The sequence below is a fragment of the Neofelis nebulosa genome, chromosome 3 (genome assembly GCF_028018385.1).
Source record: "Neofelis nebulosa isolate mNeoNeb1 chromosome 3, mNeoNeb1.pri, whole genome shotgun sequence".
Taxonomy (NCBI): Eukaryota; Metazoa; Chordata; class Mammalia; order Carnivora; family Felidae; genus Neofelis; species Neofelis nebulosa.
In genome coordinates, this window is record NC_080784.1 from 174057976 (window position 1) to 174178634 (window position 120659).

General features: G+C 38.1%; 2 protein-coding genes and 2 long non-coding RNA genes across 5 annotated transcripts; 1 reads left to right on the plus strand and 3 right to left on the minus strand.

Moving 5' to 3' along the window:
* Nucleotides 1-1651: 1651 nt before the first annotated feature.
* LOC131507680 (uncharacterized) lies at nt 1652-29591 on the minus strand. Its single transcript, XR_009259627.1, has 3 exons — nt 29483-29591; nt 27788-27890; nt 1652-2194 (listed from the first exon to the last, which is right to left on the minus strand). It is a non-coding gene; the product is annotated as an uncharacterized LOC131507680 (long non-coding RNA).
* Nucleotides 15462-16069, minus strand: LOC131507679 (small nuclear ribonucleoprotein G-like). The gene has a single exon (XM_058722804.1). It carries the CDS (start codon nt 15985-15987, stop codon nt 15757-15759), a length of 231 nt encoding a protein of 76 aa, XP_058578787.1. The 5' UTR covers nt 15988-16069; the 3' UTR covers nt 15462-15756.
* A 110-nt stretch (nt 29592-29701) lies between the features above and the next one.
* SMIM14 (small integral membrane protein 14) lies at nt 29702-108884 on the plus strand. 2 transcript variants are annotated; one of them, XM_058722802.1, is made up of 5 exons: nt 29702-29956; nt 63426-63530; nt 88529-88577; nt 103545-103687; nt 105784-108884. In XM_058722802.1, the coding sequence occupies exons 2-5, from the start codon at nt 63456-63458 to the stop codon at nt 105814-105816; spliced, it is 300 nt and encodes a 99-aa protein (XP_058578785.1). In that variant the 5' UTR covers nt 29702-29956; nt 63426-63455; the 3' UTR covers nt 105817-108884. The 2 variants fall into 2 exon arrangements, with proteins under 2 accessions (XP_058578785.1, XP_058578786.1); XM_058722803.1 differs by lacking the exon at nt 29702-29956 and adding an exon at nt 38662-38684.
* On the minus strand, nt 105204-105787 carry LOC131507681 (uncharacterized). Its single transcript, XR_009259628.1, has 2 exons — nt 105487-105787; nt 105204-105407 (listed from the first exon to the last, which is right to left on the minus strand). It is a non-coding gene; the product is annotated as an uncharacterized LOC131507681 (long non-coding RNA).
* Nucleotides 108885-120659: the final 11775 nt, after the last annotated feature.

The following is a 120659-nucleotide window of genomic DNA, read 5'->3' on the forward strand; positions in this document are numbered from 1 at the left end:
TGCTCATCTGTCTAATGTCAATTTCATTATTAGACTAGCCAAAGAACCTATATAGGAGAAAAAAACATTTCCTGCCTTACACTATTTGGGGAAAAAAGAGTCCATCTCTACATGTGGCTCTGTTTCTTCACCTGTCAATGCCTAGATTAAATTTCATGCCCAGCACTAAATCATTCCCTGAGACCAAAAAGAATGCTTTGTGCTCTTTTAAATCAATAACTAGCAAAGGGGTTGGCTAGGATTCTTAGCCCAATGAAGCCTACCTCTGGACCTGCGGTATGATGCATGTAGAGGAGATAACCACAAAGTCCATTGGAGTGAATCCAACAGGCACTTGGAAATGTGATTCCACAGCACAAAGAGATACAGATTTGGGAGTTATTTGCATTGACGTTAATTTGAAGACGGAAGAATTGCGATCATTTAGGGTGACCGTGTATAGTGAGAAGAACAAGAGAACATTGAGGAAGAGTTATGTTAAAAGATAAATGCTGAGTGATGGGAACCAGCAAAAGAAAGTGAGGGGTGGCCAGAGGGGCAGGTATTTGTGAAACCAGGGTAGTAACAGCTTCTCCATAGCCATGGGATGAATGTTTTAAAAGTTCCTTCTTCATTTGTTTTTCTTATGTCTCTCACTCAGCGTAGTTCTTCATAGGCAAATGCCCTGTCATCTATTCCCTTTCTCTTTCACAGTGTCCATCAGAGTCTTATAAATGTCAAATGCTCAGTAATTACCTGCTGATTGATTATGGTAGGATATTTGGCTAATAAAGCACATTGTATGAATGTATATGGAAAAGTGTAACCAAAAGCAAGAACACTTGAAGAACTATGGATCTTAATTATATTCAAGTGTTGGTGTCGCATTTAACAAAAAAACTTAATTTTTTTTTTTTTTGAGAGAGAGAGAGCGCAAGTATGAGCACGAAGGGGCAGAGAGAAAGGGAGAGAGAGAATCCCAAGGAGGCTCCAGGCTGTCAGCACAGAGCCCGAGGCAGGGCTCCATCTCACAACCTGTGAGATCACTATGTGAACTGACATCAAGAGTCAGATACTTAAACAACTGAGCCACCCAGGCACCCCAACAAAAATATTTTTAAACTAAAAACTATTCTTAGGGGGTGCCTGGGTGGCTCAGTTGGTTAAGCGTCCGACTTTGGCTCAGGTCATGATCTCGCGGTTCATGGGTTCCAGCCCCGCGACGGGCTCTGTGCTGACAGCATAGAGCCTGGAGTCTGCTTCAGATTCTGTGTCTCCCTCTCTGTATCCCTCCCCCACTCACGTTCAGTTTCTCTCTCTCTCTCTCTCTCTCTCTCAAAAATAAATAATAAGACATTTTTAAAAAAAGAACTAAAAACTATTTTTTCCTAGGAAAACCACTAAAAGCATTTCCTGAGTACACTGGTGACTTCAGAAATGTTGCTTGAAGCATATTTACTATTAATATAACAAAAACAGTGAAAATGTAAAATCTCGGTTAAAAGTATTAGATGCCTGTCTGTTGCATTTGAAAAAGTCTGCCTTACATGATGTCAGTTTAGTGGTTCTCTTGTTACTTTTTTCCTCTCAGAATATGAGTTTAAATGTATACCTTTTGGATACAAGAAAGAAAATCAAAGAATCCCCTCTTAGCTCAGTCTCTGTTTTACACATTTTTATTTTGCATTATTTTGTATTGTGCAGCATCTTGTCAAAATTTGTGTAGGCAATGATTGTTTTGCTTTACTGAAGGGAAGTGGGCATTTGTTAAAATCCTCAGCATACTAGGAAATAGAAGGTAAGGACTTTTTGATTGGTTGATTATTTTATTAAGATTTAGTATATTAGTGCAATGCACAATTTACAGTTAACACTGGATGATGATGATGTTGAAGAAGAAGAAGAAGAAGAAGAAGAAGAAGAAGAAGAAAGAAAGAAAAGAATGAATGAGTGAAGAATAAAAGAAAATACTTTATAAAAGTGGAAATTTAACTGATGTTGTGATTCATAGACATTATGCATAATGTATAGAAGAAGGGATAGTATGAATCCTTCATTTGAAGTAATCATATTTGGTGATTAAAGTCTAGTGAGCTGCTTTTTGCTTTTCAGATAATCTTCCTCCATTGCTGCTACTAGTCCCTCTGCATAGTTCATTAAACTATGGTCTGAAGTCAGAAGGCTGGAGTGACTTTATGGTTCTCAGTTTCCTCATCTGTGAAAAGGTAATAATAATAATGTTACCTATTGCATTATTGTGAATTACATATTATACCTAACACACAGTACAAGAGCTGGCACATCAAAAATACTCAACTATTGCTGGCTAATGACCATCAGGTTTTATTTTAGACTGTCCCTGATGATCTATCTACTCTGCTTATAAGTAATTGGTGTACAGAGTCATTCATAATTTAATGGCAGTTGCCACTTATGTGATTTCCAGTGTTTGGGTGGAGAACTATTTATCAAAGCCAAGGACTGTGTGTTCTTTTTCTGTGTCATGTTTATTCAGTCATTAAACAACCACAGTGTCTGTCTTACATTACTCAGTAGTCCTATGATTTAATTGTTGAAAATGATATCAGGTCCTAAATTATGTTTGAAAGTAGGGTCAGTCTTCCAGTAGGAAAAGCAGGCCTCCACCCATATAGATCATTCTGTTTGGGAAAACTGCGTCCTAGATTTTGTCCCTGGTTCAGATACAAATACATTGGTTTCAATAATTTGAGGGTAAGAGTTCTTTGCTTTCTCACTGTGCTTTCAAAATATTGTCAAAAGCTATCTCCTTTTCATTCTTATCTGCTGGACTAACCTGATCTTATGTTCACTCAAAACTTTTGCCCTAATCCTAGACAACTTATATTTAAGAACTGAAAATTTTTCATGGGAGGGTTTCCAAATTCATCCCATTTCAATTCATGTGGGATGCTACAAAATATTTCACTGAACATACCAATTTATTCATTAATACCTCTTAAATTTCCCCATTGTCTCATTTTAGACATTAACCATGGTGCCTTTAGCTTGGAGTTAGGGGAAACTCCGGGATTAGATGTTTAAATACCATAAAATCATTTTTTGGACTCTGATCATACTCTTGGCCAACCACAGTATGATATAATAGTAGTTGGAAGTTTAGTCAAGCATTTTAATTTCAAATAAACAGCTGTTTTGAGGATGGTTCTAATTGGAACTGGTACAGTTTTGACCCCCTCTTAAGTAGTAGGGTTCTGCAGTCAAAATATTCTGCTTATTATGTTTCCCCTAAATTAGGTAATATTACATCTTTTTGTCATCCTTTATTTCCTTTCTTATTTTTTATTTTATTTTATTTTTTAAGTTCATCTATTTATTTTGAGAGAGAGAGAAAGGGAGGGAGGGAGAGAGCATGTACAGAAGCACGGAACTAGCTTCAGGGCTTGAACCCACTCTACTAATGGTGAGACCATGACCTGAGCCAAAATCAAGAATCAGACACTTAACCAATGCCAGCTAGGCATCTCTCATTTCTTATCCCTGATGATACCCTAAATGCATGCCCTGATTTTCTTAGAATATCTTTTGGGGAACTCCTGGAAGGCTCAGTCGGTTGAGTGGCTGACTCTTGGTTTTGCTCAGGTCATGATCTCACCATTGTGAGGCTGAGCCCTGAGTTGGCTCTAGGCTAAGCATGAAGCCTGTTTAAGATTCTCTCTTTCAGGGCACCTGGGTGGCTCAGTTGGTTAAGCGGCCAACTTCGGCTCAGGTCATGATCTTGCAGTCTGTGAGTTCAAGCCCCGCATCGGGCTCTGTGCTGACAGCTCGGAGCCTGGAGCCTGTTTCCGATTCTATGTCTCCTTCTCTCTGACCCTCCCCTATTCATGCTCTGTCTCTTTCTGTCTCAAAAGTAAATAAACGTTAAAAAAAAAATAAGATTCTCTCTTTCTCCTGCTTGTGCACTCTCTCTCACTGTCTCTCTCTTAAAAAAAAAAAAAGTATAGTTTTTAAGAATACTTTTAGTTAATGTGTAATATCTATACATGCACTATACATGCACTAACAGTAATAAACAGTGTTTTATTGCTTAAGAAGACTCACAAGTTTCAAAATGATGATCCTTACAAATTTACAGCCTATTTAAAAAAAAAAAGAATGTGTCGATGGCATTAAAATAAGGATTGCATCACAGCAAAGTTTCCTTCAATGTCAGGGGTCCAGAGAGGCCAGGGTAGGCTGCTTTGTTTGCCGTCCATAAGGGTTGAGACCAGATGAGGTTTCTCTCTCAGATCAGGAAACACAGATGTGTACACAGAATATCACGGAAGCAAAAGGTCCAAAATGGAATCTTAGGTGGAGTTACTGCATTTTACTGGTCATGTAGACGTATTCCTGCTAAATAACCAGTCTCAATAGCAGAGCTGAGACCAGCTATAAAGCACTGGTCTCACTGATGTTAGTAATCCCTTGTTGACAAAGTGGTACAAATCACAAATATACCAAAACTCCTCAGACCCATGGTTACAAAACAACACTATTAATCAATGTGTTTCATGCCTTGACCAGGGGGTCAGTGCGATGCAGGAACTTTAGCAAAACAGTTCAGGCTCATTTCTGCCCTGTTGGAATCAACTGTTGGAGTACAGTCCACCACCCTAATCTGTGGTCAAGACCTTTTTACAACAAAGCAATTATCCTTTTTATAGAAATTAACTTGCCTTAGAATTGAAAGTCATACATAGATTCTAGACATTTGCAATAATCAGTAAGGAGGTGATAGGAATTCAAGCAGAAACTAAACCACTAAATAATACCAGCATAAATTTTTATGCTGACTTTATAATTCTTCTGCTTCCCTAATCTAGAACTATCTGAACTTTATTTTTTTATTTTATTTTTTAAAATTTACATCCAAATTAGTTACCATATAGTGCAACAATGATTTCAGGAGTAGATTCCTTACTGCCCCTTACCTATTTAGCCCATCTTCCCTCTCACAAACCCTCCAGTAACCCTCAGTTTGTTCTCCATATTTATGAGTCTCTTCTGTTTTGTCCCCCTCCCTGTTTTTATATTATTTTTGTTTCCTTTCCCTTATGTTCATCTGTTTTGTCGTCTCTTAAAGTCTTCATATGAGTGAAGTCATATGATTTTTGTCTTTCTCTGACTAATTTCACTTAGCCTAATACCCTCCAGTTCCATCCACGTAGTTGCAAATGGCAAGATTTCATTCTTTTTGATTGCCAAGTAATACTCCGTTGTATATATATACCACATCTTCTTTACCCATTCATCCATCGAGGGACATTTGGGCTCTTTCCATACTTTGGCTATTGTCGATAGTGCTGCTATAAACATGGGGGTGCATGTGTCCCTTTGAAACAGCACACCTGTATCCCGTGGATAAATGCCTAGTAGTGCAATTGCTGGGTTGTAGGGTAGTTCTATTTTTAGTTTTTTGAGGAACCTCCATACTGTTTTCCAGAGTGGCTGCACCAGCTTGCATTCCCAAGAACTATCTGAACTTTAAAGTATACATCTGCTGAAACATTAATAACCATGATCAATCTATCATTAATCAAGTCTACCTCTTCTTAGTCCAATTTTCCTCTGTAGGAATAATGTCTTGTGAAACAAAAACCAAAGATATAGCCACATTAGTATTTTTTAATACAGTCATAGTTAGAACTCTCAACTTTATTCATTCATTTTGAGAAAGTAGACCACTCTCGGAAGGTTGTCTGTTTTTTTCTCTTCAGCTCATTTCCTGGCTCTTCAAAAGAGAGAAGGTTTTGGCAGGGTCCTTCAGCTAAGACAGAATATTATTCTCTCTAAGCCTCACTAGAATTGTTAGATTTCCCCCTGTTTTGTAAAAGGCATTTATTGGCTCCTTTCCCCTCAGCAATAATTTTACTTTTCTTTCATTAATCATTAATTTTAATCCAAACCTTTCTTCCTAAAATTCTCTCTGTCCCAGCCAGTAGGTTAGTCCATGTATCTGATAACAAGATGAGACATGTTTGGATTTGCCTTTCAGGCCGTTCCAAGTGTAGGGGATCAGACTAAGTAGAGAAAATGGGGCTATCCTGTCTCCTAGGCAACAAAACATTTGCAGAGTTAGTCTTATCTTCCAAAGTGGGGGAAGGGATAGTCTATCCCATCAATCTCATTGAAATTCTTGCATTAGGTTTAAATTGGTAAACATTATCTTGTTTTAGATCATTGGCCTTGGGAGCCCTTAATTTTATATCCAGTCCAGGGATGAGCAGCCCAGTTCATTTGTTATGGACTGATTGTTTGTGTCCATCCCCACCCGCCAAATTTGTTTCAAAACCCTCCCCTGGGGCACCTGGGTGGCTCAGTCGGTTAAGCTTCTGACTCTTGATCTCAGGTCAGGTCTTGATATCAGAGTTGTGAGTTTGAGTCCCGCATTGGGTTCCACACTGGGCATGGAACCTACTTAAAAACGAAAATGAAAACAAAAAGCCCTCCCTTCAATGTGATGGTACTGGGAGGTGGGGACTTTGGGAAGTGATTAGGATTAGATGAGGGCTCCTTCCTCATAAATGGGATTAGTGTCTGTATAAAAATCATGAGGGAGATTATTGCTATCTGCTCTGTGCCTTGTGAGGATACAATGAGAAATCAGTAGTTTGCAAACTGGAAGAGGGCCCTCATTAGAATTCAAGCATGCTGACACTGTGATCTCTGACTTCGAGCCTCTAGAACTATGAGAAATAATTTCTGTTGTACATAAGCCACTCAGTGTATGTATTTTGTTATAACAGCCCAAACAGACTAAGACAGCATTAAAAAAGAAAATCGTCATAAACTATGGAAAGTTTGTCTTTGTTTCTCTATTATCCCCCCACTCTCTTTTCCCTACTTCCACTGTAAAAGCATAACAATTTGTCTAACAGAGACCCAACTTCAGTCTCCCTCATGTTAAGATGCAAAACACAAGTTAGTAAACAAATCCTTCAATCCATTGTCCTCCCTGCATCTTTTAAAGTAGTTGTTGTGTTTAGTCCAGTATAATTGCCTATTAATCTACTCCTTAAGGGGGAAAAGGAATATGATAAGCCCAGTCCATTGAATGTGATGTTTCTTTGCCCATTGTTGTACCATGTGGGCAAAGAAGTGAGTACTTTGATCTGAAGAAATGTAACTAAGAGGGCCAAACTGATACAATATTCTTGTTCTAGCTTTTTGGTAGTTTTTTTTTAATGTTTATTTTATTTTAATTAATTAATCAATTTATTCATTATTTTATTTTATTTTTAATATTTTATTTGTTTATTTATTTATAATATGAAATGTATTGTCAAATTGGTTTCCATACAACACCCAGTGCTCATCCCAACAGGTGCCCTCCTCAGTGTTCATCTCCCACCCTTCTCTCCCTCCCACCCCATTCATTTATTTCTGAGAGAGTGACAGAGAATGAGCAGGGGAGGGGCAGAGAGAAAAGGAGACATAGAATCCAAAGCAGGCTCCAGACTCTGAGCTGTCAGCACAGATGCGCTGGAGCCCATGAACCATGAGATCATGACCTGAGCCAAAGTCAGATATTTAACCGACTGAGCCACCCGGGCACCCCAACTTTTTGGTAGTTTTAAAAACAGCAGCCTCAGTCACTAAGCATGCAAAACCAAATCCAGAATATGTATCAAGTTCTGTCAATATCCATCTAAGTTCCTGGAGCAATAGATAAAGGGTCAATATTATTTACTTGCCAGCTATGCACTGGACCTTCTCCCCTGGGAATACTTCCAAAGGCTAATTGTAAACAGAACTGTTATTAACAATCTGAGTTTCAGTGAAGGCCACTGGTACATTTTATCATGTGGTCCATTGCTACATGGCTTGAGTTCCCTAATGTCAACTCATTTCATTGACCCACGTTGATTTGCATAAAGTTTCTTTGGTGAACAGCAACATGTTTCACTTTTGTTTGTCTTTGGAACTTACATAAAGATTTTCAAAGAGTGGTACTCCTTTTATCATCCCACTTACTAGACCCATTCTGTCCCACTTACTAGACCAAATTGTGAATCTGCTGGTAATAGCCCAAGAGTCAGTATACACTCAAAGAGCAGGACTTCTTTTTGTATCCAATTCTACCACTGACAGGAATACCACATATAAATTAGCCCCCTGGACCCACTTGTTCTTCTCTTCTTTCACAAGAATTTTGCCGTTTACTGGACACTGGTGGGCCACTGCTTTCCATGATCTTTTATTCTGGAACTGCTACCAGTGAACCAGCTTGACTGCCTGATATCCTTGAATAATCGATCGGTTGAAATGAGGGACCCAATTCTGCAATAGCAGTAGGCAAGGCCTGGCTTAAGTAGCTCTAAAGATTCTCATTTTCCATCTCCAATTAGTGCTGGTCAAAGAGACAATTAATATATTATTCCTTTTTTTAAATTTAGTTTTTAAAATATTTTTTAATGTTTATTCATTTTTGAGAGAGACAGAGACAGAGCATGAGTTGGGGAGAGGCAGAGAGAGAGGGAGACACAGAATCTGAGGCAGGCTCCAGGCTCTGAGCTGTCAGTAGAGAGCCTGATGCGGGGCTTGGACTCATGAACCGCAAGATCGTGACCTGAGCCGAAGTCAGGCATTTAATTGATTGAGCCCCCAACTTTTTTAAAAAAAATATTTTTTTAATGTTTACTCATGTTCCTTCTTAAATTTTACCTGGTAGGGATAGAAATTTCTATTAAAATTTTTATCTATGCCAATTATACATTAATGTAAAAAAATAGTTCTACAACATACATTTTATCACACATTCTAAATTTTAACCGTATTTTAATTTTTATACCTTTTATAGTAGCATTCCATATCCCTTAAATTAATTCTATCACTCTCAGAGGCTGATTAGCAAGCCTAACTAGTATTGTACATTGTACTCCCGTATTCAGTAGACCTAAAAGTTTATTTTTTACCTCCAGGCCATTTTATCCAGTCTTGGTGTTCATCTGATATACTAAAACAGAACATGAGGGAAGATCCAAGTGATTATCTTGAGCTGAGTATTATAAGAAACATGAGCTCATACAAAAAAATGATTGGATAAAATACCCTCCAGACTAACATTTTTTAATTAGCGGTGAAGGTTGCATAGGCTAATTGACTCTTCATTTATTATATACTTAGATGTCTTACTGACAGGAAGGATTCTCAAAGATTGTCAGTGTGTAATGGTGTAACAAGATTTGACCAGAGAAACAGTACTACTGGAAATGATACAGGATTTGTTATAGAATTTGACTTTACACAACTGTGAAAACTGGTTAAGTAGTTTCTATATGGCTTTTACTTCTGTGTCTGGTGCTGGGCCTGAAGCCAGCATGGCAGGAAATCCAGATGGAAAAAATGAAGTGGGGAGGGGCAAAGATAAACTGGAACCCCTGAGGACAAGATGGAATCTGCTTAGGTCCCTTACCACCTCTAAGCCTTAACTTCAGTGATGCATTAACTAGCAACAGAAGCTAGTAAGTTATGAAGCTAAATGCGCAGCTGACCCAGGAGTCAGAGTTAGAGAAGCTAAAGGAAGAGATATTTGGGGCACCCAGGTGGCTCAGTCAGTTAAGCGTCTGACTTCAGCTCAGGTCATGATCTCACAGTTTGTGAGTTTAAGCCCCGCGTCGGGCCCTGTGCTGACAGCTCAGAGCCTGGAGCCTGCTTCAGATTCTGTGTCTTCTCCTGTCTCTCTGCCCCTCCCATGTTCATGCTCTGCCTCTCTCTCTGTCTCTCAATAGCAAATAAACATTAAGAATTTTTTTTAATAAAAAAAAAATAGGGGCGCCTGGGTGGCTCAGTCGGTTAAGAGGCCGACTTCGGCTCAGGTCATGATCTCATGGTCCGTGAGTTCGAGCCCCGCGTCGGGCTCTGTGCTGACAGCTCAGAGCCTGGAGCCTGTTTCAGATTCTGTGTCTCCCTCTCTCTGACCCTCCCCTGTTCATGCTCTGTCTCTCCCTGTCTCAAAAATAAATAAACGTTAAAAAAAAATTTTTTTTTAAATCACATTGAGATAAGGCTTCATATCCAATAGGTGGCTAAAAAACAAAAGACAATAACAAGTTGGTAGAATTATGGTACAGGAATGTAGAACGTATGTGGAATGCATGGAACTCTCATACATTGCTGGTAGGATTGTAAAATGGTATAGTCATGTTGGAAGACAGTTTGATAGTTACTCAAAATGCTGAGCCTAAGGTTAGCCTAAAATTGCCCCAGCAATTCCACTGCTAGGCCAGAATAGGCAAATCCACAGAAACAGAAAGTATAGTAGTGGTTTCCTGGGGCAGGAAGAAGGAGGTGCATGGAAAGTGATTCTTAATGCTTAATGTGGTTTCTTGTTGGAGTGATTAAAATGTTCTGAAAGTAGATAGTAGTACTGATTGCACAAATCTATGAATATACTAAAAAGTATAAATTGTGCACTTTATACATTAATGTATTGTATACTTTCGTAAAATTTGGTTAGTATATCAAACCTCCTTCAGGTGGGCACCTTTGTGTGACTAGCACCATGAATGCCTAAAAACATGTATTTCATACGGCAAAAAAGGCATTTGGGCAGTGTTGTGATGGTAAACAACTGGCTGGAGGGGGTGGGAGTAGCCCTTGATTTGTAGCATTTGCCAATGTCCATGGTGTAAATATTCCTACTATGCCAACTTCAAGCTACTAGTGTGACATCACTGAACTTGAAGCTGAGAAGAGATAGGCACAATTGATTCTCATTGGGAAGGAGAAAGTGTGAAGTGGCTCTGGCAACCACTAGCTATTGATAATGTAAGTTTAATAGGTACATGGAAAGAATAATAGATAGAGAATCAGAAATACAGGGCGCCTGGGTGGCTCAGTCAGTTAAGTGTCCGACTTTGGCTCAGGTCACGATCTCACGGTTCATGGTCTCTGTGTTGACAGTGCAGAACCTGCTTGGGATTCTCTCTCTCTCCCTCTGTCTCTCTGCCCCTCCCCCACTTGCGTATTTTCTCTCTCTCTCTCAAAATAAATAAATAAACTTTATATAAAAAAAGAATCAGAAATGCACTGTTGCAACATGTACCTCCTGAAAGACTGTTGGGAACTTCTCAAACTTCTGATTTAGACACTGATCTTTAGACGTAATGCAGTATATTGAACTCTTGCTTGTTAGGGTGATCAGTAATGAACTCTTCACAGAAGAGCGAAAAGCAAAGTTAAATAAATTTAAAAATATCACGCATTGCTATGAAAAACACCCCAAAATAAATACATTTTTGAGGAAATACAAGTTACGGATCAATTTTTACAAAAGTAAAGGGGAAAATGTAATAAACAATAACAATGACTTAGTTTCAAAATCTATCAATACATGGTTAATCTGTACTGATAATGCTCTTTTTCTCACCTATACTACCATCCATTTTCCTCCTCCTGATTATTTTGCAAATTCCAGACATCATACTTCATCTATAATATTTTATTATGTGTCTCTAAAAGAGCTCTATTTTTTTAAGATTTTATTTTTAAGTGATCTCTACACCCAACATGGGCCTCAAACTTACAACCCCGAGATCAAGAGTCACATGCTCCACTGACTGAGCCAGCCAGGCACCTCAAAGAACTCTATTTTTAACATAGTCACAGTAGCCTTACCATACAGAAAATATTAATATAAATTTCTTAATATCATAAGAAATTCAGTTAGTGTTCAGATTTTCCCGTTGTCTTATAATTTTTGACAGTTTTTTCAAATAAGGATTCAAATAAAGTGTATAAACTGTGATTGGTTCCATGGAATTTTTTTACAAAGGCTTTTTGTGCTCAAAGAATTTTGAAAAACTTATTTTTGCACTAAAAATTTCAAATTAATATACAAGAGTATATTGGCTTCAACAATATAGCACATGGCCACATTCACTACCCCTACTACCAGAAGTTTTTCAGTCAAATCCTAAACCTCTTATCATTTCATCTATAAATCATCATTGTGTATCTTTAAAATATAAAAATATCTTAAAGTTTAACAAAAACCACAAAACTATTGTCATGTCTTAAAAAATATCAATATTTCTTTGATATTATTAAATACCCAGTTAGTGTTCATATTTTTCCAACTTTCCCCAAATTTTTTATTTGGGGAAATAAAATTGGTTTATTCAAGTCAACATCCAAATAAGGTTTACATATTAAATTAGCTTGTTGTCTCTTAAGTCTCTTTTTATCTATAGGTCTTTTTTATCTTTTTTTTAAGAAACATGATAGTTTGTCCTATAGAGTTTTGTATATTTTAGATTTTGCTGTTTATATCCTTGTGGTATTATTATATTTGATCTGATTCAGGTTAGGTTTTTTTTTTCCCCCCCCAAAATACCTGAGGTAGTGATGTGTGTTCCTATTACATCTCAACAAGAGGCACAAATGTCTGGCTATTTCTCTTTTTGTGATATTAAGATTAATCAGTGGTTCAGGTTAATTAATTAGATGGTCAGCTTAAGTATTCTTTTTTTTTTTTAATGTTTATTTATTTATTTTTCAGAGAGAGAAAGAGCATGTGCATGAACAGGGGAAGGGCAGAGGGAGGAACACGGAGAAACCCAAGCAGGCTCTGCACTGTCAGCACAGAGCCTGAGGCAGGGCTCGAACTCACGACCTGTGAGATCATGATCTGAGCCGAAATCAAGGGTCAGAAAATTAACTGACTGAGCCACCCAGGTGCTCTGGTCAGCTTAAGCATTCTATCAGCTTTTTATGTAAGGGTGTTAACAACCATTGATAATCACTGCCTATATCCATTATTTCACTGGAGGTTGCAAAAGGGTAATATTCTAACACTATCATTTCTTTTTTATTTTTTTAGCTGAAATTTTTTAGCTGAAATTTTCTCTATAGAGAAAATCTTTCTTTTACCAATGATTTATTCCAAGGTATAGTTAATTTGGTAAAGATAGGATAAATGCTTGATTCTTTCTAATTATTTAATATTTTCATGATGGGCTAGTTCCCTGGCATTTTTCAAAGGCAATCAAAGAAGTTAAAAACTTTTTATTATTATTATTATTAGGAGCATATGAACTTTAATACATTTGATATGTTGTAATCCAAATTATTTAGCTTTTTGATCTCAAATTGATCAAAAAAGGACAAATCTGTGGGTCAGTGGTCAAGTTGGATCCTAAGTTTTTCTTCCTTCCTTCCTTCCTTCCTTTCTTTCTTCCTTCCTTCCCTTCCTTCCTTCCTACCTTTTTCTTCCTTCCTACATTTTCTTCTTCTTTCTTTCTTTCTTTCTTTCTTTCTTTCTTTCTTTCTTTCTTTCTTTCTTTCTTTCTTTCGAGAGCAAGTGAGCCAGGGAGAGGAGCAGAGGGAGAGATATAGAGAATCTTAGGCAGGCTCCACGCTCAGCACAGAGCTTGACTGTGGGACCAATCCTACACTACTAGGATCATGACTTGAGCCAAAGTCAAGAGTTTGACACTCAACTGATTGAGCCACCTTGGTGCCCCACTCCTAAGTTCTTTTAGTATGATTTTTGATAACTTTGGTGTAATAAGATGTTCATGCTCATCTTGCACTTTTCCTGTTCCAAACTTGCAAGGAACCCTGGTTCCTGTTAGTGGGAAATGATTTTCAGAGACCATAATCTAGGTGTTTGGGGTGCTCATTGCCACTGAGTTGGTTATTGCTTCTAAGCCTTTTCAGTGGTCTACAGATTTTTTTAATGTGCAATGGGGGGGAGGGGGGAATCTGAGCAATAAGATTTAGTCTGAATAGAATAGGTGGAAATTAGAGATATGTCATCTTTCTACCATGTACCATCATTTTGTCTTTTTAAAGATGCATGAAATCTATTTTTTTATTAAAACATTTTTTAACGTTTATTTATTATTGAGAGACAGAGCGAGACAGAACATGAGCATGGGAGGGGCAGAGAGAGGAGGAGACACAGAATCCGACGCAGGTTCCAGGCTCTGAGCTGTCAGCACAGAGCCCGACGTGGGGCTCGAACTCACGAGCGGTGAGATCGTGACCTGAGCCGAAGTCGGTCGCCCAACCGACTGATCCACCCAGGCACCCCAAGATGCATGAAATCTTTAAAAAAATCTTAATTAGCTTCAATGTTTCAGATTTATTTGGACTTGAAAAATGAATTAGAAATTATGAAATTACTTAGCCGACCTTAATATTTTAAAAAAATGTTTATTTATTTTTTAAATTTTTTTAACGTTTTATTTAGTTTTGAGACAGGGAGAGATAGAGCATGAACAGGGGAGGGTCAGAGAGAGGGAGACACAGAATCTGAAACAGGCTCCAGGCTCTGAGCAGTCAGCACAGAGCCCGACGCGGGGCTCGAACTCACGGACCGAGAGATCATGACCTGAGCCGAAGTTGGCTGCTCAACTGACTGAGCCACCCAGGCGCCCCTATTTATTTTTTTAATATATGAAATTTATTGTCAAATTGGTTTCCATACAATGTTTATTTATTTTTGAGAGAGAGCAAGCAAGTGGGGGAGGGGCAGAGAGAGAGGGAGACAAGATCTGAAGCAGGCTCTGTGCTAACAGCAGGGAACCTGGTGTGGGCTCGAACTCATAAGCCTCGAGATCATGACCTGAGCTGAAGTTGGATACTTAACTGACTGAGCCACCCAGGCAACCCTGACCCTTAACATTTTAAACCACTTACAATAAACTTCGTGGATAGCAATTTTTCTATTAAAACATTTTTAAGTTATTATAGAAACAAGCTCTTCTGCTGTTAAGCCTCAGGCCACTTCTTAGCCTCAGACTAGCTAACTGTGCTCTCCTTTCCCTATTTTTTTTTTTTTTTACATTCCCCAGGGATTCATTTGGCTGTAATTTTCTTTTTAAAGGCCTTCCTCCAAGTACTGAGTGGAAAGAGGAATGAGAGAGTCTTTTGGAAATATTTTATATCTTGCTCTGGGTGGCAGTTATGTGAGTGTTCACATATGTAAAAATTCAAATTGTATACTTAGATTTTTTTTAACATTTATTTATTTTTGAAAGAGAGAGATAGAAAGCAAGTGGGGGAAGGGCAGAGAGAGAAAGAGACACAGAATCCGAAGCAGGTTCCAAGCTCTGAGCTGTCAGCACAGAGCCCGACGTGAGGCTCAAATCCACAAACCGGGAGATCATGAGCCAAAATCGGATGCTCAACCGACTGAGCCACCCAAGCACCCCTACCTAGGTTTTTATTTTTTTTATTTTTTATTTATTTATTTTTTTGTTTTTCTCTAAAGTTCTGCTTCTATTCTTGTATTCAAAAAATCTTCCCTGTTTATGTTCAAAATAAACAACTATATCGTTACTTCCTGTGTTTTACTTCAATTGCAGTATACTTGGAATATAGATGTACTTGGAAAAGTCAAGAGTACATCAAAACTACTACAAAAGTTTTGAAAATTACAGTTAATGTTTCAGAAGAAATCTGCTCAGGTTTGCAGTTTCTTTATCTTTCCATTAAAAGATGAAAAAAGGCCATCCTAGCCATGCTTCACATTTAATCAGATTCTTCAATATTAATGCATAAAAGCTTTGGAATAAATCAGTCTCAACCAGGAACAGTTTGTGTTAGAAAAAACTAGAGTAAAAGCTAACATTCAATTTTCCATGTTTGGAATGTCTGAGAAAGCATTTTTTGACTATTAAAAAAGTTTATTTAACAAAAAAGTTCAATATGAAAATGCATGACCTGATTTTTATATTGTAGTAAAACAGGTGCTATGAAGGGGACACGTGGAAGCAGTTGGTTTCTTCTGGTGAACACACCCATTGTTTATACTAGTTCCAAGGCTTCTAATGTGATGATACTATTTCCTCGAATTACCACCATTCCAATATTGTTCTGTTGCCCACTAGTTGCCGTCTCCACACATTCATCTATCACAAAATTCATAAAGGGATCGAACCCCCGCAATATACCTTGGACATGTCTGCCACCATTTAATTTCAATGATGATTTCTTGTCCATAAATTTTTTCAACTCGGGAGGGTGAGCTTTGCTCATGATGCTTACTCGGCGAGCTCAAAGATGCCTCCAAACGGAATTCGTGGAGTCCTTCACGCTCCCTACCTAGGTTTTTAATATGGATTCCCAGTTATCCCAGCACCAGCACTCCACACAGTGATTTGCTTTCAGGAGGCATTCAGTTTATTTGAACTGAACCATGATGTAATTCAAGTCTCAGCATAAGGACTTGACCTTCTGTAAGTGCTTGATAGGGATTTGTTATTGTTGATAGTGAGGACTACTCGTATATTCGGAACCATCTTCTGGGCCAAAAAAACATTTTGCCTAGAAGTTAGGTACATAATGCTTAACTAAAATTACAGTTACTCCAAATGAGTACTTTCTCATTTTGTTCTTGAGTTTTTTTGTTTGTTTGTTTGTTTGTTTGTTTTTAAGGACATTCCATAAATAATTTAATGGGAGATAAAATATGTAACCACTTTTGCCAACTATAGTCATGTCATAATGGCAATTAAATTTTATATTAAACATCATTCAATATCATAGGACAATGACATTTTTCCTGAGATTTTTACCTCAAAATGGAAGATTTGGTCAGGAAATGGAACATATCTTCTCTTACAATGGGTCAGTTTCCCCACTTTGGTGTTATCATCAAAATATTGGTTGCAGGGGCGCCTGGGTGGCGCAGTCGGTTAAGCGTCCGACTTCAGCCAGGTCACGATCTCGCGGTCCGTGAGTTCGAGCCCCGCGTCAGGCTATGGGCTGATGGCTCGGAGCCTGGAGCCTGTTTCCGATTCTGTGTCTCCCTCTGTCTCTGCCCCTCCCCCGTTCATGCTCTGTCTCTCTCTGTCCCAAAAATAAATAAAAAAAAAAAAAAAAAAAAATATTGGTTGCAGATAACTATGCTGTAATGTCTCTCACTTAACTTCCACCTATCCACTTCTTTTTTGTGTTTTTTTTTTAATTTTTGGGACAGAGAGAGACAGAGCATGAACGGGGGAGGGGCAGAGAGAGAGGGAGACACAGAATCGGAAACAGGCTCCAGGCTCCGAGCCATCAGCCCAGAGCCTGACGCGGGGCTCGAACTCACGGACCGCGAGATCGTGACCTGGCTGAAGTCGGACGCTTAACCGACTGCGCCACCCAGGCGCCCCTTCTTTTTTGTTTTTAAGTTTATTTATTTTTGAGAGGGAGAAAGAGAGCCTGGGGGAGGGGCAGAAAGAGACAGAGAGAGAGAGAGAATTCTAGGCAACCTCCATACTGTCAGTGCAGAGACCGACTTGAGGCTCAATCCCACAAACTGTGAGATCATGACCTGAGTCAAAATCAAGAATTGGACGCTTAATGAACTGAGCCACCCAGGCACCCCTCCTTTTCTTTTTTTTTTTTTTTTAAATTTTTTTTCAACGTTTTTTATTTATTTTTGGGGCAGAGAGAGACAGAGCATGAACGAGGGAGGGGCAGAGAGAGGGGGAGACACAGAATCGGAAACAGGCTCCAGGCTCTGAGCCATCAGCCCAGAGCCTGACGCGGGGCTCGAACTCACGGACCGCGAGATCGTGACCTGGCTGAAGTCGGACGCTTAACCGACTGCGCCACCCAGGCACCCCATCCCCTCCTTTTCTTTAAGTGAGCTTGCCCATGCCTCCTGCTCCAAGAGTTTGCTCACACATAATATTGCTCTTCAGTCCCTAGCCAACTGGACCAGGAGTAGATTATGCTAGGCTAATTGGTTTTTCTCTCCTCAGAATTTGGAATTGAATTTCTTTAGATTGCTTGAGCTGGAGATAATACATAGCCTGTGTGGGTATGTATTGCACGTGCATTTGTACAGGTGTGGTGATGGGGCAGTTGTCTAGGGCCCTGCTATACCATGTGGTAAAACTTGACTCTTGAGAAACTTGCCATTCTGAACAGTAGAAATACAGACTGCCCCATTACTCATCTGACACTCCCTTCTCTCAGCTTTACCCACTTTCTCATGTCTTTTTTTAAATTTTAAAAAATTTTATTTATGTATTTATTTTTAAGTAAACTCTATGCCCTATGTGGGACTTGAACTCATGACCTTGAGATCAAGACATGCATGTTCTACTGACTGAGCCAGCCAGGTACCCCTCTCATGTATCTTTTTCTTTTTTTTTTAATGTTTATTTGCTTATTTATTTTGAGAGAGAGTGCAAGTAGGGGCGGGGCAGAGAGAGAGGGAGTGAGAGAATCCCAAGCAGGCTCTATCCCGATGTGGGGCCCCATCTCACAACCGTGAGATCACGACCTGAGCCGATACCAAGAGTCAGATGCTCAACCAACTGAACCACTCAGGTGCCCTTCATGTCTCTTCTTCTATTCCCTAGCAGTATCAGGTGACTGGCTTAGCAAGTTTTAGACCAGAGGCAATCACTGATTCTCAACTTATTGAAGCATGTAATGGTTCAGAGGGTTCAAACACCCTTACTTTATGAATGATTCTTTTGGTAACTCCCTTCCTGGTCTTGAGGAAGGAGGAAATTCTCTACCCTCCCTCACAATGTAAGGAGAGATAATACCCTCTCTTTAGAATACTGTATTCCCTCCAAAATACAACTTTTATTGTTTCTGTCTTCTCTTATATGAGAAAGGGGGAAATGGTGGTGGTAGTGCGAATTTTCTCAACTAGTACCTCTCACTAGACCCAATGGGGGAGGGATAGACTCCAAAAGCTGATGCTTCCTCAAACACAGAATGGGATGTGGGAGGGTAATCTTTTTTTTTTTTTTAAGTGATCTCTACACCCAATGTGGGGCTTGAATTCATGGCCTTATGATCAAGAGTCCCATGCTCCACTGACCAGCCAGTTGTCCCAGGAGAGGGTAGTCTTTAGTACCATGTATTCTTAGCTGTGGGCTCAAAAACAGGACCCTATTTCACCTAAAATGAAATAATCCCTGACACAGACAATGAATTGAGTTGGATTCCTTCTAAATTCTGTTTCATACAATTAAAGCAGAAGTGCAACATTTGTGGTAGAGACTTGCAAATACGTGTATAAGACTAATATTACAAATCATTCAGAATTGGTTGTTTTTTTTAATACTCTGGTTCATTACTATTTACAGGGCATTTTAATAGATATTATGTCATTTAATTAAATGCCCAGGATGTTGCTGACCCATAATCCTATGGGATTGAGACCATGAACATTCCAGACCATCCCTGATATCCCAGTTTACTTTCCTATGATCTTTCCTTCTCAAGGCACACAGCCTCCTTCCCAGAGCCACAGGATTTCTAGTCATAGCTGATCCTAGACTAAAGCCTAGTTCAGGAAAGGAACATCTTTTCACCTATTTTAATCTCCCATTAATTTGACATTTAGGTTCTTAAAAAGCACAATTTCATTTGGAATGAGCTTCAGGATTTTTGTACCATCTGCATGCCTACCTTTATTTATCTTTGTTACATATAAGAAGAGTGCATTTTAAAATTTAAAGTGCATAGTATAATGTTGATTTTCACTAGCAAGGGAAAGTTAAATAGGTGGCCATGGAAGGGGCCCAGTGGAATTCCTGCACTTCTTGACCCTTCCCTGATTCTGTTTCTTCCTCTTTATAATTTTTATAATCTTTGCTAGTGTGGCATTTTGGAATATGGCTGAAGCTAAAAGTCTGTGGATTTAGTTAGACAAAGAGATAATAGCCAGGAATAGAAAGAGGCACTTACAATCCTCCTGTAATGCTTGGGGTCCCTTCAAGATTTATAATTCTACATAACACATTAGGAGAAAGAATATCCCATTAGCAGAAGATGCTATCTTTTACAATTTAAAGAGGCTGAAATACTTTTGTGACTGAAATATTTAACTCCAGTTAGGTGGAGATTGGGGAATAAAAACAGACATAGCTAAATAACTGTCAGAACTCAATAATCTTTAGTTTGCTTTTTTAAAATTTTTTATTTTGAGAGAGAGAGGAGAGGGAGAGAGAAAAATCCCAAGCAGGCTCCAGGCTGATAGTTTGGAGCCTGACATGAAGCTTGATCTCACAAATCATGAGATCATGATCTGAGCTGAAATCAGGAGTCAGATGATCAGCTGACTGAACCACACAGATGCTCCTCTAGTTTTATTTATGTGTATATGTTTAGTGTGTTCCAGAGAATGAAATAAGTAATATCTTTTATTTTTTTAAGATTTTATTTTTAAGTAATCTCTACACCCAGTGTGTGACTTGAATCCGCAACCCCAAGATTGAGAATTGCATGCTCTACCAACTGAGCCAGCCAGATGCCCCTAAGTAATATCTTCTAAAAGGAAGAAATGTGAGGGGATTCTATCCCCCACCCCTTCTCTGTCTCTCTCCCACTTGCTCTCTCTCTCTCTCTCTCTCTCTCTCTCTCTGTATGTCTCTCAAAATAAAAACCTATTTTTTTTTTTGAAGGAAGAAATGTAAAAGGGCAAAGGGCAACCATACTGAAGCTATCACACTGCTTCTCCACACTTATTAAACATTATCCACACTTACTTAAACATTATCTGCAAGGTTAGAGGACAAATAGTTTACCTTTAACTTTCTTCACCCTAAATGCCTTTCTTTTTCAAATTTATACTCAAGAAACTTTGATCTTTTCCTTCATCAGATCCCCTTCTTCCATATCTATTACACAAAAATTTGAAAAACCATTCTAGAAATTTTATGTTAATTTTATTACTTTCTAAAAAATTAGCAAATAGATTACTATTAATTATTATATAGAAAACAATGAACATAAAAAATCTTGTTTGGTTCTCTTTGCAGTTTTTTTCTTTTTTGAGAGAGAGAGAGAGCAAGAGAGCATGTGTGCACACAAGCAGGGGAGGGGCAGAGGGAGAGAGAGAATCTTAAGCAGGCTCCATGCCCCACACAGGGTCCAAGGCGGGGGGCTTGATCCCACAATCTGAGCCGAAATCAAGAGTCAGACGCTTAACTGACTGAGCCACCCAGGCACTCCTCCCTTTGCAGTTTTAAATTACGAAGATACAACTCATGTTCTCTATCTGAGGAAATAGCATGATAGTAATGAAACAGCAAACTCTTCAAAATATGAGTAATTTGATTTATTCTGATGACTATAAAAGTGAATAGACTTTCTCAAGATCTAATTCTCTTGAATTTAAGTTGTATAAAACTATCTTCAACTGGCTAACATTAAGGTTTTACACTTGAGTAATAAAACAGCTCTAATGTGAATTTGCAGTTCCTCATTAACTTTCAAAAAACTGTAGAAGCATTGTTGACCAAAATTAATCCCAAGTAAATTAAGAGTTTACATATAAAAAATAATTGAGAATTTAGAAGAAATTAGAAATAAATACATTAAATGTCTGGATCTGTATTTTTCTTTGTAGGCCACATGATTTTCATATTCATAAATGTGCCCCTAGTGACCAACACACAGTAGGTATTTATTCAACAAACATCTGCTGAACTGAATATAACCTAGGCTTAGAAGAAAAAAAACCTTAAAGGAAACTAGGAAATATTTTACTAAATTTTTAAAATTTAATTTCAGCACATTAAAAATTATAGTTACTGGGGCGCCTGGGTGGCGCAGTCGGTTAAGCGTCCGACTTCAGCCAGGTCACGATCTCGCGGTCCGTGAGTTCGAGCCCCGCGTCAGGCTCTGGGCTGATGGCTCGGAGCCTGGAGCCTGTTTCCGATTCTGTGTCTCCCTCTCTCTCTGCCCCTCCCCCGTTCATGCTCTGTCTCTCTCTGTCCCAAAAATAAATAAAAAACATTAAAAAAAAAATTAAAAAAAAAAAAATTATAGTTACTAAAAAGCAACTGTAAAACATTGGAAGCAAATATGGTAAAGAGTAGAGATCTTTCTTAAATATTTCATACAAATTGCTAAAACATAAAAATATAAACCTCTCTGAACTTCAAGTTATCTCAGGCATTTTAACAGTTTGTAAACTGTTTTAATAGATTCAAAACCTTTACATCTGAGATAAAACCTCAGTCTCAAACACTGTTTGGAATGAATGGATTAATCTTAAGAACAAAGCCCAATACTCTCAGAATATTAATATTTAATATTAAAAAACATAGTAAATCTTTTTTTAGTGTTTCTTTATTTTGAGAGAGAGAGAGAGCACAAGGAGGGGAGGGGCAGGGAGAGAGGGAGAGAGAGAATCCCAAGCAGATGCAGGGCTCAAATCCATAAATCATGAGATCATGACCTGAGCCGTAGTCAAGGGTCAGATGCTTAACTGACTTAGCCACCCAGGTACCCCAAAACACGATAATTCTTAATATGCTTAGTTCAGACTGTAGTTGAACTGCTGATATATTTTTAAAATCTCAAACGTGATATGATCAGGAATGATCTCATTTCCTAACACAACCATCTTTACTTTTTAATATTCCCTTTTTTAGTATTAATATTCTTTACCCAGGTGTAATCATAATGTGCATGTTGTGTCATTTTCCGCTTTAACAATAAATAGGTTCCTAAGCATTTTCCCATATGCTGTATGGCAGTCATAATTAAAAATTCATTAAAGAGGGGCACCCAGGTGGCTCAGTTGGTTAAGCATCTGACTCTTGATTTTGGCTCAGGTCACAATCTCACAGTTCAAGACATCAAGTCCTATGTCAGGCTCTGCACTGACAGTGTGGAGCCTGCTTAAGATTCTCTCTCTCCCTCTCTCTCTACCCCTACCTCACTCATGCTCTCTCTCTCTCTCTCTCTCTCTCTCTCTCTCTCTCTCAAAATAAATAAATAAATTTAAAAAATTAATTAATGACTTCAACACTGTACTGGAAGTCCTAGCCAAAGCTGTTAGGCTAGAAAAGTAAATAAAAGGCATCCAAATTGGAAAGGAAGTAAAATTATCTCTGTTTGTAGATGATATAATCTTATATGTAGAAAACCCTGAAGATTCCACAAAAAACCTGTTAGAACTAATAAATTCAGCAAAGTTGCAGGATACAAAATCACCACTCAAAAATCAGTTGCATTCCTACATACTAACAATGAACAATTGGAAAGAAAAATTAAGAAAACAATTCCATTTATAATAGCATCAAAAATGTTTAGGAATAAACTTAATTAAGGAAGTGAAAAACTAATACACTGAAAACTAGAAAACATTGCTGAAAGAAATTAAAGAAAAAAATAAATGAAAATACATCTATCCCGTGTTCATGGAATGGAAGATTTTATATTATTAAGATGTCAGTACTATCTAAACTAATCTACATATCAACACACTCCATGTCAAAATCTCAATGACATTTTTTTCAGAAATAGAAAAATCGTGCCTAAAATTCATATGGAATCTCAAGGGACCCTGAATAGTCAAAACAATCTTAAAATAAGAAGAAGGGGCACCTGGGTGGCTCAGTTGGTTGAGTGTCCAACTTTAGGTCAGGTCATGATCTCGTGGTCCGTGAGTTTGAGCCCCGCATCAGGCTCTGTGCTGACAGCTCAGAGCCTCGAGCCTGCTTTGATTCTCTGTCTCCCTCTCTCTCTGCACCTCCCTTGCTTGTGTGCTCTCTCTCAAAAACAAATATTTTATTTATTTTTTAATTTTTTTTAACGTTTATTTTTGAGACAGAGCCTGTTTCAGATTCTGTGTCTCCCTCTGTCTGCCCCTCCCCCATTCATGCTCTGTCTCTCTCTCTCTCTCTCTCTCTCTCTCTCTCTCTCTCTGACAAAAATAAATAAACTTTAAAAAAAATAAGAAAAAAGTTGAAGGTCTCACATTTCTGGATTTCAAAACCTACTCTAGAGCCATAGTAATTGTAATCAAAACAGTGTGGTACTGGCATAAAAACAGATACACACACACACGTGATAGTATTCTATCCCAGAAATAAACATTCATGTATATGGTCAGATGATTTTTGACAAGAGTATCCAGATCATTCAATGGGGAAAGAACAATCTCATCAACAAATGGTGCTCAGAAAAATAGATATCCAAATACAGAGGAATGAAGTAGAACCTTACCTTACACTATATAGAAACATCAGCTGAAAATTGATCAAAGATTTAAATTGAGTAGCTAAAACTATTTATATAACTCTTAGAAGAAAACCAGGTAGGGGCACCTGGGTGGCTTGGTTAGTTAAGCATCTGATATTGGCTCAGGTCATGATCTCATGGTTTAGGAGTTCAAGCTCTGCATCAGGCTCTGTGCTGACAGCTCAGAGCCTCGAGCCTGCTTTGATTCTCTGTCTCCCTCTCTCTCTGCACCTCCCTTGCTTGTGTGCTCTCTCTCAAAAACAAATATTTTAATTAAAAAAAAATTTTTTTTAACGTTTATTTTTGAGACAGAGAGAGACAGAGCATGAATGGGGGAGGGTCAGAGAGAGAGAGACACAGAATCTGAAACAGGCTCCAGGCTCTGAGCTGTCAGCACAGAGCCCGACGCGGGGCTCGAACTCATGGACCGCAAGACCATGACCTGAGCCAAAGTCGGCCACTTAACCAACTGAGCCACCCAGGTGCCCCAAAAACAAATATTTTTAAAAAAGAGAAGAAAACTGGGGAAAAACTTCATGACATTGGATTTGGCAGTGATTTCTTGGATATGACACCAAAAACACAGGCATTTCAAAGAAAAAAAATAGATAAATTGGACTTTATCAAAATTTAAAACTTTTGTGTAAAGGACACTGTCAATAGAGTGAAAAGGCAACCCATGGTATGAAAGAAAATATTTGCAAATTATATATCTAATAAGGGATTAATATCCTGAATATATAAACAACTCCTACAACTCAAAAACAACAAAAAAAGAACCACCCTGTTAAAAATTGGGCAAACTACTTGAATAGACATTTCTCTAAAGAAGATATATACAAATTGCCAATAAGCACATGAAAAGATTTTCAACATCACTGTCAGGATAATGCAAATCAAAACCATAATGATATACCACCTCACACCCATTAGGATGGCTGATATGGAAAAAAAAAAAAGAAACTGACAAGTGTTGGTGAGGATGTGGAGAAACTGGAACCCTTATACACTGCTGGTAGGAATGTAAAAGTGTGTAGCTACTGTGGAAAACAGTATGATGGCTCCTCAAAATATTAAATATAGAATAACCATATGCTCCAGCAATTTTGCTTCTGGGTATAAGTCTAAAAGAATTGAAAGCAGTGACTTGAATAGATATTTGTACTTCTATGTTCATAGCAGTTTTACAATAAGCCAAAAGGTGGAAGCAACCCAAGTTTTGTTGTTGTCGTTGCTGTTGCTTTGTCTCTTTAGGGAGAGAGAGAGAGAAAGCCCAAGCAAGGGAGAGAGACATTTGGGGGGTGGGGGGAGAGAGAGAGAGAGAGAGAGAGAGAGAGAGAGAGAGAGAGAGAGAGAGAGAGAATCCCAAGCATGTTCCACACTCAGCACAGACTCCGACATGGGGCCTGATCCCATAAGCCTGAGACCAAAATTGAGACCAAAATTAAGAATCAGACACTCAACTCAGTGAGCCACCCAGATGCCCCAGAAGCAACCCAAGTTTTTATCAATGGATGAATGAACAAACAAAATGTGGTATATACATATGATGAAATATTATTATTCAGCCTTAAAAAGGGAGGAAATTCTGCTATATGCTACAACATGGATGACCTTAATTATGCTAACTGAAAGAAGTCAGTCACAAAAGGACATTTTCATTTATTTTAAGTGATGATTCATTTATTCATTTATGATTCATTTATTTTAAGTTTTATTTAAGTAATTTCTACACCTTACATGGGGCTTGAACTCACAACCCTGAGATCAAGAGTCACATGTTCTTCTGACTGAGCCAGCCAGGAACAACCCTGTATGATTCATTTATATGAAGTGCCAAGAGTAGTCAAATTTACAGAGATAGAAAGTGGAATGGTGGTTGCCAGGGACTGGGAGAAGGGGGAATGGGGAATTAATGTTAACAGGCAGAGTTTTAATTGGGAAAGATGAAAAAGTTCTGGAGATTGATGTTGGTGATTGTTGCACAACATGAATGTATTTAATGCCATAGAACTGTGTAATCAAAAGTGGTTAAAATAGTAAATTTCATGCTATATATGTGTAACCACTCTTTATGGATTAAATTAGGTCTCCTCAGATTCATGTGTTGAAGCCCGAACAACCAGTGTGACTATATTTGGAGATAGGGCCTATAAGGAAGTAATTAAAGGTAAATGAGGTCATAAGGGTGAGCCCTAATTCAATAGCATTAGCGTCCTTATAAGAAGAAGAGATATCAGGAGAGCCTATGCACAGAAGAAAGGCCATGTGAGGACACAGTCAGGTGGTGGCCGTTTGTAAGTCAGGAAGAGAGGTCTCGCCAAAAACCAAACCTGTGGGCACCTTGATCTTGGATTTCCTACCACCAGAACTTTGAGAAAATAAATTTCTGTCGTTTGAGCCATTTAGTTTGTAGTATTCTGCTATGGCAGCCTGTGCAGACTAATACAACCACCAAAAAAAAAAAAAAAAAAAAGTGAAAAAAATTAGTAATGTTTTTCATTGCAAAAATAATATATGGCTATGTAAAAATTCAAACCATACAAAAGGGTAAAAAGTCATAAGGAAGTCTCTCATCACTTCCTCCTCTCCACCCTCCTTCCCTGTCCCCAGTAATCAATGTCAGTAGTTTTAGGAATATCTTCCAGAATGCTTTTATGAATATATAAAGCACGTATTATTTACAAACACTTTCTTCTTCTAGATCAAGAATCAAACTAGGGTCTGGTTCAGAAAGGGAAGAAATTTTCAAGTTTGTCAATCCCGAACATATAATTTAACATATTAATCCATTCCATTCCATGTTTAGATTATTTTTAGATTTTTTTTCTCCATCATACAAAATGTGATTAACTTTCTTAAAATCTTTCTTTTTAAATTATTTCTATCCTCAAGTTTCTTAGATCATAACACACAATGTAACAAGGTTATCCTTTCCATTACCATTGTTCACAAAAGTTATTTCCATATTTTTATTTCCATCATATAAATGTAATTAATATCTTCATAATCTTACTTTTAAATTATTTAAGTTCCTAATAGTGAAATTGAGCCAATTTTTTTTAGAACTTCATATATATCGCCAAATTGATTTCCAAAAAGCGAACTGCCAACTTAAGTTTCTACTAGTAGTATTAATAGTACAAATATTAGATACTCCTATTTAAAAATATCTCCAGGGATGCCTAACTGGCTTGGTCGGTGGAGCATGTGACTCTTGATCTTAGGGTTGTTGTGAGTTCAAGTCCCACGTTGGGTGTAGAGATTACTGAGACATAAAAAACCTTAAAAAAAAAAGTCTCATAAGGTAATAGTTAAAAAAGGAAAGCTTACTTTAATTTGCATTTTTGATGAGATTGAAGATTTTCAAATATTAGTTGTTTGTATCTCCATTTGTGTGTAAGCCATCAGTTCATACTCTACACCTACACAAGTATTGGAGACAAGTAATATCTTCCTTATTAATTTGTATGAGTCCTTCATATATTATGGTGTTACTCCCTTATCAATATTTATTTCCAGTATTTTCCAAGGGGTATGTCTTTTATGGGCCATTCAACAAATATTTATTCAGTATCTACTATGTTCCATGTGCTGTGTAAGGATTCTATGTTATTCTTCAAATTACATATAGAATTACACATGCACTTTTTTTTCCTATTGTTTAAAGTTTAGAAAGGTTGAACTTTATGATTGGGCAAACAACCATATAAGATCCCGAATCACTGTCTGTGGGTAAAGCTGGCCCTTTCTATCTCTCATGAGATTACAAGTAGATGCTGGGCAAGGATGCAGTCATCCAATGCTTGACTAGGGTTACAAGATCAGCCCAAAGTAGCTCACTCACATGGCTGGTAAGTTGGTGTGGTTGTCGATGGAGGCTTTTGTTCCTCTCCACATGTTCCCTTCATAGAGGTGCTTGAGTGGAGTGGTGTGTAGACTAGCTTCCCCTATGGCACACAAACCAAAAGAATGAGGTGGAAAGCTGCAATCAGTGCCTTTATGACCTAGCCTCAGAAGTCACATGCCTTCAGCTGTATTCTATGGATCAGCTTAGTCCTGAATCAAAAGTGCTGGAGGCGGACTACATTTACAGAGGTGAGAATCATTGGAGTTTACCTTGGAAGCTACCTACCAAGGATCCTAACATCTTGATTTTTCCTGTAGTTTACTTTATTAAAGCAAATATTGATAATTTTGCAACAACCCATATGATTCTAGTTGTGACATACTGTTGTTTTAAACACAGCTGTGTTTGCAAACACATCTGTGCACAGGAGTGCTCTCAAGCATATAAGACTTTTTTTTTTTTAAATGTTTATTTATATTTGAGAGAGAGAGAGAGGGAGCAGGGGAGGAGCAGAGAGTGAGGGAGACACAGAACCTGAAGCAGGTTCCAGGCTCCGAGCTGTCAGCACAGAGCCCCATGCAGGGCTCCAACCCATAAGCAGTGAGATCATGACCTGAGACAAAATCGGATGTTCAACCTTAACCAACTGAGCCACCCAGGGGCCCAAAGACTTTGTTCCACAAATTAAAGTTCCACAAATTCAAGATCCTTTGTTATAGCAACATGAACTTCATTAGGGCCTTAGATTCCACCTCAAGCTCTCTAAATTTGAGTAGAGTTCAAGATGTCAGATTAAGGGCCAAGAAGTTTGACTTCTATTTACTTGTAATCTGTTAATTAACTAGTAAACACTTTTTTTTTTTAACCAGAAACCTTAAATTATTTAGAAATCTTTAGCTGTGTAAAGATTTACACGTGAAAAATATCTTTCAAATTATATTACTAATTTGCTAAAGGTGACTCAATCAGTTGAAATGATTTACTTAGTAGCTGGGTAGAAATTCGTTAAGGTCACTAAATCAGGGTAAGGAAAACAGTTTCTTAGGAGTTTTCACCGCTTCTGGAGGATAGGCAGAGAGGATCTGCCTTTGTGAAATCTGTTTGCAACTTACACTTTTACTTGCCACTGGTCCTGTTCTAATTAAAGTTTGTTAATTCCTGGGGCTAAGAAACAATAGAGTAGCTATAAGTTTTGCCAAATTGGGAAATTTCCGGGGCCCCAAAGGTTTATCTGGTAGACTAAGAAGGCCAGAATGGGAGAGCAGGAAGCACCAACTTGGTCCAAAAATAACTAGGGTTCTTACTCCCCTAATAGTATTCCTGCAATTAAAGCTTAGGGGTGCCGCCCAACAATGCTTACCCCCTCCCTGTTCACTGTCTCCCGACCCGCAAGTCATCGATGGTGACATAGTCTCTTTTTCTAAGCTTAATTTTAGACAGCTTTCCGGGTGCAAAAACATTAGGGGAGGGTAAAGAAGATCAATAACTGCTACATCTGACATACTTTTGTGCATCAGACTAAATACTCATCTCCTAATTTTCACTCGGGCCTGAGTGATAAAAAAAATAAAAATTTCTACTGAGGTACCCTTTCTCAGCACCCGTGAACTTGAGCCCACCTCTACTTCTACCCTCGCAATTCTAAGGACTCGGGTCAGAGAAAGCCACCAGCTCAGACAAAGGGAAACGCACAGCAAAGGACGTTGTCCACCAAAGACAAAACAGAGGCTACGCTGGTCAGTTAAACAAACCGGGGCCTCGCCCTCCTCACTACACAGCGCTCGGCCCCACCCCTCCCAACCGGAACTGCAACCCCCGCGCCGTGCGCCCCCACGAATAGCGTGTCGCTCGCGCCCGCCCCGCCTCCTCCAACGCACTGGGCAGGCGCGGGGTGCGCGCATGCTCCGCAGGCGGGCTGCTGGGGTCTCCAGTCGCTGCAATCTGTTGCGCCGCCGCCCGCGGGAGCCGGCAGATCCGGGTCTCGTGGCTTAGAGTGACGTGGTCAGTCGAATCAAAACAGAGGAGGGGAGGAAGTCAGCGGCCAGGAGCAGCAGCGGCCGCGGCGTCCCGAGCAGCCGCAGCGTTCCGGAAGCTTCAGGCGGTTTTTCTGCCGAGCCTGGGTCCCGGCCCCCATCCTCCCCGCCCCGTCGGTTGTTGTCTGGGCGGGTGAGTGTCTCCCCCTCTACCACCGCCGTTTGCCGGCCCACCCTCCCGTTACCCTGTTTTTCTTGGGGGTTCCTCAGGCTCTGGGGAACTGCGGCGGCTGCGGCAGAGCGGGGCTGGCTTCTCAGGCTTGGTGGTTCTTCGGCCGGGCTGGTGACTCTGCACCGGGAGAAGCCCGCTGCTGCCGAGTCCGCGCCCCCCGGCGAAGAGCGAGGCAGAGAACCTGCAATTTGGCTCTCTCTGCAGGAAACCAGAGTCGGGGCTTAGCAGGAAAGTGGACGGTAGCCACGGGTGGTTTTATTTTTAGGGCAAGACCGTCAGGTCGGGTGGAGGCGTATAAAGGAGTAAAAAGAAGAGAATCGTAGCTGAAAGGAAAAACCCACAAACCCTGAAACCTACACTCTGTCATTTACCTCTATTTCTCTAGGTTTGATGAAGTCATTAGGATGCGTCCTTTGTTGTGATTGATGAGCCAGGAAAGCTGCCATCCAGAAAGCGGGAGCTTTTTTAGCTCTTATTGTGGTGGGAGTTTAAAGTATTCCTTTTTTCTGTTTGTTCAGTTAGTAGAACCGGAGCTGACAGTAAAGAGGTAGTACCCTTTATAAAGATAGATAATGTGCGATAAACTGGTTACCGGAGTACCTGAAGTCCAGTGTTGCCGTTTAAAGCCAAAGTTTTCCAAAGTGGCTGTTTCTGTGTGTGTTAGGATTTTAGCCAAGATGATGTTTGTTAGCTGTAGAAAGTCGATAGGATGTTTTCACTTGTCCTAGTTTGCCGAATCGAAGATTCGGCCTTATTAGAATGTCTTGGTTTTGCATGGAGAGCCAGATGAGCCTCACGCACGTAATATCTGCGTTTGTTGAAGAGACCTTCCAGTTTTTGTGTGTTATTGTTATAAACCGTTGCCAGCTCTACATGCACGATAACTTGAGGTGTAAGGACGGTGGAAGACCTTTCAGGTGTTTTAGTCTTTAGACCCAATTCAGTGGCGGTTGCAGAAAGCTTGTGTTCTCTTTGACTTCAGGTGGCCGGCCACGCAGATTCTTCTAGTGTAGGCTGCTTCAAACCCTGCCACCCTCTGCGCCCCTCGACAGCACAGAGACAAGAGGACCAAACCTCCTTTTTGCCCTAAGTTGGTGTTTAAAAAAAGAAGATTTTGTTGTTGTTGTTTGGTCCCCAGAAAACTGATTAATTGAGGTGTTTCTTTGGTAAATGGCAAGAAAGGAGAAAACACGTATGTGCTAATTGATTGTCCCTTATGAAATCCAGAAAGAGTACTTAGGAATTTAGGCTACTCCCTTGAAGGGTGTAACCTTGGGTGGTATAACATGGATCACTTCTTAAGGAATTTCTTTCTCCTATATGTGCAATTGCGATCTTTTTTCTTAATACCACAGTTGGAATCCTGCTGATTTAGAAAAATGAAATTGTTTTCTTGAAGTTCTTTTTTTTTTTTACCTTTTATGTAACCTGTAACTGAATATTTTTGCTTATATGCAATAATTTGTAATAATTGGAGAATTATTACAATTAATAAACAAGAAAATAAGTCATTGATAATCCTGCCATCCAGAGATGACCAAAATGTTAGTGGTTTATATCCTTCCAGACTTCTTTTTTGCAGTTAGACATTTTATTCAAAAATGGTATCATAACTGCATATGCTTTTCTGTAACCTTGCTTTTTCGCATAGTAGTACTTTGGAGTAACAAAATTTATATTTTAATAGATACGGACTTTTGGAACCTATCTTTTAGGGTATATTCACTGTATATTTGCCAAACCTTTCCTCCCAAACTTTTATGATAGTACAAAGAAGTTAATATGCATTGTGTAGCCGTGGTTTTCTTGTTTAACCCTTGGGAGAGCAGGCACAAAATAGCCTAAGTTGATAACAGGTAGTTTAAAAGAGTTTTGCTAATTTAGTGATTTGATTCAGGTAAAGATTTAGTTCTGTTCCATAGCTACACTGTGCTCCAAATGCTGACCAGCTGTCCAGGCCTCCGTTAGTGAGGTCCTGAAAGATTTGACTTTATGAATCACACTGAAGAGTCTTGGATGTATGCCCGTTTAGCCCAGTGCCTTTTTGGTGGTGCCAAAAGAGAAGGAAATGTTCCCTTCACCTCAGCTTCAAAAGATAAGTACTGTCTAGGAAGTATCCTAAGTATACTAATAACCTATTTACATCTGTTAGTTGTGAACTACCTAGAACCTTTAAGTCTATTTTTATTCTGTATCTCTTGGGTAATTAGTCCCAGATGCTTACTACTTATTTTGTGACTTAGTTCTTTTTCTTTGACTTACCTTAATTGGAGTGTTTATATTCTAAATTTGGCCATTACTACCCATCCTACCGCCTCTACCTTTGTCACCTTTCGCCATATCTGGCCTACTGTAGTAACCTCCTGACCTCCCCGCCTCCACTTTGGCTTTTTATGGTAATTCCCCTTACCACAGCCCAGAGATCCTTTAAAGTGTAAATTATGTTGCCTTGTTTTTGGAGAGCCTTTCATCACATTCAGAATAAAATACAAACGTCGTGTTCTGGAACAGCCTCCTTCCCTTAACTCACCTTGTATCGCTCTGCCTAGATTAGTACCCTAGGGCCTGGCCATGTCTGTTCCTGTGTTCTAGACCCACTAGGACAAGCTGGGAACTTGCTAGGCTTGTTCCTGCCTTAGGGCATTTGAGCTTGCTGTACCCTGTGGCTTCAGTATTCTCCCAGATCTTGCTATGGCTGATTCCATCATGTCATTCAGGTTTCAGATGTTTCTTTGAGGAAATTTCTCCCAGTTATCTCTCCATTTTCTTTTATTTTATTCATAACATTTTGCACTATCTGGAATTTCCCTATTTTTTTAATATTCTGGTTCCTATGCTAGAAGTTAAACTGAAAATTGGGATCCTGGGGATGTTTTCCTATTCTCTGCCTAGTAGGTACTTAATGAATGTTAGTTGAATGAATGAACTTGCTGAACATGTCTGTATTCCTCTTGACATACTGTCAGTTTTAGATAAGCCCTTTATATAGAAGAATCCTACTTTTGAGTCTTTTTTTTTTTTTTTTTTTTTTTTTAATAGGACAGTGCCTTGATTCTCTTACTTCAGTAATTCTTGATGTTTGGGCCAGAGCATGGCTACATTCTACTTTAGAACTGTAGAATTAATCCCTGGGAGGAATGGGTTCCAGGAATCTGCATTTTCAACAAGCCCTTGAGGTGATTTTAATGCATATCAAAGTTTGAGAATGTTTCTTAATATTTTAATGGCTTTTCTCTGGGAGATTACTTCTTGCTTTGTAGTAATAATGATAGCTACCATTTTGGGGAACTCTCTTACGTGTTAGGTACTATGCTAAAAAATTACATGTTTTTCAGTTAACTGTAGATGTAGAACAACTCTGACGTACGTATTCCTACTTCCATTTTACACATGAAGGAACTGTGACATGGTAAGTGGCAGAAAGTTGGACTTGAACATATCTGTGAATCACTATACCCTACTGCCTCTGAACTAGCGTTTAGAATTGTACACAGTACTTTGGTTTTGATAGACCATGTTTTTGTTAAGGGCAAGATAGTGTATTCTGTCTCATTTCCAATCCAATCCTTAATGAAGTCCATTGGTTTGCTGGTCTTTTTGCTGAAGTTGCACAGGCAAAGTTGCAGAGGGAGAGGACCTCTGTAAAGACTCCTAGGTCTTCTTGCTTTTTGTATTGAGAGCCTACCAGGCTTAAAGTAAATTTTAAGTATTTGAAGTTTTCTCCTTCCTGTGCATTACCTTGTCTTCCACACACCAAAAACCTACCACTTTCTGTCTGCTTATGTAGTCATTTGAATTCTTTCTGTATTTTCTCCATTGATGTGAGTGATTAACTATTTGGACTATCATTGGATCATTGTAAACTGAATAGATTTTTCACTGCAAGACCCCTTTCTAAATGAGCTAAAAAAATGTTAAATTTGATTGGTGTGTTGATTTTTTTGAGGTGGGGGAACTTAATCTAGAAAAATACCGGTTGTCTTTAGTTTCTTCCTAGTCTTTAAGCTTAGCTAACTGTGTTTATCTTTGGAGGCTCAGGTCACACATGACCTTTACCAGAGCTCTGTCCTCACCCACCTCAGGCTTCTGTAAATAGCAATGTTTCTGATCCCATCACTTCACTTTCTGTATTTAATTGTCTGTGGCTATTTGGCCTATTTGATCGGAAGACCCATGAGGTCAGGGAGGACCAGTTAGACAATCAGTAGGCATGTTGATGTAATAAATAAAAGAAGAAAAATAACAACTTTAATCTGTGTTTGTAAAAAATGGTACATTGCTAAAAGGAATTATTTGTGATCTTTTCCCATATAATTTAATAGGACTTAGAACAAAACCTCAATACAAGACCCTAAATTGTCCAAATTAATAAATAGTGATATATTGGTATATGAAATATAAAGATTTTGCAGAAAGTGAAGCACTCCCAACTGTTCTTTGTTATATTTTGGCTTCTATAAGGACTTTTTATGACCATAAAACTTCTTAGATGATTAACTGATACATGCTACAGGCTTATAAGTAAAGGTATTCTTTTGGTACGTGTTTATGTGCATATTCGTGTTTTGGCCCACATAATAAGTACTAACCATATGAATGGTTGTTTCTGTAGTTGGGCACCTATCAGCAGATCCTCCATTTGGATAAAGAGCAGTTTGGGCACTTTAAAAGCCATTTTGAAAAAGGGCTGAAAATTAGTTGAGTCTGAAATTAAACTGTGGTTACCTGCCTGAATATCAATAATAGTGGCATTTACCTTTTATGGCTATATTTGCCAGCCCCTTGAATTCCTTCGCACACTTCCCATGTACTTGTCACATCAGTCCTCCAAGTCAGATACTGTTATTCCTAATTTACACTGCAGGAAATAGGCTCTGACTAGTTAGGTAAGTTGCCCAGGGTAAAGCCACTGGTACTGTTGGGATTCAAACCCAATTTTCCCCTGACCCAAAGCTCATGGACTTTATATGGCAGCAGTATTGACTGATCTTCCATGATCATAGAAGTTATAGTAAGTAAACCTACTTTTTACAGCTGTCAGAATATGCTAGTAGAACTCCTTTCATGAATTGAAGATGGGTTTCTAATAGCCCCTGTGTTTTTTTTTTTTTTTTTTTTAACATAAGAGATGCTTGTTATGAAAGGCTGCAAGACGGTAGTATATGAAGCCCAACACAACAAAATCTGTAATCTTCTCATTCAGAAGTTATCTCTGTACATGGCATTTTCTTCCAGTCTTTTATTTATTTATTTAAAATGAATCTTTGGGGGACGTCTGGGTGGCTCAGTCGGTTGAGCATCTGACTCTTGATTTCAGCTCAGGTCGTGATCTTGAGATCCATAGGATCGAGCCCCGTGTTGCACTCTGTAGTGACAGCGCACAGCCTACTTGGGATTCTCTCTCTACTCTCTCTCTGCCCCACCCTCCCCCCAAAATAAATAAATAAACTTAAAAAATTTTTTTTAAATAAAAAATAAACTTCATCTTTGGTGTAAATAAGATGTAATACCCACATAAGCTTGTATCTTAGTTTAGTTTTGTGGGGTTTTGTTTTTGTTTTTGTTTTAACTTAATGAGCTTTTTACCATGGCCTTAGAAACTTTCTACTTTCTTGATTTCTAGAAACTTTTTTATTTTTAACTGGCTACATTTTTTTTTTATTTTTTTAAAATCTTTCTTTCTCTTTTTAGTAATCTCTGCACCCAACCTGAGGCTCAAACTCAAGATCCCAAGATCAAGAGCCGCTCACTCTTCTGATTGAGCCAGCCAGGCACCCCTTAACTGGCTATATTTTAGAAGATATTTTGAATAAGCTTGATTACTTGATTACTCATGTTGGACATGAGTGTAGTTGCCAGTTTCACCATTATAAATGATACTGTGATGAACCATGGCTTTAAAAGTTAACCTAAGCTCTGAATGATTAGAGCAACCAGTCTAATTCTTTGTTTTAAGTTATGTTTAAGACTTTTTAATGATTTGAAATGTAGTGATTTTAATCGTAATTTGACAAGTATATACAGTATACATGTATTTGTGATGCCTAGAAAATTTACATGAGAGTTTTTAATAGAGATTACCTCAGAGGGGAGAAAAGTACTTTTAACTTTATTTTAAAAAAGAGAAAACTTCTTGTATTTGAATTTTGAAACTATAAATGTGTATTGTTTAAAAAAAAAAATCAAGTCCTGGGGCACCTGGCTGGCTCAGTTGGTTGAGCATCCAACATCCGCTCAGGTCGTGATCTCAACAGTTTGTGAGTTTGAGCCCTGCATCAGGCTTGCTGCTGTTAGCACAGAGCCTGTTTCAGATATTCTGTTCTCCTCTCTTCTGTCTCTTTCCCCGCTCCTGCTCACGCTCTCATTTTAAAAAATTAAAAAATAAATGTAAAATAATCAACTCCTTTGAAAAACTAAAATCTTGCTTCTAAACTAAAACCTAATTTTTAGATGTGTAATAGGGTTTCTAGTGTGTTAATAACATTTTAAACCTCAGTGCTCTTGTTTTGGAGAAAGTTCCCTTCTCATAGCTTATTTTCCTACTGAATTTTCATTTCCTATTTTAAATTTAGGTCGTGGCACAGATGTGAGTCTCAGCTTTTTAAAAATACAAAATGAAGCTGGTTTTTGCTTGACTGCACTCATTGATAAGTACTACATGTGCAGTGTTTTCAGAATTTAACAGCTTAAAATAAAGATGTTTCAATCAAGATAGGAAAGCAGTAAGCATCTTCCTGGTATATGCAACAGACTTAGAGGTGTACTGGCTGCTAGCTTGTTTTATATTACTATATACTTTTTAAAACACAAGTTAATTTTTTTACATAGTATGTATTTTGTTGCTTTGTTACTCTTAGCAAAGGTAATATAAAAGAAACTGACTTGCTTAAAATTTTGAAGACAAAAAAAATCTGTGGTGTTTATTCAAATTTCATTTTTTAACAATATTGGTTTCTTTATCACATTGGGTCTAAGCATTTTTCCTGTCATCATGAGTGGCATTTATGTGCATCTGTCTATAAATGTGTTATCTAGGTTGTAGCATGGATGAGAGGGATTACATGAATTGGGAGAGCAGTAACCATATTTCTTTCTGTTCAAGAAATCATATAAGCAAGCAAATGAATGAGAGAAAAAGTCTTGATTCCACTCTTTGAATGATATAAATTATTCACAAACTTGTAATATTACTTGTGATGTACTTCACAATTTCAGAACACACTAGTACTGTATTTTGTAATAAGAGCTGTTGAAAATTGCTTTCTTAACATAAGTAACCTGTATCCACTATGATTTGGTATTACATAGTATGGAATTTTTATATCATCTTCTGTTGAATTTTTCTGTTTGTAACTTAGAAAAAACAGACTTTTTTCCTTAGTTTAAAAGTTTTTTATTCAGGGGACGCCTGGCTGGCTCAGTTGGAAGAGCATGCGACTCTAGATCTTGGGGTCTTGATTTCAAGCCTCATGTTGGGTATAGAGATTACTTTAAAAAGTAAATTAAAAACTTAAAACATTTTTTAAATTCAGAACATGTCTAATAAGTATTGTGTAAATTTTAGAAAACATTTTAGAATATGAAAAATTTGGTTATGATATTGGATACAAAGATGGTTCATTTGAAAAGTTTTCCTTTATTTGACCATTCACAATAAATTTTACAGACCATTCACAATAAATAAATAAATAAAAGACTGAGAGAGAATCTTTGGGACTGTACAAAAGTAAGGAACATCCAGGGAAGGTCAGGAAATTCATAGGTGAGGGACCAAGATTCAGAACAGAAGACTTCTTTCTGCTTTGTATCTTTTATGCAGAAGAGCGATAGCTGAGCCCCAGGGGAATACAAACCTGCCAAAGCAGTATACAGAGATTTCAGGCTGAGAGTTCAAGATAAATTTAAAACATAAGGGCTTAAGACTTGAATTGGCCCAGAGCATTTTACAGCTTATAAAGCACTCTTACACATTCTTGCTTGATCTTCGAAACAACCCTTTAAAAAGAATAGTTTCAGTTATTGCTCTTGTTTTATAGATAGGGAAAGTGAAGTCAAAGAGAAGCTAATTTATCCTTTTCTCAGTACTGCTGTAACTTGAATTGTTTATCTAAGATGTATTCTGCTATCCCATGATGTTTTAGCCTAAGGTGATTCCTAGAATACAATCAAATATAGGTAAAGGAAGAAAAAGGTCACTGAGGAAAGAGAAGGTAGTGTCTAAGACATAGGGAAATCGAGTACATTAACTGCGAGTTTCTAGAATAGTGGTGGCAGCCCTGGGGTGGACCTTTTATAGAATCCTGCAGAGATATGGAGGAATTAAGGAGCTGAAGAAATTCTTGATGTCCTTGAAGAGTTAAGCTTTTAGAAGCGATGGGTGGAAGGTTAGTTGAGGAGAGAAATAATTCTTTGATTTTGAGCTTTCTCCTGAGAGGTCACTTGTCTGTGACATTTATTTTGGCTGTTAATTATACACTGGTATGTAATTATTATTATATGAGTTAATTATAATTAATAATTGATTGCAGCTCTTAGAGGTAAGGGATGCCTTTTATTTCTTTTATATCCTCCTCTGAACTCTTCTGCCAGTTACTTAGTCCCCCGAAGCCTTGTTAGATATATACTTCAGAGGAAAGGAGAAGTGAGAGAAGACATGGGTTTGAATCACACCTCTGCTTTGTGACACTGGGTAAGTCACTGAGGCTCTCCGGACCTCAGTTCTTCTCTATTTAAATGAATAGGTGAGAACTGCTGCATCCCCAAAGTTTTAATAGTAACACTTGTGAAGTTGTGATTTGTTGAATTATGAGTAAATGAAGGCTTGTCATCCTCATACATGTAGGTAATGTATACCCTACCTATACAGTGGTATCTTGCACAGACCTATTGGTAACACTCATCTTGTTTCTTGTATACATTCCCATTACACTCTGTGGAAAATAAGTATTTTGTTGTTATTCTTTCTAGCCTGCTTTGGTCTCTTCCTTTTGAATAGTATGCTCTTTCTGAAAGAGTGCCTTGAAGCTTTTTGTAATCCTGTAAAAATATTTTGTAAGAATTTCAGAGATGGTTCTTATTGTACTTTCTCTTATAAATAGCTCATTCTAGGTGGAACAATATAGGGTCATCCTATTGGATCAGTATAGGGAATATTATAGGGAATTTGTAATTATAATTGCTTGGCTAGTAATTTGAGTTTTAAAATTTGTTGTGATAGAATTCAGGGAGTCTCAACTCCAAAGCACAGAGATTGTAATATTTAGGGTATATAATGGAATTTAATTTCAACATTTAAATTATTTTATTTTATTTTATTTTTTTGAAGTTTCTTTATTTAGAGAGAGAGCTCACATGACCAGGGGAGGGGCAGAGAGAGAATTCTAAGTAGGCTCTGCACTGCCAGCACAAAGCCTGATGTGGGGCTTGATCTCAGGAACTGTGAGATCATGACCTGAGCCAAAATCAAGAGTCAGATGCTTAACCAGCTGAGCCACCCAGGTGCTCCTCAACATTTAAATTAAAAACATAAAATGTCTTTAACTTCTCCCAGACATAGCTTTAGCACAGTTTTTAGCAAATGATTAACTAATTTGACCTTGTGTCTGCATCCTTTTCTTGTCTACTTCCCATCAGAGATGCAAATGTAGTTTAAGTGAAAAGTAAGTCATTGATAAGAAGTAATAGGAAGTCAGTTGATAGTCATCTAATTTCTGTACTGCTCTGAAGTTGTCTTTTAAGATTGAAAGAAATGTCACTAGCATGATTGGTCATATCAGAAAGATGTGGAATGAGCCCTGGTCAGGAATTTACATTGTCACTTCCTGTCCAGAGTTCATCTCATACTAGATGTGTGATCATGGTCAAATTGCTAGCTTCCCTGAACCTATTTTTCTCATTTATGTCTTATGTTATGTTATGTTATGTTATGTTATGTTATGTTATGTTATGTTTGTTATGTTATGTTTTAGAGAGAGTGAGTGCGTGCATGCACGAGTGGGAAAGGGACAGAGGCAGAGGGGGAGAGAATCTTAAGCAGGCTCCATGGTCAGCACAGAGCTGAATGTGGGGCTTGATCTCACAACTGCGAGATCACGACCTGAGCCGAATCAAGAGTCAGATCCTTAACCAATTAAGCCACCTGGGTGCCCCCTATTTTCCTCATTTAAAAACAGGGATAATTTTCCTGCTTTGACTTTGTCAGAAGGGGTGTTGATAGCATGTGAAAGTAGTTAAGCTACAGGCAACTATAAACTACAGGTATGGCTATGTTTGCTTGAGATCCATTTCTGATAAAAGAATAGAGCAAGTGAATATGTGTTGTGTATGAGTGAATTTGAACACCTTATTACATTGAGATGTTGGATCATCTGATAAAATTAATCCCAACCGCTTAATTGTAGTATATTAGTATATAGCATGATAATGATATTTTACTCGAATTGATAGACAAATATTTTGTTCTCCATGTTTAATAAGAAAGATGGCCAAAGTTTTGGCATATCTCTTCTCTTTTGTTTGGTCAGTTGTCTAATTTACTATGGAATAAAAACCTCTGCATAAAAACTTGGGGTCAGAAAGCTGTTTCTAGAAGGAAATTATTTTTAGAGGTGAGTAATTCCCTATATGATATAATTGGGAACAAGGTTAAGAATAAGAGTGGAAAGCAAACTCAAGTGTAGTCTCCCTTAATGTCCTGGAAGCAGTTCTAGCAGTTTCTGGCATTTGGTTCACTTTCTTGGTTTTATAACTTTCAAGTTTTCATCAGTAGAATTGATGCTTTTTAGAAAAAAATGCATAGAATACTTATTCTGAGTTCCCCATTTCATTGACCATCATTTCTATTTTCTGTCTTAAACAAACTGCATGCATTCTAAATTGTTACTTTGCATTGTGCTCTTGCTGTGGGTGTTTATTTTTATTTTTTTGAAGGGAAAGAATTTTGATACCGTTCTTGATCACTGTAAAGATTCGATTGGCTGTTTGAAAAGTTGATTTCATCATAAATCACTTTCTTAAAATCACAGTAGAAAGATTATTTTCATCCTTCTTGAAACAGCCTTGGTTATCCCTACTTTCTCAAGAAGAGCCCTATGTTTGCATGGAGGGAAACTGAAGTGTGTTTTGTTTTTCTTTAAAACTGTAGTAAAAAAAAAACAAAACCTTAAGTATGTTTGAAATTTTTGGTACTAAAAGGTAAAATAGTATAATGAGTTCCTGTGTACCCATCAACTGGCTTCAACAATTATTTAACTCATGGCTGTTTTATTTTGTGTATTCTTCTCCCTTGCAGGATTATTTTCAACTAGTTTCCAGGCATTATATCTTGGTAACTGAAAATACCTAGTAGGATCTCTCAGAGATAAGGACTCTTTTTAGATGTGTAATTGACATTGTAGTTATGTTAAAAAAAAAAAAATGAGTAATTCCTAAATGTTATTTGATCCAGTCAGTATTCAAAGTTCCTTGTTCTTGCATAAATGTCCTTTTATAATGTTTGAATCAGGATTCAAACAAGGTCTGTACATTGCATTTAATTGATGCCTCCTAAATCTCTTAACCATATCCCTGCCATATCTTAATGTTTTATTTATTTACTTTTTGCCATTTATTTACTGGTAAATCTGAGTTAGTTTTCCTGGGTTTAGCTGCAGTATCCAGAAATTTTTTCCTTATTATAAGAGTTCATGTGTGATCATTATATGATACTTCAAAAATAAAATGTGTAGGGATACCTGGGTGGCTCAGACAGCTCAGAGCCTGGAGCCTGCTTTGTATTCTGTGTCTCCCTCTCTTTATGCCCCTCCCCCACTTGTGCTCACTCGTTCTCTCTCTCAAAAATAAGTGAATAAACTTTTTTAAAAAGTTAAAAAAAATAAAATGTATAAAGGGAAAGGTAAAATCCTGTCACCTAGAGATACCCAAGGTTGAAGTTTTTGGTATGCTTTCAACTTTTTTGAGTTTGTGTTTTTTTGTGCTTTTTTAACCATGTGCATGTGCTATGCTTATTTTTATATACTATTTGATATACTTTAATATTGTGTTGTGATCATTTCCCCATGTCATTATGAAAGAAAATGAAACATTTGGCTGCCTAATACTTCATAGAATGTATCATAATTTAACCATTCCCTTTTACCCGTTTAGATTGTTCTAGTTTTTCACTGTTATGAGAACCATCTTTGTACATAATTCTTTGTGTTTCAGATTTTTAAAAATAGAAACTGAGTTATTCAGAGGCCATGAACCTTTTTTAACTTCTGGATTCATATTGCCATAAAAATTATTATAATTTGTAATCTCAAATGCATTCTACAATTTATTTAAGAATCTGTTTGCATATGCTCTGTTATTAAGATGCCTTTGTGAGCCATATTAGTTGAATGTGGTTTTTCCCCAATTCTTTTGCTCTTTTTATTTTATTTGGGTTTTTTTTTTAATGTACACGGTATTATGTTGTAAATTTGTTGGTATTTTACGTTGTGTGTGGGTAGTTCTTCCACAATGGTCAAATAAATATTCACCTAAATTGCCTTCTAGAATTACTGATGGGTTTTTTCCTTCTTAACTGTTAGTAGGTTTTCCTAAGACCATTTATTAAAATACTGATTCCTTCATTCATTTGTGATTTAAGCTTTGATGTATAGATAAATACATTTTGTGGTTGGTATGTTCAGAAAATTCTATAAAAAGAATTTATTTCTTATTTCCTAGGTTTACTTATTTACTAGGTTGTTGTATTATCTTTATCCCTCTCCTTCCTCCACCTTTGTTTTTCTGCTTGTCATCCCACCTATGATGTGCATCCGAGATGTCTTTGATTCTGGATTTGCCCTGGGAAAACAAAACTAGTCCAGTCCTTGTCTTTTTCTTTTTTGTCTGTATATAAAAAAAATTTTTTTTGAGTGTTTATTTATTTTTGAGAGAGACAGAGACAGAATGTGAGTGGGTTAGGGGCAGAGAGAGAGGGAGACACAGAATCTGAAACAGACTCCAGGCTCTGAGCTGTCAGCACAGAGCCCGATGCAGGGCTCGAACTCACAGAGCTGTGAGATCATGACCTTGAGTCATGAGCTGTCAGCACAGAGCCCAATGCAGGGCTCGAACTCAGGAACGGTGAGATCATGACCTGAGCTGAAGTTGGATGCTCAACCTACTGAGCCATCCAGGTGCCCCTGTGTATTTTTTTAAAACATTTTTTGTTAAAGTTTATTTATTTTGAGAGAGGGAGAGAACACGAGCAGGGTAGGGGCAGAGAGGGAGGGAGAGAGAGAATCCCAAGCAGGCTCCATGCTGTCAGTGCAGAACCCGAGTTGGGGCTCAAACTCAGGAACTGTGACATCATGACCTGAGCTGAAATCAAGAGTTGGATGCTTAACTGACTGAGCCACCCAGGTGCCCCTGCCTTCATTTTAAACTCAGTGTGACAAAGCATTATATAAACATTGATAGTTTGTGGTATTTATACTGTTATTTCAGCATTTTGATTTCTCTTTTTAAAGTTTCTACCAGAGAGTGAGTAGGAGCAGGGAAAGGTCAACTTTTTTTTATTAAGTTTTTAATTTTAATTCCAGTATAGTAAACATACGGTGTTATATTAGTTTCAGGTATACAATACAGTGATTCAGTAATTGTGTACATTACTCAGTGCTCACTCATCATGATAAGTGTACATATTCTTTAGGGAAAGATAAACTTTGGAAAACTGAGTTTGCAAAGAATGATTATCTCAGATTTAGGGCAAAGACTGATTTTAGAAGTATCCATGTATATACTTAGTCATTCCTTGTTGATATGATTTGTTTCATTTTGTAATACATTTACTTATGAAGTTTAGAAGCCCTTTCATTATATATTAAGTCTAGCCAACAAATTCAGCGATGACAGAGGGTCAGAGGGTTACAAGAGAAAATTGAGATGCATTTATTTGTTCCTAGAGCTAATGGTTCTGGCAGTGGGAAGAACAAGAAACTTCCAGTAAGGTTATTCTTTTAAAAAGTTAATATTTTTTTGAATAGTTCAGAAGTGTTGTTACTACTTCTGTCCCCTAGCCACCCTTTCCAGAGGCAACCAATTATATAATTACTTTTAAATACTAAATTCTTAAGGTTTTAGGCCATTTGCAAACCTCTCTCTATAGATAAAAATTCATGTTTAAGTTATTAATGTGTGGGAGTTTTGGCAACAACCTTTAGTATTTTGGGTAGAATCATTTGTTTAATGTGTACATGAATGTTTATATGTATATACAAATTGACATACCCTTACGTAAATATATAATTTGATTCAAGCAGTAAAATGTAGTATGGAAACTCAGGAAAAGAAGAAGAAGAAAACATCATCTGATCTCCTTAACAGAACCAGTACAGTCATTTTAACGTAGCATAATTCTTCCCTGGGTTTAAATTCTGGGCATATAGTAATTCTACATACTTTTTTTTTCTTTAACCACAAGAATTTCACAAGGATTTCTGACTCATTTCTTATGAAGGAAATGAATTTTTAGTAATATTGCTCTTGGAAGCAGGGTAGGGAACTAACCTTTATTGAAGAAGAGAAACAACTAGAGATTGGCAAAAAAGTAGGGAGTTTAAATAAGGGTACATATTTTTATAATTCAGCCTTGAGAAAAATAAAGTAAAAATCAAGTTGTAGTAATTCTGGATTGTTAGAACTGATTGTTTTCCCCTCCTCCTCCTACTCTTCCTCCTCTTCCGCCTTTTTTGTAAGTTAAGCGATAAACCCAATGTGGGGCTTGAACTCATGACCCTAAGATTAAGGGTTACATGCTCCACTGACTGAGCCAGCCTGGAGCCCTATTTTAAGGAATGGATCCGAGATGTATAAAGGATAAGCTGACATTTTGTTATGTTTTTATGTGGATACCAGAGGGAATTTATTTTAAAAGGAAAGTTTGTGGTATGCTAAGTCATGCTAAGTTTATGTTGAGACCTCAGTGAAGCAGGGACAGCAGAGGCCAGAGACTCTAAGTCATAAAATGTAAAGGGATTGACACATCGAAAGGCCGAGTATACAGTACTCTACTTCAAGTAAAAATTAATTTATTAGCCTCTTGATAGAATTATAGGGAGGGTGATCCCAAAAAGTTTCTGGAGAGCAATGGATAATTGTGGAATTAATAGTCTATTACCCAATATTACTAATTTAAGATAAGTAAAATGTCAGTAATCTATTTCTTTTTATCATTTGTAAGGACTTACCTAGGGTCACCTGGAAGTAGTATTAGTCTGCTTTGTCTTCTCTGATCTGTGATAAGTTTTGTGTTCTTTCTTTGTTTTTGATGTCCTTGACAGTTTTGAAGGAGTATTGATTAGGTGTTTGTAGAATTCCTCAGTTTGGGTTTGATGATTTTTTCTCATGATTAGACTTAGTGTTTGGGGGGAAGAATACCACAGACATGAACTGCCCTTCTCATCACATATTAATAAAGAGTACATAATATCAGCATGATTTATCACTCATGATATATACCTTGATCTTTTGGTTAAGGTAGTATTTGCTAGGTTTCTCCACTATAAAGTCACCTTTGCTTTCTATATTCTACTCTTTATAAGTAAGTCACTAAGTCAAGTCCACACTCAAGGTCAGAGGAGCGTTAAGCTTTACCTCTTCGAGGGGTTAAATCTACTTACAGTATTTGGAATTCTGTACGGAAGATTTATTCTTTTCCATCGTTCTGCTTTCCCCGCTCTGTTGGAGTATTTAAAAATAAATCACAGATAAAACACACGTCAGTGACAAGAACATTTTTAGAGTTTTTTTTTTTCTCTTTCTTTCTTTCTTTTTTTTTTTTTTGAGTAACTCTACACCCAACATGGGGCCTGAATTCACGGCCCCAAGATCAAGAAGCATGCTCCATGGACTGAGCCAGCCAGGTACCCCTGCAGTTTTGATACATATTGCCAAATTACTTTTCCAAAGTGTTGTGGCTATTAGCTGTAGGACTTAGCAGTGTATGAGTAAACTTTCATTGTTCTTTGTGTTTTGTTTTCAGGTAAAAGTTCACATTGATTTGCAGGTATTTGATGACATAGTTAAGGTGAGGTTTTTTTTTTTTTAATTTTTTTTTTTTTTTAACGTTTATTTATTTTTGAGACAGAGAGAGACAGAGCATGAACGGGGGAGGGTCAGAGAGAGGGAGACACAGAATCTGAAACAGGCTCCAGGCTCTGAGCTGTCAGCACAGAGCCTGACACAGGGCTCGAACTCATGGACCGCGAGATCATGACCTGAGCCGAAGTCGGCCGCTCAACCGACTGAGCCACCCAGGCGCCCCGAGGTTTTTTTTTTTTTAAGTAAACTACCTCCCAATTTGGGGTTCAAATTCAAGATCAAGAGTCCCAGGCTCTACCACCGAGCCAGCCAGGTGCCCCAGGGTGACTTTTTTTTTTTATGTTTGTTAATTAACTATGACTCTTATGGGAATTATCTTTTCCCTTTGGCTTTACCTATTTCAAAAATTTTTTAGAGCCTCTCTTGGCTATTTTAACTCTGTCTTTTAGAGATGTAAGAGATTTACTTACCATTTTGCTTACTAGCCATTAATATTTATATATTTATATTTATTTATGTTTATTTTTGAGAGAGAGAGAGAGAGAGAGACAGAGTGCGAGCAGAGGAGGGGCAGAGAGGGAGACAGAATCTGAAGCAGGCTTCGGGCTCTGAGCTGTGAGCTCAGAGCCCTATGTGGGGCTCTCAGACACTTAATCCACTGAGCCACCCAGGTGCCCCTAGCCCTTAATTCTAATTATCTTCAGGGTTTTATCTTTTATTCAGTTTTCATGACCATATCCTCTTTCTTAGTCTTGTATTTAAAAATTTTTTTCCTTGTTTCTCTTACATTTTACCTATTGGTAGGAAATTTGCTATCCATTGGTTAAGAAGTAAACAATTTAAGGCCATTTATAAAGTTCATGTAATGGTAATTCCATTCCAAATTAATGTGAGAACTATTATAGGTTAATCTAGGATATGATTGGATTATATCCTTTAAAAATTCATGAGTGAATCTTCCAAGCATTTTGTGTTAAAAGTACTTTTAAAATATTTACTATTTTGCAATGTGTTATAAAAATTGCTAACCCATTTGAAAGCGACTTTTATCACCTTGAAACCTATGTTAACATTTTGCTACATTTGGGAATTTTTGTTACTCCCAGGTATTTGTAAAATACTCTCTCTTAAAATAATTTAGAATATAATAGTGTCTTAAAAGGATCTCACCAAACCAAATATTTTCTTCTGTAAGAGGAACCACGTACAGAAAATGAAAACTCACATATGCATACTAACATAGAAATGCTTTCTTCCCTAAATCTTTAATGGCTTGGAAGACAATTTTTTTTTCACGTGAATCTTTGACCGCTATGGCAACAAAAAATAGCTCCAAAATAAAAGAAAATTTAAGTAATTTAAATAAAATTATCAATTAAATTTGACTCCCCAGAGGTGAAATAAGGTAAATTAAACCCACCCAGGATGAGCTGGAGTGTTTAAGGTTCTAATAGCAGATTATAAACCGGTTAACAGCACTGGAAAATTCCCTCAGCATATAGAAACAGGATGACTCAACTGACATATTGCAGCTGAACTCTACTGGGAAAGGTTTGTTATTTGCAGTGGAAGGAGGAAATGACCCGGATCAGAGCATTTGCCCTCCCAACATTCAGAGTGTATTATTTCACTTCTTTTCTATGGTAGGAGTTGTTTAAGAGAGGATAGTTTGAGAGCTTTAGATGTGTGCATTTGTTTTGCCCTTTTAAGGCGTAAAAAGCAACCTTTAGGGGCTCCTGGTGACTCAGTCGGTTAGGCATCTGACTCTTGATTACAGCTCAGGTTATGAACTCACGGTTTGTAGTATTAAGCCTCGTGTGGGCCCTGCACTGACATTGCAGAGCCTGCTTGGGATTCTCTCTCCCTATCTCTCTGCTCCTCCCCTACTTGCTCTCTGTCTCACTCTCAAAATAAATAAAAATAAACTTTTAAAAAGTTGCTCTATTGTGGGCAAGACAGAACTGGGTTACTGAATCAGAATCTTGGTATGTTAGAATTTATTTCAGGGTGTTTTACAAATACCTAGAATTTATGTCAAGGTACAGAAAGGTATTTTACAAATACCTAAGGGTATTAAGACAATTCTTTTGATGTCCTTGTTTCAGAGTTGTTCACCTCCTCAATATATATTCTAATGTGAGAACAGTGCTAAAGAATACCAAAATCATGAGCTTGACTCTTACAAACAACCAGCTTTGTTGCAATTGGTCATAAAATGTCAAAGTCGTGAAAATATGAACAATACACTGAAAAAAATCAAAATAATCCAGGGGAGGAGGGGAGGAATTACACATGGGCATAGATAAAATAGATGAAACAGGCCATTGGTTGATAACTACTGAAGTTGGGTGACAGCTTCTGGAGAGTTCCTACACAATTCTACTTTTTCATATTTTGAAATTTTTAATAATTTATACATTAGAATCTTCCTTTTACAGTTAATACATGCGATAGCAATCTGACTGTGGTCATAAATTAACCGACAGTTTATAGGTTGCTTTTTTTTTTTTTTAATGTATGTTTATTTTGAGAGCCGCTTAACTGACTGGGCCACGCAGGTGCCTCTGATAGAGCAACTTCTTAATGTCTCTGGACACATGAGATTTATTTTATTACTATTATATTTTAATGTTTATTTTTCTGAGAGAGAGAGAGAGAAAGAGTGTGAGTGGAGGAGGGGCAGAGAGAGAGGGAGACACAGAACCTGAAGCCGGCTCCAGGCTCCGAGCTGTTAGCACAGAGCCTAATGCAGGGCTTAAACCCACGGACCTGAGTTGAGGTCAGATGCTTGACTGACTGAGCCACCCAGGGTCCCTGGACACATGAGATTTAAATGTGAGGTAGGATTGGTTAAGTTTTTTTGCTCTAGTGCTTAGCTGCTTGTGTGCACTGATGCTTGTTCTGAGGTCCTAGCCAAAAGAGAACTGTTTCCATTCTGTTTTCAAAAAACAAATAATTTTAAGTGGAAACTACTAACTGAAAACTGAATAGTACTTAAAACAGCTCAAGTTTATGTGAGGAAAGTTCCACAGAAGCATAGCGCTGTTGAAGAATGTCCTGTTTATAAGTGCGTATTCTCATTTTACTGGAACTAGTTAATACTGACATATACTTTAAAATTCTAGGTGATTTACATGCTCCTGGCATATAGATACAGAGAAAAGAAACTTCAGAAATTCAACAAATATTTATTAATGGCTGTGGCTTAAGCAGCAAAGGAGTTGTTTGGAGACAGAGTGATGACTAAAATAGGTTCCTGCCCTCAAGAAGCTGTGGACTTTTTGCAGGTGGAGGTGATGGTGATATTGGTGAAATCTAATTTTGCCAATCAAATGAATTAAAAGGAGACTTGAAACTAGCTGTGTTTTACAATTTTTATGGATGATGATAGGAACAGGTCTCCCTTTATAAAAGACAATTTGTTAGCATTTTGGTGTTCAGAGGCTGCAGAACTCGGTAGGTATTAGGCATTTTAGTATTTGAATTTCATATTTAAAAACTTATAGTATCTTTTAATTTCAAATGGCATTTTATTGCCTGGGGAGGCACAGATAGGAAGGAAGGACCAGTATTATAAGTGGACCAGTATTTGCTTATGTCTACACCAGTACAGTCTGAGCTCTTTTATCCCTATACAATTTGCAAAGAGGTGAGAAACAGGCTTTCAAGGGTGAATTTTATCTGTAAGGGTAGGATATATTTACTTTCAGGTTTTCTGTGTTAGATATGTATAGTCCGTTCTCTGACATGAAGGCTAATCTTTTTTTTTTTTTAATATTTTTTAATGTTTATTTATTTTTGAGAGACAGTATGAGTAGGGGAGGGGCAGAGAGAGAGAGGGAGACACAGAATCCAAAGCAGGCTCCAGGTTCTGAGCTGTCAGCCCAGAGCCCAACTCGGGGCTTGAATCCACGAACCGTGAGATCATGACCTGAGCCAAAGTTGGCCACTTAACCAGCTGAGCCACCCAGGTGCCCCCTTTTTTTTAAAGTTGGGGTCAGACAAACCTGTGAGGTAGTCAGAGTTTGTATTTGGTATTTCCTACCTTCTGGAGAGTTAGGCTCTCCAGCTTAGGTGGTTGGCAACTTTTCTTCCCCTTCCAACCCTCAACTCCTGCTTAGCCCAGGCAAACAGATCTAAGAAGATACTAGATGGGAAGTAGGTTTGCCCTGACTGTTGTGCAACTTGATTTCACCTCAGTCTATCTTGGATATTTCCCCAAATCATTACAAAGAAATCCGCCTCATTCTTTTCAACAGCTGTGTAGGGTTTTTTGTACTCATACTATCATTTATTTAATCAGAACCACAGGGATAAAGGATATACACTTTGCTTTATCATTTTTTGCTCTTATAAACAATGAACATCCTTATACAACAACATTGTGTGTTTATTTGGATATGGATATCCAAGTTAACTAGATAAATTAATTTTTACCAATCTTCTGATAGATGAAAGTGATACTTTGATTTGCACCTCTTTTGTTTTTTGTTCATTGCCTCTGTATTTTCCTGTGAATGTGACCTTTGATCATTTTTTTGTTAGGTTGCCATTTCTGCATTGACTTTTCAGAGTTTCCTGTAAATTAAGGAAATTAACCTAATATGTGTTGCAAGTGTTCCTCCAAGTTCTTTGTCTTTTTATTTTACAGTATATTTTTGGTTGATAGAAATTTTTGTAATTTTTGGCTGTCACAAAAGTATTATTCCTTTATAGTTTCTCGGATTTATGTTCTGCATATATCCCACTTGTCTTCTTGTAGTTAAAAATTTGTGACTTTTAAAAGTTAAACTTTTTCTATATTTTTAAAGTCTTAATATATGGGTACACATTCATTGTAAGAAATGTTTAAAAATTGACAAAATGAAAGTCTGTCCTTAAAATTATATTCTTTTCCCTACAGCTAATCACTTTTTAAGTTGGATGTATATTTTTCCACTCTTTTATGTATGCATCATACTAAAATTTAAAAAAAAGTTATCTTAGCACTTATTAATAGTTGATTGTTGAAAGTGGTACCTTTATAAATTCCCCCTCAAAAATCATGGGTCAGTTTGTGGGCATTCTTTTTTTTTTTTTTAATGTTTGTTTATTTTTGAGAGAGTGTGCACGTGCGTGCAAGCAGGAGAGGGGCAAAGAGAGAGGGAGACAGAATTCGAAGCAAGCTCTAGGCTCTGAGCTGGCAGCACAGAGCCTGATGCAGGGCTTGAACCCAAGAACCGTGAGATCATGACCTGAGCCGAAGTTGGATGCTTAACCAACTGAGCCACCCAGGTGCCCCAATGTGGGCATTCTATTCTAATCCATTGCTCTAGTTGATTGTTTCTATGTGTGGCCTTATTTTAAAAAGTCAAATCACTAACGCGTCTAGAATTTGTTTTAGTGTAAGGAATGAGGGTAGGGAGCCAGCTGTGCCTTACATCACTTACGGAATAATTTGTCTTCCCTCCAGTAACTTAATATGCTGTCATCAAACCTAGATAATTCTAGAAAGGACACCATTATCTCTGACCTATTCAAAGAGCATTTTGACTAGGCTTCCTATATTAGTTAGCTTCCCTCCTGTTTTCCGTAATGCAGCTGAGATGATCTTTTCGAAACATACCAGCATAAAACCTTTTATGGGCTTCACATTGCTATTTGGATGAAGACTTAATCTTGACCATGGCCTAAAGCACTGTGTGTGGCCCATCTCTTGACCTCTCTGGTCTCATTTCAGGCTACTCTTGCTCTCTGGATGCCAGCACATTGTGGCTTTCTTTGAGTTCTTCCACTATGTCATACTCTTACTCCAGGGTCTTTACCCAGCTTTTCCCTTTGTGTCTGGACCTCTGTCCTCACACCTTCTTTCTTGCCCTATTGTATTCCAGTGCATCCTTCCGTTTTAAACTCAAAGTTAACTTTTTTTTTAAATTTATTTTGAGAGAGAGAGCGTGCACAGGAGGGGCAGAGAGAGGAGCGAGGGAGGGAGAATCCCAAACAGGCTCTGTATGTGGGGCTTGAACTCATAAACCCTGAGATCATGATCTGAGCCTAAACCAGGGGTCGGACGCTTAACCAACTGAGCCACCCAAGCGCCCCCTAAAGTTAACTTCTTGATAAATTCTTCCCTGATTAGATAAGTTTAGAACCTGTATGTGCTGTCTAGGCACCATTTAGGTGCCTTTTTTTTTTTTTTTTTTGAATAACAACTTTATTGAGACGTAATTCACACACCATACAATGCAACAGTTAAAGTGTAAGTAAAATGCAGTGGCTTTTAGTATATTCATGAAGTTGTGTGACCATCACCATAATCAATTTTAGAACATTATCTTTACCCCGGAAGAAGGCCAGTACCATTTAGCAGTCAGTCCTCATTTCTCCTCAAGCCCTCACTCTAGTCCTGGACAACTAGAATGTTTTTTTCTTTTTTAAATTTTAGTAAAACAAATATAACAACTTTTGCCATTTTAACCATTCTTTTAAATTTATAGTTCAGTTGCATTAATTACCCTCACAGTGTTGTACAATTATCACCACTATGTATTTCCAAAACTTTTCTATCATCCCAAACAGAAACTCTGTACTTGTTAAGCAATGACTCTCCAATCCCTTCTTCCCCAGCCCCTTGAAATTACCATTTTACTTTCTGTATGAATTTTCTTATTCTAGATATTTCATGTAAGTAGAATCCTACAATATTTGTCCTTTTGTGTCTGACTTATTTCACTTAGCATAATGTTTCATGGTATATCAGAACTCCATTCTTTTTTATGGCTGAATATTATTTCATTGTGTGCATATACCACATTTTGTCCATTTATCTATCAGTTGATGGACTTGTGGGTTGTTTCTACTTTTTGGCTATCATGAATAATGCTGTGATGCATATTTAGCATACAACTATCTGTTTGAGTCCATTTCAAATCTTTAGGGTATATACCTAGAAGTGGAATTGGTGGGCCATTGATAATTCTATGTTTAACTTTTTGAGGAACCACCAAACTGTTTTCTAGAGAGGCTATACCATTTTATGTTCCCATGGGCAATACAAAAGGGTTCTTTCTAATTTCTTCACATGACTTTTTTTTTTTGTTTATTATTTTTTGAGAAAGAGCACGTGGGCATTAGTAGGGGAGGGGCAGAGATAGAGGGAAAGAGAGGATTTCAAGCAGGCTCCGTGTTGTGAGCCCGGGTCCCCATGTGTGGCTCAAACTCAGGAACTGTGAGCCAAAATCAAGAGTCTGACACAACTGACTGAGCCACTGAGGCGCCCCTTATCTTTTTTTTTTTTATGATAGTCATCCTAATAGGTGTGAAGCGGTATCTCATGATTTTGATTTATATTTCCCTAATGATTAATGGCATTGAACATTTTTTCATATGCTTATGGGTCATTTATATATCTTTAGAGAAATGTCTATTCAAGTCTTTTGCCCATGTAAAAATTGTGGGTTTTTTTCTTGTGTTAGAGGGATTCTTTGTATATTCTGGATATTACACTCTTATCAGATATGTGATAGGCAAATAGTTTCTCTCATTTTGTGGTTTGTGTTTTCAGTCTTTTGGTCCATTAATCTTTTTTTTTTTAATTTTATTTATTTTGAGAGAGACAGAGCATGAGTGCGAGTGGGAGAGGGGCAGAGAGAGAGGGAAGATCCCAAGCGGGCTCTGCACCATCAGTACAGAGTCCAACGTGGGGCTTGAACTCATGAAACCATGAGATCATGACCTGAGCTGAAATCAAGAGTTAGACACTTAACCAACTGAGCCATCTCAGTACCCCTTGGTCCATTTATGTTTTATAGCATTTACAAGTTTGTATTTATAATTTTAAAAATATTTAGGTAATTATCTGTCTTGATATTAGAATGTGAACACTGTTAGGGAAGAACTGTATCAGATTTTGCTCATTTTTATATTTCTTATTTTTTTTTTTTAAGTTTATTTATTTTGAGAGAGAGGGGGAGTGGCAGAGTGAGAATCCCAAGCAGGCTCCACACTGTCAACGCACAGAGCTTGACATGGGGCTTGAACTCATGAACCATGAAATTATGACCTGAGCCAAAATCAAGAGCCTGATGCTCAACCAACTGAACCACCCAGCCACCCCCCTCATTTTTATATTTCTAATGCCTAATACAGGTACTAAATGTTTTTTGATTGAATGAAGTTCCCTTTAGTTAATTTATGAATTGTTCCATTGATCTTAAATCTTAAATATTAGTTGGCCATGGAGCACCTGGGTGGCTCATTCAGTTAAGTGTCTGACTTCGGCTCAGGTCATGATCTCATGGTTCGTGAGTTTGAGCCCCATGTCAGGCTCTATGTTGACAGCTCAGAGCCTGGAGCCTGCTTCAGATCCTCTGTCTCCCTCTCTCTCTCTCCCTCCCTCTCTCTCTCTCAAAAATATACATTAAAACAAATTCTTTTATTTTTATTTTTATTTTTTTTAACGTTTATTTATTTTTGAGACAGAGAGAGAGAGACAGAGCATGAACGGGGGAGGAGCAGAGAGAGAGGGAGACATAGAATCGGAAGCAGGCTCCAGGCTCTGGGCCATCAGCCCAGAGCCCGACGCGGGGCTCGAACTCACGGACCGCGAGATCGTGACCTGGCTGAAGTCGGACGCTTAACCGACTGCGCCACCCAGGCGCCCCTAAAACAAATTCTTTTAAATATTAGTTAGCCATCTTGGCCTCTCACTTGTTACTGTTATTTTTCAAATCTTCCTAGTTATTTCCTTGCTTTTGTCCAGTTACTTCATGCACCCTTCTCCTCCCCCCCCACCCCCCCCGCCTGCCACATTGGTATCATTTTAGATAACATGTTTTTTTTTTCCTTCAGAAAGCTTTCTTGGTAGGATAGAGGCTGCAAAATTCTCTTTGTTAGTTTGGGCTGTTACAGTAAAATACCAGAGAATGAGTGGCTTAGACAACAAACACTTATTTGTCATAGTTCTGGAGTCTGGTAGGTGCATGATTAAGGTGCAGGCAGATTCAGAGTTTGGTGAGGGCCCTCTTCCTTTTTTTTTTTTGGACTCATCTTAAAAAATTTATTTTTATTTTATTTTTTACTTTATTTATTTTTTATTTGTGAGAGAGAGAGAGCGCGAGAGAGTGAGCAGGGGGAGATGGGTAGAGGGGGGGAGAGAGAGAGAGTCCCAAGCAGGCTCCATACTCAGTGAGGAGCCTGATGTGGGGCTTGATTCCATGACCCTGGGATCATGACCTGAGCCAAAATCAAGAGTCTGATGCTCAACCTGCTTAACCACCCAGGCACCCCCTCTTCCTGGTTTATGTGTTCTTCACATGATATACGGAGAGAGATCATTCTCATGTCTCTTCTTTAGAGACACTAAATCCATTGATAAAGATCCACTCTCATGACCTAATTACTCCCAAAGATCCTGTCTCCAAATACCATCAAATTGGCTATTAAGGCCTCAACATATTGTTAAATAACAAAAAACTCAATTGAGTAAATTTAAAGATAAAATTAGCTTTATCCAACAATTCATGAATTGGGCAGCATCCTGTTTAGCAAATAGAAAGGAGCTCTGCTGAGCTTTAGAAAAAGAAAGGTTCTTAAAGATAGAAAGGGGGTAGAAAAGGAAATTATTAGCAAAGAATGCATTGTTTTAGGCAAGGTCAACCTCCTAAGGGGAATGGAAGGGTCTATCAGGAAGATTATCTTACTAGTGCTGACTAGGAAATTCCATGTTGACTGGTTAAAAGTTGCATTCCTGGGGGGGGTCAAAACTTTAGTCAGGTTGTATATTAAGTCTTGGTTTCCTGATACGGAATTTAGCACAAGGGACTCCATTTTGACTTGCTTTCTCCTTTTTAACAATTCACCCCTTTTGATGAGACTCTCAGCTTAACTGAGAGATGTGATCACAATTTAAGACATTAGTTCCACTCTCAGCTCTGAAGTTCTCACCGATTTTGTACGTTTTTTATTTGGGGTATTCATAGGTTGTTACCTTTTTTCTTTTCTGCTTAGTCTCCGTAATAGGCCGCAACTTCAGGTTCACAGTTTTGTTTTTTAAAGAATTTATTTTTAATCTCTACACCCAATGTGACACTTGAACTCATAATCTCGAGAGCAAGAGTCATCCTATCAACTGAGCCAGATAGGCACCCCCCAGGTTAACAGTTTTTAAGTCAGTCATTCTCTTTGTTCCTTTTCTGATATTCTCATCTTAGTGAGATTATTTGCATGGTAGCTAGTAGCTAGGAACATGCATGTATTTTGAGAGAATACAATGTGGCAGGAGATTATTATGATTATTAGAAGATAACTTCCCAAAGTTTGGAGTGCACTTCAGAGCTATGATCCCCAAGACCAAAACCAATGAAAATCAAGTAAGTCAAGTCAAAGAAAGACCCTGGTTACCTTTTTAAAATTTTTTTAAAATAATTTTTTAAATGTTTTATTTATTTTTGAGAGAGAGAGAGAGAGAGAGAGAGAGAACAAGCAGGGGAGGGGCAGAGAGCGGGGGACAGAGGATCTGAAGCAGGCTCTGCACTGACAGCAGAGAGCCAATGTGGGGCTCGAACTCACTATGACCTGAGCTGAAATCAAGAGTTGGACGCTCAACCAATTGAGCTACCCAGGCACTCCAAGGAGCTCATCTTTTTAAGCCAAGTGGTTTGCTCAGTGATCTTATGTAACTGAGTTTCCACTTTCTCAGAAATGTTAATCCAGGTATAGCAGGTAGTAGTGGCCATAGCACGGATACCTCCTTGCTCAGCTAAAAGATGAACAAGGGCTATTCTGTTATCAAAAACAACTGTGGCCAGACAGTCTAAGGGTTTTTGTTGGATAGCTATTGTAGATTTTACAATACTTTCAAGAGTTAAGGAAAAGTTTCTAATCATAGCCTCATTTACATTTACTCCTAACCATGGAAGTAGGGCCCTGCCAAAGATAGTGAATCTTGAATCCTGAAAGCCTCCTGGTAGGTCTTTTCTAACTTGACTATGTAAGCTCAGAAGAGTTGACCAAAAGGAGCACACTTTGGTAACCAAAGAGGCCTTGCCTGAATCTGCACCAACTGTCTAAGCATTTATAGGCCCAAGGAGAATGATAACCACTGCAGACAAAGACAAACCCTGTGAGGGCACAAACCATTCCTGTTCAGGCAGTATTGTTAATAGATTCATTCACAAGAATTGTGTTTGCTCGTCATAGTCAGGGGTCAGTTAGGTTTTCTCCTAGCCTGAAATAAAAAGTTCTAAATTCCACTGGCCTTAGCAGTGGCCTTGGAGGTGGTAGTATTATCTTTCCAGGCCAGTGCCAGAGTAAAGAAAAGAAAGTGAATGGGGCGCCTGGGTGGCGCAGTCGGTTAAGCGTCCGACTTCAGCCAGGTCACGATCTCACGGTCCGTGAGTTCGAGCCCCGCGTCAGGCTCTGGGCTGATGGCTCGGAGCCTGGAGCCTGTTTCCGATTCTGTGTCTCCCTCTCTCTCTGCCCCTCCCCCGTTCATGCTCTGTCCCTCTCTGTCCCAAAAATAAATAAAAAACGTTGGAAAAAAATTTTTTAAAAAAAAAAAGAAAGTGAAGAAGAAAGGGTTTCATGTTTAAAGTATTTAGTATTCATGTTTAGTTAAAGTCTTGATCCAGTGTCTTGGGAGGAAGCATCTTGCTGTTAGCTAATCTTCCTAGTCAATTTGATGTAGAGGTCCCCAGTGTTTGTGCAGGACCAGATGTCAGGTGCAGTTTGTCAGCTTTGAAATGTGTATCTAAGGTTCAAGCCCCTATCATCTGTGTAGTGAGGAGGACCTTTCAAGGAGATTTAAGGACAGTCTTTATTCTTTAATGATTCCAAATCAGAAGAGTGGGAGAAAACTGGGAACATTAGCTTGATATGTCATAGCCAAATATTTGAGGGAACCTGGAATTCAGGATCCAGTCCACTTTTAACCGAAAACACACATCCGACATTCCTTGAATATGGAGAGGTTTCCCTTATTATTTCTTACAGCTTAATTACACATATTAAAGTTTTTAACCTTTAGAAATCTTAGTTTCTAGTGAAAATAAAAAAGTAAACAGTTGTGAACTGTCATTTGCATTAACATCCTGTGGCTTGGCAGAGTTTAAATACTTTTTAGGGGTGTCTGAGTGGCTTAGTCAGTTAAGTGTCTGACTGTTCATTTTGGCTCAGGTGATGATCTCATGGTTGTGAGATCAAACCCAGCACTGGGCTCTGCACTGGGTGCAGAGCCTGCTTGAAATTCTGTTGCTCCTTCGCCCCTTGCCCTTCCCTCACTTGGGCACACACACATGTGTGTGTGTGCACGTTCCCTCTCTATAAAAAAATTTTTTTTAAATAAGTACTTTTATAATTTCTAGAAACATGCTTTCCCCAAATATCTTTAGTTCCTCTGTAAAATGAAACCAAAAAATCAATAAACCTATGTTCAGTAATTAGTGTTTCAGTATTTTATCTTATTTGGAAATGATCTGGATATTTAATGAATTTAACTTAAATTATCATCTAACTTAATAAAACTTTAAGGTTTCGGGTTACCAAAAGATTTGGGAGAAACTAAAATTTACCTAAAACTTTTTATTCTATTTAACATCTATTTGATTGTTTTTAACAATTATGTTTAGATTACCCACAAAAGCCATTAGACCTTAGACAAGACCAGCCATTTCCCCAAGATGTTTTTTTAGCTGACAAATTTTGTGAGAGATAAAATGAACTTATTTGACTAGTAAACTCAGGCAGAGTAAAAGTTTGTATTTAGTCTGATAACTCTAAGGACATGCCTGCTTTAAATTAAACCAACACACTTTAACTGGCTTTTATACTGAAAATTGAACTAGATCATGTGAACTTGAAAAACACTTGGGTTCACTTCTATTATATTTCTGAGATTTACAAGTACTTCATAAGCACTTTTTAAAATTTTTTTTGTTTATTTATTTTGAGAGAGACAGAGACAGCACGAGTGGGGGAAGGGCAGCTAGAGAGGGAGAGAGAGAATCCCAAGCAGGCTCTGTACTGCCAGCACTGAGCCCAATGTGGGGCTTGAACCCACAAAGCTGTGAGATCGTGACCTGAGCTGAAACCGAGTCAGACACTTAACTGACTGAGCCACCCAGGCGCCCCCATAAGCACTTATTTTTAAGCCAGTTAAACAGAGCTGTTTTTTGTTTTTGTTTTTTTTAATTTTTTAATGTTTTTATTTATTTTTGAGAGAGAGAGCGCTAACAGGCGAGGGGCAGAGAGGGAGAATCCCAAGCATGTTCTGCATTGCCAGCACAGAGCCTGATGCTGGGCTCAAACCCACCAACCATGGGATCATGCCCTGAGCTGAAATTGAGTCCAACGCTTAACCAACTGAGTCACCCAGGCACCCCTGTGTTTTGTTTTTGTTTTTGTTTTTGTTTTTTAAAGTAAGCTCTACATTGGGGGCTTTGTGCTAACAGTGCAGAACCTGCTTGGGAGTCTCTCTTTCCCTCTCCCTCTCCCCCTTCCCTACTTGCCCACATGGTCTCTCTCTCAAAGTAAAATAAAAATAAAAACTGTCTTTAAACAGACAGTTCTTATTTAAAAATGTATGTACATTTACATCTTTGAAAAAGAATTTTTAATGTTTGTTTTTGAGAGAGAGCATGAGTGGGGGAAGGGCAGAGAGAGAGGGAGACATAAAATCCAAGACAGGCTCCAGGTTCCAAGCTATCAGCACAGAGCCTGACGCGGGACTTGAATCCACAAACCTTGAGATTATGACCTGACCGGAAGTCGGATGCTTAACCTACTGAGCCACCCAGGCGCCCCTATATTTACACCTTAAAGGCATGGGGGAAGAATTCAGGTCCCCTGAGGACTTTGGTAAATAAGAGATAAATAAATATATAGGAGCTAAACAAGGAGGTTTTAGAATTAGTAAAAGGAATAGGTGAACATTGAATTGCCTCTAGAGCTGCATTTCTAATTTTGCTAAGATGTGTAAGATGTAGACAATTGCTTTCAATTCCTCAAAGAATGAGGTTGCAATTCGAGTGACATCATAGGTTGATCTACCCATCTAATTACACTTTTTTTTTTTAGTAAAGACTTTTACAAAGACTTTAAAAGATTTTTCCTTTCCTTCTGGGTACCTAATTTCATTTTAGCTTAGGGGAGGAGGCCTAAAAAAACATTCTTAACAGGCTCTGTATGTCAGCTTTCAATCTAGCCTATTTCCAGTCACAGAGCTACTTAAAAATTCTTTTAGGTGTCTTGTCAGTTTTCATCTGGGACAAACAGCAAACATTTCTTGCCATATTGAGTAACTCCCCCTTGGATATATGGGAGGGATTCCCAACAAAAGTGCAAAAGGTAACTTATTTTCCTTTTTTTACTGGGTACTACAGACAGATCTCAGAGTGCTGACTCTAATGAGAATGTTCATCCTTAGCCAGCTTCTTCCAGTTTTTCCAGGATCCCATCTGTAGCTCCGTTTTTTACCAGAATTTGGCAAGATTTTTTATTTTTAATGTTAGTTTTTATTTGGCTATTTAAGAGAATAATGTAGCATTTTGCCAGAAAATCTCTTAGAGTCCCATTTGAGAGGAGCCCTCCTTTGAGGTCAGGTATGGGAATGACTGAAAGGTCATTAACTTGGCAGACTTTTGTTTATGGTCCATAAAGGCAACTCAGAGGAGTACTAGAATGAATATTCAAATAAAGGAGGATAGAGGAAAACAGTAAGAGTTATATCAGTTTTTTTGCTTTTAAGTACTTTTTACATCTTTAATTTTTCACTAGCCTTTTATAACAAATCTTTTAATGAAGCTATTTTGGAATTTTGAAGCCTTTTGGAGTCTCCTGCATACCAATTAAAGTAGTATCCCATTCTGTTTGATTTGGAAGCCCTTGCTTTTAAAGGCACTTGTTAAATGCTCTTATCTAATTGGAACATTTCTCATAATGGCCATTGTAATTCTAGGTTGTAATTCCTCTGACAACTGGTAGCAGTTTGGTAGGACCCTAGCCATAATTAGAATTTAACTCGCCTTTTCTGTGCAGCCATATCTAGTCACAAATGGGGTGTAACCCACATTTATGTCTGGCCATATTTTGGGGCTGCCAATCTGATGGTTACCAAGCCAAGTTCTCAGGACACAAAAAATCTTCGCAAAATTTTGCCACTTCTATTAATATTTGTGTCTTCTGGACCATAGTTCTTAGGCATAAAATAAGCACAGGTGCCGGAAGGAAATATGCTTGACTGTTTAGAGTTTAAGGATCCCATAAGCCAAGTTTAGGTTTCTCAGAGCTGAGCTAATACCTAAAAGGGATGTGCCTCTGGGTTGGTAATTGTACGGTATACATCGTTGCACAGAAGTTTTCTTGAGTTTGGCAGGTGACCTAGAGTCAGCCCAACCTGTTCTGTGACCAGCTTGATGTCAGAGTCTTTGAGTTAGGTAATGAATACACTAACAGCTCTGAAGTATTGTGCCAGTGCCCACCACCAATTTTTGTGGCTTTTTCGTTTTTTTTTTTTTTTTTTTTTTTATTTATTTTTTTTTTTTATTTATTTTTGGACAGAGAGAGACAGAGCATGAACGGGGGAGGGGCAGAGAGAGAGGGAGACACAGAATCGGAAACAGGCTCCAGGCTCCGAGCCATCAGCCCAGAGCCTGACGCGGGGCTCGAACTCACGGACCGCGAGATCGTGACCTGGCTGAAGTCGGACGCTTAACCGACTGCGCCACCAAGGCGCCCCTGTGGCTTTTTTTTTAAATGTGATTCCTGTTAGTTATAGCCCTTATCTATACAAAATAAGACAAACATGTGCACCCTAACATAGCAGCGGCAACCATAACATGTTACCATAGACTGGCCAAGAGAAGGCTGTACGTACCATCACTGATTCCTAGCATGGGTTAAACCAGCAGACTCCAGTAAAATGGGGACTGTGGATTGGAACTGGGGAAAAGACTAAACCACCAAATCCCAGTAAGTGGAGACTATAGACTAGAACTGGAAGGGTATTCCAAACATTGTGGACTGAGCCAAGAGGTAGGGACTCAGGCTTCAGATGGAACTGTGTGCCAGCTCAAGCTGACCCATTGAGCCCTGGACTGGAAAGCCAGTTAGCTTAAGAGCTCAGCAAAGAGTACGGAGCTCAGAACTGACAAGAACTCCGTGATGGCCCTCAGAAATGGCTAGAAAGAAAGTAAACTTGAATATTTCATGGGGTACCACACCTATGTTTCTTGTTGTCCCCAAAGATGTCAGAAGTCTCCTTTAGTCCTGCTGCCTTCACCAAATTCTTTAACAAAAATTAAACTGAGTAAATGTAAAGATTTGGCTTTACTCAACAATTCATGAGTTGAGCAGTGTCCCATGTAACAAATAGCAAGGAGCTCCACCAAGCTGTATAAAAGGAAAGGTTTTTAAAGGCAGAAAGGGGGTGGAGAAGGGAAATTATTAGCAAAGAATGCATTGTTTTAGGCAAGGTCACCTTCCTACAGGGAATGGAAGGGGTTTGTGGATGGATTATCTCACTAGTGCTGACTAGTGAGATAATTCCATGTTGACTGGCTAAAGGTTACCATTCTTGACGGGGTAGGGGGAGGTTGAAACTGTGATTAGATAGGTTATTAGGACTTGGCTTGCTGACATGGAGTTTAGCACAAGTGACTCCATTTTGTTGCCTGGTATCTCCTTTTTATTTTTTTTAATTTTTATTTTTATATAACTTATTGTCAGGTTAGCTAATATACAGTGTGCTCTTGGCTTCAGGAGTAGATTCCTATGATTCATCACTCACATACAACACTAAGTGCTCATCCCAGCAAGTGCCCTCAATGCCCATCGCTCATTTACCCCATCAACCCTCACTCAGTTTGTTCTCTGTATTTAAGAGTCTCTTATGGTTTGCCTTCCTCTCTGTTTGTAACTTTTTTTTCCTTCCCTTCCCCGCCATGGTCTTCTGTTAAGTTTCTCAAATCCCAATTATGAGTGAAAACATATGATATCTTCTCTGACTGATTTATTTCACTTCTGCTGTCTCCTTTTTAACAATATGAATTTTAGCAGGGGCATAAACATTTATTCTATAGCAGTACTATAGCTAACAAAGAATTAAATTATTAAGCAGAGTAGGACTCTGGCATCATCTGTTTCACAGGAGGGCCCAGTATAGAACATCAGAAGACATTCACATTTGTAGGAAATTAGTCTGATGGCAGAACAGGTAGGCAACCATTTGTGTGGATTCATAAATTACATAGTTTATAATAAATATGAACTATCCTTAGTTTAAGAGAACTATTAGTTAAGAGACCTGTTATATTAAGAATTTTTCATAGCTTAAGGGAAAGAATAACTGAACAGTAGTCTTACAACATTTTTTCCTTCCTCCTAGATTTAAACAGTCAAGTTAAACTGGGAAATCATGGCAGAAGGTGGATTTGATCCCTGTGAATGTGTTTGCTCTCATGAACATGCGATGAGAAGGCTGATCAATCTGGTGAGATGAATGGGATGGTCCTATTCAGAATTGAACTGTATCCCTTCTGTCCTGTTTTTTGGGGGGTGGGGGGCGGGGGGGGAATGTTGGTTATTGGAGAATTTTCATCTGATGGTCACTAAAATTATTTCATAATTGAAATTCCACAATGGTTTAAGTCATAGTGGTTAAAGTGCTTGCCAGCAATTCTTCTATTAGAGATCAAAACAAAACAAAACAAAACAAAAAAACAAAAAACAGATTGCTACCTTTTATTTATGGTAGATTTCTTTTGGTGAAATCACCATCACGGGAAGGTGACACATTTGTGTGTAGCCTTTTCTGTTCTATATTAACAAATATATAGTCTTCAGCTATATGGAGCTTGTTTACCTGATAAACTGCTATGAAGTCATAGTTCCTATTGTGACATGGTTCAAATCCTACTCCAATAAATGGCATGAGAATAAAAATTTCTATGTAAAGCATTTCCAAGTCCAAATCAATTATTTGACAGAGGCAGGTTTCTGAACAACATGCTTTAGATAGTCTCATTGAATTGATTGTTGTGAGATTTGAATTTGTAAAGTTTTTAAGACTCTCCTAGTCTCTATAATCTTAAATACAGGAGTCTTTATGTATTAAATACAGGACTTTATACTTTTTTTATGTACCAAAGAAGAAATTTGACTATTAACAATAAAGTATATTGTATTATTATTATGTTAGACATAACATTTTGTTGTTCTAGAAAGCTCTTGTAAAGAGGTATATTATCATAGACCAGGTAATAAAGGCAGGAACAAACATTTGCTCAAATATTTGAGTTGTTGGTGGTTAATAAGCAGGTTTTCCGCGGACTCAGTGTCTGTATGTAGTGATCAGAAGTGTGTTTCTTGTGAATGATACTCCTTTTAGAGTCAACATATGCTAGGACTTATGATCCTAAAAAATTTCTTACAGGGAAATCAATAAAATAAGAACTTATAAAATTAATAAGACTTGTGGTTATAGAAATAAAATAAGAATGTTATATCTCTGACAACTTGATGTAAAAATAGATGAGTCTACGGAGAGAATATTTAAAATATTTTCTCTGATTTATGATGTTAAATAGCTGATAGCTTTTATGTCTAAATTTCAGGGTAAGGCAAAAATTTTTTTTTCACATGTGATGCTAGGCACAAAAAATAGACTTGTAATTTAACTGGTAAATTTTCCCAGGAGATCAGTTTTTCTTTTCTTTTTTCTTTTTTTTTTTTTAACGTTTATTTTTGAGACAGAGAGAGACAGAGCATGAACAGGGGAGGGTCAGAGAGAGGGAGACACAGAATCTGAAACAGGCTCCAGGCTCTGAGCTGTCAGCACAGAGCCTGTCGCAGGGCTCAAACTCGCGGACCGCGAGATCATGACCTGAGCCGAAGTCGGCCGCTTAACCGACTGAGCCACCCAGGCGCCCCAGGAGATCAGTTTTTAATAAGAGTTACTACCTCTTTTTTTCTTAGTGTCATCTTTTTATTTTTAACATCGTATCTATTATGCTTTTTTCTCTTAGGTCTGCTGCTTTTTTTTTAGAGATGACTAAAACTAAGTCCTACTCTTTATGATCCCCTGTACATTTTTTTTCTCTTCAGTAGGTTGTCAGGAAAACTCATGTTTAGCTTTGTTTTGTTTTGTTTTTAATGGGCACATTCATACCTGATGGGACATTATTGATAGCAATCCTAGTGTGAAGTACTTTATGTGAAAATAGGTTTTAGATTTTACAAACCTTTAAAAGTGTACAGTGTACATTTTTTAGTCTATGCTGGATATTTTCACATGATGTAAATTACTGATGGGTGATGCTGGATGGGTGATCTGCTAGTGTATAAATTCCTGATAGCAGTATTGAAGATTCCAGAAGGGAGGAGAAACTCACTTGATTTCAATGAGGAAACTTGCTAATTAGGCTTGATAGACATTTGTTCAATTTGAATTGTGCTTTATAGTTTTTATTTCTTCTTTTATTTAAACTCCAAGCAGCATTTTGGGGCCATACCTACCTTATCGATATTAAGTACTTTCTAAACTGAAAGAGTATCTTTTGAAACAACGTCTCTAATGTCAGAAATTCAGAAATAATGTCTCTAACTTCAGAAGTTCAGCAATGAAGTCTCTAACTTCTCTAAATTCAGAAATGTGTAATACTGTTTACTATAGCATTATTTCTAGTAGTGAAAGTTATAAACCACCTAAATGTCTGCCAGTAGTGGTTATATCATGGTTTGATCATATGCTGGAATTTTATACAGAGGTTTAAAAGAATGTCTTTGAAGATTACATCATAACAGAAGGGAAATTCACATGTGATATGAATAAAGGCAACATCTAGAAATGGCATTTAGCATCATCTTGCTTTTCTGTACCCACACACACCGTATATATACATGTGCATAGGAAAAAAAGCCTTGAAGAAAATTTGTCAGTGTTAACAGTGTTTATCTCTGGATTGTAGAATATAAGGTGAGAGGGTTTTTTTTTTTTTTATAGTTTTCTGTATCTTCTATGATATACTCAGGAAAAGGGTTATTTAACAAAAAGAATCTTTTTTCATTTAAACATTGTCAGCACTCTTTCATACTGTACTAGGCTTTTATACCTCTCATGCTTTCGTTATCTTCTACTCTTACACTTCAGAGGACCTGTTTTTAGTACCTTTATCTTAACTACTCTGTGGAAGTCTAACCCCCCAGTCTATATTTAAAAGCAGTTTATCTGATGGTATAATTTTTCTGTATTAGTTGTAACTACCAGAATTTAGATGTCTGCCTGTTCAGAAAACTCATGGGTATATATTGGTGATGACAGAGCGGAGGTTTATTACCCTCATCTTTCTAAAAGTAGACATTGAACTCATCTTTGCAATAGAGTAGATCTCATTAATTTTAGGTTCTAATTTGGAATTTTTGTTACTTTTTACTTTGTATAACCAAATTGGATTTTCTGGTAGGTTAGAGTATTATCAAATTCTGAGAATTTAAGGTGCTAATAGCAAGTAAAAACCTGGGAACACTTAGAGATTTTAATGATTATTTATGGTTAGATTATTAATTGTGTACTGGACTGCAGTTTAGTTTTGCCTATTCTGTGGAAATAGGTGGGCTTTGCCAAGGGACATTTTCAGCTTAGGATCAGTTAAGATTTTACCATTGTTTCCTTTCCATTTTAATAAAGTGCTGTTCATTCACAATTTAAAACTAAATTCTTTTCCTAATTTAGTAATGATATCAGTTAAGGTTCTTTATTATAGGTTATAGAAGTTCTGACTGAGTTAAGCAGAAAAAGACCTATTAAAAGGATAGTACGTGGCTCACACTGGAGAACCTAGCATGGAAAATGAATACGATCAAAGGGAGGGTAAGTGCCAAAACAAGAGGGAGCCAAAGTCGTGCTGCAGAGCTAGGGCAGCCAAGAAGCTGCTTGCTCCTGAATTCTAGACTTTCGTATGTCCAAGTGTTGATGCAGCATCTCCATTTAGATAACTAGTAGACATCTTACACGTGATATGTGCATTACCAGACTTCTTTTCTTGCCCCCAGGCTTCAACTTCCTTGTCTCTTCTATTCACTCCATTATTCTGGTTGCTCAGGCAATACCTTTTGTGTCAATTTTTACTCTTTCAGCCTCATAGCTAATGCAGAAACAAATCCTTTTGACTCAACCTTAAAAATATATCTAGAATCCAGACATTTCTCACACTTTCCGTGCAGCATCCTGTTCTAGTCTACATCAGCTTTTGCCTGGATTATTAAATTAGCCTCTTTATGAGTCTCCTTGCTTCCACCCCCTTGCCATGCCCCACTTTCTGCAAGTTTAGTTTTCACTACAGCAGCTGAAGTGATCTATTTTCGATAAAACAGATAATGTTCTCCTTCCCTCAAACTCCTGAATGACACTTAAAGTGAAAAAAAATTTACATAGCCCTACATGATCTGTCCCTTCTCCACCCCACTCTTCCCTTTTGCTCATTTTGTCTAACAGTTCTGGCCTCTTACAGGTCACACACAAATGATCAATACTGTCAAGACTTTAGACTTTTCAATAGCGAAACTGGAAGGCATTGGCACAAAGACTTTAAGTTCTGAAAGGAAATTATTACAAATCCAGCATTCTGTATTCAACCAAAGTGTCAATCAAATAGGAGAGAATCTTCAAAAATCCTATCTCATGTACCATTACTTAGAAAGGTGCTAAAGGATGAACTATTTTTCACCAAGATGAAGACATAAACCAAGGAGGGAGACTAAGATTTGAGTGTAGAAAGTGAGAGGTCTAGCACATGCAAGAAGCAAAAGTAACTTCCAGGATAATGGTGAATGGAAATCCCAAGGTGATAGCTGTGCGTCAGGTTTGTGGATACAAGACAGCTGGTTTCATTGAGAGGGTGTCACACAGCTCTAGCAGAGACTTTTCAGGAGGATGAATTGATAGAACACCTAGTGAGTCGAGACATTTTGTGATCTAAAAAGCTGAAAACAAGTTGTCAAAAGTCCTAGAAAACCAAGTAAATGGGGGGAAAAAAGAACATTTAACTTTAAGGAAATACAGAAAATAGTACAGAAAAGAAAAAGTAATTATAATTTACTACATGGTTCAAATGTGAAGAGCATTTACATAGTCATAATAATGTTAAAACTATTGAGCTAAATCAATTTATGATTTAATTACTAGCAGATGGGAAGAGTGTACATGTGTGTTGGGTTCAGAAAAGAGAGAACTAGGTCTTCCTATGCTGTACTGGTGAATCAATGGGTATTGCTTAAAACTGAAAAATCAAGAAGTAGCAATAATGCATATTTATAAAGACATGGAGGTAAATACTAAAATAATCAGCTAAAAGGTGAAAGTCGTTCCTCTATGGGAGGAGAAATAGGTATGCAGAAATGAGGAACTGCTTTTTTCCGGAACAGACTTGAAAAAGTGTTTATTTAACTCTGAATTGTATACATGAATAACTAATAAAAATTAAAACAACAAAAAGCAAAAACCTTCCAGTTAGGAGTAAAAAGACAAGGTGTGAGTCTATTGGGTAGCTGGATATGTTGTGTATCTTTTTCCTCCATGGAATGTAAGGTGACTGGTTGAGGCCTTTGCTACCGGCTAAAACCAGGTTACTGCTTTCTAAGAAAAGTAGAAAATATTCATGGGGAGGGCTTCTAGTTGGATGTTGAGGATCAAGAGAGAAGCCAGAGTAACCCCAGACCTTTAGTGGATATAAAAGAGGAAGAAAAAGAAAGAATACCTGGTTCAGAAATGAAATGTGCTATATATAAAGCCTTAGAATGAAGCTTTCCCTACTTTGAGCATTAAGAGGTTCTCTAGCCTGCCTGCATGCTTCCTTGATAAGGAAAGCTGTATACGCTGTCACCATCCTGATCCTTTAATAACTATAAAGAGGAAAACAAGAAAGCAGTTGAAGAAAATAAGAGGACCACAGTGTGGTTGGGCATAGCTAGCTACATTCAAAGACAAGATGAAATAATTAGATGTGTCTAATATGAAAAATCATTGTGCAAGTTATGGCTATAAGTGCAGCTTCATATAAGTATGTTGTCCTGGTCTTAAATATCACCAGCAACATGATTTTCTGAAATGGTGAACAATTCTTTGTAAAGTTGTAAACAAAACTAAGTATAATATTCCTTTGATTTAAATGCTGAATTCCAGTTAAATTCCTTGGTAATTTAGTGTCAGCTAACCAAAAAACATCTTGCTGTTATTTTTTTAATGGACTTAGATTAAAGGCTCAGATTTATAGGTGGCAGGACATTTGAAAGTCATGTGGGATGTAAGCCAGTCACAACAATCGAAGATCTGCCTCTCAGATATCCACGATGCCCTGGTACTGACACATTGGAGAACATATGATGGGGGGAGAAGTAGAGTTTAAAAAAAAAAAAAAAAAAGGAGGGGAGCCTGGGTGGCTCAGATGGTTAAGAGGCCTACTCTGGACTTCAGCTCAAGTCATGATCTCACAGGTTTGTGGGTTCAAGTTCTGTGTCGGGCTCTATGCTGACAGCGTGGAGCCTCCTTGATATTCCTTCTCATTCCCTGTCTCTCTGCCCTTCCCCCACTCGTGTGCATGCACTCTCTCAAAATAAATAAACATTAAAAAAAAGAGGAAACCCAAATAAGCTTATGAAGGTAGGCAAGAAGAAAGAAGAGAAGCGTAGTTCATAGAAAGCACAAGTAAAATGTTATGTGTGAGTGGGTTCTCATCCCCTGATAAAAGAGATAGATTGGAGTCTTGAAATGCTATTTACAAGGAAGACAGTTACTAGGGTGTCTGTGTGACTCAGTCAGTTGAGTGTCTGACTCTTGATTTTGGCTCAGGTCATGATCCTAGGATCATTGGATTGAGCCCCAAGTTGGGCTCCACACTCAGCATGGAGGCTCCTTGAGACTCTTTCTCGCTCTCTCTCTTTCCCTCCCTCCCTCCATTTGCCCCTCTCTCCCCCCAGCCTGTCTCTCTCTCTCTCTCTCTCAAAAAAAAAAAAAAAAATATATATATATATATAGTAGGCATGTGATAAAGGAGTGAGGAAAAAGCTATCTCAAAAGAATGCAGTACTCTTAATCTTAGACACAATATAATTCAAAGCCAAAACAATTAAGTGGAACATGGAAATAATATTGACAAAAGATAGAATTCATCAAAAAAATATGGACCTTTATGTCTTGAACAACGGAGAACACAAAAACTATTATAAATACAAGAAGAAACATTCTTTAGAAGTATCTGAGAAAAGATAGTGAAAGCCATAGAGATGCCTTTGTGGGGTTGGAGTGTGAGAACATGTGGGGGATGTGTGTGTGTGTGTAGGTCAGTATATGTTTGTAAATACATAGGAATGGTTTCCAAGGGGTATACTGGAGCTCATAATAATGGTTATATTGAGGAGTTTCAAGTTAGTCTAGGTACTAGTTTAAGCCCATGATGTAAGTTTTCCTTTTACAAATGAGGAAACTGAGGTACAGAGAAGTTAAGTCACTCTTTCCAGGTGTCAGAGCTGAACAGAGAGTGGCAGAGGCACATTCAACTCTGGCAGTTTAGCTCTAGGCCCTGTGCTGTTTCTTTTGTTTTCTTTTTTTAATAAAATTTTTAAGTTATTTATTTTGAGAAAGAGAGGGCGCAAGCAGGGGAGGAGCAGAGAGGGAGAGAGAGAGAGAGACAGAGAGAGAGACTCCCAAGCAGGTCTTGCACTGCCAGTGCGGAGCCCAATGTGGGGCTTGAACCCACTAACTGTGAGATTATGACCTGAGCGGAAACCAAGAGTCAGTCACTTGACCAACTGAGCCACCCAGGTGCCCTTGCCTTGTACTATTTCTTTAGTGCCCTGTTCTGTTCTGCTGCTGCCAGTTGGTCTCCTTCAAGCACCTTTAAAAACACTATATTTGTGATCAAGGGAGCATTAGGAGGATAGAAGAAAGCAATGAAGGAGAGACTCTTCACTGTATTTGTACAGTTTAAAACTGTGAATGTACTACCTAATCAAATAACCTTAAAAATAAAACTTGGAAGGCACCTGGCTGGCTCAGTTAAGCATCTGACTTTGGCTCAGTTCATGATATTGCAATTCATGAGTTCGAGCCCCTCATTGGGCTTTGTGCTGACAGCTCAGAGCCTGAAGCCTGCTTTGGATTCTGTGTCTCCCTCTCTCTCTGCCCCTCCCCCGCTCATGCTCTGCCTCTCTCTGTCTCAAAATTAAATAAACATTAAAAAAAATTTAAAGAAAAAAACCTCTGCATACAACTCTTGATCTTGGGGTTGTGAGTTCAAGCCCCTCTTTGGGTACAGAGATTACTTAAGTAAAACTTTAAAAAGATAAAACTTTGTAAGCTACTTCAAAGGCGTTAGAAGCAGTAAAATTATACACAATATGTAGTACAGACTTTTTTCACTGAAGAATAAAATTTTTGAGTATACTATTATATGATTTGAAAAGAAAAGATTATGTTTAGCTTTCCCATAATTCTTTTTAAAAAATGTTTATTTATTTTGAGAGAGAGAGAGAGAGAGAGAGCACGCGCGAGCACATGGGGAGGGGGCAGAGAGGGAGAGAATCCCAAGCAGGCTCATACTGTCAGCACAGAACCCCACGTGGGGCTTGATCTCATGAATTGTGAGATCATGACTTGAGCCAAAATCAAGAGTGGGACGCTGAACCAAATGAGCCACCCAGGTGCCCCTAGCTCTTCAGTAATCCTAATAAGACTTTCTTTTGTTCTTAATTCTTTGATTTCTAAATTGGTAGATTTTTTTTCTCATCAGCATATAAAAAATATATAAAAATAGAAAAAAACTTGTATGTCTCCTAAGGCAAAATGGCTACAACAACAATTCAGTGCTTTTTTTACTATTACCTCATCAGTGCTTATGTAAATTTTGATTGTTTAACTCTTAGGCTGTACCAGTATAAAGAATATAAATCTGATTTTTATTTTATTGTTTATCTATAGTGTGGACTTTAAAAGCAAATGATTATATCTCCGGTTGTATTATAGGAGTGTTTTAAATAATACATTATAAGCTGCATTTACATTTAAGGTTGATAAGACTGCAGTACAAAGAGTGCCCGTTTTGGGGTGCTCATGACAAAGCTTTGCTTATTCACTTGGCAGGTGTCCTTCTGGTGACTTAATTACATCATTGAGTTACACACAGGTTCATAACACAGTTGTACTTTGCTAAGTGTGTTCATGTCTCTATTTGTCTCCACAATGTTCAGAAACATTAATAAAAGGAGGCATTTTCTGACATTACAATCTATTTCTTTCATAATTAATGCTTTACTCATTAAATACTTGTTGGTAAGACTTATTTTAAGTGGATAAAAATATATATACAGTGAGTTTCTTTCATTTAAAATCAGTTCTTTTCATCAAGTTATGCTATGTTACGTTACTTGATTTAATATGGAAACATGCTTAGTGATAAGTATGGATTTTTCTTGATATGGTAGAATACTACTACCTGTGTAGAAAGATGCCAGCACAAAATTGTAATCTCATTATAAATCAGTCATTTTTTAAAGTTGTGTGGTATTTTTTTGTGTGTGCCCTTGTGGAGTTAGTATTCTTTAAAGAAAAAAAAGGCACTTCCTTACAACAACTGTATTTAGTTGTGTTTTTTTTTTTTTTTTTTTTTTTTTTTAATGACTAGTATTTCCTTACAACAATAAAAACAGCCTGCAGGGGGCTTTTTCCATTCCCATTGAAGCCATTTGTAGAATTATTCTGGTTTCACCCTATTCTGCTCCCTTGATATCTCCTTCTTTCTCTGTTCTCCTTGACTGGCTGTCTCTTGGCATAAAATTTCTTCTATTAATGATAGGAGTTCCAGAAAGAGAGAACAGATAGATTTAGTAATGTGAACTTGGATCATGTTCTGTGTTTTTCCTGCTCTCTGTTGTAACCTAAGATTTGAAATAAGATAATCCCTTTTTTGGTTTGTTGAGCTCTGTATTTCACATCTAAACAGTGCAACTGAAACCTCTAAAATTTTAATTTACTTAAAGTTGTATTTGTATTAGAGTATTGTAAGCATGTGATCTGGGACATCTTTGGTCAGAGTCCTCATTATAGGCCTGAAGGCCCTGTAAATTGTGGCTAATGTTCACTGTACTTAAATAAGTTACATTAAGATTGATTGGCTTTTTTCCTGGAAGAAAAATGTGTGTGCCTGAGAAATTTCTTGAGAAACCTGTCTACCTAGCAAATATATCTACTGCTAGTATCTTTTTCTATTTATTTAAAATTTTTAATGTTTATTTATTTATTTTTGAGAGAGCATGCATAAGTGTGAAAGAGGGGCAGAGAGAGAGCGGGAGAGAGAATCCAAGTAGGCTCCGCACTGTCAGCTCAACATGGGACTTGATCTCATGAGTCATGAGATAATGACCCAAGCCAAAATCAAGAGTATGACACTTAACCAACTGAGCCACCCAGGCGCCTCTATTTATTTTAATTTTAATTTTAATTTTTGTAAAACACTTATTGAAATAATACATGAATATATTCTTTCAAAAAATAATCAGACATTAAAAAAAAAGTAAAAGTAGGGAAGTATATATCCCCAATTTAATAATAGTATTTAGCATCTTCCATGTGGTACAAAGCCTTTTTTAGGGGCGCCTGGGTGGCGCAGTCGGTTAGGCGTCCGACTTCAGCCAGGTCACGATCTCGCGGTCCGTGAGTTCGAGCCCCGCGTCAGGCTCTGGGCTGATGGCTCGGAGCCTGGAGCCTGTTTCTGATTCTGTGTCTCCCTCTCTCTCTGCCCCTCCCCCGTTCATGCTCTGTCTCTCTCTGTCCCAAAAATAAATAAAAAATGTTGAAAAAAAAAATTAAAAAAAAAAAAAAAAAAAGCCTTTTTTAATCATCTGATTAACTTCTGGGTTTTATTTTAGTTAATAAAGGAAATTTTAGTCAATTTCTTACTTTCAAATGTTAATATTTTTTATCAATATCATCCAGGCACTGGAAGACTAGTTAGTCCTTCTGTGGTTAGAGGTATAATTCAGTTTATCAATTAGGAAATGAGGTTATATGGGAGTGCCTGGGTGACTCAGTTGGCTAAGCATCCGACTTCACCTCAGGTCATGATCTCATGGTCTGTGGGTTCAAGTCCCACGTCGGGTTCTGTGCTGACAGCTTGGAGCCTGGAGCCTGCTTTGGATCCTGCCTCTCCCTTTCTCTCTGCCCCCCTCCCCTGCTTGCATTCTGTCTCTCAAAAATGAATAAATGTTGAAAATAATAACAAAAAAAAAAGATAAAATAATGGTTGCATGTCCTTATGGCACACAATTCAAGCAGTATACTGTCAAAAGAGAAAATAAAAATCTCCCTATATTTTCCAATGCTTCATTGCTTCTTTATTGAATATAAGCTGTTAACATTTGTTTTATATTATTCCAGTTGTATGACCGCATAACAAATTACTCAAAAATTTAGTGGTATAAAACCTTTTATTAAGATGACAAACTCTGTCTGGAGTTCATACAGAGCATAGTGGAGATGACATGTGTGTTGCACAATGTCTGGGTTCTTAGCTGTAAGACTCAGAGGCTGGGAGCAGGAAGCATCTGGAGGCTCACTCACTCACTGTCTGGCAGCTGATACTGGTAGACTGAAACCCTACCTAGTACTCCCAGCCTACATACGACCTTTTCATATGGATGCTTGGCTTCCTCACAGTGTGGTGGCTTGCTTCCAAGGTTAAGTATCCATCTCAAGGGAGGATAGGGAAGGGGGAGAACCAGCCAGCAGCTGGATACTTTTTTTTTGTTTTTAATTTCCTTAAGTAATCTCTACACCCAACATGGGTCTCTAACTCAACAACCCCAAGATCAAGAGTCACATGCTCTACTGCCTGAGCCAGCCAGGCACCCCAGCAGCTGGATACTTTTTGTGACCTGGCCTAAGAAATTGCATACAGCCCTTTGATGATAGCAATCACAAGCCTGCTTAGGTTCAAGAGGAGAGGAAATATATTCCATCCTTTTTTTTTTTTTTCAATTGAGGTATATTTGACATTATATTAATTTCAGGTATACAACAAAATGATTTGATACTTACATATTACTAAATGATCACCACAGTAAGTCTAGTTAACATCCAACATCATACATAGTTACAAAGAAATTTTTCATCTTGTGATGAGGAATTTTAGGATCTACCCTCTTAGCAACTTTCAAATCTGCAATATAGTGTTAACTATAGTCACCATGTTTTACATTACATCCCCATGGCTTATTTTATAACTAGAATTTTGTACCTTTTGACCTCCTTCACCCATTTTGCCCACCCTCTACCACCCATCTTTGGTAACCACCTATCTATTCTCTGTATTTATTAGCTTGGTTTGTTGTTTTAAATTAAACGTATAAGGCAGATTATTGTCTTTCTCTGACTTATTTCACTTAGCTTATGTCCTCAAGGTCCATCTGGATTGCCACAAATGGCAAGATTTCATTCTTTTTATGTCTCTGTGTACACACACACACACACACCATCATCTTTATCCATTCATCCATCAGTGGACACTTAGGTTGTTTTCATATCTTGGCTACTGAAAATAATGCTGCAGTGCACATGGATGTGCATATATCTTTTCAAATTAGTGTTTTCATTTTCTTCAGATAAATACCCAAAAGTGGAATTGCTGGATCATGTACTGGTAATTCTGGTCTTAATTTTTTTTTTTTTTTTTTTTTTTGAGAAACCTTACACTTTTTTCCATAATGGCTGCACCAATTTACATTCCCACCAATAGTGCACAAGGGTTTCCTTTTCTCCACATCTTCACTAATGCTTGTTATTTCTTGTCTTGTGCTGCTGTTTATAAGCCACCCTGTCTGTAGTATTGTTTTAGAAAAGTAAACTGAGACATTTGCTAACATGAAAAGATATACAAAGTGTGTTAATCAACTCTTTATGTTATCAGTAAGGCTTTCGGTCTACAGTAGTCTCCTGTAGTCAAAACTTATATATGAATTTTTGACTATGCGGGGGGTCAATGTCCCTACCACTGTGTTGTTTGGGGATCAACTATTTTACAAATATCAATGTCTGGAATATAGTAACCAGAATGCTAACAAATAGTTATCATCATATGGTGGGATGTTGTCGATTTTGGTCACTGCTCTAAGACCTACTAGAACATTCCTGAGCTACTGAGCTCCATTAGAACGTAGGAAATGTTGTGTTTTGGGTTTTTTGTTTGTTCTTTTAATGGGGTTTTATGTTTATGTTTCTTTCTTATTTTATTTTTTAATTAAAATTTTTGTTAATGTTTATTTATTTTTGAGAAAGAGAGAGTGCACAAGTGGGACAGGGTTAGAGAAAGGGAGACCTAGAATCAGAAGCAGTCTCCAGGCTCTGAGCTGTCAGCACCAAGTCAGATGTAGGGCTCAAACCCACGAACCCATGAGATCATGACCTGAGCTGAAATCAGACATTTAACTGACTGAGCCACCCAGGTGCCTCTCTTTTCTTTCTTAATAAATGTTTATTCATTTTTGAGAGAGAGAATGTGAGCAGGGGAGGGGCAGAGAGAGGGGGACAGAGGATCTGACGCAGGCTCTGTGTTGACATCAGTGAGCCCAAGGCAGAGGGCTCAAACATACCAACCATGAGATCCTGGCCTTAGCTGAAGTTGATGCTCAACCAGCTGAGCCACCCAGGCACCCTTATATTGTTATTTTATGTGTTAGGCTCCCTACTACATCTTTGGATCCATAATATATACTTGCTGTTTTATGACTTTATTTCCCAAGCCGCATATTGGAACACCTGACCTAACACTGATGATTTGTGAGGATACTTTAAAATGGGAACACCTGTTTTTTTTTTCATCATCTTTTTTCAATATCTTGCTCTCACACTGGCAAGGGGTTTAGTTGTTGCAAATAATATACATATAATTCCTCTGAGCAGTTTAGGGAAAAAAATAGTCTCTTAAAATCTGAAAACCTTAGTTTGACAAAATGCACATGAAAATTACTCCTGGGATGCCTGGTCGCTCAGTCGGTTAAGTGTCTGACTCTTGGTTTTGGCTCAGGTCATGATCTCATGATTCTTGAGTTCGAGCCCCACATCCAGCTCTTTGCTGACAGTGGGGAGCCTGCTTGAGATTCTCTCTCTCTCCCTCTCTTTCTGCCCCTTCCTTATGCTCTATCTCTCTCAAAATAAATAAACTTAAAAAAAAAATCACTCCTTAAATATTTGTCAAAGAAATGAATATTTTTCTCTATTTTTGTTTTGAGGAAAGCCACAGGAATCTCACTGCTCAGAGACTTTCAAGCGAACCTTACGACCATGAGCTGTGTTAGAGGACATTGACCCAACCGTTTAGTCATTACTTTGAAAGTACTTTTTGTTGTTGGTTTTAGAATTTCATTAAAAAAAAAAATAATAGTGATAAATTTGAGCATGCTTATTTACACAGTCAGCCCTGTTTAATATTAAAATGACTTTTTCCCACTTTCCTGCAAATTGCTGTGATCTAAAAACGTTATCCTGTAGACCATGAACTGGGATTTTTTATATACATGTTTAATTTTTTATATGTTTAATTATATCATTTAATCCTCATAATGCCTTAAAGTTCATAATGTTAAGCAGTTAGTTAGGCATGAACAAGGTGGGATAAAGCAGATGCTGGCCATACACTCTGAGCCACCCCACCCAGGGTTAACAGCCACACCCTCAGAGCCACTCCAGGGCTAACAGAACAAGAAAGGCCTAGCCACAGAGCTGGCTCAAAAGCCACAAGGGAACTTCCAAGAGCTGAGGATGAACACAAAAGGTGCAAGCTGCCTTAAGATCACAGCAAAAACTCATTAGAAACTCATAAATAGACAATACATAAATAAACAACAGAATGCATCATGGCTGCGTGCATGCACAGAAGCCAAATTGTTATGTAACCATCAGCTGTCAATCAAAGCCAAAATTACATATACAAAAAGCAAACTTAAAAGGATGCAGTTAGAAACTCTTGGGGCCATTGCCACTCTTGCTCTGGCAGTGGCCCACTTTCTCTCTTGAAAATATAGTATACTTATCTACTCAGTAAACTCTATCTCCCCATTCTGGTCTTGGGTCTCCAACTCTGGGTGCATCTGGGGCAAGATGCACCTTGGTATCTGGTCAACCGAGTGACCCAATAACATTAATAGGTCATATATATGTCTTTTATAGTTTGAAACTTTATGGAAAGTAACATAAAGAATTTGAACCCATATACCTCTGATTTTAAAGCTTCTCTTTTTAACCACTGTTCTGTTTACCAGTACACAGGCAGCTACTGTCCATGGGAAAGAACATGACTTCCAATATATGTGAGGTTCTTGAGCAGACATAAAAAAAAATAGCAATAAGTTCTTGTTCAGGTATTGTCTTAACTCGGGTGGCTAAAGCAAAATACCACAGATAGGTGTCTTAAACATCAAACATTTATTTCTCCCAATTCTGGAGTCTGGAAAGTCCAAGATCAAGTACAGGTAGACTTGGTGTCTGGTGGTGGTTTTCTACTTGGTTTGTGGACAGCTGCCTTCTTGCTGTATCTTCAACATGGTGCAGAGGGAATAAGGACTCTAGTCTCTTCTTAATGTAAAGGCACTAATCCCATCGTGGGGGCTTTCCCCTTATGACCTCATTTAAATCTATTTACCTCCCAAAGGCCCCGCTTCCAAAAACCATCACATTGGGGATTTAGGGCTTCAACAAATGAAGTTGGGACACATTCAGTCTATAGTAGGTACATTTTGATAACTCCAGAGAGAGACTTTCTTTTCTTTGTAATTCTTTTCAATGAATTTCTCCAAAGTAAGGTTTCTCAAAAAGATCCATTTATCTGCTTTTGTCATTAGAATTGTCTCTTTGAGAAGATGTGGTATAGTATTACTTGGCAATCAAAAAGAATGAAATCTTGCCATTTGCAACTATGTGGATGGAACTGGAGGGTATTATGCTAAGCGAAATTAGTCAGAAAGACAAAAATCATATGACTTCACTCATATGAGGACTTTAAGAGACAAAATAGATGAACATAAGGGAAGGGAAACAAAAATAATATAAAAACAGGGAGGGGGACAAAACAGAAGAGACTCATAAATATGGAGAAGAAACTGAGGGTTACTGGAGGGCAGACGGGCTAAATGGGTAAGGGGCACTAAGGAATCTACTCCTGAAATCATTGTTGCACTGTCTGCTAATTTGGATGTAAATTTTTTTTTTAATTTTTGAAAAAGGGATTTAAAAAAAAAAAAAAGAATTGTCTCTTTGATCTATATTTTTCCCAGAGGCCTCTGACAGCCAAGGGTTTCTGTTAGGCTTCCTGGGTATCATAACAGACTATTTTATATTCATCAATTTCCCTAATGTGAAATCTCTTGGCCAGGTCTCTTTTACTCTTTCAGTCTTTTTAAATCTGTGTTTTCTGCCTTTTTCCCTAATGAGTAAACACATTTATTATACTCATGTTATGCTGTCTCTGTGATTTTGAAGCAGGCTAACTTCAAAAACTTTCCATGACCATCCTGGTTAGATGGAGAGATTTAAATTTACTTTTAGTTCTTTTCTGGGATCCCAGGATCAGTGTTAACATGAAATTTACCTGGACAACAATTGTTGGCTATAGATAGTCCACATGTGGTTCTTCCCCTTGCCTCCACCGTAATACAGAAAATATTTGAAGTTTATGACTCCATCCTGTAGATCCTGTCATTTGTTTCCTTCACATATTATCCTTGGTTTTCTTCTAATTATATTTGTTTTCGCAAATAGTTTCCTATTGGAGTAGCCAAAATTAGCATCAATAGTACCACTGTATTCTCCAAATAAGTCAAGAGAAAACTAAGATGTAAATTAGGCCTTTGTTTAAACAATTCCATCAAAACAGTGAGATTCTCTTGTATTTAAATGCATGGCTTTTTTAAAGTGTGTATTTACTTATTCTGAGGAAGAAAGAGAAAGAAAGTGTGTGCCTGTACATGAGCACGGAAGGTGCAGAGAAGAGAGGAGAGAGAGAATCCCAAATAGGCTGCATGCTGTCAGCATGGAGCCCGACTTGGGTCTTGATCTCACCACTGTGAGATCATGACTTGATCCGAAACCAAGAGCCAGATGCTTAACCAACTGGGGCCACCCAGGTGCCCTTAAATAGTGGTTTTTTAATTCTTTAAAGACTTGGGGCGCCTGGGTGGCGCAGTCGGTTAAGCGTCCGACTTCAGCCAGGTCACGATCTCACGGTCTGTGAGTTCGAGCCCCGCGTCAGGCTCTGGGCTGATGGCTCAGAGCCTGGAGCCTGTTTCCGATTCTGTGTCTCCCTCTCTCTCTCTGCCCCTCCCCCGTTCATGCTCTGTCTCTCTCTGTCCCAAAAAATAAAATAAACGTTGAAAAAAAAAAAAATTTAAAAAAAAAAAAAAAAGACTGTAATTTACTCATCATAGGTGTTTGAATCTGAATACTGAAAATATATTCCAAAACACTGGTTTGGAAAAAACACGTAGTCCTGATCATGATACTTTGGCACCTCATTATTCAGAGCCTGCAGCATTGCCTGTTTGTGAACGTGAAGAATGTAGCCAGGAACTCAAAGAAGACCTGCCAGAAGAGCAGAGTCCAACCACAGCTCTTGGTGGAATGTCCCAAATATTCACTGCAGCTTGGACTAGAGTTGAAGTGCTGCACTCAGCCAGGCTTCCAATGAATAAATTCTTCTCATTCTTGGTTGGGGGGAGGGGAGGGGCGGGGGGCAGTGCATGCACATGCCTGTAGGCACTCAGTTTTAATTTTCTTAAAGCTGAAAAGAGCTCCTGTCTGCTTAGCATGAGCCAAAGGATTTATTGTTTCCTTTTGAAAATCATTTGACTCCCACTCTTCTGGCTGCCCTTACCTAGAAAAAACCACTTATTATGAACCAACACAGCTTCCACATTAAACTGATGTAATTTCTCTTTTTACCAATTATATGTGAATTGGTTAATTTTCTAGAAACTTATCTAGCAGGACAAATTGTACATTACCATTTTTTATCATAGTCCCAAAGGGAAGCCTACTCTTTCTTCCCCTGGCACTTAAAGGAAGAGCTCTCTCTCTCTCTCTTCTTAATGTTTATTTATTTTTGAGAGAGAGAAAGAGAAAGAGAGCATGAGTGGGAAAGGAGCAGGAAGAGAGGGAGGCACAGAATCTGAAGCAGGCTCCAGATGTCAGCACAAAGCCCTACGTGGGGCTCGAACCCATGAACCATAAGATCATGACCTGAGCTGAAGTCGGATGCTTAACTGACTGACCCACCCTGGTGTGCCCCCCCCCCCTCTCTCTCTCTCTCTTTTTAAAGTGATCTCTGTGCCCAAGGTGGGGTTCTAACTCAGGATCAAGAGACACATACTCATCAATTAAGCCAGCCAGGTATCCCAAGAGAGATCTCTTTCAGTGTAGAAGGAAAACATTGGCTATGTTGGTCTTAGAGCTACTTAATAACTACAAATATGGTTATTTTCACTTCAGTCAGATTTTGCTTCAGTTCAGTTATACAGTACATCAACTCATGGGAGTATTTTGTAACAATTCAGAATTGTGCTTGAGAGAATGTAATGATATGTTGTTAACTATAAAATTATGATACAAAATTTTGTACCTTGTAAAGTAGAATGGAATTGTGTTAAGGATTTAGATTTTGGAGTTAGTACTGGATAATCAAGTTAGCTAACCTCCCCCAAACTCAAGTTTCATCCATCAGTAAAGTAGCAATAATAGAACCTGTCTCCAGCTCTTGGTTGAGAATCAAATAACAAGTTAAAGTTCTTACTACAGTACCTACCACATACAAGTTTCCAGTGTTTGTGATTATAATAAATTATTTAAATTATAATAAGTCACTTTTTAAAGTAATACAATTTTAAAAGTAATATAATTTTTATTTAAATATGTCCCAAATATATATTTTTTTTTTTTAATTTTTTTTCAACGTTTATTTATTTTTGGGACAGAGAGAGACAGAGCATGAACGGGGGAGGGACAGAGAGAGAGGGAGACACAGAATCGGAAACAGGCTCCAGGCTCTGAGCCATCAGCCCAGAGCCTGATGCGGGGCTCGAACTCACGGACCGTGAGATCGTGACCTGGCTGAAGTCGGACGCTTAACCGACTGCGCCACCCAGGCGCCCCATGTCCCAAATATTATAAAATGAGAAAGTACTCCCAATTCCACAATGATAAACCATATGGGTATCTGTTATATATTGCTATGTCTCAGAATTGGAGGCAGTCAGACAAATGACATCAGTAGCATACTGTGATGATTTGAGCATACAGAGAGAACATTTGGTTCTGGGGTTAAATACAACAGCTAAGTAACATGGCTCTTATGCCCCAGCCACAAGTGACTTTGTGGTTCTTCATCACTATCTCACAGGAGCCTGTTCACCTAAGCCCCTTTCCTAGTTGTTTATTCTGCCTGGAATGCCTGGAATGCTCAATCCCTTGATCTTTACTGTCCCGTAGATAGCCCCTTAAGTGTTATTGCCTCTCTCTGCCTGATTTAGATGTAATGCCATCCTGTTTTTGTTCTCTGCATGGCTCTCTGAAATTTTTTATAATAAATATATTTTTAATTTTTTTTTTTTTTAATTTTTTTTCAACGTTTTTAATTTATTTTTGGGGCAGAGAGAGACAGAGCATGAACGAGGGAGGGGCAGAGAGAGAGGGAGACACAGAATCGGAAACAGGCTCCAGGCTCCGAGCCATCAGCCCAGAGCCTGACGCGGGGCTCGAACTCACGGACCGCGAGATCGTGACCTGGCTGAAGTCGGACGCTTAACCGACTGCGCCACCCAGGCGCCCCTATTTTTAATTTTTTTAACGTTTATTTATTTTTGAGAGAGAGACAGAGTGCAAGTGGGGGAGGGGCAGAGAGAGAGGGAGACACAGAATTTGAAGCAGGCTCCAGGCTCTGAGCTGTCAGTGCAGAGCCTGACATGGGGCTCAAAGCCACCAACTGTGAGATCATGACCTGAGATGAAGTCGGATGCTTAACCGACTGAGCCACCCAGGCGCGCCATAATATATTTGTTAATGGTCTGATTTCCCCCCACAAGACTGTATGATCCATAAAAGTAGAAACTTTGTCTTTTTCATACTATATCCTCAGTACCTAGATCTGTACTTGGCACATAGTAGGCATTTAATAAGTATATTGAATGAATAAGTGAACAAATGATTGTTGCATTATTATTATTATATAAATGTAATTCATGAGCATCTCACATTTCTACATGAACATTTTAAAAACATGTTTGTTTATTTTTGAGGAAGAGTGTGGGGGAGAGGAAGAGAGAGAATCCTAAGCAGGCTCTGTCCTGTCAGCACAGAGCCTGACATGGGACTCAGTCTCACAAACCGTGAGATCTTGACCTGAACTGAAATCAAAAGGTGGATGCTTAACCTACTGAGCCACCCAGGTGCCTTCTAAATGAACATTCTTTTTTTTTGTTTTGTTTTGTTTTTTGTTAAAAACCTTTTTTTAACGTTTATTTTTATTTATTTTTGAGACAGAGACAGAGCATGAATGGGGGAGGGTCAGAGAGAGAGGGAGACACAGAATCTGAAACAGGCTCCAGGCTCTGAGCGGTCAGCACAGAGCCCGACGCGGGGCTCGAACTCACGGACCGCAAGATCATGACCTGAGCCAAAGTCAGCCGCTTAACCGACTGAGCCACCCAGGCGCCCCTAAATGAACATTCTTATATGGCTACAGAGAAATACTTGTTTTTTCTCTTATTCCATGTGTGTTTCCTAGTAAGTTCAATGATTTAAGAGCACAATAGTAAATATTTTAGGCTCGATGACTCTATAATTATAACCTCAGCTGTTGTAGTGAAAGCAGCCGTAGACAATATATAAATGAATGCGTGTGGCTGTGTTTCAGTTAAACTGCAAGCATACCTCATTTTATTGCACTTTCTTGCACTTCATACATACTGCATTTTCTACAAATTGAGGGTTTGTAGCAACCCTGCATTGATTGAAGTCTTACCAGTACCATTTTTCTATCAGCATTTGCTTGCTTCATGTCTCTGTGTCACATTTTGGTAATTCTTGCAATATTTCAAGCTTTATCATTATTATTTATTATGGTGATCTGTGATGAGCGGTCTTTGATGTTACTGTTGTAATTGGTTTGGAGGTACCATGAACTTCATCCATATAGTATGGCGAACTTAATCCATAAATGTTGTATGTGTTCTGACTGTTCCACTAACTGGCTATCTATCCCGCCCCGCCCCCCATCTCTCTCCCTGTCCTCAGTACTCCTTATTCCCTGAGACATAAAAGCATTAAAATTGGGTCAGTTAATAGCCCTGTGATGGTCTCTTAAGTGTTCAAGTGAAAGGAAGAGTCCCACATCTCTTACTTTAAATCAAAAACTATTAATGATTAAGCTCAGTGAGAAAGGCATGTCAGAAACCAAGATAGACTGAAAGCTAGGTCTCTTGGGCCAGTTAGGCAAGCTGTGAATGCAAAGGAAAAATTCTTGAAAGAAAATTAAAAGTTCTACTCCAGTGAACACATGAATGATAAGAAAGCAAAACAGCCTTACTGCTGATAATGGAAAAAGTTTGAGTGGTCTGGATAGAAGACCAAACCAGCTACCACCTTCCCTTAAGCAAAAGCCTAATCCAGAGCAAGAAGATCCTAAGTCTCTTCAATTCCATGAATGCTGAGAGAGGTGAGGAAGCTACAGAAGAAAGGTTTGAAGCTAACAAGAGGTTGATTCATGAGTTTTAAGGAAAGAGGTTATTTCTATAACAAAGTGCAAGGTGAAGTGGCAAGTGCTGATTTGGATGCTGCAGCAAGTTACCCAGAAGATCTAGCTGAGATAGTTCATTAAGGTAACTACACTGAACAGTAGATTTTCAGTGTAGATGAAACAGCCTTCTATTGGAAGAAGATACCATTTAGGACTTTCTTAGCCAGAGAAGTCAATGCCTGGCTTCAAGGGACACGTTGACTGTCTTATTCGAGGCCAATGCAGGGACTGACTTTAAGTTGCAGCCAGTGCTCATGCTCATTTACTGTTCCCCAAATCCTAGGACTCTTAAGAATTATGCTAAATCTATTCTGCTGGTGCTCTGTTGGAACAGCAAAGCTTCCATGACATCACGTCTGTTTGCAACATGGTTTACTGAATATTTTAAACCCACCACTAAGACCTATTGCTCAGGAAAGAAGATTCCTTTCAAAATATTACTGCTCATTGACGGTGCACCTGGTCACTCAAGAGCTGTGATGGTGATGAATGTTGTTTTCATGCCTGCTACAACATCTATTCTGCAGCCCCATGGATCAAGGAATCATTTTAACGTTCTAGTCTTATTACTTAAAAAATACATTTCATCAGGCTATGGGGCGCCTGGGTGGCGCAGTCGGTTAAGCGTCCGACTTCAGCCAGGTCACGATCTCACGATCCGTGAGTTCGAGCCCCGCGTCAGGCTCTGGGCTGATGGCTCGGAGCCTGGAGCCTGCTTCCGGTTCTGTGTCTCCCTCTCTCTCTGCCCCTCCCCCGTTCATGCTCTGTCTCTCTCTGTCCCAAAAATAAATAAAAAACGTTGAAAAAAAAAAATTAAAAAAAAAAAAATACATTTCATCAGGCTAGAGCTGCCTCAGGTAGTGATTCTTCTGGTGGATCTGGGCAAAGTGAATTGAATGTGTTCTCTATATCTATGAGCTCTGCTTGTTTTTTGTTTTTAGATTCCACATATAAGTGAGATCATACGCTATTTTTCTTTTTCTTTTTTTTTTTTTTTTAAGTTTATTTATTTTGAGAGAGAGAGAGAGCGTGCATGCATGCATGCAGGTGGTGGGGGGTGAGGAGGGCAGAGAGAAAGAGGGAGAGAGAGAATCCCAAGCAGGCTCCACACTGTCAGCACAGAGCCCTGTCAGCCGGGGCTCGATCTCGTGAACCGTAAGATCACTATCTGAGCCGAAATCAAGAGTCAGACACTTAACTGTTTAACTAACTGAGCCACCCAGGTGCCCCTTTATCTTTTTCTTTGTGACTTCTTTCACTTAGCATAATTCCCTCTGGGTCCATCCCTGTTGTTGCAAATGGCAAGATTTCATTTTTTTTAGTGGCTGAATAATATTTCATTGTATATATATTTGCAACATTGTCCTTATCCATTCACCCACTCCTGGGCATCTAGATTGCTTCCATGTCTTGGCTATTGTAAATAAGGCTGCAGTGAAATGGGGGGCGGTGCATATATTTTCAAATAAGTGTTTTCATTTTCTATGGATAAATACCCAGAAGTGTAATTGCTGAATCATATGGTGATTCTATTTTTAATTTTTTGAGGAACTTTCATACTGTTTTCCATAGTGGCTGCACCAATTTACATTCCTACCAGTAATGCCCAAGAGTTCCCTTTTCTCAACATCCTCACCAACACTTGTTGTTTTTGTCTTTTTGATAATAGCCATAGAATGTATAATTTTTAAAGAGGTTTTTAATAGATTCCTTTCTTATTTAGGGTTAAGATCTGTCTTCCCATTTTAATTCAAGTAGGACTACTTTTAGAGGTATATACCAAAGCACGCCTGATCGTCTTAGAGAACAGTTTATAAAACGATTTGTTTAGTTGTTAATTCCAATAATTGTTTAGATGAGGTCCTAATTGGTATGGCACAGTAGTAATAATAGCTAACGTTCCTTGGTTTCTTACTACATTTCACTTGCATTATCTATTTTAATCCTCACTAGTACTCAAATATAGGTAATATTATCCCCATTTTACCAGGTGAGGAAACTAAAGTTTAGAAGTGTTAAAGACCTTGACCAAGGTCTTTGAAACTCTTAGAAGTTTGCAGAGCCAGACTTTATTTTTTTTTAACGTTTATTTATTTTTGACACAGAGAGAGACAGAGCATGAACCGGGGAGGGTCAGAGAGAGGGAGACACAGAATTGAAACAGGCTCCAGGCTCTGAGCTGTTAGCACAGAGCCCGACGTGGGGCTCGAACTCACAGACCGCGAGATCATGGCCTGAGCCGAAGTCGGCCGCTTAACCAACTGAGCCACCCAGGTGCCCCGCAGATCCAGACTTTAAATCCAGGTCTTGTCTGCAGAGCTCTCATACATAACCAGCTAAGCACACCTGCTCTGTTGTTTTCCCAAGCAATTGCAAGTCATGAGTTACTGCTTTAATGGAGAGAGGGTGTCATTATAAAGTAACAAGGCTAAATTAAAAAGTTGCATGCTCCTCATTCTCTTTTACTATATGGCCATCTCTATTTTAAGATTTATCGGGGCGCCTGGGTGGCGCAGTCGGTTAAGCGTCCGACTTCAGCCAGGTCACGATCTCGCGGTCCGTGAGTTCGAGCCCCGCGTCAGGCTCTGGGCTGATGGCTCAGAGCCTGGAGCCTGTTTCCGATTCTGTGTCTCCCTCTCTCTGGCCCTCCCCCATTCATGCTATGTCTCTCTCTGTCCCAAAAATAAAAAAAAAAAAAAGATTTATCATGTCATTTCTAAACATCATAAAATTTCTCAGCATAGGGTGGACATTCATAAAAGGATGATGTATACTTATTGATAGTTTTTTTTTCTTTTAAATTTTCTTTTTAAAAATAATAATCACATGGTTCCAAAATTGTGTAAAAAGATAAATATTGAGGGGCGCCTGGGTGGCTCAGTCGGTTAAGCGGCCGACTTCAGCCCAGGTCATGATCTCGTGGTCTGTGAGTTTGAGCCCCGCATCGGGCTCTGTGCTGACAGCTCAGAGCCTGGAGCCTGTTTCAGATTCTGTGTCTCCCTCTCTCTGACCCTCCCCCGTTCATGCTTTGTCTCTCTCTGTCTCAAAAATAAATAAATGCTAAAAAAAAAAAAAAAGATAAATATTGAAAACTTTAGTTTTCATCTCTGTCAGAGTCTACTCCTCCATTCCACCCCCAACCCCTGTGGTATCCATTTTTATTAGTTCCTTATAGCCATGGTTTATGCAGATCTAAGCAAAAAAGGGAAAGTATTTGTTCTTCCCTTTCAAAGATGCATTTTCTACAAATAGAATCTTTTTTTTTCTCTGCTTCGAATTTTCCATGCGAAAAAAAATCTCATTAACAAAGTTTACTCTCTTTCTAGTAGTCTTCCTCTACAGTTTAGCGTTCTTCTTTGGGAAATTTAATAATGTGAAGCAGTTTAGGTAGGTCACAGGTGATTTTTTTTAAACTCCTTAATATAAATGGGTGAATTGTGCTAGATCACAGTGTATTTGAAAATTATTTTGACTAGAAAAAAATCCCCCAAAGCTGGACTGCTCCTCAGTGTAGTCTGTGTTTGTATCTGATTCTGAAGGTACAATATATCTACTGCGGTAGCATTTGTTTAAAAAAAAAAAAAAAAAAAGATCTTTCTAATAAAGATTATCCACTTTTGGTTAAATCCAATGGCTAACTTTCCTTTCTTCTTATTCATTGTAGTTGAGGCAGTCCCAGTCCTACTGCACAGACACAGAATGTCTTCAAGAATGTAAGTAATGATGGCACAGGAGGAGCCTTGCATTGGGGCAGAATTAGAGGACAGATGACTGTGAATGTTGGAAATTTTATTTATGGTTTGTTGTTCAAGGAAATGGTTCTCAGTAATGTATTTCCTACTTAAATATTTCATTTTTTAACTTAAATATTTTTTTCTTCCTCAAAAACAAATTTTCATTGAAGAAAATTTTAAAATCATAGATAAGGAAAAACTTGCAGAATACTAAAAGATAACCATTATTGACAACTTGCTGTAAAACCTTTCAGAGCTTTTTCTTGGCAAATATATGTGTAACGTGCACTTCTGGCTGGTCACACTGGAACAGCAAGGCTGCTAGTGCAAACCCCTCACCCTTTCTCTACCATGTCTTTTTTGCATCCATTGGCAGCTTTGGGAACTTTTGAATGGGGAGAGGAGCCCATTCTTTCCCAGGGTGTGGAGGCTTTGGGGCTTTGGCTCTGACGTTAGCATTCTCTAGGGAGCAAAGGCAGTTGGGAAGTTTCTCAATATGGCTTTATGGGCAGTGGTGATGGTAAAGTGAGAATCAGAAGAGAAAGATGGATCCTGCATTGTGAATATAGCTGATAGACTTGGTGGCTATTAGGTGAAGCACCTTTTTTACAAGACACAAATAACTTGAGGGGTTCTAATACCTAACATTCAAGCCAATTCTGTCTTAGCCATAATGATTGACTGTAAGAATGGAAGTATGACATTAATAGGAAGGTGAAGCCTGACACAATTAATTTCAGATACATTTGTGACAATGGGATCACTTTGTGTGTATTGTTTTTCACCACTGTATTATAAACATATTAGTGTATATTTATCTTAAAAATAGTTACTGACTAAATAATAATACATTTTGGGAATACATCAGTGTTTAAGTGATTTCCTTTTATTGGAATCTTAGCCTGCTGATGTATTTTTTGCTATTATAAATAATAGTTGAACAGATATCCTTTATATGCATATTTTTAATTAAATTATTTTTTACCTTCAAATTTTATTTTTCATTTTACAGAGAGAGCTTGCAAGTTTGGGAGGGGGTTGAAGGGGGGAGAGAGAGAGACAGAGACAGAGACAGAGAGACACGGAGGGAGGGAGGGAGGGAGAGAATGAATCTCAAGCAGGCTCCACACTGTCAGCACAGAGCCCAACAGAGGCTTGATCCCATGACCCTGGGATCCTGACCTGAGCTGAAATCAAGAGTCAGACCCTCAACTGGATCAGCCACCCATGTGCCTCTGTTTTTTACCTTTTCCTTCTACTTCACCCATTTCTCCCACTCCTCAGCCCCCACCTCTGACAACCACCAATTGGATCTTTGTGTCTATGAGCTTATTTTGTTTTGTTAGATTTTACATATGAGATAATACAGTATTCATCTTTCTCTATTTCCCTTATTTCACTTCCATCCATGTTGTCACAAATGGCAAGATTTCATTGTTTCTTATGGCTAAATAATATCCTATTGTGTGTATACACACCATAAGTTCTTTATCCATTCATTGTGGATGGACAATTAGATTGTTTCCATACCTTGGCTATTGTAAATAGTGCTGCATTGAACATGGGAGTGCATATATCTTTTTGAATTAATGTTTTTGTTTTCTTTGGAGAAAACCCAGAGGGGGAGTTGCTGGGTCATATAATGGTAGTTCTTGTTTAAATTTTTTGAAGAACCTACATACTGTCTTCCATAGTGGCTATACCAATTTACATTCCGATCAACAGTGCACAGGGTTCTTTTTTCTCTACATCCTCACCAACACTAGTTATTTCTTACCTTTTTGGTAATAGGCTTTCTAACAGGTATGAGATGATATCATTGTGGTTTTGTTTGCAGTGTCCTGATGTTAGGTGACTTTAACCTGTTTGCCATCTGTGTCTTCTTTGGGAAAATGTCTATTCAGATCTTCTGATAACTTAAAAAAAATTTTTTTTAATGTTTATTTTTGAGAGAGAGGGAAACAGAGTGCAAGCAGAGAGAGGGAGGGAGACACAGAATCTGAAGCAGGCTCCAGGCTCTGAGCTGTCAGAGCCCCGACGTGGGGCTCAAATCACAAACCATGAGATTATGACCTGAGCTGAAGTCACCCCAAATACTTTAGCTTTGTAATAGAATTTGAAATCAGGGATTGTGATGCCTTCAACTTTTTTCTTTTCTCAAGATTGCTTTAGGGTCTTTTGTGGTTCTATACAAAGTTTAGGATTGTTTGTTATATTTCTGTGAAATATGCCTTTGGAATTTTGATAGGAATTGAATTGAATCTGTAATTGCTTTGAGTAGTATGGACATTTTAACAATATTAATTATTCCAGTGTGTGGGCATGGAGTATCTTTTTATTTGTGTCTTCAGTTTCTTTCATTTCAACACACAGCTCTTTCACCTCCTTGATTAAATTTATTCCTAGGTGTTTTTTGATGCAATTATAAATGGGACTGTGTTCTTAATTTCTCTTTTTGCTAGCTTGTTATTAGTGTATAGAAACACAACAGGTTTTGTGTTGATTTTATATGTTGCAATATTAGTGAATTTGTTTATTCTAACATCTTTTTGATGGAGTCTTTAGGGTTTTCTATACATAATGCCATCAGCTAATAGTGACACTTTTACTTCATTTTAAATTTGGTTGCCTTTTATTTCTTTTTCTTGCCTAATTGCTCTGGCTAGGATTTCTAATACTGTGTTGGATAAAAGTGGCCAGAGTGAACATCCTTGTTGTGTTCCTGGTTTTAGAGGAAAAGTTTTTAGGTTTCACAGTTAAATATGGTGTTAGCTTTGGGCTTTATTATGTTGAGGTACATTTTCACCTTGTTGAGAGTTTTTGTAATAAATGTTTAATTTTGTCTAATGCATTTCCTGCATCTACTGAGATGATCATATGACTTTTATCCTTAATTTTGTCAATGTAATATATATCACATTGACTGATTTGTGATCCTTAGAGTAAATCCCACTTGATCATGATGTATTATCTTTTTAAAGTATTGTTGAATTCTATTTGCTAATGTTTTGAGGATTTTTACATCTGTGTGAATAAGGGACATTAGCCTGTACCTTTTTTTCTTGTGGTATCCTTGTTGGTTTTGGTACTAGGGTAATGTTGGCTTCATAAAATGAGTTTAGTAGAATTACCTCCTCTTCTGTTTTTGGATGAGTTTGAAAAGGATTAGTGTTAATTCTTTTTTAAATATTTGGTAGAATTCACCAGTGAAGCTGTTTGGTCCTGGACTTTTGTTTGTTGGGAGGGTTTTGATTACTGATTCAGTCTCCTTACTAGTAATCAGTCTGCTCAGATTTTCTGTTTTATCATGATGCAGTCTTGGTAGGCTGTATGTTTCTAGGAGGTTATTCATTTCTTCTAGGTTGTCCAGTTTGTTGGTGTATGATTATTCATACTAATGTTATGACCCTTTATATTTTTATAGTATCAGTTGTAACATCTCTTTCATATCTGATTTTAGTTGAGTCCTTTCTCTCTTTTTTTGGTTAGTCTGACTAAAGGTTTATCAATTTTGTTTATCGTTTCAGAGAATTAGCTCTTAGTTTTATCAGTCTTTTCTAGTATCTTTTTAATTTCTTTATCATTGATTTCTACTCTAATCTTTGTTATTCCCTTACATCTACTAACTCTGGGCTCTATTCTGTTTTTTTTTCTACTTTTTGAGGTATAAAGTTAGATCGTTTGAGACTTTTCTTATTGCTTGAAGTAGGCATTTATCACTGTGAACTTCTCTCTTAGAACTGCTTTTGCTCATGGCGTGCCTGGGTTGCTCAGTCAGTTAAGCATCCAACTTTGGCTCAGGTCATGATCTCATGGTCTGTGAGTTTGAGCCCCATGTTAGGCTCTGTACTAACAGCTCAGAGTCTGGAGCCTGTTTTGGATTCTATGTCCCTCTCTTTCTCTGCCCCTCCCCCACTCACACTGTCTCACTCTAAAAAATAAATAAAACATAAAAATAATAAATAAAAAGAACTGCTTTTGCTGCATCCCCAAAATTTTAGTGTTATAATTGCATTTCTGTTTGTTTCAGGATATTTTTGACTTTATAAAATTTTTCTGGGGTGCCTGGCTGGTTCAGTTGGTAGAGCATGCAACTCTTAATCACAGGGTTCTGAGTTCAAGCCCCATGCTCAGTGTGGAGCCTAGTTTTATATTGCTGTGGTTGGAAAAGATGTTTGATATGATTTCAGTCAACATATGATCTATTCTAGAGAATGTTTTCTGTGCACTTGAGAAGAATGTATATTCTGTTGCTTTTGGAGGGAATGTTCTATATATACAGTTAAGTCCATCTGATCTGACATGTCATTTAAGGCTGATGTTTCCCTATTGATTTTCTGTCTGGATGATCTATCCATTGGTGTAAATGAGGTATTAAAGTTCCCTGCTATTATTGTATTGCTGTCTATTTCTCCATTGAGGTCTGTTAATATTTGCTTTATATATTTTGGTGCTCTTATAAATATTTACAACTATTGTATCCTTTTACTGGATTGACCCCTTCATCATTATGTAATGCCCTTATTTGTCTCTTATTATGTAGTCTTTGTTTTAAAATTGATTTTGTCTGGGGCACCTGGGTGGCTCAGTCAGTTCAGTGTCCAACTCTTGATTTCGGCTCAGGTCATGATCTCATAGTTCATGGGATCAAGCACCTCATCAGTCTCTGTGCTGACAGTGTGGAACCTGCTTGGGATTCTCTCTCTCATCTATCTCTCTGTCCCTTCCCTGCTCACTCTCTCTCTCTCTCAAGATAAATAAAAAACATTCAAAAATAAATAAAATTTATTTTGTTGGATATATGTATTAGCTACCCCAGCTTTCTTTTGGTTTCTTTTTTTTTGTTTTTTAATGTTTATTCATTTTTCAGAGAGAGACAGAGAGCATGAGCAGGTAAGGGGCAGAGAGAGAGAGAGAGAGAGAGAGAGAGAGAGAGAGAGAGAGACACACAGAACTTGAAGCAGGCTCCAGGCTGTGAGGTGTCAGCACAGAGCCTGACATGGGGCTCAAACCCACGAACCGTGAGATCATGACCTGAGCCAAAGTTGGATGCTTAACTGACTGAGCCAGCCAGGCACCCCTCTTTTTTTTTTTTTTTTTTTTTAACATTTATTTCTTTATTTTTGAGAGAGAGAGTGAGCACAAGTAGGGGAGGGGCAGAGAGAGCGGGGGCAGGGTGGCAGGGGGACACAGAATCTGAAGCAGGCTCCAGACCCCTCTAATGCGGGGCTTGAACCCATGCACCACAAGATCATGACCTGAGCCTAAGTCAGACACTTAACTGACTGAACCACCTAGGCACCCTCTTTTGGTTTCTATTGCATGGAATATCTTTTGCCATGCCTTTACTTTCAGTCTCTGTATGTCATTACATCTAAAGTGAGTCTCTTATAGGCAGCATATACATGGGTCTTGTTTTTTGGTTTTGTTTTGTTCTTGGTGTTTTATTTTTATTTTGAGAGGGGGCGGGGAGAGGGGTAGAGACAGAGGGAGACAGAATCTGAAGCAGTCTCCAGCTCTGAGCTGTCAGCACAGAGCCAGACACAGGGCTCAGACTCACCAGCCACGGGATCATGACCTGAGCCGAAGTAGGACACTTAACTGAGCCATCCAGGCGCCCTGGGTCTTGTTTTTTTAATCCATTCAGCCACTCTATGTCTTTTTTTTTTTTTTTTTTTTTTTAAATAAGCTCTATGCCCAACGTGGTGTTTGAACTCACAACCCTGAGATCAAGAGTCTTATGCTCTACCGACTGAGCCAGCCAGGTGCCCCACCACTCTGTCTTTTGATTAGAATTTAGTTCATTTACAGTTAAAGTACTGGACTCCTGGCTGGTTCAGTCATTAATCATCTGACTTTAGCTCAGGTCATGATCTCACAGTTCGTGAGTTTGAGTGCCTCTTTGGGTGAGCTCAAGCCCCGCTTTCGGTAAGCCCCTCTTCTCTCTCTCCATCTCTCTCTGCCCTCTCACGTGTGCCCTCCCTCTTAAAAAAGAAAAACAAAATACAGTTTAAGTAATTAATGATAGGCATATACTTGTTGCCATAGTGTTCATTGTTTTCTGGCTGTTTTTGTATTTCCTTTCTGTTCTTTTCTTGCTATCTTCCTTTCTGGTTTGCTGACTTTCTTTAGTGTTATGCTTATATTTCTTTATCTTTTGTGTGTTTACTGTAAGTTTTTGTTTGGGGGTTTACATATGACAACTAATAGCCATCTGTTTTAAGTCAATAACTTAAGTTTGATTCCATTCTCTTTTTTTTAACTTCTTTTTTTTTTAAGTTTATTTAGTTATTTTGGGAGAGAGAGGGAGTGTGCAAGCAGAAGGGCAGAGAGAGAGGGAGAGAGAATCCCAAGTCTGCAAGGAGCCGGACTCAATCCCACAAACTGTGAGATCATGTCCTGAGCCAAAATCAAGAGTCGGATACTTAACTGACTGAGCCACCCAGGTGTCCCAAGTTTGATCCCATTCTAAATCTCAACATTCTAACTTCCCTTGCTACATTTTATGTGCATTTTAAGATTTTTGACATGTTACCAAATTGCATTTATTAATAGGCTCTGTGCTTATACATACCATCCCAAAGCTGAGCTCCACTTTATTTTGTAATGAAGCTAAAATATAGTAAGGTACTATTTTAAAGGCACTTGTTATTACATTATTAATTATTGTTACTATTATGTGAACTGGGTGTCCCATTAAATTCTGTAAATATAACAGCTTAGAGAAATAGGAGCTATTATAGTGCTTAGCCCAAAGTAGAAATTTTGTCAGAACATTTTCCATTGGTGCATCAGGGTAGTAATTATATGCTTCTGGACAAGAAGGTAACGGTAATGTGTAGACGTTGTGTTAGGTTGTTGGGGTGATGTGTGGTGTTTCCCCCACTCCAGATTTCTTTATGTTGCTTTTTCAGTAGCATTCATTAATCTGCAGTGTGCTTTCTGATAAGCAGCTCAAAATTTTCCTCCAGCAGGTAAAGCTAAAACCTGTTCTTCTAGTTGAAAATAATCTTATTGAACTTCTTATGGAAAAACAAATATTTATTACATTTGTGGTATCTGTGATCCTAGAGCCCAACCCCACCTGTAAACCAAATATACTCTTACTTCTTTGAATGAAATTTCATTTCTTTAATCTAAACATAAAGACAAAACTCTAGAGCTTAAATATTAATTTAGTTATATTGGCCAGTTTTTCTTCCCTGGTTCTTTTAGTGTTTGGTGGAAATCCTTTCTGAAAGTCATGTTTTTAAATGGTTTGTGCAGTTGTTTCCTGTAGGTGTTAGAATTACTTTTCTTTGTATTCTAAATTTTCTGCAGTGAATTTATGCTGTTTTCATAAAATATATTTTAATCTGGAGTTCCTACTGTCCCCTACTCAGGTTCAGAAATTTGCTAGAATGGCTCACAGAACTCAGGAAAACAGTTTATTTACATTACCGGTGTATTATAAAGGGTACAACTCAAGAACAGCCAAATAGAAAGGATGCACAGGGCAAGATATGTGGTGGAAGGGTGCAGAGTTTCCCTGTTTTCTCTGAGTGTGCCACTTTCCCAGCACCTCGATGTATTCACCAATCAGGAAGCTCTCTGAACCCCATTGTTTAGAGTTTTTATGGAGATTCTATTCTGTAGGCAGGAATGATTAAATCATTGGCCATTGGTGGGTAAGTTGATCTCCAGCCACTTTCCTGCCTGGAGGCTAGGTAGTGGAGCTCAAAGTTCCAGCTCTCTAATTATATGGTCAAACTCTGGCAACCAGACCCCATCCTGAAGCCTATAGAGGCCCCCCAAAGTCACTTCATTAGCATAAACTCAGGTTTGGTTGAAACGTTTATTATTAATTACAAAATGACATTTCTTTCCTATCTCTCAGGAAATCCAAGAGTTTTAGGATTTCTGTGCTAGGAACTGGAATGAAGACCAAATATATATTTCTTTTTTTCTTTTCCTTTTTTTTTCCTTTTTTGTTTTGTTTTGCTTTTTTCTTTTTTGAGAGAGAGAGAGCGCACACACATGTATGTGTGCACACATGCAGGTGAGGGGGGGAGAGAGGATTTAAGCAGGCTCCACACCCAGCATGGAGCCCGACGCAGGGCTCAGTATCACAACCGTTAGATCACAGCCTGAGCAGAAATCAAGAGTCAGGACGCTTAGCCGACGATGCCACCCAGATGCCCCTATATTTCTTATTATATCACAATACTCATTGTGCTTGCCATGGTTTGTTGCATGAATTTGAGGTGATTTAATTGAATCTGAGCTCATTACTTTGTGTGGGAGCAGAATTTAGCTGCAGTGTATTAGATTCAGTTGGTACATGATTCTTTTTTTTTTTTTCAAAATGACAAAAGGATCAATTTATTAAGAGGATCTAATTCTGTAAGTATGGATCACCGAATAGTGCATGATTCTTTATATTGAGCTAAACTCCCACTTCATTGTGGTGTCCACCCATAGTTTTGCTCTCTAGAGCAGTAGGGAGCAAGTCTGCTCACTCTTCTGAAAGACTGCCTTTCAGATAAAATGTTGTGTGGAAACCAGCTCTATCACTAACTTAATTCTGGAGTAAATCAACTTGAAAACAGGTAGCTATACTGTAAGGATAATGTAATTACTCCATACAGCCCCAAAATTGCAGAGTTAAAGCCTCCTGGTGCTAATGCACCACTTTCACTGTTGTTCTATTTCTGCTTTTCCACTGGAAGCCTATGTAAGTTTGTAGAAATAATCCCTTGGGATCTACCAGCTCTTAGAGCATCCCTCTCTACTCCTTCATCTTCCTGGTGTCCAGGTAAGTTAATAGCTTCACTGTGAATATTCCATTTGACAAGCTATTTGTAATACATTTGCTTATAACTAAAGACTTAAACGTTAAGCAAAGCAGAATGCTGTATTTTGATGCACAGAGTCCTTTTACATTTTTTGATTTGACATCTTGCCAGACGATACAGCAAAAAGTATTTACTCTCTTTTTTTTTTTTTTTTTAATTTTTTTTTTCAACGTTTTTTATTTATTTTTGGGACAGAGAGAGACAGAGCATGAACGGGGGAGGGGCAGAGAGAGAGGGAGACGCAGAATCGGAAACAGGCTCCAGGCTCCGAGCCATCAGCCCAGAGCCTGACGCGGGGCTCGAACTCACGGACTGCGAGATCGTGACCTGGCTGAAGTCGGACGCTTAACCGACTGCGCCACCCAGGCGCCCCAGTATTTACTCTCTTAAGGCAAATCATTTCCAGGCAGTGAGGGAACAGATTTTATATCTCCCATGTGATTGTACCCCTTAATATTTGTATGTGTCAAAAAGTTATCACAGTAAAAACCCCGGGGACCAGTGCCTGTTCACCTCTCTATACTGACTTTAAAATCTCTGTTCCTTGGGGTGCCTGGCTGGCTCAGTTGGAAGAGCATACAACTCTTGATCCTGAGGTAGTGAGTTAAAGCCCCATGTTGGGTATAGAGGTTACTTAAATAAAAATAAAACTTAAAATTAGGCGCACCTGGCTGGCTCAGTCAGTAGAGCTTGCAACTGTTAATCTCAAGGCTGTGAGTTCAAGCCTCACATTGGGCATGGAGCGAACTTAAAAAAATAAAATAAAAATAAATTAAAAAAAATAGCTGCCTGTTATATTTGTATCAGATACATGTAGTATGAGGGAGTTTGAGTAGCATACCTGTTTGGAGACTTTATGAAAAAGCGAATCTTGTCATAAGGGACTACAAATAATCACAGAATGCCATCGGTGATTCTATTCATGTCTGTTTCTGAATATTTCAAGAAGTCCAACTCAGTTCAGATACTACCCAGGCTCTCCAATCCTGAACTTTTTTTGTTTAATTCAATGTATTTTTTTATATATAGTTCACAAATCAAGGACTTAATTAATAAACACTGAAAAGTTATCTTCCTCCTTACATTTTCTCATCTACTCAGGTGCTGTCTCAGGTATTATTAGCTTTTTATGTACCTTTCCAGAATTTATTCATGTACAAGCAAACTGTATATTATTTACTTCCTTTCTTGGTACACAGTTTTTCACCTTTTTTTTTCAGTCAAAAAAAAAAAATAGCATATCTCACGGAAACTTCCCTAAACATTTTTTTTACAGCTTCATGGTATTACATTGTGCAGATGTTCCCCTAATTTACTAATCAGACACTCTTGGCAGGCATTTAGGTTTGTTTCTATTTTTTTCTAGGTTTTTAAAAAAAAATAATCTTGCACAGTATACCTATGTGAAAATACATTCTAGAGCCATCTTAATTTTATGGGGCTAATATAAATAGAAGAACACTGACTATGGTCAAGAGGTTCAACTTTTTTTTTTTAAGTCTATTTATTTATTTTGAGAGAGAGAGAGAGAGGCAGAGAGAGAGAGAGAGAGAGAGAGAATGAATCCCAAGCAGGCTCTGGCTCAATCTCAAGAACCATGAAATCATAACCTGAGCCGAAATCAGGAGTTGGATGCTTAACCAACTGAGCTACCCAGGCACCCCAAGAGGTTCAACTTTAATTGATTTAGCTGTTATTCTTTATTCTGAGAGGGGCCTTGAGTTATTGGAGAATAAGAGAAATGAACTTATCAAACTTTGAAGGTTAGGAAAATGATATCCGTTTAACCTTTTTTTTTTTTTTTTAGCCTTTTAAGTAGAGAAATTTTACTGCACATTACTACCCTTCAGAGACTTTAGAGGCATCTTTAACTTCTTTTCTTCCCCCCTTCTACTGTCAGTCCAGTCAGTCACCACGTGTTTTGCTTCTCCCATCCTACTACTATTTGTATTTGACCCTTTTCCATTCCCACTTCAGCATCTTATCCAGCCTAGTTATTCACACCAGGATATATCTGCACTCAGACTTTTCTGAGTTCAATACTGGTATTAAATAAATACCTTCTGTGTACCAGTCACTGTACTAACTGCTCCTTATGTACTGATCATTTCAATCCTCACAACTACTCTCTGGGATGATAGTAATATTTCCATTTCACAGGTGAAGAAATTGAGGCACAGAGATTATATAGCTAAGAAGTAATGGAGTCAAACAGCTATAAAATGGTCTCAGTTCTTGAAAAGTTAATGTCCTAATTAGAACAAATAGGAAGCCATTCCTTCAAACTAGGAATGCTACACTAGTCCAGAGAAGAAAGGAAGGAGAGGACTGAGAAAATGGAGATTTTTTAAAAAATGGTTATTCATTTTTGGGACGCCTTGGTGGCTTAGTTGGTTAAATGTTCGACTTCGGCTCAGGTCATGATCTCACAGTTCATGGGTTCAAGCACCACATCAGGCTCTGTGCTGACAGCTCAGAGCTTGGAGCCTGCTTGGATTCTGTGTCTCCCTCTCTCTCTACCGCTCCCCTGCTCATGCTCTCTCTCTCAAAAGTGAGAACAAAATGTTTATTCACTTTTGAGAGAGTGCAAGCAGAGGTGGGGCAAAGAGAGAGGGGGACAGAGGATCCAAAGCAGGCTTTGCACTGACAGTAGCGAGCCAGATGTGGGTCTTGAACCCACAAACCGTGAGATCATGACCTGAGCTGAAGTTGGACGCTCAGCTGAGTGAGCCACCCAGGTGCCCCAAAAATGGAGATTTTTATAGAAGAGAGTGATGTAGGTGAATAAATGGTGGTTATTTGGGGGTTTTTTTGTTTTTTTTTTTTTAACGTTTATGTATTTTTGAGACAGAGAGAGATAGAGCATGAATAGGGGAGGGCCAGAGAGAGAGGGAGACACAGAATCCGAAACAGGCTCCAGGCTCCGAGCGGGTCAGCACAGAGCCCGACGCGGGGCTCGAACTCACGGACAGCGAGATCATGACCTGAGCCGAAGTCGGCCGTCCAACCGACTGAGCCACCCAGGTGCCCCAATGGTGGTTATTTGTAAGCACATGCTAGACAGGGAAAAAATCATGAGTACCCCAGGACTGAGTTTGTAAAATTGGCAAATTCTTTCAGCCAAACTAGCATTGAACTGTTGCATCATATTCATTTGGGAAGTTTTTAAAATATTGTTGGTTCCTGACCCCATCCCTGAGCTGCTCCTGAATTAGATGGTGTGAGGTAGAGCCGTAGAATCTGTGGTATTGCTGTCATCACAGGCTATTCTTAGACTACCACTGGCTAAAGAAGGAAGAAGATACTATGGTTGACTAGAGCAAGAGGATGCTTTATGTGAGAAATATTTAGAGTTAATATGATGAGTAGGGCCAAATCCTATGAGGAAAGGCCAGGCTGAAGAGTTCAGAGTTGAAGCAGTAGTCAGTAAGTCACTGGGTTGGTCAGCAGATCTGTTACGAGCAGTGTTCTAAGCAGACTTTTCTGGCAGCAATATGCAGAAAAGAAAGACAGGAATAAGAACCAAGCTAGGAGACAGTTACAGGAAACTGAGAACCATAACATGACTGTGAGAGTAGGCATTTTCATGTCTACAAAGACATGAATTAGTAAATTAGTGATCCAAGGTTCAACCCCGTGAAGAATATTTTATGTGCAAAGAGTATCAAAAAATAAGAGACCTGGGGTGCCTGGCTGGCTTAGTTATTGGAGCATTCAATTCTTGATCTCAGGGTTGTGAGTTCGAGCCTCACGCTGGATGTAGAGATTACTTATAAAATGAAAGGAAGAGGGGCGCCTGGGTGGCTCAGTTGGTTAAGCGGCCGACTTTGGCTAGGGTCATGATCTCGCGGTCCGTGAGTTCGAGCCCCGCGTCTGGCTCTGTGCTGACAGCTCAGAGCCTGGAGCCTGTTTCAGACTCTATGTCTCCCTCTCTCTGACCCTCCCCTGTTCATGCATGCTCTGTCTCTCTCTGTCTCAAAAATAAACGTTAAAAAAATTTTTTTTTAATAAAATAAAATGAAAGGAAGAGACCCACTTTCAAATTGAATAATACATAAGAATTGACATTGGGGTTTCACTTCTTGTCTATACCATTAATCTGGCATTTTATTTCTGAGACGGGCACCATAAGAAGTGATAATGTGTAGAAGTCACAGTTATCTTTCTTTAACTTTAAATAACCCAATTTTACCTAACCTCTACTTACAAGCTTATTCATCAAAAATCCTTTTTAAATCTGTTTTCTAATTTTACTACTCACAGGACTAATAACTTTCAGGTTCTGTCTCACTCTGGTATTGTCAGAGATTCTGACATGGCAAAGAGGTTGGTTAAGAGTACAGCCTCTGGAATGACACCAGCTGTATTAAAATCCCAGCTTTGCCACATACCAACTGTATGATATTAGGATTTAACCCCCCTTTTCCCCAGTTTCTTCATCAATAAAATGAAAATATGGTAGTACTTACCGTAAAATAAGATTGTTAAAAGGATTAACAGAGATGCCTGGTTCAAAGTAACGATTCAAATTTTAGCTATTATTTAGCAATAAAAATAATAGTATTTGCTTTTTTTTAATGTTTATTTTAAGAGAGAGAGGCAGAGAGAAAGGGAGAATCCCAAGCAGACTCCATACTGTCAGCACAGATCCTGATGCAGGGCTTGAACTCATGAACTGTGAGATCATGACCTGAACTGAAACCAAGAATCAGACACTTAACTGACTGAGTACCCAAGCGTCCCAATAGTATTTGCTTTAAAAACAACAACAACAACAACAACAACAAAACCCTCTCATGTGGTGCCTGGGTGGCTTCAGTCCCTTAACACACTCTGAGTTTTGATTTCGGCTTATTATGATATCATGGTTCATGAGATACAGCCCCATGTAGGGCTCTGTGCTGACAGTGCAGAGCCTGCTTGGTATTCTTTCTCCCTCTAAGTCCCTTCCTTGCTTACACTCTCGTTCTCTATCTCTTAAAATAGGGGCTCCTGGGTGGCTCAGTTGATTAAGTGTCTAATTCAATTTCAGGTCAGGCCATGATCTCACGGTTTGTGAATTCAAGCCCTACATCAGGCTCTGTGCTGACAGTGTGGATCCTCTCCCCCTCTCTCTGCCCCTTCTTCGCTCTCTCTCTCTCTCTCTCTCTCTCTTTCTCTCTCTCTCTCTCTCTCTCAATAAATAAAGACATAAATAAAGAAATAAAGAAATCTATCTTCTGTAATTTTCATTTATGACAACTGAGTTCTCTAATATACGTCAATTATAAGTCTGTTTTATTTAGCAGAAATTTGTTAGGCTCATACCATGGGCCAGCACTGTGTTAGGTACTTGTAATAATGAATTAAATAAGATATGGCTGCCTGAGGAGCTGGGAGAAACTATTACTGACACACACAGCCCTGACTTCTTTCTCCTGATAAATGGATAGATTTTAGAATATCTGTATCTGAATCCAACTTCTTTTTGTTAAAAAAGAAGGCCAAATTACTATCTCTTTGAGAATATCATTCAAGGGATCTTTAATTTATATATTATACAATTCACATGGTTCCTTTTCCTTAAGCTCTGTTATTTTTTCATGCTGCTTTTGTAATTAAAATTCAGAATTTTCCTGTCCTGAGGTAGAGTGTCTTTAGTGTACATCAGGTGGTTTTAACCTGGGTTTTGTAGATCTCAGTATATCTGGGGATGGGTGGCTTTGTGGGTTCATGAACCTTCCCAAATCATATGCAAAATTGAGTGTGTATACATGGATTCTTACAGTGGAAAGAGTCCTTAATTTTTCTAAAATTCTCAAAGGATTCTGTCACACCAAAATATTAAGAACCACTATATATTAAAATCCTCATTTAATAGGTTTCGTCTTATGACTATTTTGTACCATTTACCATTTAGATTTTCTCACAAGAAGAAAGGAAAATTCAAGATGTAATATTTCATAATTGTATTTCTTAAAATGTGTATACAATTTTTCATTGTATATTTTCAAATGTGTAATACAATTTTTGAAAATGCCACTTGAACATTAGAATTTATTCTTAAATTATCTAACAATATTATAACCATGCTACATTTTTTGTTGCAAATATATTTTTTGTTTGTCTTTAGTGCCAGGACCTTCTGGTGATAATGGCATCAGTATTACCATGATCTTGATGGCCTGGATGGTTATTGCAGTGATTTTGTTTCTACTGAGACCTCCTAATCTAAGAGGATCCAATCTTACTGGAAAGCCAACCAGTCCTCATAATGTAAGTGTTGTGGATTAGAAATTCATTTGGGTAGGGGTGGGTGTGGCCTGGGAATGGGAGGAGTTTGTTTTGACTGAAATATCTGAATTAGCAAAAGGAAGATTTAACTCATGGAATAAGTTCTTCCTATGTAGTTCTTGTAAATCTTGCAACCCCAAAAGGCTTAATCTTCATGGAGTTACATATAGAGAGAAACACAGACCAGTAGCCCAAAAAGAATTGTAGAATGAATTCCAATCTTTACTCACATCCCAGTCTTTCTCAACATAGAAAATGATCCAGTTCATAATAATCCACAGCAGTACTTCTCAAATCTCAGTCTTTCACTCCCCAGTTCCTCACAGTTGATCCCTTGCTTCTCATGGTTCCCGCTCCTTAAATTCTCTTACTAGCTATAGTTCATATTTTTCCCTCTACTTCACTTTTTCCCCTTCTGTCCTAGCTATTAAATTCAGTAGAGACCCTGAGCCTATCTGGCTAAATCCTGTTTTCCCATCCAGTTTCTCTTAAAACTCATCCAGTTCTGCATCATAATAGATCAAACGCTGGCAAAGGAGAGATAGGATCATTCATGTTGATAAATCTGATAGTCATGATTACTACCATTTATAGAACCTAGGTAAAAAATAGGATAAATAAAGTGACCCAACAGGGAGTGTTTTGTGCTATCTTGATTAGAAGAAACTCCATTGAAGGATTCCTTTTCATTGTTTTGGGAACCAGCATTTATATTTTTTCTTTTCTATTTGACTTGGATGTTATCTCTTGAAAAATATTTCCATGATGAATTCATTGTTGAACACCAAATTATCCCACTAATTCCCTTCTCCAACCTTCACCATATGGAATTGCTAAAATAATTTCTTCTTTTCCACAATCTGTGTTGTTATTATTAGAAGTTTAGTTAAACTAATTTCTTACATAGGAGAAAGCAAATGATAATTGATCAGTGCTTTTTTTTCTTTTAATAGAACATTTAGTTATGTAGCCATGCTGATTTTAAGAAAGAAAGCATCATTAGCACGATATAAAGGGCCTTAAATTTATTTTTTGTTTTTCATGGAGAGGAAGATATCCATAAAACAGCTTGTATGTTGTCTTGATAAGGTGCTTTCTCTTCAGCCTTTTTTCTTACTTTCTATGCATAGTTTTACTACTTTCATAGCAAAGACCAACTTCCTCAACTTTTGGAGCTAAAGAAGTTCAACTTAATAAGCTGGTTTAGAAGCCATCAAAACTGACAGAAATTTAAGATAATAGTCCCTAAATCTTATTTCATTGTAGGCCAGCAGTTCTAGAAGAGTAGGCCCACTGCCCTAAGAGCAAGAAAACATATTGACTAATTTTAGGCTATAGTTCATATTTTGACCTATTTGAAAAATTGACCACCCTCAACTGGGGCCTCCTATAGCAGGTCACAGTAAATAAATGGAATCTTCTTGAAGGTTTCTAAAGCTTTGATCTTTCCTTTACAGTTCAAATACTTTCTCTTGCAAGTAACAAAAATCAGCTTGGCCTGGTTTAAACAAGTGGCTTTATTGGTTTACACATTAGAAAATCCAGAAAGGTTGTAGGATCAGTGTTTTAGATTGTTTAACAGTATCATCGAAGCCCTACTTTCTTTCCTCAGACCATCAGCTTCATTCTGAAGTGAGCTCCCTTTGTGGTCATAGGATGCCTGCCACCAGCATCTGGAGTCACATGCTTCCTCACTGACATTCTGTAGTGAGAAACAAAAATCTCTAGCTTCTCTTTGGTTGTACTGAGCTCAGTCATCTTAGCAAGAGGGATGATGCTACCTTTATTGGTTTAAATATCACTTCTGGAGCTGTCAGGGAGAGCAGTTTCCTCCATATCATACTACTGTTACACAATTTTCCTTTCTTCTGTGCTACAGAGAGGAATGAAACAAACATTGGTGAATTACAGTGTTAATCTAGTGTTCCCTTGTGCAGAAACATATAAAAAGTTAAATAAGTATATGATTAGGGATTGGAGGGTGGTGGGCATGCTGCTCAACACTTACTATATGTGTTAGATTAGTTGCACCGGGATTTAAGAAGTAAGTTCCATAATTTCTGTCTTTCTAATGCCAGGGACAAGATCCACCAGCCCCTCCTGTGGACTAACTTTGTGATATGGGAAGTGAAAATAGTTAACACCTTGCACGACCAAATGAACGAAGATGACCAGAGTACTCTTAACCCCATTAGAACTGTTTTTCCTTTTGCATCTGCAATATGGGATGGTATTGTTTTCATGAGCCTCTAGAAATTTCACTTGCAAGCTTATTTTTGCTTCCTGTGTTATCACCATTCCTTTTTACAGCATATTTGAGTAAATGATTATATTAAAAAAAGTTACATGGGCTTTTTTGGTTATCCTACACTTAAACATTCCACTCATTCTGTTTGTAACTGTGATCATAATTTTTGTGATGATTTCTGGCCTGATTGAAGGAAATTTGAGATCTCTACATTTAAATATTTTAAATAGTTTTGATAGGTTTTAAAATTGCTTTTTTTTTTCATTAGGTATTTATAAAGTTACTTGGGGTTGTCTGAGATTGTATGAAAAAAAATTAGAACCACACTGTATTTACATTTACCTTGATTTGCGGGTGGCAGTTATCTCTAGTTCTTGGGACTGTGGCAGCCTTTGGAATATTTTACAATTCTGTGTCATCCACTACAACTGGCTTATATGGCTAGAAAAGGAAGGGAGAAGAAATGAAATAGTTGTTTACTAAGTTTTTTATTCCCGTAAAAATGTCTAATATTAGGAGAACTTTAAACATGATTTAAATATGGTGGATGATTTACAGTCCATTATAGCCTTACAAGGTTTGTGAAAGGAGGAAAAAAGTTAATTCTTTCTGCCTTTGCCAAGTATATTCTATACAGTAATAATTTAAGCTATAATTTATTTGTTAAATGGGTGCCTCTCAGGAACCTTGTTTTCTGTTCTAACACTTCCCTGTTAAATGGAACTATCTTAAAGCTGTATTGGGGACCTATTTGGTTACTGATATTTGAATGCTCTTTACTTATTTAGTCTATTTTTTCTGTGAGGAAAAAATTGAATCTTTTATTATCCTTCTTACTTTAAAATATATTTGATGAATTCTTAGTTTACTCCAAGGGAGAAGGAGGAAAATGAAAAACCAATCAAGGATCTTTTTCTCACCCCTTATCTCATTCTTGTTTAGTAATAAGATGGATTGGGGTGAGGAGGAGCATTAATATAAGTAAAATTTTGAAATGTATGAAAAGTAAAAGGTTGCATTGTTTTGCTCAGTTTGAAAGAAAATACAAATGGCATAAAAACGAAGTCTGCATGACCTATGTGGTTATGGAATTTTTTCTTAGCAAGTGATTACAGATGGTTTATGGGGGCTAGAAGATATTTTGCTATCAATGTAAGGATTTTCCCCCCAGATGAGTCTAGCTTTTCACTGTATTGATCTGAGAAATTACTTGTATGAATTAATAAACTTCTCTATATCATTGTACTGTTTAATAGAGTCTCTGATACAATTGTGTGATGCTCATAGGGTATTTTCCCCCCTTTATTATGATTACATTTTAGGCCATAAACATTTTAAGGGCTTCATTCATTATATAATCCAATATTGACTGCTTGCATTCCTTTTGTGCATCTTGGCTTTGTGCTTAATTTCTTGACATAATATAACCTACTCAATTACTTTATGCTAATTGAAGGGTATCATAACACAGGTAAGTCAAATCTTGGATAATTGAGCACCAGAGGTTTAAAGTTCTTCCTCTTGCTGGGCCTGGAAACCTTCCCAGCTTTATAGCTGTTAGAGTATTTAATGCAGAAAGGGCAGGAATGGCATAGGATGGAGCTAAATCTCTGTAAGCATTCCTTTTTCTGCCCTTGCCCCCTAGACTTTGAAGGCTTACACATATATCCTAACAGTCTTTTCTCTAAGCTGCTAGAAAGCCAATCTTTGGCAGAGATACTGATGTATTTTCTGAATCTGTGGCTCACAAATAATTGAGAATTGGCTTTGGTTGAGGCCAACTGGCCTAGACCTGGAAACAGAATGTCTAGTGTTAGCTAGAGACCTGCAAATCTAGATTCTTATTCCTGGTTCTTCATTTCTGTTATGCACACTTAATTGATAGTACATCTAGAATATTAACCTTTTCTATATGGACCATCTATTTAATTAGCAACAAAGCTCCTAGAGAAGTAGTTTTGGTTTTTTTGCTTATAAAATTTCTCCGTATTCCTGAGAAAGACCATGTACTACTGCATATAAAGTATTCCTGTTAACCTAACTAGTAATTTATATTATTCTATTTAATTCTTAAACTTCTACATGTGGCCTTCTTATTGAGCACACTCTTAGTCATTACTTGGCTTGTAAACATTCACCTGAACTGTGGCTACAATCATTTTTAAATAATCTGGAAAAAAGAAAGCTAAAGCTTCACATTTTAATTTTTGGCTCTTAAATATTCCACAACTAACATTAAGTTAATTTTATTTAAGAGTGATTTGATGTACCTTATGCAAAGTAATGTTTTCTTTCCATATGGAAAAAGTTAACATTGGAACTGTGTATAGTAAACAATTTTATCATGTATCTATCCAAGCACTATCCCATAGCCAGCAAGTCATATTTTAAACTTGCAGAGATTTTCCAAAGTAACTGTTAGGTTCAGCTATTCCATGGTTACTTCTAGTGTCATTGTGTGGTATGTGATGTGGTAGTATTTATAGAATTACTGAATTTTTATATTTTCAAAGAAACCTTGGAAATTTATCACTCTGAATTAAAGTCTGTCACTCTAAATAAACATGTGCTAAAATTGGACCAGCGCATCAGCTTACGACACAAAATAGCAACTTGAAGGAGAAATGAAGCGTTTACACATAATGGATTAAATTTTTGTTGTTGCAATAGTAGGTTTAGTCTTAACATAATATTTCTAAATGAAAAATCATATGTATTTGTTACCATGTCTGATGATTGCTTTGTTAAAAGCAAAAGTGGTCATGTGATGTACTAAATATTAATTGCTGTTTTTAAATGTTTAAATCATGCCAAACAAATCATGTCTGTGCCATCCAGGGTTTATGGTAATCTTTTACTGAGTACTTGGACTGGGATAAAGGGCTTGTACTATGCACTTTTTATTAATGAATAAATAGAAAACGTTAGTAACGCATTGTTTTCTGTTTGGCTTTTGTGGGAATTGAAGCAAAACATCTTTTGCTTAGTAAAATGTTAACATTCTTTATTAAACAATTTCTTTGTAAGACTATTTACTCCTAACTAAAGACATTCCATAGAGAAATGGAATTTTCAAGGAAAACATTTCTATAATAGCAGTAGGGCCAGTATTCAGAAGTAGGGATTCTGAGAAATCTTTAGGAAATTAGATTACAATTACATTTCTTTAGTTACTGTTTTTTAAATTTCTTCTAGGACACAGGGTTAATAGACATTTGCTTTGAGGGAATAATATCCAATAGTATTAATTATTTGAGCAGACAGATGTTACTTAAAAGGAGCTAGACATGTAACTGTACTGAACACATGCCAAAGTAAGAATTTGCTTTTGTCCTGTGACCTGGAATGCATCCAGATAACTAGGATTGTTAATCCCCATATACATGTTAAAATTTTTTTTAGACAACTTTACAATTTTTTAAGCAATTTTACAATTGCTCTGGGCATGGTTATGGTATCAGTGTCTTTGTGATATTTAAGTGTTCTTTAAAACAGCAAAATTTGTGAAATACATAATTTCCTGAAGGCAGTTAATGATTTCAATCTCAAGTTTGTCATACATATGTCAGTAGATATCTGAACCCCTGTAATGATAAGTTTTCATTAAATGGTTCTGCAGTATTAGTTTTCCTCTTAGAAAGTGGAATTCTAATAACTTTTTTCTTCCTGCCATTTCATCTGATAGTTTTCTCAGCTCCAAATCTCAGTTTATAGAGTTGGTTTTTCTCCCCACCAAAAAGTTCCATAAACACCAACTGTGATTATCTATCATGTTCAGATTTTTAAAAACTGGAGTTGTCAAGGTGATCTTTTCCCATGGGAAACTTAACTTTGCATATCTTTTCTCAAACAAATGGACTATGTTGGTTCAGTAAACTTTTCAACAAGCATTTATATTTGTTAATTGCTAAACTGTTTCTGCTTTAAAATGGGTGCTATTCAAAATTAGATTACGGAAACCATTTTAAATCATCAGATGCCAAATTAATACATCTATTGAAAGGGAGGTGGAAGATGTCTGGGAAACAGGGAATATGTACGGGTAAAGAATAATATGTGTAATTTTAAGAATAAGGCAACTTTCATATCAAAAAAGAATATTCCCTTATACAAAACTCTTCTTGTTTCTAGGAAATTTGGGAATGAGAAAAAAATATTTACAATCCCTGCAATACCAGAGGTCTTACCTCTTAAAAATCTGGTTCCTATATTCTCATAACTCAGACACACAGATTATGTCTTGATGATTAATGAATTTGAATTGCATTGTTTGTGAAGAACTGAGCAAAATTAAAGAGCACAAATACTACATAGCAAGTTCAGCATTATAGAATAAGTCTCCTATGTTGTTTTTAAATGAATCTGTTATATAGTTACTCATTAATTCAGTGCCAAAGGAAGAGGCACTGTACATTCAAAAGGCATTACAGACCCTGGCCTGAATGCAGCTCTCCCTGACAACTAAGTAGTATAGAAACATTAAACTTTGGAAGTCTGGATGTTTTAAAGGTGATTCCTTAACAATTAATACAGCAAGTAAAATTTTGTGGTTACAACATATAGAACAAATACAAATCTGACACCAGAGCCTACACTACCAACACATGGATTAAGATTTACGTCCTTGTGGGTGTCAGTTAAGCGTCCAATTCTTGATTTTGGCTCAGGTCATGATCTCATGGTTCATGGGTTCAAGCCCCATGTCTGGCTCTGCACTGACAGTGCAGAGTCAGCTTGGGATTCTCTCTGTCCCTTCCTCTCCCTCTCCTTCTCTCTCTGAAATAAATATTAAAAAAGGATTTATATCCTTGCAAATTTGCTTAGCCTTCAATTTTAATCTAACAACCTTTTCTTTAAAATTACATTTTACTGGGGCGCCTGGGTGGCGCAGTCGGTTAAGCGGCCGACTTCAGCCAGGTCACGATCTCGCGGTCTGTGAGTTCGAGCCCCGCGTCGGGCTCTGTGCTGACAGCTCGGAGCCTGGAGCCTGTTTCCAATTCTGTGTCTCCCTCTCTCTCTGCCCCTCCCCCGTTCATCCTCTGTGTCTCTCTGTCCCAAAAATAAATTAAAAACGTTGAAAAAAAAAATTTTAAATTACATTTTACTCTATTTTGTTTTACATTATACCTCTGTCAACATCCTATTTCCCAGAGAGTTTCACCAGCAACAGCCTACTGAAAGCTGATGTTCTCAGGCTTCAAGCATGATTCTGTTAGCCAAAGTTCAATGAGAAAATACAAGGCTTAAGGAAGTATTGGACTAAATAAAGTATAATTGAAAATTATATTTTCTCCATTGAAGGGGTAGTAATTTTCTCTCTATAACATCAAAGGTATTCTTTTCATTGTGTTGCAATATTTAAGAAATCAGAGTCAAATAGGTATAAACTAGCAACAGTTAAGGTTGAATAATTGTAGTAATATCCTTGTAATAAAAATAATCATAATAATCTTGTAATAAATTCTGATGCTAATCTATGAAAGTATCAAAGATATTAAAAGGGTGTTTTTGTTGAAGGAAGCTGTTTTTTATCATTCTGTAATTTTTGTCCAATTCTCAAACTTCTATTTTAATTGTAGTGATTGTCTCATGCAATAAAAATATTTAGTATTGGGGCGCCTGGGTGGCGCAGTCGGTTAAGCGTCCGACTTCAGCCAGGTCACGATCTCGCGGTCCGTGAGTTCGAGCCCCGCGTCAGGCTCTGGGCTGATGGCTCGGAGCCTGGAGCCTGTTTCCGATTCTGTGTCTCCCTCTCTCTCTGCCCCTCCCCCGTTCATGCTCTGTCTCTCTCTGTCCCAAAAATAAATAAAAAATGTTGAAAAAAAAAAAAAAAAATTTAATAAAAAAATATTTAGTATTGCCAATAGTGTTTTAGCCTTGGGAAAAAAGTACTCAAGTAGCTTTGTGTGAGCTTGGCTTAATGCTAAGGTAAACAATTCATTCATATTTTATTTTTTCTCATAATTAAAAGATAGCATATAGCTTATAGTAGTGATTCCCAAACTTTCTGGCTTGGGAGCCCCAAAGAACTTTTGTTTATATTATGCATTATATCTATCAATATATATACTGTGTCCAAAATTAGAACATTTAAAAGTATTAAGTATTTTAAAATAATAAACCCAATATATATTAATAAAAAAATTTTTATGAAAAAATAACCATTTTCCAAAATGAAAATTTAGTGAGAAGAGTGGCACTGTTTTACATTTTTGCAAAACTCTTTGATAGCTAGCTTAGAAGAGAGCTGGCTTTTTATTTCCACTTCTACATTCAATATGTTACATGTTCCCTTCTCATGAAACTGTGTGAATGTTAGTTTTTGATAACTAAATGACTACTGGTATTTTGAGCAGCCTATATACCTTGACTAAGGAAAACAAGTTATGTGAACCTTGGGGAGCCCACTTAATTCGGAGCACCACTTTCCTCATTTACTTATCAAATATGATACCTACCACTTTACAGACAACTGAAGTGAAGAGCAAATGAAATGTTTGTAAAAATGCTTTGTAAAGTCCCAAATAAATATTGTTACATACAGGCTCTCATCGTCCCAATATACATACATACACACATGTACACACACATACACATTCACACTCTCCCTTTTCAAAACCTAAGTTGTAAGGAAACTGGAAATTTGGAGCATTAACACAATTTCCATTGGAAAGAATTCACTCAACTAAGAATGGACAATGGAACCTTTAGGTCAGACATGGCAAAAGAAAAACATTGAAGATTAAAACATTAAATAGAATATCACAGTTTCCAATCAAGATTTTAAAATCCTTGGATGGAAACTGGAAAGCAAATACATTTTGACTAATAGATTAATAAATCCATTGCAATGAAATCTAAAGAGCAAACTATTAGACTGTGGTTCTCAACTTTGCCTGCACATTGAGATCTTTAAAAACCTGATGCTTTGGGGGTGCCTGAGTGGCTTGGTCTGTTGAGCATCCGGCTTCGGCCCAGGTCATGGTCTCACGGTTTGTGGGTTCAAGCCCTGCGTTGGGCTCTGTGGTGACAGCTCAGAGCCTTGGAGCCTGCTTCGGATTCTGTTTCTCTCCCTCTCTCTCTCTCTCTCTCAAAAATAAACATTAAAAAAAACCCTGATGCTTTGGCCCTACACCTCAGAGATTCTGTTAGGGCTTTGACCTAAACATCTACAGGTGAATCCAGTAGCAGCTAAGGGTAAGAACTGCTGGTATAAAGAATGCTAAACTTTAAAGCTCCTGGGTGGTTAAGTTGGTTAAGTGTCCCACTCTGGATTTTGGCTTAGGTTATGATCTCACAGTCATGGGATTAAGCACCCCATTTGGCTCCATGCTGTGGAGACTACTTAAGATTCTCTCTCTACCCCTCCCCTGCTGCTCATGCTGTCTCCTCAAAAAAAAAAAAATAAAAAAAAATAAAAAAAAAAAAAAAGCTACCTTATGTTTAGTTAGTTCTAGAGATAAAAAACAAAACAGAAACAAAAGCAAACAATCATTTCTTTCTAATTGATTTCTACATATTGGCATGGAATTAACTGAAACCTTAAATTCTCCTGCAGTAGTTTATTTTTACTAGTGATATTTCACAGTTTTTCCCGATGCATAAAAACAATGCCTTCTCAATTATTTCTTGTGGGGATGAGGAAGGGAGATGTTATACTTCATGGATGGCCCTAACAGAAGCCTGTTCAGTTCATGTGAAGGCTCTTAAAAAGAAAGAGAGAGGGGCGGGGAGGGAGGAAGGAAGGAAGGAAAAGAAAGTGGGATTATTACTTTGCAAGGACTTGGATTACAACTGTTAATAGGGTAAATATTCCCTCACCCACTTGCGCTTTGTCTCTGTCTTCTCTCTCACAAAAATAAATAAATGTTAAAAATAAACTAAAAATAAATAAATAAATAAAGCGGGGCACGTGGGTGGCTCAGTCGGTTAAGTGTCTGACTTCGGCTCAGGTCATGATCTCACGGTTCATGAGTTTGAGCCCTGCGTCAGGCTCTGTGCTGACAGCTCAGAGCCTGGGGCCTGCTTTGGATTCTGTCTCTCTCTCTCTCTGCCCCTCCTCCATGTGTGCTCTCTCTCAAAAATAAATAAATAAACATCAAAAAAATACATAAGCAGTGTAGGGCTGAAATGCTTGCTTTAGGTATTCATAATTCAGACTCTCATCTTGTTGCTCCACTGATCCCTAGAGCAGTGTTTCTAAAATTGTGTTGTCCACCCAACGTCGTCCTCTGCATTGTTGAAGATAGTTCACCACAATCCCCACTGGGTCAGTGCTTCAGCCAGAAGGGCAGGAAACAAGGAGAGGCCTACCTGTTGACTCTAAGGTTTGTCCTGGAAGTTATACATTATCCCTTCCATTCACATTCCCTTGGCCAAAACAGTCACATGACCATACCCAAAGGAGGCTAGGTGTAGTCTTTATCCTGGAACATATCTGCCCAGCAAATTTGGAAATTCTATTACTAAATAAGTGTGGCTATTGGAGTCAGCTGGCAGTCATTGCCACAGAGGAAAAACAATACTTATGTGTTGGCTATGATGATTTTAAGGTGTCAAATGGAGCTTTTGAGTAGGTAGTTGGATAGATTTATAGAGCTAAGTAAGGTTCCACCACAAAGAGAGATATAAATTAAAAGGCAACAGAATATAGATAATATTTGAATCTTTGGCACTGGATAAAATTACTTAAAACAGTAAAGACAGAAGAGAAGAAATCCCAGGACTGCAATATTTAGAACTCTGGTTGAGAAAGAGGAACCAACAAACTGAGAAGGAGCATCCAGTGAAAGGAAACCATTTGAGAGGCTCAGTGACAGCAAATTCTACTGATAAGTCAAATCATGGGGATGGATAATTCAACATTTCAGCAGAAAGGACTCACTGGTGAACTTGATAAAGATGTTTCGGTGGAATGATGGGGATGAAAGGCTAAGCTGGAGTAGTTAAGGAAAGAACTGGGGTGCAGAAAGAGAGAAAAAGTACAACTCCTCTTTGGAGGAGTTTTACAATGAATGGGAGCAGAGAAATGGGCAGTAATTTGAGTGGGATAGGAGTCGGATGAGAAGGAGATATTTTTATTGTTTTATTCAGATGGAAAATATGATTACCTGCAGAGTTGTGAAGAGATACCCACAGAGCCCTCTCCACTTCCCCAGTGATGTCACCTCTTTCTTGGCCTCAGCAGTGCTATCATCATGTCTGAAAGGAAAACCCATTGAGATCTACATGTTTTTGCCAAGGCTTCCTCAATCCTGCCTTCCTATACTCTCCCTACACTCATGGCTTCACTATGATAATTGGCCTTACAGACTATCATGAGTAATCTAAACACATCCTATACCCCTGTCTCTATCAGCATCCACTATAAGTCCAAGACTCCCAGGTCATCACTCCACCATCCCCCTTACCTGATTCAATCTTATACCCTTCCATATGCTTCAAACATCCTAAACTGAGAGGCCATCATAGGCAAAAGCCCCATACCTTCACCCTTTTGTCTGAACACTCCCTTCACCAAACTTGGCATCTACTTAAGGGCACTGACTCTCCCATTGCCCTCTCTAATGGGAGCTGTTGTCTTTTCCAGACCCTCTAACCAAACTATGTCGAGGTAGAGTGAGGTTCTTCCCAGTTTCCCATTTTGGCTGCCTGCCTATCCCTCTCTCCTCACCAAAACTCTTCAACTCTTTAAAAGCTCATACTGGGGGGCACCTGGGTGGCTCAGTCGGTTGAGCGTCCGACTTCGGCTCAGGTCATGATCTCACGGTCTGTGAGTTCGAGCCCCGCGTCGGCCTCTGGGCTGACGGCTCAGAGCCTGGAGCCTGTTTCAGATTCTGTGTCTCCCTCTCTCTCTCACCCTCCCCCGTTCATGCTCTGTCTCTCTCTGTCTCTCTCTGTCTCAAAAATAAATAAACATTAAAAAAAAAAATTAAAAAAAAAAAAAAAAGCTCATACTGGCAGAGCATTCCATATGATACCCTATTTTCCAAAGTCGTAGATCCCTAGATCTATGATTTTAGCACTGGACTTTCTGCCTGCCTTTTCAGCACTTTTCCTATCATCGTTCTCAGTGGTGTCAATATCCAAGTAGACAATCCTTCCAATACTCAGTCCTTTGACCTCTCCTCCTTGAGCCATCTTGTTTTCCACACAACTGCAGCCAACCACTCCCATTGGTTTATCTTAGAGCAGTAATTTTTTGGTATTTGTTAAATATTTTTAATTAAAAAAAAATTTTTTTTGACAGAGTATGAGCAGGGGAGTGGGGCAGAGGGATAAAGAGAATCTTAAGCAGGCTCCATGCTCATAGCACAGAGCCCTGACACAGGGCTTGAGCCCACGACCCTGGGATCATGACCTGAGCCAAAATCAAGAGGTGGACACTCAACCGACTGAGCTACCCAGGCTCCCCTAGACCTAGTAATTTCAAACTTTATTGCTTGTATATTCCTAAAAGAATTTTGAAAAACTATGTATTGTCTTGCACATTTTTTTCTTTTAGAAGTGCAATGCAAAAAAAAAAGTGTGATGCAAAGCAATCTTAATGTTCTCCCTTAACAAAGGTTCATATATGTCTCTCTCATTTCAATCCACTTGCTCAACTAACCATATTGTTGGTGTCATTTAATTCTTTTCTCTATTTGGCTAAAATAGGGAATCTAAGCCTTGACTTGTACCTTTTCACCTGAACTTACTTGGCTCCGTCAGTGACCAAACCAAGTGGAATCTCTACTCCACATTCAAAATTGCCTCCATTTGTCTTACTCAATTTTTGGGTAAAGACTCTAGTGACAGCAAGATCACAATGCATAAACTACAAGAGGTTTTGCAAGACTTGTACATAAAACTGGATAGCTCCAAAGCATTAAAACAACTACAGTCCTAGGTGCTGTCCAGAGTGCCAGCATCTGTGTGATTAAATATCTTGGAAATTTTGGAGAATGGCTCTGACTTTAGTCAATGTCTCACACATTTTAAGTTGACACTTAATATGTTCCTAGGTGTGAGTTCTATTTTATTAATAAAAAGTATTAAACATCATACAAAATGAAGACTATAAGTGGAAAACTATCTTAAGATTTGATATAACTATGGGAATGCAAGCTGGTGCAGCCACTCTGGAAAATAGTATGGAGGTTCCTCAAAAAAAAAAAAAAACAACAACTAAAAATAGAACTACCCGACGACCCAGCAATTGCACTACTAGGTATTTATCCAAGGGATACAAGTGTGCTGTTTTGAAAGGACACATGCACCTCCATGTTTATAGCAGCACTATCAACAATAGCCAAAGTATGGAAAGAGCCCAAATGTCCATCGATGGATGAATGGATAAAGAAGATGTGGTATACATATATATAATGGAGTATTACTCGGCAATCAAAAAGAATGAAATCTTGACATTTACAACTATGTGGATGGAACTAGAGGGAATTATGCTAAGTGAAATTAGTCAGAGAAAGACAAAAATCATATGACTTCACTCATATGAGGACTTTAAGAGACAAAACAGATGAACATAAGGGAAGGGAAACAAAAATAATATAAAAACAGGGAGGGAGACAAAACAGAAGAGACTCATAAATATGGAGAACAAACAGAGGGTTACTGGAGGGGGTGAGGGAGGGGGGATGGGCCAAATGGGTAAGGTGCAGTAAGGAATCTACTCTTGAAATCATTGTTGCACTATTTGCTAAGTAATTTGGAAATGAATTTTTTATTTTTTTATTTTTTTAAATGTTTATTTTATTTTTTGAGACAGAGAGAGACACAGCATGAGCAGGGAAGGGGCAGAGAGAGAGGGAGACACAGAATGTGAAGCAGGCTCCAGGCTCTGAGCTGTCAGCACAGAGCCTGAGGCGGGGCTCGAACTCACGAACTGTGAGATTGTCACCTGAGCCGAAGTCGGACGCTTAACCGACTGAGCCACCCAGGCGCCCTGGATGTAAATTTTTTAAATTAGATTAAAAAAAAGATTTGATGTAACTAAGTTAAATAAATATTTATTTAACTGAATAAATACTGTAAAGTTTCTCCATTTTTATTTTATTCAATACCTCTTAAAAAATTTTAGTAGGGGCGCCTGGGTGGCGCAGTCGGTTAAGCGTCCGACTTCAGCCAGGTCACGATCTCGCGGTCTGTGAGTTCGAGCCCCGCGTTAGGCTCTGGGCTGATGGCTCAGAGCCTGGAGCCTGTTTCCGATTCTGTGTCTCCCTCTCTCTCTGCCCCTCCCCCGTTCATGCTCTGTCTCTCTCTGTCCCAAAAATAAATAAAAAACGTTGAAAAAAAATTAAAAAAAAAAAAAAAAATTTTAGTAGTCCTGGGGTGCCTGGGTGGCTTAGTTGGTTAAGCATCTGACTTTGGCTCAGGTCATGATCTTGTGGTTTTTGAGTTCGAGCCCCTCATCAGGCTCTGTGTTGACAGCTCAGAGCCTGGAGCCTACTTCAGATTCTGTGTCTATCTCTCGGCCCCTCCCCTGCTCATGCTCTGTGTCTGTCTGTCTCTCAATAATAAATAAACGTTAAAAAAATTTTTTTTTTAATTTTAGTAGTCCTGCAAAATAGTCAAGTTGCTTTCAAAAGAATCAAGGTCACTAATTTATATGGTATCTTCTGTTTGGAATTCAGAATACCCTAACATAGGCCAACATGTCCTGTTTCTAACTCTGGACTTCAGCCTCAGCAAAAATAAGTATAAAATGAAGAAAGACAGATTTGAGGTGTCTTGATTAATCACTCTAGGGGACTGCCCCAAAACAAGAATCCAGTTTATTCCTTTGGCACTCAGGAGAATTTCACCCCAGGGTAACGGATCCTAAAAGGTTTCACTTGGGTAAAAGGTAAGCCTTTCGTTTGTAAAATGGACTATTATTCTTAGGCATATTCATTTTGGGAAAGGGTACCTGTGGAAGCTGAAGAGCTGGAAATTGATTCCCTTAAATGTATCTGTGTAAGGCAAAACTAAAATATATTGCCAGACACCAGGATAGTGTCACCTTTGGTGTGGGGGAAGGGGGTGGGGTGGAGAATATTACCAAAATCTTGTTGCTGTTATTCCCTGATCATCTCTTGAGTATCTTTATTTCTCTGAATCTCCATGGCTACTACCCTGGACATACTATTTCTAAATCTTTTTTTTTTTTTTAATTTAAAAAAAATGCTTATTTATTTTTGAGAGAGAGAGAGAGAGCACGAGTTGGGGAGGGGCACAGAGAGGGAAACACAGAATCCAAAGCAGGCTCCAGGCTGTAAACTGTCAGCACAGATCCTGACGTGGGGTTGGAACTCACGAACTGTGAGATCATGACCTGAGCTGAAGTTGGATGTTTAGCTGACTGAGCCACCCAGGCCGGCCCAGCTAGTATTGATATTCTGATTTAATTTCTGAGATTGTACTGTTTAAAAGATTATGATTATTATCAAAATACTAACAAAGAATGTAAAGTGAATACTAGGTAGAAAAATGATTAATTCAAAACAAAGGGAAGAAATAATATAAAAGTAGTTTTTATCACAAAACTAACTGCAGTGGGAACTTTACTTTTATTTATTTTTTAAATATTTCTTTATTTTGAGAAAGAGAGAGAGAGAAGGAGCATGCAAGTGGGGGAGGGGCAGAGAGAGAGGGAGAGAGAGAATCCCAAGCAGGGTCTACACTCAGCTCAGAGCCCTAGGTGGGCTGGATTTCATCAACTGTTGAGGTCATGACCTGAGCAGAAATCAAGTCAGATACTGACTGAGCCACCCAGATGCCCCTCTAAAAGGAAATTTAAATCTATTTATATGCCAAGTTCAAAAAGATAACTCTATTATAGTACAGTATTTGTCACATATATTGCAATTACTTATTCACTTATCTCTTCTACTAGCCTGTGAGCTTTGGAAAAAGGAGTTGGGTCTTAATCCATTTTGCATCTTTGGTCTCCAGGATAATGTCTAACACACAATAGGCACTAGATATTTGTTGGATAAATGAATCCATACAATATAGAATATTGCATAGAATATACAACACCTACATATCTTATCATACTTTCTACAATCTATAGCAAACTGTTTAAGCAGTATCCATGAGCTTTCTTTTTTTTTCAATTTTTTAACGCTGATTTTTTTATTATGTGTCTTTATTTTTGAGAGGCAGAGATAGAGCACAAACGGGGGAGGGGCAGAGAGAGAGGGAGACCCAGAATGGAAGCAGGCCCCAAGCTCCGAGCTGTCAGCACAGAGCCTAACGCAGGGCTGGAACGTACAAACTGCAAGGTCATGACCTGAGCCGAGGTCGGACACTCAACCCACTGAGCCACCCAGGCGCCCCTAACATTTATTCATTTTTGAGAGACAGAGAGACAGTGCAAGCAGGTCAGAGGCAGAGAGAGAGGGAGACACAGAATCTGAAGCAGGCTCCAGGCTCTGAGTTGTCAATACAGAGCCCAACCTGGGGCTCAACCCACGAACCGTGAGATGAAGTCAGATACTTAACCGACTGAGCCACCTAGACTCAGCCCCTTCATAAGCTTTCTTAAGATTGTCATGATCCTGCCAAGAAAACCATCATCCCAGGGTTCCTAGCTGGCTCAGTTGGAGGAGCATGTGACTCTTGCTGTCCTGTCAGGAGTTGGAACGCCATGTTGAGTATGGAGATTAGAAATAAAACTTAAAAGGGGCACCTGGGTGGCTCAGTCAGTTAACTGTGGGACTTCAGCTC

Bases quoted from the DNA above. Each gene is read 5' to 3' on its own strand.
- LOC131507679 (XM_058722804.1), bottom strand. From the start codon at position 15,987: ATGAGCAAAGCTCACCCTCCCGAGTTGAAAAAATTTATGGACAAGAAA.
- SMIM14 (XM_058722802.1), top strand. From the start codon at position 63,456: ATGGCAGAAGGTGGATTTGATCCCTGTGAATGTGTTTGCTCTCATGAA. The intron at 63,531-88,528 runs GTGAGATGAATG...TATTCATTGTAG, and splicing joins TGAGAAGGCTGATCAATCTG to TTGAGGCAGTCCCAGTCCTA. The intron at 88,578-103,544 runs GTAAGTAATGAT...GTTTGTCTTTAG, and splicing joins CACAGAATGTCTTCAAGAAT to TGCCAGGACCTTCTGGTGAT.